Genomic DNA, 102170 nt, shown 5'->3' with positions numbered 1-102170 from the left:
AAGCGTGTAGGTATGTAGGTCTCCATGTCTATGTGTGTGTATGAGTTTAATTTGGGTGCGGGGGGCGGGGATGTTACCAAAACAATCACAAGCCCCAGCCGGTGTGCCGTTTTCATCAATAGCCTCACCGAGCCCGGTAACAAAACACCAGCACGTGCGTTTTGTTTAGCCACAAGTGCCGCTCACCTAGATCTATGCCCGTGTGCTCACATCAGCTGTGATCGCGGTTGCCCATCTTAATACCAGCACCATCTTAACATCGGCACGGAGCTGCGATCTAAGAAGAAACGAAAATTAACATTATTTTTTTTTAAATTTTTTAACGAAAAGTGTTTAATGTCATTTTAATTTAATATGCGTATTCAACTACAAAACGGCCCAATTTACAAAGACCAGCGTTTAAACTCCATATTTGAGTAAGGTGCCGTTTAATATTAGCACGGGGTATTAATCTGCGTCATAATTTATACCTTGATAACAAATTTTTTAATTTTCGGTTGAGTAGAACTCACGTTATTTAAATGTAAACAATGTCGCCAGTACAGTTCATAAATCTTAGTTGTTCGAACAGCTGTTTGTACAAGCTACCACCCAGAAGCCCCCAGTGCGTGCTGTGTGTAATCGTTGATTGTACCGTATCATTCGATGACAGCCCGTATTCATTGGTGTCGTTGCTACACTACCGTAGGCGCCAGTGTCGTTTCCTTCCCCTCCCCCCCCCCTCCAACCTCGAAGAAATTTTAATTGGGCTCCAAAAGTTAACTGCCTCCCTCTGTCCTCATGGTGTCACCCCCCCCCCCAAAAAGTAATAGGATACACACACACACATATGAAACAAAACTTTTTTTTCCTCTGTACAATGTGCAGTTGGTGTCACCCCCCCCCCCCCCCTCACCGGGTGATAGCTTTAAAGTGTGCACAGTTAATAGTAACGACGTGTATCTACAGTCGGTTGTTAATACAGCTAAATGTAGTATTGTTTTCTCTATAGTTGGCAGGTTTGAGTTATAGTGTAGACAACCCCCCCCCCCCCTACCTCATTGTCGGGTGTGTTTAATTTGTACCTAAAAGATTATTTTTTTAACAATTTTTACCTTAGTGTTACCCCCTCAGTAGTATCGCCCGGTGTGGTCCGCACCCCTCCCCCCCCCCCCCCCCTCCGCCTTGCGACGCCTCTGCTCTGACCCCCGAAGAAAAAATGTCTGAAAGAAACACCCACACTCATCTGTTATTCTTGTAGCACGTGTTTTTATTCTGTTACTAAACCAGCATGTCGTTCACAGCCTAATCGCTCACATAATAAGGGAAGTAATACATTTTTATAGGCGAAAGGGAGACAAACCATTAGCACACCACCCGTGAATTGTGGGTTTACTTGTCTAATGTCTAGACAAGATTCTGTTAAAACTTGATTGTGAAGAATTTAATTCAGGATTTAAGAAAATTTAAAGTTAAGATTTTTTGTAAAAAAAAAAAAGTAAAATTTTCACACGGCAGGTTACAGTTAAGAAAATACATGGACGGTTATGGGTTAAGATTGTACGCGGTTAACATTAGGTTTGGGCATGGAAGGTTGATTAAAGTAAAGATTGGGTATAGAAGGTTAAAGTTCAGATCGTGAAATGTTAAAGTTTATATTGGTCATGATAACTGAACCTTGTTGAAGCTCAAACGAATATTTCTCCTCCCCACCCCCCCTATCTCTCCTCCCCACCCGTACCTACCCCCACCACAACCAACATAAGCTAGACCACGCTTTGCCCCAATTCCTCCTTTTAAAACTACAACACATGTAACAACCAATTCTTATTTCCTTTACACTTTATTCCCTCTACCTGGGCAAGGTGTTTTCTCAAGATACCATTCGTCTTATAAGAAAAATAAATAAATCAGAAATCTTATCCACGCCAAAAAAAAACAAGTTAATTAAAAAGTCTAGTGACAATTTTAGCGCAATTTCCTTATGTTATCTAAAAATAGCTCTGTCGTAGCGTAAATCAAGAGCAGGGTTAGTAAAACCATTGGTTAGTTATTAAAACGTTTTTTATTAAAAAAAAAATTCAGTATTTTACATGTTTTATTTACAATAGAGTTACATGACTAAAAACCATTGCGCGCCTAGCTACTGAACGTGATGACGAAGCCATAGAACGTGATGGTGCAGCTATTGAACGTGATGACACGTGTGGTGTGGTTGGAAAAAATGCCTACTAATTCGGTCCAAATTTTAATTAATTCAAAAAATTTTTTGTGACCGAACGAAAGGATATTTTTGAAAACTTTTCTTTGGCAATATTGTTCTAAATTATGGCAGGAATCGATTGGTACATGTTTCAAGTCGCTAAGTGGTCTGGTTGCCGAGATATGGGCAAAAAATTGCTTTTTTTCGAGGTTTTTTGGCTTTTCCGGGAAAACCATGAAAGAAACCCGGACTTTTTATAGCCTATGTTCATCCTCGTAACTTGCTTAACATAATTGCTTTTGGAACTAGTCATCGATATTGCTTCGTTGAGGAGGAGATACGACTTAAAGCTGCGGACACACATCCATCCATTCATTCATTCATACATTCATACATCCAGAAATGACGGGTTAATAAACGCAATTCTCCAGAATGGAAATTGCGCTAAAAAATTAATTTAACTTTCTAATCTTTTAAAAGGGCAACTAAAAATAGCGGCCAATGCGGTTCCGGCCAGGATGAAAACTGAATCAAATGTCAAAGTTGTCAGATTTTTTGCACGTGCTTGTATGTTACAGTGTCATACGTTGATATACGTTTTATTATATATCACTTATACAAGTAGCTGGGTTGTGTAATACTTAGAATAAGAAGTTATACAGCAACGTATGAATATATATGTATCAATGTCCTTACGTCTATAACCTTTCAAAGCTGGGGTGGTCCTAACGACGTTTGATATGGCTCTCATTACAACTGACACAATGGGATAACTAGCATGTCATGCACTGCAGAGTACCTGCCCTTTTGGAGCTTTGCTCGGTGTAAATCTACGAGATGGAAGCAGTGTTTCTTCCAGACTTTTTTCTCCTAGGGGAGCTCTAGAAATTTTCGAGGGGGCGGACTAAAATTTCCGGGGTGGGGGGGGGGGGGGGCGGACACTGTTAAAAGTATATATTCTCTATTAAAATTTCATATCGTCCGGGGGCGGGTAGTCTTTCTTCGGTAAATAAGATAAGTGATGTTGGAATATGTCAGGCCAAAATATCTTAGGACAAAAATATCTCAGACACCATAGTTCAAAGACAATCATCTCACTGAGGAAATATCCCATGGACAAAATATTTCAGGCCAAAATATCTCAGGACAAAATATCTCAGGACAAAATATCTCAGACACCATAGTTCAAAGACAATCATCTCACTGAGGAAATATCCCATGGACAAAATTTATATGAGCAAAATATCTCTGATTAACCGTAAATATCTCATACTAGAAATATCTCACAGACAAAATATCCTATGACAAAATATCTCAGGACTAAACATACTAGGACAAAATATATCCGGACAAAATATTCTTTGATAAAATATCTCAGGAATAAATATAGACCCTACTTTGAGAAAATATATGTGGACAAAAATGTCTCATGGACAAAACATAATATTCGTCGTGTGATACTTTTTCGTGTCAGTATGACAGAATTATGCACAACAGCCGCGTTTAACTTTCTCAAGTTCTGCTCTGGAACATTCTACATATTCTAGACCAGAAAACATTCGATGTTTGAAAATAGTTCAGGTTAGACATGTGTATGCTCTTCTTCAGGAACATGCTGTCTTTAAATGGGTTACTAAGGCAACAAATTAAGAACCTGCTCTCTCTGCTTGGGTTTGTTTATTTAAGGGGGGGGGGGGAAAGGAAACAATTTCAATTTGTTTTCTTGAACACTTGGATCGTGAAGAAAGTCACATTTAACAAACGGCAACCGAAGTCAGCAATCCGCCATACTGCAGGAAATCCTTCAAGCCTCCGGCTATATATCTTAATAAATGTCAAATTTTTTTGTACAAGATAATTTATCGACGTGGGGTTCCTGAGTTAATTAAGTTTATAATTAAGATTATGAGTAACTTGTTTGAAATCAAGAGATGTTTATAGCACACAATTAATGCTGTAGAAATAAGATTAGAATTTTTAACTTGTTTATTTGTTGAATCAAGTATTAAAGTCTAAAATATGTGACTATACAATGTATGAAGACTGCTTACTATAACAAATACCAGAGGCGTAGCGAGGGTGGGGGGGGGGGGGGGGGCGGGGGGATACATGTCCCCGGGCGCCGACCTTTAGGGGGCGCCAAAATGGGTTGGAAAAATAAATTGAAAACTTGAGAGGGGGGTGCAAATCAAAATCCTGAGGGGGGGGGGGGGTTGCAAATCGAAAGTTTGTCCCCGGGCGCCGGGAAGGGTTGCTACGCCTCTGACATATACTGCAAGATGCTGAAGTGGACAAGTATTGCATAGTTAACAAAAAAAAAAGAGTATACAGTCTTTCAATTGAACTCCTTCATACCAAAATGATTTTGCGGCATTATTTTCTGTTACCTTAGTCATGTAGAGAAAGGAGAATTATTTTGCATTAGACTGCTATGACAGCATTTTATTTTTTGCTTTATATATAAGTTGACTTTTGACTCCGTGTTAACAGATGTTGGGCTACTGCCAATTTAAAAGTTGAGACTTGGCTGGGGTTCATGAAAAAATAATAAACAAAATAAAAATATGCCCAGAGTTGAGAGGAAATCATGTAGACTTCCGCCGAAAAAAAAAACAACTCCAGCAGAGATTTTTTTTTTTAGGTGGAGGAAGTGGAAACAATTTTACAAGAAGTTATTGCTGTAGCCCCCCCCCCCCCCCTTCCTTCTCCGCCCCTGCTTTGTGGACCTCAAACAAGATTCATATGAAAAAATTTATGGTTTCTAACTTGGAAAAAAAATAGTTTTCCCGGTTGAATTTTTTTATTCTGTGTGTTTTCTTCGAAAAGTTAATACCTAAAACAAGTGTAAAAACCTTCCTACTAATTAGCTTTTGAATGCATTAAAATTTTAAAATATAGATCTAGTTAAAAGCTTCCTATGTTTATTATATACATTGGCCAATCATAAAATATCTTACACTATTTAACGACCAACTCTCTACTATAAATAAAGAAAAAAAACGGTTTCATTTTCTTACTTTTTGTATTTAATAAATGGATATAAAGTCGGGCTTATGCATTGGGTTCAATTCAAAGACACCCCGAAGAAATGCCTGAAAGAAACTCTAAAGATAACCCTCCTACCCTATAATCACACGTTTTCTCCCCCCACCCCCACCCCCTTCCCCCCACCCCCACCCTCTTTTCCTCTATCTCTTCTTTTAATTCACGTTTTAACGAAAAGTCACTAATCCACATTCCCCGCCCTATAGTTTCTCTTTCTCGCCCTCTAGTTCACGGTTCAACGAACGGTCTATTCCCCACCTTCACCTATCAACACCCTCCCCTCACCTCATACATGTTACACAGGTATAGAGCAACAGGTCTCTGCCACCCACTCACGTCCAGCATTTATCTTTACAAAGCGTGTAAATCACCTTTTTCCATTCAACTCAGGGAGTACCTACGTCTGGGTCAGCCTGTACTTGAAACATACTTCAGCTTGACAGTGTAGGCGAGTACACTTCATTTCTCACTCATGTGTGCTGTAAGCATGCACGCACGCTCGTGTAAAGTTGGCCGCCAATTTTCGGTCGAGCTAGCGTGCATAGAATCAGCATTTCTAGGCTGATGGCTAATTATATTATGGTACACGCGTCGCTTTTTTTTTTTGTAGCAGAACTACACAGGATTAGATATTTTTTACGTCGACTTTTTCTCTTTGAGTTTGCGAGTTTAGTTAGCTAGGGGATACGTACGCGAATTAGCAGCCTTTTTAAACGCATTTTTGAACTAGAAGTTTGTTCAAACAAGAGGAATATTTTTGTGACGATGTGTGAATGGGGGGGGGGGGTGTAAGAAAATTAATATATAATTTTAAAAGGATTAAAACTGTGAAAAAAAAGTGAATTTTTGTCATATCTATGTTTTTTTGGAGTGAGTAGTGGGCGTTTATGACTTTACTATGCATTTTTGTTATGAAGAGCGGCGTAATAGTACAAACACATTGAATGGAAATATTAAGAATTTTAAAAATACGTAAATGGAATAGCTAACAGAAAATGCTCGTGCTGGGTGGGGGGGGGGGGGTGGCAAGGGGGGGGGGCGGAAGAGGGGTTTTAAGAAATAACAGAGTGGATATCTTTGGTACAACTCAAAATAAGTTGACATCAGACAACCTGAGCACTACATTTTGCTTGATTATTTTTTAAAATTACTTTTTGATTCTATCCTCTAACTTCTATATTGGAATTCTCATTCATAGTACTAAACCGCACTGTTATATCTCTATTTCTGAATAATTTTAATGAATGTGAACGCTATTGGTACATCGTTAGAAAACGGTTGTCTCAAGTATTGCTTTAATTCGTCATTTTTTTCCGTGCCTGTTCGTGTTCTAGACACTCGGGGCATATGAAGTAGATGAATTTCATGTTTTAATTATCTCGGCATATGAGAGATAGTGTATTGTTTTAATTAATAAAAAAAAAACATAAAGATCGATATTTTAAATCCGGATTTTTTAGCGGTTGCCAATAAATGTATATGTTTAAAAAAATGACATGTTATATAGCAAAATACTTTCAATACCCGGTGTCATTTGAATGTGAAGGCCTGTAAACGTATGGCTTATGTAATGCTACAGCTGAATGTACACCAGTTTGGGTGTTTTACGACTACTTACTTTCTCGTATACGAAGTATAGGGGAAGTATTGTAATCGTCGTTTTACACCTCCCTGAGTCGGAAAAACATAATTTTCTCCATATGTCTGTGTGTGCATATGTCTGTGAACACGACAACTTGAGTACCTTTACAGCTAGGTCGATGAAATTTCATATACACTTATAATAACTTATTTGTAGTTATCAACTTTTCAGCAATTTCCGGTAATCGGAAGTGGAACTTAATATACTTTTGGTTTTTCAAGAGCCTATAACTTGAGTACTGTTCCACATAGATCTACTAAATTTCACACATTTTTTCTTTACATTCCAGCTCCTGTACTGCGCTATCCCTAAAGTGGCCTCCACGACGTGGCGCCGCATCTTCATCCTCCTCTCCGGCAACATCAAGACAAAGGACCTCGCCTCCATCTCGGCCAACGACGTCCATCACAAGTACGCCAAGAACTTGACCTACTTGAGCGACTTCCCCCGGGAGGGCATCGTACGGCGCATCAACACCTACTTCAAGTTCCTCTTCGTCCGGGAACCGTTTGAACGAATTTTGTCCGCTTTCAGGAACAAGTTCCTCACAAACACCAACTCGTCGACGTATTTTAAACGAGCGTTCGGTCGAAAAATTATAAACACTTATCGACCTGACGCGTCGTTGAATCATAACGGCGAGGGGCTTTTGTTCGAAGAATTCATCGCATATCTTACGGATTATAAATCCGTTATAAAAACAAACGAACATTGGGAAAGGTTTCATATACTTTGTAATCCCTGTCTTATAAACTACGATTTTATCGGAAAACTTGAAACTATCGAAAGAGATTCCCAATTCGTCTTGGATAAAATGTCGCTATCGGAGTGGATAAAGTTGCCTTCCAGATCGGAACTCAAGTACGCCACGGAATTAACGAACTCTTTCATGGAAGAATTCTACGGGAACGTGTCCCGGCATTCGATTGTGCAGTTGTTTAAAAAGTACCAAGCAGATTTTCTTATATTTAACTACACTGTGCCTCAGGTAATACGAAACTTGATGCTGCGGAAGCGAGATAAGGAATGAAGTTTTTTGAATGCTGCCTCAAGGCTTAGTCACAGAAATAATAATGTTTACGAGTATGTATATATATATATAAATATAAATATATATATATACATATATACATATATGTACATATATATATATATATATATATATATATATATATATATATATATATATATATATATATATATATATATATATATATATATATATATATATGATCTATAGGGCCTATAGACTTTAGATTTCTTGTTCTAAATGTAGTTGTACTGTTATTTGATTTTCCTGTTACCTGTGATTAAAATGGGAGACAACCCTATCAGCTCACTGCAACACGGAGTAGAGTTATGTTTTGAGCTTACATGTTTAGTGTGAGATGCCCGGCTAGTGATTCTTTCCTTAGGGGTTTCAAAGAGTAGAGAGTGCAACGTTAGTTTGTAAAGAAATAAACAAATGAAAATTTAAAATGTAAATATAATCATAGTGAGTTTAAAGTAGACGTAAACTAGAAAAGCGAACTTGTCCTGTTATCGTCACGTGATCATCTCCAGCTGTTTTTTTTTTGTGTTTACATATCGATCGTTAATACTGTTAAAATGTAGCCAGATAAATTTCTTTAAAAAAGAGCTAGTCAATATTTGTAAATTAATATTAAAAAAAAATTTACAAGAAGACAAAAGAATCCATCTTTATTTTTGTTTTGTTTAAAACATAATTTAAATTTAGCAGAAAAAAGAGGGTAATTTAAATGTATCGATCACTCAATTTTTCATTGCTTTTAAAAAGTTTCTTTCCAAACGTATATTTTAGCTGAGAATGTCCACCAATATCGCAGTCACTTTATAGTTAGTTGTACAGTAATAAAGTAGATGGAAGGTCAGGAGAGCCTATATCAGGGCACGATAAATGTGGGCACAAGAACTTCGATGTTAATTGTTTGACTACAATAACTTACATTTACGCCCAATATCAACTATTTAAAAAGTTCTTCCATTGTATCTGTCTGTTACGAAGATGCTCAATACGTTATGGCTGAGATAGAACAAATGGACAGGGTAAAGTATTTTAGACAAAATATCTCAGACAAATTATCTGAAGGTGTAAATATCTCAGAACAAAGAATTTTACGACATAATATATCAAGACAAAAGTTATCATGGGTTAGTAAATACCTGCTACAAAATAAACTTATGCAAATTCACTTGAGGCTAAATACCTTAAAATAGTGTTTTAACATTTTAATTTGATTTTTATTTGTGGCTTGCTGATTTGTATTATTTATTTAAAACTGAATTAACATAGAATGACCTCATTCAATTTAATTACATTTTTTAAATTTTAAAATAATTTTTTTTAAATGTAAATTTGTATTGAAACTTTAGGAAACATATAATTATTGATGACAGTTAAAAACATACATCAATTTTGAAAGAAAAATGATTTAATGTATTATGACAAAATTGAATTGATATTTTGTCTGTAATAATTAGTCCATGATATCTTTTGTTATTGATATTTTGTCTATGATATTTTGTCTAACATCATTTGTATGTGAAATGATTTGCTATGAAAGTTCTATATTTTATACTAAGATATTTTGTACTTAAGATATTTTGTCTGAGATATTTTGTCTGAGATATTTTGTCTGTTATAACTTATCCGTAATAACTTTTGTTCTTGATATTTTGTCTGGGATAAATTGTCAGAGAAGTTATACATTTTATACTGAGATATTGTGTGCATGAGAGTATTTTGTCCAACATAATTTGTCAAAGAACTTTATATATGTATATTGTGTAATCTTATTGTTGAACACTATCTGTTTTCTTGTTTTACGTTTTACTCATTATTCATTCGACAAATAGAATAATTCCTGACTTTAAGCCAATAGTTTTTATCAATGAAACCAGTACGCTGGACATCGCATCTGAATGAAAATCTGTTATCTAGAAGGAATATCAATGTTTTAATGTTTTTAATCCTAATAGTTGCGTAGACAGCGGGAATAGAGGTGTTAGAAATCCCCCCTCCCCCATACACAAACACACATACACAAACATACTCAAATAAACCACACCTATCCCCAAAGTACTGTCTTTAAATAAGCTACAGCTATCAGCAACGACTATATACGTATATATATATATATATATATATATATATATATATATATATATATATATATATATATATATATATATATATATATATATATATGTATATGGAAATCCTGCGTGTGCCATTACAGCCAAATAAATTGTGTTTCATGGATACAAAACTATTCAGAATCTGAAGCTTCTAATCGATCAACATAAAAGTGTGTACAGTTGCTATATAGATCTATTTATAATTTGATTTTCTTTTTTCCTTGCTATTAAATGTAAAGTCCTGATCTCAAAAATGGCTACAACTACAGAGCATCTTCCAGGATATGTATGCACATGTAGTTTACAATGTCAGAATCTTCGTATAAAGCACCGGCATTGCCAAGATGTAAGAAGAATATTATACTAAGATAATGTCTGGTGAACATTAAAGTATTACTAAAGTATTATTAAAGCAAACTGATCTTTTTCCAGATTTCACATAAAAATTGAATATACTCAATTTTACCATAAGTATTTAATATTTTTTATGTTTTTGTGTAAATAGATGAGATGTACCTTGTTTTATTGTACTAAGAGTTCCTATTTGTTTTATGTTCAAAGAAAATCGTGAGAAAAAATAACAACGAATAGTTTTGTCTATGCACTATGGTTAAGCAAAAAATAAAGCCTATTTATAAAGTACCCCATATTTTTGTATACGCCTATATTGTGCCTGTGGTTGAAAATAAAAAGTGCCTCCAAATTTATATTTCTAAAGTACATTGTAAATTGTTCATTAAAATGTTGCCTGAAGTATTGTTTTTTTATTTTATCTTTGACGCTCGTTTTGATATATTATCCTTTAAATAAATATGTATTAAAATATAAGCTGGCATTGTTTTCAAGGATGTGTAATGGTGTACAATATCTGTACAAGCTGTGGACAAACTGTGTACAAACTGTATACAAACTGTGTACAAACTGTGTACAAGATGGGTACAAACCGTGTATGAGATCTTGCTGTGATCGATTGTTCTAGGTAAAAGCGTGTGTAGGTGCAACCGCATACTTAGTTTTTTTTTCCCAGGCTTCTCCCCGCACGAAATAGAATTTATATAGAAAATATATACTTTTACCAGTGTCCAATGCCCTCCTCCCCATCCGGAGAAAAAAGACTGGAAGAAACACCACGCATACGGTAGCCTAAGATTGTGGTTATATAATAGCATACTGAAGGTCAACGTGTGCTGGTGGGTGGGGGGGGGGGATTGTTGTGGAAATAACGTTTGAAAAATATTTAGAGAAATAATTAACTCGTCGTAACTACCAATGATTTGCATAATTAATCAGCAATTTTGAAATATTGGAACAATGTATAACTCCGAAAGTTTTTATTAACATTACCGATAACCCAACTCTACAAATTATGATTTATTTCGGTTGCCTCCCCTATTAAACGTCCCGACTCTGTGTGTTCTTCAAAACTTTAGAAAAAGCAATGAAGTGTTGTCAGAGGAAATACTAATCAAATGCAGCTCTAATTAATTTAAATTTGAAGTCTAAAAAGTCAATGAACTCTGGCAATAAACTCTTAAGCGGAATTAATTACATCTGGTTTTAATTAGTTTAACGAAAAGTAGGCCTAATTACACCCGATGTTTATTTATTTTTTACAAGTCTTTACCGTGATGGACAACAAGATAAAAATACAAATGTTTATTCAAAAATTAGCTGTATATAATATTTTTTAAAAAGAAATAACTTTAAATTGAACTACATGTATCTGTGCTATTAATAAGCTATTTTTTTTGTCTTTACTTACTCAATAATACTGCAGAATTAATTAGCATTTTGCTTAAAAGAGTAGTGTGATTGTTTCTTAAAACGGACCATTTCGGACAGTTGAAGTGTATTCCATAAAATACATACAACACGGCCCACCTTTACTAAATTTTAAAGACAATATAGCATCTATCTTAACCCTTCTCCCGCCCCTCCCACGCTCTCTAGTCTGATGAGCTGTAGTTCATGCCGATGTTTACAATCGTAGAGCCGGGTTGAATTGGTGATGGCTATTAAGGGGCACATAATTTAATTTTTAAACGATTTTAAACTACGGGGAGGTAACTAATCAGTCGCAGCATTGGTAGTGTCGAATTCACAAATTATGAATTACTGAAAAGTAGAAAATAAAACAACTAAATAGCGGCGTATGATACGCCGCGGGTTAGCACGTACTCTATATATTAAAAAAATATACTGTATATAGGCTTATATAGGCTGTATATAACTTATAACAAAGCTGGCATTTCACAAACACCTAGCTGCCAGAACCATAACCTTAATGACGTCAACAAAAACGAACCCCCCACCCTCCCCTCTAAAGACGTCATTTAAATATTGATTGTATTTTTGGCAGAAGCCAAAGGTGTAGCAGGTCGTTCACGCTCTAGTTTCAAGCAGACGTGAACAAAATGTGATCTCACGCGGTAGTTGAGAGTTTTGGTCAACTCGAAAAAAAACGAGATTTCTCAAAGTGTCGAAAAACTGATGGTTTCGTTTTGACATCGTCATTTGTACTTGTGACTATATCAGGCACTGAGTCTACCCAGCTCTGATGGGTACCTAACTCACGTTAGGGAAATAACACTGGCTACGTGTAGTGCTGACCACACCATCCCTTCATATGCCGAGGGCATTGAAACAGTTGAACTCTACCTCATTTGCCCCAATGTGTCTTGGGGGTCGAACGGGAAAAGATGATTATAAAATTCAATAAATACGTTTTTATTTAAAAATGCTTTAAATTTTTGATTTTTTTAAAACTAATTTAAAAAATAAAATAAAACAAAAACAAAACAAAGCTTTGTAAATGCCGCACGTCTTATTTCCCTTTAAGTTTTATTGCGGATCAAGCGCATGTTATAAATCAAAGTATTCAGTCTCTTGGTCAGTAAAAGAAAAGGATGCAATGGACAATATTGTAAACAGATGTTGGGTAGATGAAGTAGAGTTAATATGTTTCTTGACCTCGGTAGGAGTGGTCAGCACTTTACTTTCCCTAACGTGAGTTAGGTATCCATTAGAGCGGGGTAGACTCAAGGACGATCTACCGACTTGGATTCGAACTCGATACTAGGGTTAGCAGTCTTGTGCTCTACCACTTAGGCTTAATGCAAGTAAGACGCCAGTAATTTATTTTTAAAAATCGGGTATTATAAAGTATATGAAGCGTGTCTTTTCATCAAAGAGAGTTTTAAAAGAGCTTATTCACAACCCTGCAACTACCATACTAACTATTAGATTTCTTTATGCTAGATATGTTGTCTCCTTAGCACCACTTTAAAAACAGGTTGAACTCGTCTATACAAAAAACAAGAAACAACCCAGGTATATCAGAAGGCGACGCCTATGCCAATTTAAAAACTCTGGCACCTAACTCCACGTTCAGCTTATCTCTAGGACTGATCCACTCTCGCGAAATGTAGACCATGTCTGCGATTCTATTGAACGGTCGAACGGCTGCGGGTACGTCAGGTGGCTTGTTGTCTGTCATTTGTGGAGGTCTCTTTACCTGGAGAGGTAGGCTAGTTGATCGGTAGGTGGCGGGTTGTTACCTTTGGGTTATAGAGGTGTGTTTGTAGCAATGGGCTTTGGTTAGTTTTTTAGTATATATTCTTTAAATAAAGTTATCTTTGTTATTTCTTTATATATATATATATATATATATATATATATATATATATATATATATATATATATATATATATATATATATATATATAAAATGTATGTATGCATTACACATTTTGTAACCCTTAATGTGTCTTTAATACTAATATATATATATATATATATATATATATATATATATATATATATATATATATATATATATATATATATATATATATATATATATATATATATATATATATATATATATGCAGAATTGTCATCAACAGATATATATGTGAAAGTTTTATCATTATTTTCAACACATACATGATGATTTTTTTACAGTATTAATTCGACATATTGATTTAAATCTTGTTCTTATATAAATGAAAAGGCAGCATAGTGTCAAAGAGGTTGTTTTTGTATTGTAAAGTGTATTTTTAATATATTTATTAGTCTTTACGTGAAATCCGCGAGTAAGCTTTACGAAATTTTTAGTTTTAAAACTGATCATATTGCACTGCAATTTTTTTTTCTAAAATATCTTTTTTTCCTTTCCATTTTTACTCTAGGTTGGTTCAGCCAACTAAAATCAACTGAATGTTGATATATTACAATTGTGTTGCTTTCATCGTTGTGCTATATTAATTTAACACCGTACTCAAGAGCAGAATTGTAAATGCAAACCACGTTTTAAATTATGGATTATGAAAGTAGCCAATAACCTTTCATTTTTTATACACCTGCTTTCTACAAGAAAGACCAAAACAAAATGTAGCAGACGGTCTTGATATCTCAAACAAAAATGGCGTCTAGTGACAGCCTCAAAATGGCGTCGAGCGGACACATCCGTGTCACAACCTCACCATGAGCAACGAGTCGGTGTACGTGGCCATCGGCATCGCCTGCGTGGTGGCTGTTCTGCTCTTCATCGTCTTCATCATCTACTGCGTGAAGCGGCACAACGACAAGGAGCAGGACAGGCAGCGGAGGGAGAGGCGGGAGAGGGAGGAGAGGCACCGGCGTCACCTGATGAGGGGCAACGCCGGTTGGTAACTGTTTGTTGAATAGTTCTGTCAAGTTGAGGGGGGGGGGGGGGGCACGTCAGGCAGAGGCGTAGCGACCCTCCAAACTTTCGATTTGCAACCCCCCTCAAATCTCAAACTTTTAATTTGCACACCCGCCTTTCCAAGATTTCGATTTGCATTCCCCCCCCCCCCCCTCAAGATTTCGATTTGCACGCTCCTCAACCTTTCAATTTATTTTTCCAACCCATTTTGGCGCCCCTTAAGGTCGGCGCCCGGGGACATGTGTGTCCACCCCGTTACGCCTCTGACGTTAGGCTCCGGTGTCACATGATGAGAGGTATCACCGGTTGGTAACTGTCAAATAGACGGGTATTCGAGGTTTCTGTCAGGTGGGGGGGGGGGGGAGACACGTTAGGCACCCTGGGGTGAGGGGGTGGAGGTCGGACTGAAAGTTTTCGGGGTGGGGTAGTGCGGACATTGGTTGAAATATATATTTTCTATTAAAACAATTTTATTTCGTTGGGGGGGGGGGTGTATGTGGTGGCAGGGAGGGTAAAGGAGGAAGAGGGAAGTTGTCCCGTCACTCCTCTATAGACTCTGCGCGAATTAGTCTTAACAAATTTTAAAGTGCACTTTCAACTGTGTTCATTTAGTATGTATTACCGCTATAAATTTGAAATAATGTTATTGTGGTTATACCACCACTCTTCATTTATACTGAGAGGAGTGGAGTGGAGTAGAAAGAAGAGGAGTGGCGAGAGTGGAGCGGATTGGAAGATAGTAGAGTGGTTTAGAATGTTGTAGAGTTTTGTAAAATGTAGAAGATTGTATGCTGTAGTTGGTTAAATGCATTGTGTTGGACAGCGCTAGAATAGAATAGAATAGAATAGAATAGAATAGAATAGAATAGAATAGAATAGAATAGAATAGAATAGAATAGAATAGAATAGAATAGAATAGAATAGAATAGAATAGAATAGAATAGAATAGAATAGAATAGAATAGAATAGAATAGAATAGAATAGAATAGAATAGAATAGAATAGAATAGAATAGAATAGAATAGAATAGAATAGAATAGAATAGAATAGAATAGAATAGAATAGAATAGAATAGAATAGAATAGAATAGAATAGAATAGAATAGAATAGAATAGAATAGAATAGAATAGAATAGAATAGAATAGAATAGAATAGAGTACAATATAGTAGAATGGAGTAGAATAGAATAGAACAAGATCGAATAGACTACAATATATTAAAATGGGGTATAATATATTAGAGTACAATAGAGTACAATAAAGTAAAATCTAGTACAATGGAATAGAATAAATTAGAGAACAGTAGAGTAGATCTAAACAGCAAGGCTTCGCTATGGGGACAAAATTTATGAAGCAGCAGTTTCATGGATCAGATAACAACAGATAGTCGAACTTTCTACAGCATAATACCCTCAATATTAAAATGCTAAGCGTTTCTCTCCAAGTACCATTAGTTATCGTGTCATCATTACTGTCCCTATTATTATTATCCAATAGATTTTAGTGCCCCTATCATATCACACCAAGCGGTGTCCGATTCAACAGTCACTTGCACGTTTCTGTTTTGTATGTGTGCACCTTATACAACAAATTATGCGAAATCAATACCTCGGCATTTAAATGCCCTTTTATACTTTTTAAAATCTCAATCAATATTTTCTTACCTAGTTCGACCGCTATGTCTACGTAGTTAAAAAAAAAATCTAAATAGGTACATTCAACGCGCTGTTTGTATAAGCTATTGACAATATTTCCTTATGACGCAAATGATTTTTTATATCCTTGCCAAAAACCTCAAATAAGTTTAAATTAAGGGTAAAGGGTATGGGGCTAAGAAAGTAGGGGACGAAATAAAAAAAATCGGATCTTTACAGCAGCAAAACAAAAACTATTAAGGACAAAGGTTGAATGGTATTTCTCCGTCAGTCTAAACACATGGACGGGCTAGCCTTAGATCAAAGTTGTATAACTCTACAAGAGCTGTTAGCCTTTTAAATCCATATTTTATGACTAGTTAAAGCTTCTTCAATTGGACAAAGTCGAAGTTATTTTTAGCTAGTATCCGCACTTAACAATGAGCCATAATCCTATTCCTCACCTTAATCCGAACCGAGCACCTAATTCTATTCAAATGTTATCCAAATTTATAACAGATCTAGTCATCGCGAATAAAGTTTTAGCCAAATTTACTTTTTTTTTCTTTATAAAATAGTAGCTACCAAAAAAATGAAACAGTACTTGTATAGAATCATCAATCAATAATGAGCGTTAATTACATATTTTCTACACACCCTTCTGTTTAATTAAGGCTTTCGTTTTGTTTCTGTGAGAAAACTTCAAGAAGCTTGACAAATTTCACTGATCAATGTCCGTCTGGTATACATTTAACGGGGCAGTATTTTATGATGTGCAGTCTCTAAGTGAGCTTGCCCGTCCCCCCCCCCCTCCCACAACACATACCTACAACATACAACACACACAAAACATACACCCACAGCATACACAAAAACAATTCACACAACACAAAACAGAAACACACACAAGCTCGCACGCACAAACACAACACACACAAACAAACAACCCACACAACACAAAATACACACACACAAACACACGCACAAGCACATACACACACAACACATGCACACACAACACATGCACACACAACACATACACACACAACACAAAACACACAACACATACACACACAACACAAAACACTAACATACACAAGCACACACGCACAAACACATACCCGACACACACAAAAGCCACACAACACAAAACAAAAGCTCACACGCACAAACACACACACACAAGTACACACAGAACATACACACACACAAACACACACACACATACACAACACACACACACACACTAGCTTATCAATTTGCCATGTGACAAAGCTCTTGTTGACTCGCTAGTCCGCTTACAAAACAAATTATCGACACGCCGCAAAAAAAAAATCGATAACGATCAATCAGTCTTTAAAACCTCGATCGATCTATCTCTATGTTAATCTTCCAGTCAAGTCTACGTTGTGTCCCATGTTTAGTTTTACTACCATCGAAGTTTAACCGCTCTTTAATATTAAGCCGTTTCTGGGTAGAACGATAACGACCCCACTGACTAAGTGAGTTATTTAAAATACTCCTTTCAAACATGGCAGTCCATGGGACACATAACTAGATTTCACCTGTTTCTGTGACCTCCGCATATAAATGAATAGTGTAGACAACACTATGCCCAGCCTCCTTTACGTTCCCTAATTTGAGTCAGGTACCCATAATAGCTGGGTGGACTCAGGGCCCGGAATCGAAACTCCAAACTTACGTGTTAAATAAAAGGCGGTGATATTGATAACCATTATATAATTTAACTTACTACCCCATATAAAACTGCTATGTTTGTGTGTTCAAATGAAGCGCATAACGAAAACCACGCCCACAATTTTGGTTCAACTGATTCAATTATGGAGTATGATATAGATTCCTAAGCAATCATAATATTTATTAATATTATAAAACCTTACACTTAACTGTTCGATTATTGACTTGTTGATTGCGCTATTTAAAATAACTCAACAGCAATTTAAGAAGTTGTAGAAGCCTATTTATTTTATTATTTCGTCTTTTATATTTATATGTACATATTTTAAATAACCCATTTAAGATCAGTAAGACCTTACAGAAGACTAATTATTTTTTTTTGTTTCGTCTGGCATAATTAACAGTTTTTTTTTAAACACCAACAAGAACAGTAATCCAGCAGTAATAGAAGACAAGCTATTTTGTTATTTACCCTGTTACATATGCGATATAAAATACATTACCACACCCATCCACACTGCTATCTACGTCAATTCATTTCAGCTTAGATAAGATAGGGGTCGTCTATAAATCACGTAACACGCCTAGTGGGTAAGGGGAGGTGGGGATCAGACTATCTTGATAGAGGTGTGGTAAAAAAAATGTGACGTATCTTTCATTTGATCAACTTTCATGACACAAAAAGAGGAGACAAAATATGCGATGTTCCGCTAGCTCTGAGTTCCTAGTGTGGGGGTAGGGCGGGTAGGGTGGCCAGGAGCTTTGAGACTTTAATCTAGTGGTGAGTTAGGATGAGCTGAGAGTTACTCTTAGAGATAACTGCTTTTTTAAATATAATCTCAATGGATTGGTGTTAAGCCATTGCTAATAAGAATAATTTATTACTTTTTATAATTATTATAATTATTGTTATTTTTGTTATTATTACTGTTATTATTACTGTTATTATTATTATTAATAGGCTATTATTATTATTAGGCTATTATTATTATTATTATTATTATTATTATTATTATTATTATTATTATTATTATTATTATTATTATTATTATTAAAATTATCATTACTGTTATAATTATTATTATATAACATTACTCTGAAAATTTTCTAGCCTATGTTTGTCAAATATGCTCGAATTAAATCATTTTTCTCCGCCATTTTTCTTAAAACTACAAGTAATATTTTCTTCCAATCCCCAGTCCGGCCACCGCCCTACGACCCAACCAGACAGACGTTATTTCCCGCCAACAGAAACATACCCTTCACCCCACCACCGGCCTACAAGGAGGTAGCGACGCCCTTGCCAAGAAACGGAAACACGATCGGAATAGGTGACCTACCCTACCCTCCCCCTTCGTATGGTAAGTTATTCCAGCGAGAAAACCTTTGTTGTAGACTACAATAGACTTTCCTCAGGTGTTTTTATTTGAACTATACGTGGGATATATTAATAGGCTTATTTGTTGTTTTATTTTTAATTAGTAGAAGACCTATAGTTCTAATTTAGGCTTAACAAATTGAATAAAACATAATATTCACACATCATTATGATCAACATTTAAAACCTAAATTTTAAAATGTAGACCTGTTTATAAAAAATAAAAAAAAAAAAAAAGAGTGTGTTTATGACTTAACGTGGCATGACATTGTAAAATCAGATGTCCCAGATATAATTCACTTTTATTTTCACAGTTTACATAGGCCCACCTGCCGTGTTTTAGATTTGAACAATTTGATTTTATCATTAGGATAGACACTGTAGACCGCCCGTAATTGGCATTGGACCAGGGAGATCAAACACAAACGTTTTAAAAATAAACACTTCTGTGGTTGTTGTTTTTTTTTTCCTAATTGGCGTTGTTTTCGTGGCTCGTTGGTTATTTGACACTTTAGAATAGATCGATTGGAAAGCTGAACACGGCTAGCATACAATCTTCAACGGTGAATCGTGTGTTCATTGTAAACAAAACATTAACATACGGCGTAGAGTTCAGCCCCAACAATAACAATCCATAGTAAATTTATATTTCATACAGCAAATGGCTTTCTATAAGCTTACAAAATATTTTCTCTGTGATATTTTATAATATTCTTTTACTTTTTCACTGTAATTATATATTTTTTATAACTGAATCTAGAGTCATTAATTCAATACTTGTAAAGATGTTTTAAATTTTCTCCCTGTTTTAGACTACCCCAACGAACACGAATACATACCCACAGTTTCTAGAAACGTCGCGCCAGCCAGCACCTACTTCACGGGAGGGCACCACAGCAGCAACACCCACGTCTACAGCAACAACAGCAGGACCGTAGCGGCCAACAACGCCATCAACGCCCCTCTACTCCAGATCCGGCCAGGCTCCAGCACATCCACCACCCTCATCTTACCCCCGCCGGCTTATTCCGGCTCCGAGCCCCAAACATCAAACCGGCACCACGACCGTGGGGCGCCGGGCATGCAGGTGAACCGGCACAACGACAGTGTGGGGTCGGGCATACAACCGACTCAGTCCCCGACTAGGAACACCGTCATCGCTGAAGCTCAAAGACACTCGTACAACATCAGCAATCGACAAGCCGACCGCAGACAAAATGGTTCCACTTCTGGCAGAACCAGCAGCTCTGCTGTGCGCGGGAATACCCCCACGGACGTTTGGTCATCGTCTGCCCGGACTTCTGCTGTGTATATACAACCCAGCGAGAACTTGCCGTCTGCAAGATCGTACAATGCAAACAGTTATGGAGCACCAGTGCCCAACCCTTATCGTAGCAGCGTCATAGACGCTTTAGCGCGAGACTCTCTACGGTATGGGAATAACGCACACCCTACGTCAATTGTTGAAGACTTGTCGCTGATTTAGAAAATACATAACTTGCTTCTTGTCGAATGTGGCTTTACTCAACTTATTTAAGTTGAACATAGAACAACACCTAACAACTTTGGAAGAGTTAATCAAAAGGATTACACTTTAATGACAGGGTTGTTACGAACTCTAGGCTATTTTCTTATGCAAGCACATGCCAGCGTAAACTTAAACGGTGTATGTATAAATTCTATTTGCATTCCTCTTCTAACAATAAAAAAAATTAAACTGAGAATTTTGCATAGGCTAAAAAGTATCATCAGATCATCATAACTGTGGACAGTTGAAGAGACTAGTCAAGCACAGAGATGCCTGGAAAGCTCCTATCAGAAGCCTATGTCAAAGGAGAGGCGTTCAGCTAACCTAAGTATCATAGTTCTTATACTGTTCGCAGCGACTGAAAATGTAAGGTCTTATTTATTTCTACTTAATGCAAAGCCAGAATTGAGTAGGTAATTCACATTGTTGACACATTTTTTAAAATTTGATTTTCCTTTTTTAAAAACCTCCTGACGAAAGCCTTTGGTCTAACCACCAAGTGTTTAATTATTTTGTTTTGTTTTTAAAACCGAGGACACTAATATATTCATGTTTAAAGTCATGATAGATAATGTTTGGTTTCAACGTATTACACAGCAACAGTATCAAACGAGGGCCAAAAGGCATTAAGGTCCATACAATATTAAAGGGTAGCTATAAATGTAACCTAATTTTAATTTATTTGTTACCGACTGTATAGAGGACAAATGCAGTGATCCACTTTTTGGTGAAATCTCGGTACATTTACATTCAAAATGGCAATAAGGAAACCCAGTAGAGTACAGATGTAAATTGTCTGAAAACTTTAGCAAGCAGATATTTGTTAAACGTTCCAACTTAAAATACTTTGAATTGAAAACTACAAAGCCTAACCATTTTTCTCGTGATTTATGATTTAGTTGCTGTTTTTTTTTAAACAATCTGCCTTTCTCCTCCACACAATCGTTATATTACCCTTGTTTTGAAGTACAGAGTTGTTTCAGACATCCCTTGGGGGTGGAAGGGGGGGGGTGCGAACAAAATATTAATTTATATACAAAATACGTACTTTAATTAGCGACCACACCCCCCCCCCCCCCACACACACACCCTGAGAAAAATATCTGAAAGAAACACTGACTTCATACTTTATATCACCACTTGTACTGCAGTATAAAAATAATTTAAGAACCTTTTTTTTTTTAATCTGCCCATGAATTCAGTCTTACCTCTGTCAAATTACTTTGATAGGGTTAATTCTAGAAATCGTATAGGGCCAGCTTATGCAAGCATGGGTATATTAAACAATGACTCCTCCCTGTTCGTGCCGGCAGACATGTTGAACGCGACTTGATCAAACCACTCAGGTGTAAGAATTCGATCTAGGCGCTGGCTGGGTAAGAAGCACCTGTTGACCTCGATTTCGTGCGGTTCATGCACACTTCAACTGATATGAAGTAGAAATACCTACACGGGCGCAACATGAAATCAAATATGGACAATGTTAATGGCATGCGCTAGTTCACGGACTATCGTAGAGTTTACCCCGTTAGTGGTCATACTCATACATAATATTAATAGATCTACATATCTAACCGGTAATAACGATCCATGGAGCATGAAAATTGTATGACCATGATCGGGCACCATCATATAACACCACAAAATCGGTGCTTTTTTACCCACACTCCTACCTATATAATGCTATACCGATATATGGTGTGCACAGACATCCACCGCTTACACATTGCAAATAATTTCAAGAACACCCCCCAACCAGTGGCGTTGCTACCGTAAAGCTAGCGTAAGCAAGGCATAGGGGCCCAAGGCAAATAGGGCCCTTTTTCGAAAGTTTGAGGGGGGTGCAAATCGAAAGTCTGAGGGGTGTGTGCAAATCGAAAGTTTGAGGGGGGGGGGTGCAAATCGAAAGTCTGAGGGTGGGGGGTGGGTGCAAATCGAAAGTTTGAGGGGGGGTGCAAATCGAAAGTTTGTCCCCGGTCTCCGGCAGGGTCGCAGCGCCTCTCAGGGGCCCACTAACACTTTTTGCATAGGGGCCCAAAAATCCTAGTTACGCCACTGCCCCCAACCCCTTACACAACACACACTCATCCATAATACTTCCTCACGAACTAGATCTAGGCCCGCGATAAACTTTACTCCTAGTACTACGCAAAATAAATTGTGGGAATAGCGTCAGGAAAGCCAGGGCTAACGTAAAAAACAAAAGCTTAGAAAAAACCTAGAGACGTGACTGGAAGAGGGACACAAGGGCAGCTGGGTTAGGTCTACCTGCCGGGTGGGGCAGGTGTTACTAGCTCTGGGGTAAAGCTGCGTGTAGTGTTTCTTTCAGACATTTTTCTCTGGTCAGCACTTGAAACTTTAGGGGAGTCATTTCCGTTTAAAAGTATTCTATATATAACTGTTTGATATTACCCCTACCTCATACACCACAATAGGACAACGTGCAAAGAAACTGTCCCCGCTTTGTGATGTAATCTATGCACATTCCCCTAACCGCTGTGTGCATACAAGACTACATTTCTATTTCAAGATTTTTCTTTTAAGTAAAAGGTCGAGTTTTGACGTAACACTAATGGGGGTGGGGGGGGGGGGGAGAGAAAGGGAGGTCGGAGTTTTGTGTTGACTTCTGATAAGTGCAGGGCGGGAAGGAATAATATACTGTGGCGTCACACGTTTATTTAAAAAGTATTTTTTAAACTAAATATTAGCCGTTATTTCGCATTTTTAGAAAGAATTTGTTAATCATAATAAAGATTGATTAAGTATTTAAAACTGTTTCCAAAGAGAAAAATTCATTTTGGAGGGGATGGAAGGGGGGGGGGGGAGAGTAAATTTGTACAAAAAGATGTAAGTCAATTAAGGACGACCCATAACATGTGGTAAGCTATAGTAGGAACATTAAGACCAATAAAATGAAAAATCAATTAAAATACAGGAATTACTTTTAAATTTCTATTTAAAAAAAAAAAAAGAAGTTATTTTTCTGCTTTAAATCTATATGGCCTATTTACTGTTTAAAATTATTCCAAGGAAAAGTAATGTGGAATCCATGGTCGCCTTTTCATTGTTTTAATTTTAATAATAATAATAGACCAAAACTTTATGCTTATGGAGAAGAAGCTTTGAAACAGCTACACACCAAAGTGAGCTTCCATAGCTTTATACTGTTTTGTTACATTAGTCATTTTCAAAAAAACAAAATTACTGTTTGTTGGTCAATACAAATGATTTTCTATGTGAAATTTGTTGTTTTCTATATACTAAAGTGAAGATTCTTCGACACAGCTACACACCAAAGTGGGCTTCCATGTCTTTAAAATGTTTTGTTACTTTTTTATGTATTAGTTGTTTTCTCAATAAAATGAAAAAGACATTGGTCACTAAGTATATTTTTTTAAAATGTGAAATTTTATTGTTTGCTATCTACCTACCTTAAATCTACTATGCAAGTTAAGTAATATGTGGGACTATATTAGAAATTTATAATACTTTTTTAAAATTGTTTAATGCAAGTTATAAAATAACTTGACCATTTTAAAATGAAATAATTAATCAATCGACATAGCCAGTAAACACAAATATTACACCTTACTTGCATACTAAATACTAAAAAATAAAATAAATATTGCTTAAGTGTGGCAGTTAGCTAACTGGACAACTATTTACATACTGAAGTCTAATAGGGTTGTAAATTAACTGTACAGCTCTTCTATAAGAGTAACTAAATCATAGCAGTAAATTAACTGGACACATCAATAAGTTTAACTAATGTAAGTTTGGCAGTGAATTCACACTTTTCAGTAGGAGATACAAGGTGTTGACAGCTTATATTATTAAACTAAAAACATTTATTTTCTTACAAATTTTAGTATTTTTCTTCACTTAAATTTGAAAAGAAAGCGTATCATTGTGTTAACATTAAATAGACAAAAACTTTGCAAAAGATGATAAATAATTTATTGGATGTAATAATTAATGGAGAATAGAGTAAAAGATAATATATTATAATGTTTATTTTAAAACCAGTCAAATCTGAAAGACATTTCCTAAAATCATAAAAGCAACACTTTAGTAGGTACAAATGAAGATATTGTGACATCAAATAAAATATGAGCAACAAACAAGAAAACAATCCATATTTTTTAAACAGTGATATCACATAACGAAACAAAATATCGTCTGGATTATGAATGTTCAATAATATCAACGAAATTAACTTCAGACAAATTGTTTATCACCTTTAAATAATGACATCATAGTTAAGTTAAAAATCATAATCTGATTTTGATGAAACAAGTAATTTCAAATTGATTCAGGATTATCTTATCTATTTATAACAACTTTTTAACCCTCAATCAAGACTGCCACAATCTACTTGAATTTTTTGAATAGTTTACACAAATATTTACTTTCCACAAAAAAAACAAAACAAAGTATTTGACTAACATAATACAATAGATTTAAAATATCATAATCAAAACTGAACATATATTTAACCTGCACTAAAAAAGGTCACTATTAAACACATTTAATAATATGTTGTATTTAAGTGTGTACATCTTTATATTAAACATGTAGCAAATGAATACCATTATACCTATTTTGATTATTACCTGAATAAGAGTATCCCTTTTCCCTCATAAAGAATTATTTCCTACCATCACCTATACTTATTTTAAGAATTTCCCATCAAATAAATGCAATTCATAAATGTCTATTTTAAACTTTATTTCAAGTGACCTGTGTAAAATGATTAAGCATATTTGTATGGTCATGGCGATTTAATTGTTTACATGTGGCTTAGACTAGACAATACAAACATCAAAATTTAGTGTTGAGATAAAATATGATGTGAACAAATTAAGAATAAATAAGACAGCATGTTTTAAAGTATTGTGAGGAGTTTATGACAATGCTGGCAAAATAAAATAATAGCACTGCTAATGAAATAATCAAAAATAAGAAAAAATTACTTATATTACAGTACATATAAGTTTTAACAAAATTTAAATAACATTCCTTTCATGATGTGTGCTGTGTATGACTGTTCACTTTTCAGAACTGATTAGGAAAAAAAAAATGAACACTTTTAAATCTCTGAACAAGGCCCAATGAAATAACAACTGGCAACCTCCAAATGTTAATTTTATCTTTATGTTTAATCCTGACATAATGTCCAGAATTGAATAAGACAGCATTTTGCAATCCAAAATGTTTAATGTGAGCATAAGCTAACAAAAAAAATGCTGAAGACTGAGATTTTAACCAACAATAAACACAATAAAAACAATTGACTTTAAAAAAACATTTTAACCCTCTACAACTTACACATTTTTGGATGAACTTGTCACATTTTAATAAACACCCAGTTGTTTAGCTAAAACAGTGGACAACTAGACTGTGGACAACTGTACAGTGGATAGCAGCCAAAATTTAGCGAACAACTTTAGTTAAATAACACCCAACTCAATGGTGGATGGCTGCCAAGATACTCAGCTGATCCACCGGAGAAGTTGATAGCTGTCACAAGGTGGGCAGTGGTCAAGAAATTAAACTTATAGAATACAGAGGTACAAAAAAATTGCAGCTGCCTGTGTGACTATTAATTATGAAAGTTTTAGATAAAAACCTAATTTTGATACAAAATATTCAGCCTACATAAAATTTTGCAGCATTGTAGTAGTGGGGTATTTTTTTTCTTTCTAGAATGCCTGATCACATCAAAAAAGTGGAATGTGGTAAATATCAATGACCTCACAATCTAGTATAAATATGTATAAATTAAGTGCCCTAACATCACAAACAGTACATTTTGTTTACCAAAACAAACCCATGAAAACAATAAAATAGGTACAAAACAAAATGAGAAAAATTATTAATTTGTATTAACAGTTATGCATGTTCATTAGATTATTTAATATGCTTCTAATTTTTGTATATAAACTTACAATTTAGTTGAAGTAAAGGTAAAAAATTATATTTTTTTTGTAGTTTGTATATATTTACATTTACACTATTCCGGAATTTGTTTTAAATTAAAAAAAAATACTTTTCCTGAAAAATTACTCTGAAATTAGTGATATTGTAAATTTTAAGCAAAAACAGCATTATTCAAATGTGGTTCACGAAACCATAAAAAATAGAATCAATTTTAATGTAGTCAAATTTTGTTTGAACTTCAAACAATGTAAAGATTTTCATTTTTAAAAACTATATAAAATATGGAACTTGTGTGCTTTAAACAAGCTTGATACACATTTTTGTTTTATAACAGTAACAATATTTACAAAATGGATTTTATATTTCAATAACTACATTTAAAAATTTAGTTTGGCATTAGTTGAAAATGAGCGACAAAGGTGATAGGTATCAACAAGCACATAACAGGAATAATAAAAATTACTAAATAGTGAAGAATAGTACCAATTCAAATCTACCTTCATTGGTGATACTGCCTAATGAAACAGTAAAACTACTTTTGAAACACATGCCATTCCTAAACTTACTAAGAATGTTTATATATTGTTTACTATTGAATGTTAATGATTACTATTTGTCAAGAATTGTAAATTTAGCTAATAAAATGTGATTTGTGTAATCAGTGGCAAGAATCACATAAAGCTTAAAAACATTTGTTCTACATGGGGTTTTTTACATTAGATATACATACTATACAAGTCTAGAAATCTCGTAACAAGTTAATGTTATAGTTATACGAAAACATTTTTCCCCACGGAAACAAGTTTTTCCTAGACATGTATAGTATACATCTCACAAATGTAAACAGTGTTTGGTGTGAAATGTCACTGGGTGATTAGAAGTTGTTTATATTTTGGTCATAATATCTGTCAAGTTCTACACTTTGTTTACTGTGGGGAAATTGAAACAAATCATAATGCCTTCAAGTGACAGATCTGTGACACAACTGTCAAGCCAAGTGAGGAAATATCTGTCATTTCAACACACCACTGGACAGACAACTATGCAAAACCAAAACAGCCAGGGGTTACAGCCCTTGCTTGCCCTACAATATTATGAACAGTTCATGACATGGTTACAAAAAGACAATGCCACAGCTGTCACCATGTTCAAGTCAGTTTCACAAAAAATTTTGTTTTTAAAAAACAACACACCAAAATTAAATGGTATGCAAATACGGGTTAAATTCAGCATGAATAAAATGCTCAAATAAATTTGTTTCTTCCTCATGCTCATCCAAGCTCATGTAAACTACACATATGCTTAAATTCTATATTGTAATTTATAGCAAATCCTCAAAATTTACAGATTTTTGAAATAATCAAACAGAAACGTTATTTTCACACTTTTAGGATATTGTCATTTTAAAAACAGTTGTTAAATTTATAAAAATGTATTCACACAAACTGAAAGGTATCTACTATGCTTGTGAATTTATTAAAAGCTAACAGACACATTAGATGATGAACCAAAGGTAACTTAAGAATGCTGTTGTTACGTAACCACATCTACATTGGTATCAACTCTATAAGATCATTAAAATAAAACGTGTAAAAAAGTACAAGTCCTTTCAATTAATTAAGTCTTGTTTACATATTATGGCATGGTCAACATAATAAATTAAGACTATTATTAAGTTCTATAGATCTTTTTTCAATTATAATATATTGGGGGAATATGCATCAATTATTAAAATACTTATTTAAAAATTGGCTCACTGCTAAATCAAATTTACAGTTCATTCCACCTATCTTAATTTTTAAACTGACAAATCATTCCCATATAACTATCTACTGCCCATACTGCAATCCTCTACCTAAACCAAAAAAAACTAACCAAAACCTTGATGATTAACAAATTCATCAGTTGGTAAAACACACTTGTACATGGCAAGATAATGCTACTTCAAAATAAATATGAAGCAGTACAAAGATTTAAAGGAATAAATACATTTAAAATATGGTATAACAATTCCTTAACACCAATTCACAGCATAGTTAAAAACATGTTGCAAACAAATTATACAAATAAAAATAAGTTTAAAACCACTTATGATTTATAAGAACACTGAAGCATCGGTTTAAGTTAAAGTTAATGTATGCCTCTAGGGAAACAAAGGGAACATAGCATAGCACTAACAGGGTAAAAAGAGGTAATGAATAAGAGAGGAATGAGTTATAATGTTGGAGTACACAACGCAAAAATATAACAGTAACAAGATGAATTAGTAGGGTGTTTTGTTTTAAAAGTTTGATTTTAAAAACTTAAACAACCTTCCTTTCTAAATTCTTCTCACAGGGCTTAAATGAAAGTTCAAATCATTGTTCATTATGAATAAGAATTACTTTACTGATAACAGCTTTGGAATCAGATATGAATTGATAATTATTGGGAAGTGACATTTCAAAATAATTCAGAAGAAGGGTAAACTGAAAATTCTTTAATATTAAAAGCGGACAAGAGTTTAATTTTTTTTTAAATCTTAATCCATTTTTTTTAAAGTTAAAGTCTTTTTTAGTATGGGGGTTCACCAGAAATAATTGGTTTCTCAAGCCAAACATTTTTAAAAAATATTTTTCACAATGATAAATTATACAGTTTTAAAGGTCGCTTCCATATTCTGTTTTGAATATGGGATAAAGGTTAGTGGCTGAGCTTCAAGGTATAAGACGTCACATATTTTATAGAATGAGAAATTAACTTTTAATTACCTTATACATTTGAAACTGTTCTGGTGCGCGTCAACATTGTAAAATAACATCAGCACATTATGTCCAATTTTAAATTATATTTTTTAGAACACATCCAAGTAAAATAATATGCACCATTAAATAATCAAGTAAAAGTCTTCTTGTTAATGTTTGTAGATGCCTCTAGTTCAATTGCTAAATTTTGTGTGTCGCTCCATTTCACTTGCTAAACTTTGGGTTTGGTGGTTTACTTGCTAAATTTTGTGTATATCTCCATTTCACTTGCTAAATTTTGTGTATATCTCTCATTCACGTGCTGAACTTAGTATGTGCTTCTTGTTCACTTGCTAAACTTTGTGTGTCTCCAGTTCACTTGCTAAACTTTGTGTATGTCTCTAGTTCATTTGCTAAACTTTGTGTGTGCCTCTATTTCTCTTGCTAAACTTTGTATTGGCCTCTAGTTCACTTGCTAAACTTTGGGCGTGCTTCTATCATTTGTCTCCGCTTTCTTGAGGGCATTTTTGCTAAAACCAGTAATGGAAGACAGCAGGGCTCCTCTTGCTCCTGGGGCAGCAGGAGCAGACCCTCCTGGGGATGGTGGTGGTGGTGGTCCTGCTGGGGGTGGAGGAGGGGGAACTGGTGCTGAGGGTGGTGGTGGTGGCGGGGGTGGTGCGATAGATGGACCTGAAATAGACAATAAAATATTAGAAATGAAATACATTGCTTACGTCTCTTTTTTTGTTTTTTTTTTGTAAAGAATAAATTTCAACAAGTTCAAAATAATGCCAGTCTTGAACTTCTACAATTTTTTTTACATTTTTTTTTAGTATTGTTTTATATATATTTTTTTATATATTTTTTTAAATAAGAGAATAAATTGTGCTGTTTACTGTAGTATTAAAAAGAACATGAATATTCACAGATTAACTAATTAAGAAACTACTGGCATCTACATGCAGTCTGCTACTTCTGTATTAGATTTTCTGGTTATAAGCTAAAGTAAATTATAACTACACAACAACCTAACAGAGATATAAGAAATGTGCTGAAATAAAAAAAACTTTATAAATGAAAAGGTGTTTATTAAACAGAAATTATTCAAATTAAATCAATTGAAGATAAGTTATTGGTGCAAAAATTAGCCATTCTGAAATAAGCAATTTTTAAAAATGTAACATTCTTTTCAACAAATGTTTAATGAGAGAAAATTCAGCCTTCAATATTTATACAGCAGTAATTAAATTAACTCAAAGGGTAACATAAAAAAAAATAATATCGAATTAAATTTTCTATATTTATCTGATTTTCTTAAAGTTATAATTCACTCAACATTTACAAATTCTCACTTATAAACTAAACAAGTTAAAAATCTTGATATAATTAAAACTATAAGCTTAAGCAAAGCAATCTTAATATAAACTATTTGTTATATCCACAAAAGTTTTAAACAGTCTCTTTTATTTACTTTGATTTGTTCATTTAACTGGTTTTCTAATGGACCTTCACCACATCAGTTTTTACTTCCTCATACAAAAAACCCAAGTTATAATTGTTATCGCAAAATGGGTGTTAGTAATCTGGCACTTTAGGTATTAAGTATACATGTGTATGAATATAATGTGTATGTATATGTATATATTTATTGCTTCTCTATAAATAGACTGTTCAAACTCCAATTTTCAAAATGGCTTGCAACAAGGCTTTAAAGCTTTGTTTTCCTTATCAATTCTATATTAATCTTGGTGACTGCCATAATTTCTTTTTTAGCATGATGCTTTGGTGATTTCAGAAAATAATGGTGTAGAAATAAATATATATTAATAAATTGAAAAATAAGAGTTATAGGGTTAGTTTTACAACTACAGTAACTGATTGTGGATTGTTTCACTTTTGATAATTAAATGTAATATACCAATACAACGTTATGAAAGCATTATGAAAGCAACATTTCAATAGAGACAGACAGAGTGTAGCACACAAAAAGACTCGCTAATGAATACAACAGAAGGACCGCAGAAAGTAAAAAGACTAATACATCGGTGCCATAGCAAGAGGCATTTCATATCTCAAGATTATAAATATAGCAACATATAGCAGCTATTCCATTCCAGCATTCTTCTTCTAAGTAGTAGGCCTTTTTTTTTTAAATAATTTTTCACAAAATTGGTAACAATCATATTTATCTAAATGTAAGTGATTTTGAAAAAAAAAATGATAAAAACTATGTATTTAAATTTTTTTAAACAAAACTAATACATTTTTGATGAATTTTATGTTTTGAATTGATGTTCCCCTTAATAAAATATTACTTAACTTTTTAATGACATCTGGTAGTTTTATTTATTTATTTTTCTGTGTTAAATTACATTTATGACACTTCAACTTGAAATTAATTTTTTTATCAGTGTAAAAAAATGCCATCAAAATTAATTGTACGTTCAACGTAACTAGAAGAAGTTAGTCACACACTGAAGGATTAACTTGAAACACGTACATGCAATTATTAATTGATAAAAAAATTAAAATAACAGGCACTGGGGAACAGTTCCCACAGTCTGGTTAAAACAGAACTGAACACCATAACAACAACAACCCAGCTATGAATGACATACAGTGTACCTAGGCAAAAAAACAATGCTTTGACCTTGACATTTGCTGTCAGGGCAGGGCGTTCATCTCAGGCCTACTGCTGTGGCATTCACCAGAAACAAAAGGGTTAAACATGTTAGGGTTGCATCAAACATTGGCCTCTATAGAGTTAACCAGGCTAACTTTGCTAAATCTCCACAATAGAAGGTTAAAAAATGTAATCTCATTCCAATACATTGTTAACACTATCTCTGATGTTTTGCCTAGTTTGAAATAAACCTCTGCCACTTAATAAAAGCAAAGTCTAATACAAGTTTCATCTTAATTACAGCTACATTTTTAAAACTACGCATTTGAAATGTATTAAAACCTAAGTTATAATTTTGAATTACTTCGTAACTTTTAAAATTTTTAACTGAATTTCCTTCAAATATTTCAAAACCATACTGACTGTAATTAGTAATTATGTTAATTAAAACTATCAAAATAAGAATTTAAATCTGCATTTAAATCTGCACCCTATTCCTCCATTATTGTTTTTAAAATAAAAGCCAAAAGCTTACAATCACACTGATACATACACTTAGAACAGGAAAATAATATGTCCAACTTTATGTCAAAATTGTCCAATGTAAATGAAATATTATGGCTTTTTTTTTTTAAATTCCGTTATTTTTTAACACGCTTGTTTCTTAATATATAAGGGCACAGGTATGTAGCAATATCATTTAAGACTATTGCAAATATTTATTCTATTGCTTACTACTAAGACTGTCAATAGTTTTCTGTTTCTAAGTTAATGCAAAACTGGCAAACTCACACATGTGAACAGAGAATACTTTTGTGAGTACAACTATATATTTAAAAACAAAAAAAAAACTCTCAATAAACAAAAACAGCAAATAACAATAAATCTAAACATATTTAAATAATTAATAAGTAAATGTTAGCGTTATGTGTTGGAAAGACAAAAATCTTTTTAAAAGTTTGAACGGAAGTTTTAGTAATTTTACTTTCAAATATATTGAGTACTGGTCTTTAAAAAATAATAAATAAATAAACAAAAGCTAGTTTAAAAAAATACAATGCACCCATAAACTTGTTACCACTTTAAAACTAAAAGAATGAAAAACAGTTTTTAATGAAATGCAGCTGCAGTCAAGGTATCTGCGTAAAACTGAAAGACTTGTTAAAGATATGTAAATTGAGAAACATTGAGTACCTGCAGGTGAGGGTGTTGTTGGTGTTGGTGGTGGGGATGAAACTGATGACGTCGTACTCTGGTTGCCAGACTTGGTGGAATCTGAGTTGCCGTTTTCTAAAGCTTTCTGAAATTGGTCAATTCGTATGTGTTATTTTTATATCTTGAAGTGCAAAACTGAACAACGATGAACATTACAAGTCAACAAGCAGCCTAAGATAAAATAACATTATAACACTAGTAATAAAAATAATAAAAATGTTATAACGTTTTGAAAATCAGAGAATGACTGCATCATTTTAATTACCTTCCTGCTCTTCCTTCTTTTCTTCTTTTCTTCCTCTGACATGTGAAACTCTTTAGCTTTGGAAATCCTTTGTACTTGCTTGAGCTGAAAACATAACTACCAGTTAGCAGCCTTATACTTAGCTTTAAAAATACATGACAGAAATTAAACCAAAGAATATACGTATATTTTTTGTCATTGCAAAAAATCCACTATATGAGCTAGGAATAAGTCAATTTACATTTTGAAAGCAAGAAGAGTTCTAACAATGAGAATCAACAATACTGTGGTAGAAGGGTTTACATTTTTCAGTTTTAAAAAATATAAAAAGCTTTAAAATAGGTTTATGGAAAAATAAAAAAAGTAAAAGGGGCAGTTAAACTGAAGAGCTCACCAGCTTCTGGTCACTCTTTAATCGGCTCTCTATCTCCTCCTTGGCTGCTCTGACTATCTCTTTCAATTTGCTGGGAATTTTCAGCACTGGTTTATTCACAAAGGGAGGGAAGGAAACATCACTGAACAGCCTGGTGTAGAAATTATAAGTAATGATTAGTGGAGGAACTACTCATACTACTTTTAATAAACAAAAAAAAGAAAATATTGAGGTAATGGAAATGGTAGTAATATTTTAGATAGTTTTAAGATACATATATTAACAAAAGCGTAAATTTGCACATTATGAATACTATGTAAGGAAATAATATTTTTGTGATTATTTGTGTATTTTATTTTTTAATATACAATAGTTTACCCATACAATATTTTTAATACTTTTTTCCTACAAGTCTGCCATTTAAATACTATCTTAGGAAATAATATTTTTGTGTGTGTTTGTGTATTTTATTTTTTAAATACAATAATTTATCCACATCATATTTTTACTACTTTTTTCTCAATAAGTCTGCCATCTACTGAAAGTTACAAGCCAACATAAACATTAAAAACCCTAAAAATGGCAATTGTCTGTAATGGGAAGGCAAGGTCAGATAGTAAAGTGCTTAATAGCTAAACCTAAAGTTTGAGTTCAAATCCTGGGCCTAAGTCAGTAGAATGCTCTAATGGGTACTTGACGCACATTAGGGAGAGTAGAGACAAATGGGTAGAACGCTGAAAACAATTATCTCTTCATAAACCAAAGCAAAAGTAACAGATACACTCTACTTCATCTTCCCAATTAAAACAAATATCTAAGATGTGTACTTTTTGTGATTTAATTTTTATAGAATGTGTGAAATGAACATACGGATGAGATAACAAGTCTGTGACAGAAGGGAGACCATTCTTGCAGGCTTCAGATGTCAATATAGATTCCAATACAGAACCTGAAATAATATATTCATGATATGAGTCATTTGCCAATGAGGGCAACCAAACTCATGAATAAAACTTTAAAAACTTGTTATTTTAAACAATGTAAGACAAAAATATGTTGGCTTTAATGGTTCAAACTGTTTACACTCCTTATAACACTAGACTTTTATATTTGTGTAGAGGGGATGGAAGCAGGCGTTGTTACTGAAATAGCAATATTAACAGAAAGTGATATTTCAACGCCAAGTCTAGACAAAGGTACAGAATATAGTCCAAGTAGAGACAGAACAGTCAAAACCAGAGGGGTCCGAACCAGCCTATTCACGCGGCACCAAATCGCCTCGCCGTCCATGCATCAAGTCAGACGTGTAACCGTTTCTGCCAATCAGCTCTACAAAAAATAAAGCTTTCAAGGCAGACCACTATCATGGCCCATACATAGACGACGCGGGCAGGCGTGACCTCTGACCCCCAAGGCTTTGACCGTTAGACTCATACACACAACAAGGACTAGTATTTGACCTCACAAACGACACAAGCACAGGTACAATAACACAGACAAATAGTAGCTTCCTATAATGGGTAAATGTAAACGTGTAGAGGGGATGGAAGCAGGCGTTGTTACTGAAATAGCAATATTAACAGAAAGTGATATTTCAACGCCAAGTCTAGACAAAGGTACAGAATGGAGGGGATGGAAGCAGGCGTTGTTACTGAAATAGACTTTTATATTTGAGCAGCACATTAATGGTACAAGGTGTTTACTCTCGATGACTTACGTATTTGAGCAGGGTATTAATGGTTCAAATTGTTTACACTCCTTATAATGCTTGACTTATGTATTTGAACTGGGCATTAATGGTTCATATAGTTTACACTCCTTTTAACACCAGATATGTATTTGAGCTGGGCATTCAGCAGGACACTTGACTTACATATTTGAGCGGGGGGATTAATGGTTCAAATAGTTTACACTCCTTAGAACCCCAGACTTACGTATTTGAGCAGGGCATTCAGCAGGACACTTGACTTACATATTTGAGCGGGGGGATTAATGGTTCAAATAGTTTACACTCCTTAGAACCCCAGACTTACGTATTTGAGCAGGGCATTCAGCAGGAAACGTATCACAAGTAGCTGTGGTCAGCTGGTTGCCAAAAGCCATTTCATACAGCACATGACCAAAAGAGTAAACATCAACCATTTCCAAAGTCTGTGGGTTGGCAACAGTCATTTTTAAAGCAAACAATTTAATAGTTTAAAAAAAAAATGTTTTTTAAATATTTTAAAAATTTAATAGGCCTCATTTACCAATTTTTAGCACATATTGTTGAGGTACAGAAATAAATAAAACATGTATTTAACGAGTAAACATCAACCATTTCAAAAGTCTGTTGATGATCAAAAGCAACTTTAACGATAAACAACTTAAAAATTACAATCAAATTTTTGTTTCAATTTGCTTTTTCATTTAACAGTATTATGCATATGATGTTTTGAGTACAGAAATGAATAAAACACATATAATGAGCCTCACCTGGACCTTTTTTAACTGGGTGTAAAATGCCCTATAGTATCCAGGTAGACCCATCAGACTGTTCTCCAAGTCTAGCAGCTGACATGTGTTGTTCACCACAACAACATTCCCAGCATGCAAGTGACCTAGATTAAAACACCATAAAAGACTTAAGATTGATAATTGGTTAACAAAATGCTTAGTTTTTCAGTTCTATTTCAATGCATTGTTCACTTTTTTTTTTAATTTTACTTTAATGACTATTTAAAATCAGTAAATTTGTTAATGTGGGAAGCATGGCTAAATGGTAGAGCATTCAATCACTAATGAGAAGTTAGATTATGTTCCACATTTGGCTCAATAGGATGTAGGTTACTGACTCCACCTTGCTAAAATGGATACCTAACTCTGGTCAGGGAAATTAATTACAGACAGCTGGGCATAGTGCTGACTATACAAAGCTCTCATATGCCAAGTTAAGAGAAACAGATAAGCTCTTCTTCATCTGCTCTATAGACTGTTCAGTTCATACTTAATAAAATATGAAGGATGAAATCGCGACACATTTTTATGCTTCTTACATAAATTTTAATGTTATTCATAGTTGTCTGATATTTTACTTTACGCAAGTTAAATAACATTTTTTAAAAAATCATTTAAGTTTCCTTACCATAAGGAAAGCCCTTTTCTTGTAAAAATTTAAGAGCTTCCAATATCTGTTTCCCATAGATCTTTATGGTCCCAAAATCTAATCTCACAACACTTTTAGGGTTTGAATATTTTTTTAAGTAGCTTCCTTTAGGCTTGCATTTACAAACAACGTCACGCAGGGAACCACTTTCTAAGAAGTCTCTTATGACCATGCATCCGTTTTCATTTGCAATAGATGAAAGTGTAGGGAAAATATAAGGATGCTGAAAAACATTATTTTAAAACATTAACAAACCAAAAATATGTACCGAAATCAATGGATTAAATAGAGAAAATAAACTATTATATTTAAATTGTTTAAGCCGATTAAAAAAATAAATAGCAATGTTTTTAAAAGCACCTTGATTGTTGGGAGAACTCTGATTACTGCACTCAAGTCTTTAACGAGGAGGTACATATCAGGACCATACTCCATCTAAAACAAAAGTAAATAAAAGCCAATTAATAAGGATTATTTTATTAGGCACAACAGAAGATTTAAATTCATTATTTGTGAGTACCGACCCAGGAGAGAATCTGACGAACTTTAGGTTGAGTGACCGGCTTAATTAGAATATAGTGCTTTCGTATTCTCCACCCTGCAGGAGAAAATAAAACAAATTTATACTTATACTATGAATGTATGTTTCTGTACTTTCTAAAGTGTATTCAAACCAATGTTTTGTTCACCTATATCAGGTAGTGGCTCCACAACTTCCCAGTTAGGCTCAGATCGGAAGATCATGGAAACATGCTGCAATGCTATTTCTGCGGGAGAGAAAAACAAAAGGTATATTTGAGGTTAAACTTTCCTACATAATTGTGAAATCAATAACGTGTGTGTTAATTTTATGTTTTCTTTAATCAAAACAATACATGTTTTTTTTAATGTGACAATCAGAAACCTAAATGAATTTTGAAATGCAAAGTATATAGTTATATGTATTAATCTCTCAATCATTATTTATTTAATGAAGAGTGTATTGGTTTGTTGCTCATTATAGAATTACATTAAAACTAAAATTAAAATTATGTAAAAGAAAACAACCAAAATATAGATGAAGTAAATAGCTTGAGACAATGTGGGAAAAAAACAAGAAGCAGGATAAATTTGGCCCTTTATGCATTTATCCATCTTAAACCGACTTGGAAATCTACGCACATCTAAAACTTAAATCTTTAACTCCAATGAGATAGCAGCCCTAATTTATGGATCTAAAAACTACAGAACTTATACAACATCGAAAAGGATCCAGATCTTATGTCTAAGAAATCTATTAAACATACATTGCTGTAACTCAGTAGAAAATACAAAACTGCCGTAGGTAGGTAAGAAAGCTTTTGAAACACAAATCCTGGAATGAAAGTGGCAACTGAAACACTCTCAATAAGGATTCCAACAGCAGAGCCAGGGCAAGTAACACAGAGGATGACCCAAGAAAAAAATAGGGGACACAGCAAACTGAATGGGGCTGAGTAGAGAAAGCCTAAGAGTTAAGAGCTTTGACATAGCCCCTATGTCCCACTAGGAACACAAAGTATTATTGAAGATAACACTATATTTTGGTTTAAGATACTCTTTTTCTTTACGGAAAACACAATTTACATTTAGAATTTTAAAATGATTCCCAATATATATATATATATATATAAAAATTACCTAAAAAGTTTGAAGAATAGTTGTTGAGGTCCAGAAACTTCTTAACCACAATGTTGTTGGCTATCACAGGTATGTTTGTTATGGCATTTAGGTAAGACTAGGAAAAGAAAAAAAAAAAAATTGAAACTATTGCCAACAAGTCTATCCATCAAATAAATTTGAATTAATAAATTTTAAAAAAAGTATATCTATATCCATATCCATCCATCCACCCACCCATCTATCTATCTATCTATTTATCTATCTATATATATATATATATATATATATATATATATATATATATATATATATATATATATATATATATATATAAATTATATGGATAGATAAAGAAATTTTGAAAACTTGATGTCACCTGTAAACCATTTTGTCTCTCTGCTATAAAGTCTCTGTCAAAGTTCCCAAAGACTTTCTTTGGAGGGAGTGGCAGGTCAACATTAGTTACACGCAGTTGGGCATCAAGCTTCTCAAAGTCACTGTATCTCTTTATTACTTGCCATGAGTGATCCCGAAGGGGCCCTCTTTGAACACGTATTATGTACTCCTAATAAAATAAAGCACCTTTAAGGATTCTAATTTTAAAACTGCATACAGCTTTAAAAATTACAATTGACAAAATGGAATTTTTTTTTATGTAGCAAGTAGGCTAAAAGCAGTCAGAATTATATAGAGTATAAAATTTTATGAGCCATCTGTTTAGCAATCTATATATATAATTCTCTTCATGGGGACTGAATTACTGAAAAATAGGAAATAAAACATCTAAAACAACGTCAACTCACGCGGCTCCGCAAAATATGATGTGTCGGTCTAATGAAAGGAGGTGAACGGGGAAAAATACCTAGGTGATTGATGAAGCACCTCTATAATGCTATGTTCAATCAAAATAACAATATATAAGCATAAGTATACGTATACCTTGCTCAAAACGAATCATTATACATGTTGCAAGCCTTCTAGTTTAAGACGTTTGGCAAAACGGCCTCAACACATTATCCCCGGCGAAAAGGCGTGTCACCAAATGCATGCTGGCGAATAAGCCGCGTCTAATGTGGGGCATTAGGAATACGGCAATTAGCATGGGCCGCGTTAGAGCACCAGTAGGCTATCGCGCTTTGTAAGATGACGTAAATACTTCAATTCAATTTTGCGAAACTGCACGAAAATTTAGTAATGTTCCATCGTTTGAGGAAATATTTTTTTCTTGGACTTAAATTGAAATATGTTGACAGTCTGACTGTTAATTTTCGAATACCATATAGATCTATACTATATGCAGAAGTATGGACTATTACTAGTCTACAGGTAGGCTATACATTACAAAAAAGTTTCCTTGTTTCATTTATGTACCTGTTTTTAAACAATTGAATTTAAAACATTTCCGTAATAAATTAAGACTTAGCGAGATTCAGGGGAAGCCACTCTATTTTACAAATGGCTGCTGTTTATATAGCAAATCTTGCTCTCAGACACTGCTGTTTAAAGTTAATTTCTGGCCTATATTGACTATTATATTTAGTAGGGAGGCTCACTAACTTAAAAGCGTCCTTGGTTGCTAACCAGAACATGGCGTAAGGATCGGACCATGACTTCCGGCGAGTTTTTCGACTTAGTTCCAGAGACCTTCTTAGAATTACTTTTAAAAATGTTTATCACGAGTAAAATGGCGGGTTTTCACGTTATAAAAACATGCTATAGGTGGCAAGGCTAAATATGCCAGAAAAGCATTTTCAGAAATTGCTTTGAGGAATGTAGGCTAAATTTAAAGTCGGTGTCATTCAAAATAATTTAACTTTTTAAATATAGATTTCCCTCTCACAAAATTGATTTCCATAGTAAAGCATTATTAGTTTTATCATTCTATGAAAAAATAAATCAAATATCTTCAACCGTTTTTTTATAAGATCGACCGAGAAATGACAACCACATTTTTTTTATTTTTTTTGACCACGTGACCGCTATTTGAATGGATACGTTTACCTGGCATGGTTTTTTATTTTGCTCTTTTGTACAATAAAAAATGTCATAAAATTAAAGAAATAAAAGAATTCAAAAATCACTTCTGTCTTGTCTTTTTTTAAATTCTTTTCTGATGACATTCTCTTAAATTTTTTTCCTCTAAAAATATTACCCGACGATAGACGGGCCAATTCTACTTTTAGGAACTCTCTTGTGAAAAAAAATTAGATCTATTTCACGGTCACTTAAAAAGTTAAACCTTTCAACTTTTAACCAGGTTGTCATGGATGATCCGTCATATCATAGCTGTGAGTGACAAATAAATTTAAAATTCAATAATTTAGTCTAAACTCGCTACAACCCCCAAATTTAGTGCCTAGAGGATAAAGTATGGACGTTTTTTATTCAGTTGTCATGTTTAAATTGAGAATTAAGTAGATTTCACAAATAGTAAGAAAAACTAATATTTAGCCATTGATTTAGGTTTATTATTCATTTATCTATAATATTTGACACAAACATATCACAATATACTTCTATTAAAGCCTTGACAATGAGGTAACGTTTTCGTACATTAATAGCGGGCGATTTTACGTACCCAAAACGATAGATTACCGAAATTTTTACTCACCACATGATCGTCTTTTTTCTGAGCTGTCTCAATCGAACATGACAACTGAGTTGTATCGTCCAATGTAACTTTGTTAGATTTTCTCTGCTCGAACACGTTTGCCATTTTAATATAGCGCAGTAGTAGATCTTAAATTCAAAATATGGGACGAATTAACACTATTATCATTATAGTTCTAGGATATCAACAAGATTGTCTTCATACGTCGCCATTTACGAGTTCACTTCTCAGAAATGACAACACAAGACTGACAAGAGGGGCGTATGACAATGTTTATGTCGTAATCGCTCACAAATGCAAAAACCAATTGAAATAATTTTAGACCCTGGATCTAATCTAAATTGTGGTATTAATTTCTGTGTTCTCTTGTTCGTTTTTTCAAAAAGATTTATTAGTAGATTATGAGGCCTAACTAGATATAGATCTATATCTTTATTGGCCGATTCTAGTCGGAATAAGATACGTATGCGATACGCATGCGCAATGGAGAGAAACTACGACTTAGCGGCGATGTTTTCGATGGTACTGCGCATGCGTGTGTTTACAACCGCAGAACCCTAATACCAACCCTAATCCTATCCTTAACCCTATCCCTAATCCTATCCCTAACCCTAACCCTAACCCTAGCCCTAATCCTATCCCTAATCCTATCCCTAACCCTATCCCTAATCCTACCCCTAACCCTCATTCTAGCCCTAACCCTAGCCATAGGTCACTGCGCATGCGCAGAACTATCTTTTGCCGAAAAATCTTATTCCGAGTAGACACTTCGATCTTTATTTTATTTGTTTGCGGTAATCATGTCGTAATTTTGAAGGTCTAGATAGGGCCTAGGCCTACATCTAATTCTTGACCTAGAAATCTAGTATTGTTTTCCGCAAGATGTCTGCGTCCTGGACAATGTGAAAGTTATATTTTAGTAAATCTCAACTTGATAAATTCGTTGTAGAATATATCTATATTAGTTTAGATCTAGATCTATTATTTAGTCCTCTCGTGAGTAATTGATTTTTTATTACAATACTTTCTTACATTTTATGCATTTTAAAGCAAAGTTCCCCTTTCATTCCAAACGAACCGAGGCCTAGGAGTAGGATTGTCACGTGAATATTGAAATTTAAAAAACGAAGTGACTAGAATATAACTAGATCTAGATCTACAACGCATAACGCAGGTTGGATTTGCCATCTTGTAATTAAAAATGCTTACTTTTTCCTTTACCAACACATTCAGTGTTGATGAGTCAACAGTGTACTAGCTGTAACTGAAGCTCCGAGTTGAACCCGTGGTTACTAGTTTTTCTCACTAAATCTAGAATCTACGCAATTTTCAATTTAAACATGACCACTGAATAATAGACATACATATTTAATCCATAAGCCACTAATTTTGAAGTTTTTAGTTCGTTTTAAACTAAATTACTTAATTTAATATTTATTGACACTCACTGCCATGGCCAACACATCTCTCCATGACAACTCTTCTAACCCTTGAAGGTAAAGAAAACCACAAATTAGCTAGGCCAATGCCGCTGCCGAGAAAATCGGACAAATCGGCTTTTCCCTACCCCTGCACGTTTAACTCTGTTTTTTGCATGCTTTTATTGTGTTTATATTAACATGTTATACATCATTCTGTTCGTAATTGAATAACCTTTTTAACTGTATAAGTTTGATTTCTGTATTATTTCAGACGTTGAAGAAATCGCCGATTAAATCGCATTTTTTACCCTCCGCGGCGACGTGCCGATTAGGGGGGAGGCTTTTTCACCTTTTTAAAAGGGGGGTGTTACTTGGAGTCTATAGACTCTGTGAGGTTTCGTACTACAACTGTGAAACTTGGTAGAAGAATAGATTAAATGTACACGTATAACGCTCAGGGTTCTTGGTTAAAATATGTTAAATACTTTCGGAGATTTCAGACCGCAAAGTTAAACTAAGTTATTTGAGCTATTTATGGATCGATTTTTTATTTGAACCCTGAGCTGTATTCCTGAAATCTCGACGTTTATTAATATGTATGATATGTCCTATAAGGCCCTATAATAAGGACGTCTATAGACTTTGAAGTGGACCGAAAATATAAACACGACGCGCCGACCGCTGTCTGACTGAACCGCCCTGCTGTGCTTCAAATCGCCGTCTTTAACCTGATGACGCGTTACGAAATGTGTATACACGTATCGAGTTTACGTACTACAACAGTTAAATTTGGCAGACGAATACATTAAATGTAGACGTATAACGCTCAGGGTTCGTGGTCAAAATAAGTTAAATACTTGTGGAGATATCGGACCGCAAAGTTTAACCAAGTTTCCCGGTCTATTATTGGACATATTTTACTTTTGAACCCTGAGCTGTATTCCCGAAATCCCGCCGTTTATTTTAATGTATGACATGTATTATAGCACCTCGTAATAAAGCCGTCCATACATTTTAAAACCGAACGAAAATAAAAATTAACGCGTCGGCCGCCGTCCGACTGATTGGTGATCTACACATCGTGTGGCACAGCCGAGTGTGTGGTCACGTGACGCTAGGCGCTTGGTCCGATTGGATGATACTATAAACAATGTCTAAAGATAGATACATGTGTTCCCGTGTTTGACTCGACGGCTATTGCTACTTTATATTTATAAGCACACAGACATGTTGCATAACTTTGTCTTAACCCATTGAAACGTCAAACAAAAGTTTTGTTAGTATTTACGGCTGAGGACTAATCGTCAAAATTAATCTTCTTTAGAAATTAATCCGAATAGCTTCGGCCCGATCAAACAATGCTGTGATGTGCTTGTGTTTCGTGTAACGTTTCATTATTGTGTACATTACATTTTCGTAAAAATGGCTTTAAAAAAAATTAAATTATATCCGGGGCTCTTTTCTACAAATTTTAATACCACTAACAACGTGTGGGTTACTAGCTTGTCAAATCGACCAAAATGGGGTGGGGTGGATGGGGGTAGCCACTGACCATCCTACACCGTATGTAACACCCATAACCTCACCCCACCCCACTAGTCCGTGACGCGACAAGCCGACGAGCATCGCTTTTGATGTTGTATAACACCCGTACGGTACACGGTGGTTTCATACCCCACCTCTCTCCCCCTTCACTTTGTGGAGTTGATGTTACTAACCCTCGGGCATAGATCAGGAAATCTTGCCAGACTTTTGTCTCTAAAATTACATAATATTCATCTGACACGTTCATCGGGTTGGCCGACTAGCCTATCCAGCGGTCGTGTTTACGTAATAGGGCAATAAAATTCGTTGGTCAGAAGACCTAGTTACCCACATGTCTGATTGAACTAAATCTAGGCAAAAGCTGGTGGTGGTACACGTGTCTGTGTATAGCCAAACACGGTGACTGTGTTTAGCCAAACACGGTAATCTTACACAATTTCTAGATTCTACTAGATCTACACAGTCCACTCAAACAGGTGCTTTTTTCTTAAGAAAGTTGTTAATTGTAAAAGGCCTACTGGTAGGTTCACAAAATACATAAACCTACTTACTACTAGCATAAACATTGGGCATAAATATAAATTTGTTATATATCTATAACTTAACTATACCTTGTGCAAGTTTTTAAAAAAAATATTTTCCTCCAAAGTTTATTTTATTGACATTGTAAAAATGATTAACTTTAATATGGGTAATAATATTACGTAATTACCATAAAGCACACTCTGATTCTGATCAAACACATTTGTAACTAGACTAATTCTATAGCAACAAGGATTAAGATATTTAAAATAACAAGAAATATAATTATAATGAGATAGGCCTTTAATTTTGGAACAGAGTAGGCCTATAGTATTGAACATAGATTACATAACATCTTTTAAGAAGTTACATAATCACAAATTTACTATAGCATTCTTTTCTTTGTATTGAAAAACTTGATTAGTTATATTTTCTTCTAGTAGGCTATTAACTTGAAGTTAACTGACAATGAGCAAAAGTGATTTTAAAACAAATTCATGCTATATTTTGAGCAAAGGGTGGGATTACATAACCTTAACATTTGATAGTTATGTAACAATGTTGGACCATTTTAAATCTACCATTAGCTTGAGCATATACAAATGTCATATTTTAGATTAAAACAGCATTACATTTAAAGAATGACTTCTTATCACATTGATTATTAGATGTTTAAAAAAAATTGAAAGGGGGGTATTACATAATCTATGAGATTAGTAGGTTGAGTAAACGAATGACACTTTTTAAAATAGCATCATTGGATTCAGCATACAAAAATCTATAAAATGTCTTAAAATTACATCAATTGATAAAGTATTCTGGATTTTATACGACTTTTAGTGAAAAACGCTTAAAAATTTGGTCCATACCCTCCCAGTATTTTTCCTCTTTCAGGGTCTACCCTGGTTGTCTGAAAAAACTGCTGTTTTTTAATGACTAAAAAATTCATAACTTTTTTGTTTATGGTCAGATTTTGAAAATTCAAACTGATCTGTAATCATATTGACAGCCCCTATCCAAATATGTAACTATTATATTGTTTTACTGAAATTAAATTTTTGCATTGGCCTAGCTACACAAATGCGATTAGACTTTTTAAGTGGCCATGTACCCAGAGTTCCCCACTAGTGATCATCAAATAGAGGTCACGTGGTTTTTAAAATATAAAAAATTTGGTTGTCATTCAAAAGTCGTGTCTTATTTTAAAAAGCGCATGCAATATTTGATTTATTTCTTCATATAATGATAAGCCTTATAGTTCTACAACCTCCAATTCATTTTTGTGACCTCCGGGCTGACATTTTAGAAGTTCTATTAATTTTAATGAGACCGACTTTTAAATTTAGCCTTCATTCTCCAAAGCAAATTTTAAAACGCTTTTCTGGCATATTTAGCCTTGCCACTTATGGCTTGTTGTTATGACACGGAACTCCCGCCATTTTGCGCGTGGTAAACATTTTTAAATGCAATTAGTTGAAGGTCTCTGGAATTTGGCCGAAAAATCGCCGGAAATCAAACGTCCGGTCCGGGCGCCATATTGTTGTTAGCAACCGACCACGCCTCCAAGTTAGCGAGAAATACTAGTGGTTACTGATACTGGTGTCTTTTTTTACATTTTAATTTTTTGGTAATCTATCGTTTTAGGTAGGCCTACGTAAAATCGCCCGCGACTAGTAATGTGAAAAACAGGTGACTCCTTAAATTTTAATAATTATTTCACATTTACATGGCCCCTAAAGAATAGTATTTCTCTCTAACTTGGATGCGTGGTCGGTTGCTAACAACAATATGGCGCCCGGACCGGACGTCTGATTTCCGGTGATTTTTCGGCCAAATTCCAGAGACCTTCAACTAATTACATTTAAAAATGTTTACCACGCGCAAAATGGCGGGATTTCCGTGTCATAACAACAAACCATAAGTGGCAGGGTTAGATATGCCAGAAAAGCATTTTAAAATTTGGTTTGGAGAACGGAGGCTAAATTCAAAAGTTGGTTTCATTAAAATTAATAGAATTTAAAAAATATCAACAGTGTAGGTACAGAAATGAGCGAGAACGTAAAGCATTATTAGTTTTATCAGTCTATGAAAAAAGAAATCAAATATTGTGAGCTGTTTTTTTATAAGACCGGCGTCCGTATCACAACCAATTTATTTTTATTTTTTAAAAACCACGTGACCGCTATTTGGTGATCACTAGTGAGGAACTCTTGTGCATGGAGTCTAACCTGATTTGTGGTTTTCTTTAGCTTCAAGCTTAAGAAGAGTTGTCATGGAGAGATGTGTTGGACAGGGTAGTGATTGACAATAAATATTAAATTAACTAATTTAGTTCAAAACGAACTAAAAACTCCAAAGTTAGTGCCTAATGGATTAAATATGGATGTCTATTATTCAGTGGTCATGTTTAAATTGATAATTGCGTAAATTCTAGATTTAGTGAGAAAAACTACTAAAGAATATACTACGCTAGGGACTTGGATGACGTAGATTTTGCCCCTCTAAAAACGAGAGTTTTTTCCCCTTACCGTAACTTAGTGAATTTAGCCGTGCGGCAGTGGGTGATAATTAAAAAAAAAAAATTTCACTATTAATCACCATTGTTAATAGAAAAGTGTCACTTTATTCCGAAAGACAAATGGATCACACCGATTGCTGTGTTATTTTTGTTTTTTTCTGCTACGAGTGCGTGATGGTGTGTTTCAGGCAAAAATTTGACCTAGCAGGGAGAAGATGGAATTATCTCACTGCTCTTTCCTAAAACTTTCTCACCTCCATTAAACCATTTTGTTAGTTTTTTTTTCCATTATAGTCATACCTTAGGAAACTTTACTTTGTAGCAAACCACATTGTCACTTTAGTTTTTCCCTAAACTGTGTATGAAAAACAAACTTGGGTTCACTGTGAGTTCATATAGAGAAGAAAGCGTACATCATAAATTTGATAGTAACCACACTTATTTTTCCCCAAACCAAGCTATACGAAAACTGTGCTAAGGATCATTGTGAGTCCACATAAGCTTAGATTCATAAGGCCTATGACCATGCATGTAACTTAAGCGTTAAGAAACCTGGGTACTAACTTAATTATATGTCTCTATTTACATTAATTTTTGGTGATACAATTTCTTGATTTTTTTTTTATGAATTCAAGATCTTGACTGACAAAATTTTCTTGCCAGTCTTTTTTTTTTCTTCTTGGTAGTTAGTCATTGTAAAAATCTGCTTTCTAATTAAAAAAAATAAACCGGGAGTAATCTCCCCTAAACTTTCTCGAATATTCTTATATAACTTGGAATGTAGACATGATTTTTAATTACTTAAACTTTTAAAAATAGAATAGAATCTCATAGAAAAAAGAATATTATTAGTACTTTATAAATTTACATGTGTTTTTTGAGAAATCGGAAATAGCATAAATTAGTACTTCCAGTCAACAGAAATTACTAAAAATTTGACAGAAGGTAGAGAATTAGATCTTTTACTTACATGTGAATTTTCATTTATCTATTTGAAATAGTACTCAAGTTAAAGGCTTTTTTTTTTTTTGAAAAATTCAAAGTAGAAAAAGTACCACTTCTGGTTATCGGAAATCGCTCAAAAGTTGATACGGATCTACGATTTTGATAAAATACTTATATATGAAATTTCATCAACCTAGCTGTAACGGTACTCAAGTAATCATGTTTACACACAGACAGACATACGGACAAGATTGAAAATTATGTTTTTCCGTATCAGTGAGGTGTAAAACGTCGAGATTTGTAAAAATCTCGATTTTTTTTTTAACGATTACAATACTTTCTCTATACTTCATACATTAGAGAAAGTAATTATATAAACAATGAAACTAAGGTAAAATTAGTTTTTGCCAAATGCATATTATAAATATAAAACCTCCCTGGTTTGATAATAATTAATCAACAATTTTTTTTTTATAGGAAAATATTTTATAAGCAGTTCACTTGTTTCTCATTTTTTATAGAGTTCATATAGAATAACATAAAGTGTAATGATAAATATAATTATGATGGACTAATTGTTGTCAACATAAAAATAAATGAAATCAGAACTAGCATTTACATTTTTTAACATAAATTGATAGAGATTCACATAATTTTTGTAGCATTACATATATAATTTATATTTATTAAAATATATCCCACATATCACATGATTCATAATGGAATTTCTTTTTTTACAGATTTTATTTACAAGGTTTTATAAAAAAATTAAAAGATGGCTTTTGTGAAGAAAGTTAATAGATCTTTTTGCACTTGTTCAATGTACTTGACACAGCCATCACGAAGAATTAGAAGTCAAATACAGGTTTTATTCCGAGACGTAGTTGATTCACAAATACTTATCCACAGAAGTATTGTCTCTCATTGCTGTTCTATTTCACGCAAACAAAATTCAAATATTTTTAATACTTTGAGGAATCATCAGTCATTACACCCTCTGATAAATTTGACATGGGTTAAATATAACAGCACTAATGTCCCGGTTGTAAGTGACATACTTGCTGAATTTGACTTAAAGCAATTAAAAGAGGAATCCAAGAAAGAAAAGACCACTACTGTAGATTCAAATGCCGCTTTTATGAATAAAGTGAAAAGTATCATTGCAGAGAAGAGTAAAGAAAAAATTGAAAATTTGAATGAGGAAGATAAGAAAAAACTCAAAGTTATTCAGTTGGAGCATAATTTTTTATATTCTGAAGGCTTCTTAATACCTGTAAGTAGTTAAATGTGTGTCTAATTTCCTTTATAAAACTTGATAAATGGTATTCACTAGAAGCTTATGTTTGCTAAAGTATATTGGCTGTAACTTTAACCCTTTATTATGTTGGGATATTTATAACATTTACTCTTTCATACATATACTCTTTTATTGTTACCTAGTGATTGTGTAATAAGCAATGCTACATTGAGTAACAATGGTTTAGAAATATTAAATATTTGCTTATTTTTATTTTTCTTAAGAGTGCTGAAGAAATGAAGGATGAACACTGGCTGGAAGCATTAAACTTGCCATCTAAAGGCAAAAGGCTTAGATTCTACTCTTTTGTTAAAAAAAGGTCAATATTAAAAGAAAATGAGAAATCAAAAAAGGCTGCTAAAAGAGCGGCAGTTGAAGAACAAGGACGTGTACTTGCAGAACCATATGAACATGGGAAATTGTTTCTACGTATCTATGATTCCACAATCAAAAAGTGAGTTTTGTTATTTTGCATCTGCATTGCTCATTTTATGCACATAAACATTTGAAATAGGAATCTAAAATGTATATTTTATGCTTTTGCTTTAACTAAAAATCTTAAGTAAAATGAACCTTGAGGTAGTGTTTGTAAATAATATTTCAAACATTTTTTAATATTTAAAAACTCGGTCATTTCAAACAGACAACAGACCTATAACCTAACAAGAAGCATGGAGTTTGGAATTCCATTGGTTATTGATATGGATTATGTGAATCACATGCCGCCTAGGGAGATAAAAAGTACAGCTACTCAGCTGATGTTGCTCTACTCACTCAACAGATCAGATGACAGACTTCCATATCACTTACATTTTACCAGCTGTCCCGAAGATAATCCAATATACAAGTTGGTACCCTCCCTTGTTTGATTAATTTGTCTTGTGGCAAATAATATTACTTTTATTTGTCTTGTGGCAAATAGTATTACTTTTATTATGCTGCTGTTTGATAGCGGGAAGTGAGGCTGTAGGATGTCCAAGAGTCCAGCCAGGTGTTGATGGGTACCAGACTTAAGTGAAGAAAAGGAAATGTGGTTGGCCATTTGCCATTACCTGCACAATAGTGCAGTAATTTTTTAAATAGTGAAAAATTAAACTTTTTTTTTTTTAAATGATTATAAGATAGAACAGAGAAGTTGATCATTTTGCTCTGACCAAGATATCAGTGGAAGTTTGAGCAGTATCAGCAAACTTTAGAAATATTTTATTGATAAATATTAGTGTATTCAGCTGGATTCATATAAAATTAAGGATGCTAAAAGATTTTCAATGTTTTGTTTTAGATTGATGCAGATAGAATTGAATGACACCCCAGACATTATGGGAACAGTAACAGCAAAAAGTTATCTCGACCTCTTTGATAAAGATCAACTTGTTTACTTATCACCAGATGGAAGACAGGTGAATTAACTAATTCTATTCTAAATTCCTAACAAGTTTAAATATTGTATACATTGATCTTGGAAGGAGTGGTTGGGTATGAGAGCAAATGATTGCTAACTCCATTAATCCCAAGTTCAGGCCCATGGGCAGAGAAGCCAGCAAACCATCTAGCTGAGAAAACTCCAAAATTAAATAACTGTTCCCTAGCAGATTGTTCTTGAATGGGCAAAGGCTGTGAAAGCGAATCCTAAAAGAAAATCTGGAGTCAGGGTTAATGGTGTGTTGGAGGACAAAGAAAAAAGAAGATGCTAGCATTTTTAAAAGATATTTTTCATAAGAAAACCACTACCTTTTCATGGGTGCAAATGGAACTTCTTTTTAATTTTAAATTCCTCTAACTTTCCACTAATATTTATGATAGTTTCCCTTTCAAACCTGACGGTCTATGGGGCAAGTAAAGTAGAGTTCACTTGTTTCTGTAACCTCGGCATATGAAGAGATAGTGTGGTCAGCACTTTTCCCAGCCGCCTTTACTTTCCCTAACGTGAGTTAGGTACCCATCAGAGTTGGGTGGACTCAGGGACGGTCTACTGACTTTAACACGGATTCGAACTCGAGACTTACGGGTTAGCAGTCCAGTAACTTTTAAAATGTAATATAATAATGTACTCTTGAGTCACTACCAGTATAATTAATAAATCTGTAAAAATAGTAAATCAACAAACATTTTATTTTGTTTTTAGACAATGAATGAGTTTGATCCAACAGCTGTTTACATTATTGGAGCATTTAATGATAAGGCAACTCAACAACCTGTTTCTTATGCTAGAGCAAAGCAACAGGGCATCAGGAGTATGAGATTTCCATTTGATAATTATGTAAAGTAAGTCACGTTTTTGTTTGTTTTTACTTTAATAAATGCGGTCATGTTAAAGCATTATTATAGCAGGTTAGGCTATCCAGCAATGTTTAGTTACTTTGTCAGTTTCTGTTTTCTCCTCCAATATTAAACATTAATTTTTTTAAACTGCAGACAATTTTTCTAAAATAAGGTTAAATTATGTCATGGTTTTTTAAAAGGCAGATTTACATGGACAGTATTACTCATAGATAGGTATTATCAGTTTATTCTTTTTTTTTATTTCCAGTTGGAGCCTGGGTTCGAAGAGCATCACTCTTGACCAGGTGATGAAAATAATGACCTCTTTAAAAAATAATGGCAATTGGAAAACTGCTCTGAAAGTTGCTCTGCCAAGTAGAAAAACAAAATCTTGAATTAAATGTACACTGCTTTTATTAATAAAATAACTATTGAAAAGAAATATGTCTGGTTTTTTTTATAGCTTTCAAATTGCAACAAGGTTGCCTACAATTAACTCGCTGGGTTTTTTTTTTCAAATGGTCTGCTTAAGGCATGCATCTGTAATAATTTATATCATGTAATCATTCTGCAATCATTCAATTAGAAGTTTGATGGTTCCCATCAGTTCTGACTTGGGTGTATTGGGAAGGGTGCAGTCAGCACTCTGCTTAGGCACTTTTACTTTCTCCTACTTAGTCCAACTGAGGTATTTACAGGACACACTCTGGAGTCGTGTCTCTTATCCAAACTCAAGACTTTGTGGTTAGTAATTGATTTAAAAAAGTGCTTAAGGCTTAAACAAATGATAACTCTGAATGCTGTGCATCTACTTGTGTACAGGGTGTATATATATATATATGCACTGGTTTTTGTGGAAAGAATTATCTGGACCATAATTTGTTTATTATTCATCATATACCTGCCGCTGCCAGGGTTTTGGGTATACATTATAAATATATATCATAAATAAGCTCTAGCGTTGAACCCAGCACAGAATATTTAAATTATGAAGACCTATACAAATATTTTAAAAATTTAAAACAATTTGGAATTTCACTGAATTAAGCCAGAAAGTGCATGTTAACACTCCCAGTGCTAAATGCACCAGTGTGCCTAAAGTGAATTCAATCCATTCAGGCGTTTGGATTTTTATATTAGACAAAGCCATCGTGCTGTGAACATACTTTGATTTTTATAGACCATATACTTTGCTCAATCAGTAAAAAAAATGACAAGATTTTTTTAAAAATTGTTAAAACTTTATTTTTATGGAATTTTTATTTAACAGTTGGGCTGTTAAATTCCTGTATTAAAATAAAACAGAAGATTTGCAGATTTCTGTTATTTAAAATATTCAAACATTTCCCATTATGCGCAAATGCTTCCTATTTGGTACTTGCTGGAAACAAAAAAGCATATTGTGTTTGCTTATAAGTGCTTTCTGTAGCACCATAAGAGCTAAATGATAGTGAGACCTTTGTCTTCAATTATGCTTCAACAGTGTGGCTGCTTTTCCAGTATTTTGTCCTGGTCATGTTGAAATATGGGTACAATTTAAATCTTCATATATCCTTGTAAATCAAGTGATATTTTGGAACATCCTGTGGATCTAATGGACTCCTAACCATTACTCTCCCTTTCATTGCACCTCTATATATTACTTCAACAACATCAATAAAATCTTGCTTGTGCTTGAAACTACCAATAAATTTGGTGTGATCAGGTGTTCTGAAATTTTTTTAAAAAAAGTGCAATGCAATTATTATATATACTCCTTACACAAAATTATTTTTATAAGATTTAGACAACAAACTTCAATTTTTAAATTAAGTAATGGACAAAAAAAAGTGAGCTAGACTGCTAACCCGAGAGCATTGAGTTTGAATCCGGGTTCAAGTCAATAGAACGTCCCTGGGTCCACACAGCTATGATGGGTACTTAACCTCCCTTAGGGAAAGTAAAGGGGGCTGGGCATAGTGCTGACCACACTACCCCTTCATATGATGAGGTCAAACAGGTGAACTCTACTTCACTTGCCACATATACCATCAACTTTGAAAGGGAACTTCACTGAGATAAAGGTGTAACAAAATATATCACCTACCCCCAATCAACCTTAATATGTTGACCATTGAAAAAAAAGATTGTGGAAGGTATGAGGGATATATCAAAGTACTGAGTATAGATGGGCACTTTATCCACTTCCACTAAGTATATTGCTGCCATGTTAGCCAAGTCATCTGCAGTTTTTGAGAGCTAAAAAATAAAATATTTTAAACATAACAAATATGGCTATCATACATAAAATTGCGCTGTTGTAGATTGTATGTAAAATGATAAACAAAATTTAAACTAATGAATATATTTAAGTATTACTGCAGTAAATGAAGCAAAGTAATCAAATATACTCAATCATGTTATCTAAATCGGATAAAATTTTTGTAAATAAATGTGTCCTTAAATGTAGGTACCATGAAAATGAAATCAAGCAAAAGGGTAAAGCATTCGCCTTAGAAATTAATAAAATTATGATCTCTAACATTTTTAGTAAGAAATCATTAAAGTTGCTAGTAAAACTCACAATGTCATCCAATTGTAAACAGCTAGAATCTGTGTCTCTTCCAAATCTCAATACCAAAACAACATCTTCAGTTTCACGTATGACTTTGTCGACTTCTTTTTTGGATGATAATGTTGTAAGCAGGTAACTCATCTTAAAGAACTTTAGACATCCAAAAATAAAACCTAAAAACCAGTAGATACATTAGTTACAATACTAGTTTCAGTGAACTATTTCAGTCAAAACTGATACTGAAAATACAATTTTATAATTAGATATATTTAGGTTCATTGAAAAAAGGTTGAAAGTAAATCAATAATAAATACATTTCTGCAGCTCTAACTTAGTTCACTGTCATGCACTGTAAATGTACTAAATAGTAGGTCTAATTGTAATTAATTTACATCTAATATACTAAAATACTATACAGTAGTATACAGCAGTGCTGTTCACAATCCTAAAGGTTCAAATTTCAGTCAAAGTCATTTTTGTTAATTCTTATTTTTAATATTTTAATTTATATGATTAATTTTAATTAGGCCAATTATATTTTTGCTTGTTTTTATTGATATATTTTTACACGGCTAGAGTTTATATTAGTTAGAATCAATAGACCTAATTCAATTAGTTTTAGCCTTGGGCCTAGGCTTACATTGCTAATTAGAAATGAAGTACATGGAATAGGACATGAGTGTAGGGGTCGTCGTGGTCGAGTCGGTAAAGCTCATGGTTGCTAAATCGAAAAGTCTCGAGTTCGAACCCTCGGCAGATGAGGCTCGTTAGCTGGGGACAGCCACTCTTCAAACTACAGTTAACTGAATTTTAGGTAATCTTTTGTTTTAGGCTTTAGGTAGGAAAAAAAAAATTAATTACACGAATAATAATTAGGCCTAATTCAACTAATTGTCAGAGGCTAGTATTTTTACTAGTAATGTGAAAAAAAAAGGTAACTCATTTAACATTTCACATTTGTAGGAGGATTTCTTTTAAATTAAAAGTTACAAAAATGTAATTTCAGGTGGACATGTACTTACTATCATCAATACTCAATACTATGACACTATGACAGATTAATTGTATCAGTATGTCTATGGTCTATGACTATGTATTGTATGTATGTACTGTGTGTGTAGTAAATTCAGTTGCCAGCATTTAGTGATTTTAGTACTAAATTTTAGTAAGTCTTAAAATACTTAAATTAGGCCTAGTTATTTAATTATTTAATATTTAGTATTTTTTAGTAATTTACTATAATAGATCTAGATCTAACTAAAAACTTAGTTAAATTCTAGAATCTTGAAGATCTAGATTAGATATTCTGAACTTACTTTCACTAGTCTTTAGTCGACTCAGTATAGATCTAGATTTAGTACTATTATACTAATAATTACTAGATTAAATCTATAGAATTATTAGTTGAGTATAGAGCTAGTATGCTTGTTTAATGTTTAACTTTTAAGGCAAGGAAGTGTTGTGTTGTGGAAATGAGAACAGCTGGTTTGGTGCCAGATAAAGTTTTAAAATTTTGCCAAAAAAGATTTACAGACAGAACAGTAGCCTAAATAATAAATATAATATATCTCGGTCTAGTTACCATATTATAATATGTCCGTAAAAAAATGCTGTTGGGCAGGAGGAGGAGAGGCAGACCAATAAAGAGATTAAAGACCTGGAGACGTGACCTGGAAGAAGACACCAAGAACTTTCAAGAAGATTGGAAACACCTGGGGACAGTTGGAGAGACTAGCCCAGGACAGAGACGTTTGGAAAGCTCTTGTCAGCGGCCGAAGTCCTAGGAGGGGCGACAGGCAAACCTAACCTAATCCTCATATAAAAATGTGGAATAATCTTTTTTTATATTCTTTCCCTTTGTGGTCGTCCACAAATGACGTCACACTCGTAGGGGGGAAAGGGGGGGGGGGGGGGTAGGTCCGTAATTTTGTGACGGTGTGTGATGAAAGGGGGGGGGGGTGAGATGGTGGGACGTCACACTTCTGCATTATAAACAGAAATGTTAGAAAACGAATTTTAACTGTTATTTTGCGTTTTAGAAAACTGTTTTAATAAATTATAACAGAAAATTGATTAAAATACTACATGTTGACATAGTTCAGACAAGATTTTGGAAAAATTATCGATGTTTAAAGAAAAATTCAACTGCAATTTTGAGGGGAGTATTGTAGGCTGATGTATGACGTCATTTTAAGGGGGGTATGGCTTTTTGTGTGACAGAGGGGAGGGGGGAGGTAAAAAGTAAAGTAAAGTTTCCCTTTGAAACCTGACGGTCTATGGGGCAAGTGAATAGAGTTCACTTGTTTCTGTGACCTTGGCATATAAAGAGATAGTGTGGTCAGCACTATGCCCAAGCGCCTTTACTCTCCCTAACGTGAGTTAGGTACCCATCAGGGTTGGGTGGACTCAGGGACGGTCTACTGACTTGAACCCGGATTCGAACTCGAGACTTACGGGAATTAGCAGTCCAGCTCTCTACCGCTAGACCACTCCGGGGGAGGTAAAAGTCTTCCAAAAAAAAAGCGTGACGTAATTTATGGATGACCCCTTTCTACAAATACAGAACGAAGGTCGCGTTTTCTGTTAAGAAGCATATATTCTAAAGAGATTTCGCAATTATCTATTCTCATGACTTAGACCCAAACTGGGATATTAGACTAACCCTCTGAGGCCCACTGGGTCACCGGTGACCCACCTGGCTGAAAGCTTCACACTTTTTTACAAAATGCATTTTTAAAATATTTTTTACCTCTAAAGCCCATTGTTCATACTGTGGTACACAAGGGAGTTAATTCTGTTGTCTTATTTTTAATATTACTAAGTCATTTCCCTTTTGCAAATGGTGGCTCCCAGGCAGATTTAAAAATACAGTTCACGACTTGATTTTGAAGTTGAAGAATAAAAACATCATTTTAGGTAAGTTATAAATACTTTTTATTTTTACGTTTTATTTTAATTTAAAATATATTAATTAAAAACTTTAAATGTCAATATTAATAAAAAGTACGGCTAATTTTTAGTTTTAGACGTTCAAAATTTGTTGGGTTACTGGTGACCCAGTGGGCTTTAATGGTTACTGGAGCACAATGTTCAATGTAACCAAATTCTGAAATTGTCATATGGTTTTTGTTGTTTTATTTATACAAACAAAAAAATAGTTTTATTTTTATTTTTTTAGCAATTAAATTTTATATTTATTTAATTCATTTGCAAGGTATGGTTTTATTTACACAATTTAGGCATCTATTCTAGAATGTTAGTTCTAGAATCTAGATCTACCTAGATCTAGTGATTATTTTAAATATTTGAATGTATTTTTTTAAATTGTAAATAATTATTGTTTTTTCTTCTTAACAGAATGGCACATTCCTCCAAGACGTTCTACACTACAAGTGAAGTAAAGAACATTTTAGATACTATTAACCATAATGAAAGCGACTTAGAAGATGAAGTATCATCCACTGATGATGAAGATGAATTATACACCTTAGCAAATGAATATGACAATGAAGAAATAGTTGGTGTTGCAGATACACCAGACTCAGATGAGAATGAGTTGCTAGAAACTCCAGAGTCAGTTAAAACCAAAAAAAAAACATATCATTGGCACAAAACAACATTTGAGCCACCGGATGTCATCTTCAGAGGTGAAAAGCTGCAACTTCCAGACCATTATGAACTGCCATCTCCTCTGCAGTTCTTTGAAGAATTTCTGACTGAGGACATGTTAGATCTTCTAGTTGAAATGACTAATCAATACAGTGTGGAGAAAAGCTGTGTTCATCTTTGCCACAAAATGTACCTGGACAACCCTCATTCAATTATAAAATTTATGCAGATAACTTTTTTACAGGTATGGCTCTTTTAGTTGAATTGCAGAAGCTAGGTATTCATTATACAGGCACAATCAGACCTAACCGTATACCAGGAATCAATCTTCAGAATGAGGCTGAAATGAAGAAAAAAGGCCGTGGTACTATGGACCAGTCCATAGAAAAAAACACTAAAATAGTCGCTGTTCGTTGGTACGACACAAGAGCTGTCAATGTACTATCTACATTCTCTGGTACAGATCCCAGAAATCCAGTTAGTCGATTTGAAAAATCCAAATCAATGTATGTCCCAGTACAGAGGCCAGCAGTTATAAAACTGTACAATGAAAACATGGGAGGGGTAGACCTTCATGACTGTTGTGTGGCCAAAAATTCCTACCGCATTAAGTCCAAGCGGTGGTACATGTACATTTTTTGGCAGACCATTAGAATGATGCTTGTGAATGCCTGACTTTCTTATCGTCGTGTCACTGGTCTGCTTGGATATTCAAAACGGGACACAATGAACCAGCGAAAATTTCAAGCCAGGCTAGCAACACTTCTTATTCAGTTTGAAAATTCCAGTGAAAGGAAACGGGGGCGGCCATCTGCAGAGTGCAGTAAAGAAAACCTTGTAAAAAGAAGACGACTGCAAACACTTCTGCCCAATCCACAAATAGCAACAGATGGCTACAATCATTTTATAATAAAAAATGACAATCGCCAACGATGCAGATTGTGCAGCCTTAAAACAAACAATGTTTGTGAAAAGTGTAATGTTTTTCTTTGTTTCACAGAGAAAAGAAACTGCTTCAGGGAGTTTCATTTTAGCTCATGAATGATTGAAATGTTCAAAATTAAAATAAAGTATTATAAAGTTTAAAACAAATGTATCATTTTAAATATTTATGTGTAAGAATAATTGTATTTTCATAACCTCTAAAGCCCAGTGGGTCACCTGTGGGACGAATTGGAAAAGTAGGTCACGGTCAAAATTGTAATTTTTTTATGATTGATATTGATTTCTATCCTAAAAGTATGCATGTACACCAAATGAAATATTTTTCCTACCGTTGCAACATAATTTGAGCCTCAGAGGGCTAAGTTAGTAGATATTCCTCTTCAATTGTACCGTACCTTATTTTAAATCAATAATTGCACTAATAATTAAGTGACGTATAGCCGGTGGCTGAGAAGGGCGACCACCCATGGCTCACACTAACGGGTTGCAAAAGGGATTAGAAAAATACAATTTATTTGAGCTGTAAACATGTGGGGGGGGGGGGGGGGGGGGGGGGTGGAGACACCTACAAGTTTCTACTTATAATTTTGATTAAAACTATTAATTTTTTACATCATTTGTACAAGAGCAACATTATTTTACCAGAAACCAATTAAAGCGCTTGTCCCGTTCAAAGCTGGTGTTTTTTTTTCTCGTAAATTGGACAGATTTTCATCGGAATAGTGTGTAGAGAGGCGCCTAAGCGCCTTTTATTTTCTGTGATAAGTTTAATTAAAAATTTTAAAAGCCAAGTCTCCATAGCTCCTACTAAAAAACGAAAATAAACTCAGCTGTAAGAAAATATAAACCTTAATTGCCCAAAACTAGAAACTTAAGCGATACAGAGGCTTAGCGAGGTGAAGGCGGGGGGTGCGGACCGCACCGGGTGACACCATTTAGGGGGGGGGGTGACAACAAGGCAAAAAATAGCAAAATATATAGAGAAAAATGATAATTCCACTTAATTAAGTGATTAATTCGAGTGTTAAATAGTCTTTTAAGAGGTGCAAATTGAAAGTTTGAGGGGGGGGGGGTGCAATCGAAAATTGAAAGTTTGTACCCCGGGAAGGGTCTCTACGCCTCTGGGGGTGACACCATTAAGTGCCGCACCGGGTGACACCCGACCTCGCTACGCCACTGAAGTGATAGGCAAGAACAAGGCGCCTTACTTTACAAATTGTTCTTGTTTCCTGTTCTTGAATGAAAACGTGATAAAGTAGCTACTGTGCCAAGGGATACAACCCTATTAATATTTTCGGTTAACTCAGCTTAACTTTGTTATTTCCCTTTGATACGATTAAATAAATTTGGTTTTGTATTTTAGTTAAAGGGGGTGATTCAGCAAAAGTGTGTTTTCATTACTCGAGGGGGGGGGGGGGGGGGGAGAGTGGGGAGTGACAGCTCATCCTTATTGGCACGGCTCCTCTGGTGTATGCCTTCAATGAACTTAGCAAATTATATACCATTTATAAATTGTGTAAATATTTCAGAACATTTTTTAAACTGCGAAATAATGAGTTGTAGTTATTAATTTGGTAAATCTCCCTTTTTTTTTTCTTGCGATAACTAACACAGAGCATATTTCAATCTGCAATTGTCGCTGGGACAACTTAAGGCTTACAATTCATATAAAAAAATACCACCCATTTGAATTTAAATGGTACAACTTTTCATTAGCTATGTTGTGTGAAAAGTTCAATAAAGAGTAAACTCCTAAACTCAATTTCATTCAAGAACAAAGAAAATATTGACTTTTTGTATTTCAAAGCAAATATATAAATAATCGAGTGAATTTGCAAAATGCTGGAGGTTGAGCCATCATAAGCCAACCACACTGAGATGATAAAGAAGTATTGTTACTGTGTGTTGGTGAAACTTCTTTTAAACAAATATGGTGAAAACATACAATGAAACATACAAAACAATGTAACAACTATGAATACTTCAACACATTTTTATTGATAGTGCATTCTGATATTGTAAAAGCACAGCATATCACACATCAGTTTATAAAAATAATACACAATTTTTGTTTCCTTTTTATTTTGTTGATTCAACTATTTTACTTTACGATGGAGGTGGATAAAATATTTGATTCAAAATTCACACAAAACAAGGCTTTCATTTCACACCATATTTCAAATACAACTTAAACTGTTCAATTATATGTAGCCATTTAAATAACACTAGATATACTGAATAAAGAGTTTTCCTCATTTTTATTAAGTAAATTTCTTAGGTTGCTGTCAGTTTTATCAGGTAATATGGTCACTACAAACAAAGAAAATTTGTGATACAAGTATGAAAGATAAAGATATGACTGAGATGCAAACTTGGCAAGGCATTTCCAAATTTATGGGCACTGATTAGTTTTTTTATAAATAAGGCAAATGTATAAAAAAAAAACTGCATCATAATACCTTTTCACTAATTTAATACAAAAGAAAGTGATGAAATAAAAACAGATCAATACAATTTAAAATAATGTAAACTTCCTGAGTTGTGAGAGGTTTTTTGTTTATGTTGCAGCTGATTTTTTTTTTAAAGTTTCTCCCAGGTAAACAACCAACTGCATCCTCACTGCACTATGTCAACATAACCTAGAAGGGCTGGTCTACATATCAAACAGATCTGTGGAGTAAACAGTAACTCCTCTCTTAGAATGGCAGTTAATATTGCCCTTAAAAAAAAAATTCATTAAAAATATGGAGGTTATATCTTTTTTTTAAAATGACATGGCTATTGATAGTGCAATTTTGCTCAGATGAATTTCCAAGATGGTTAAATAAATTTGTATTTGACACCTATTTTCATCTCAACACTTTATATTTTTCAATTGTTAAGTGAAAACACTGGAAAAAAAAATTACAAATATTTTGATGTACAACAAAAAAAAACCTTGCAATTTATACTTTGTAAGATATGAAACTATAGGCCTACCTTGCGGAATGTAATATCAAATACTATAGTTTATTTTTTGTCCCTGGGGCAGCGGCACCTTTCTTCAGGAGGAACTCCTGCCATCACTTGCTCAACATGAGCTCCACAACCTACAACAAGGGTTTTTACTTCTTTAAGCATTTACAAAAAAAGTGCTGCAATGCAATTTTTAAAAGCGATTTTAATAATGGAAACTTATTCCACCTTGTATTAATATACACAGGAGGAACTCCTGCCATCACTTGCTCAACATGAGCTTTACAACCTACAACAAGTGTTTTTACTTCTTTAAGCATTTACAAAAAAAGTGCTGCAATGCAGTTTTTAAAAGTGATTTTAATAATGGAAACTTATTCCACCTTGTAGTTAGTCTCATATAAATTCAATTTTCTTCAAATTATAAAAAGAATAGCATATAATTGTAGAGCTTTAAAAATGCAATCCAACAGTACCAATTTTATTAATTTAGCATAATCGGTTGATTAAATATAATTTTTTTAGTGTCGCAAATAAAATATATAGAAACGCGACCAAAAACGCAGGTAAAAAGTCAAATTCACTTGTTTTAAAGCTAGTAAGCAAGAAAAGACATGATTCTTTCTTACTATTGAAATCAGTTTGCTTCCTTATACCTACATTTTTTTACACCAAGGTGAAAGTAAATAGTTTATATAAATTTATAAAATGCCATTTATATAATTTATTGTATGTTTTGTGATGAATTTTCAATTGGAAAATACCGCATTTGGAAGCAGAAAGGTAAATTCTACAGAACAGATGTTGTTTGGAATGTTATAGATTATAGATCTAGGCCTATATCAAAATGTTTGTTTAATAAAATTCAATTAGAGTCCACCCACTTCTGATGGGTACCTGATATACATTGGGGAAATTAAAGGTAAAAAGTAAAGGCGGCTGTGAATATCGCTGACCAAACGGACAATCACTTCATATGCCGAGGTCAAGAAACATGAACTCTACTTCATCTGCCAAATAGATTGCTTTGTCTACAGAGGAATCTTAATTAATGTTTACAGGGGCCTAATAAAATTGAGTTATGTTTGTAAAAACATTAGGCCTAAGCTTTAAAAACTTATTTTGGTCAATCGGAAAAAATAAAAATCTTTTCGACTAAATGGGTTGAAAAAAGCTTTGAATTTGTTTCATTGTTTGTTATTATATCTTGTAGTATTTAGAATTGAAGCTTTCTTTCTTAATTACAAGTTGTATTAATTTCAAACCTTAATGTAATTTCTTTTTAATTCAGTATTAGCCTAAATGTAAGGTAGGCTACAGAATTCAGATATTACCTATGGTTTTGTGATTTTTATATGTTTATAACATTTGTGTTTATGAAATGACCTAATGAAGTTATCAAGCAAACTGTTTTATTATTATTTTAATAGGCCTGCAAGTTATAAGTACAAAATATAGATATCTAATCACTAGATCTAGGTCTAAGTTTAAGAAAAAACTACCAAAAGGGTTTGAAATACTTAAATATAGTACTAAAAGTAGCTATGTTTTGAAAAAAAAATATCTTAAACTGGAGACATTCAATTTAAAGTCATTATAAAAACTCCACGATCTAGATTTATTTCTAGATCTCTAGTAGGAATACAGATTTAGAGGCTTTCCCATCAGTATCAATGTACTATCTTAGCTATGTGGGAGGTCAGTACGAGTTCACTGGGAAAAAAATCGGATCTGCCGTAGGGGGGTGGGTTTAGTGCGCAAATGCTCCTGACCGATTGCCAAAAGGTACAGAAATTCTAAAGATACATTTTAAAAGAAAAATGGACGGCTGAACTGCAGTTATCAAAATATCTGTGTAAGTAGAAGTATAAATAATAATATTTTACACAAATATAGCTGTCTTTTGCTAAATCTAGCTCAATTTCCACGAAAATCGCATCCGGTCGCAATAATTTTTATATCAGCTTGTCGGCCATTCAACGATCTATCACGTGTAGCAGACGCCAAACAGATTTACTCGTATGGTATTGCGCGAATGCTATTTTTAGCAACAGTGCCGAGACGCGATCGAAAAAAACGAACTAGAAAGTGGCCATAAAAAAGCGGGTCAGGGGAGGTAATTCAACTCGCGTTATGAGACTAGCTACACCTTGTATTAATATACACAGGAGGAACTCCTGCCATCACTTGCTCAACATGAGCTCCACAACCTACAACAAGTGTTTTTACTTCTTTAAGCATTTACAAATAAAGTGTTGCAATGCAATTTTTAAAACAATTTTAATATTGAAAACTTGTACCACCTTGTATTATTATGCACAAGAATGATAAAAAATAATTGATAAAAAAAACCAAGCATCTATTTAAATATTTAAAATACAATGCTTTATAAAAGACACTTTTGTAATGTAAAAGTAGCTACATAACTGTTTTTGTTACATCCCTTTTGAAACACTATTATTATTCTTGAAAAAAATGTTACTGACACAAGGTTATCATAACAGAAAACTGACTTTGACAGTGAGGAGAGATACCAAAAAAGTAACAAAAAAAAAAGGTAGTATTAATAAACAACCCCCTTATTCAATATTTACTAATTTAGTTTGAGATACTTTGCTATGTAACCTATTTGAAAGTAATGCTTAATACTTTTCAATAAATGCTTACACTTTCTTCTCAATTAAACGGTCTGATTTAATTTTTTTTAAATGTGATTCCACTAAATTAAAGGCAAGAACTGCAAATGTATAGGGGAAGATAATACAAAGGTTAAGAACAAAAAATCAGTGAATAAGTGGATTCCAGTATACCTCTACATTGATAAGTTAATGAAAGGTCACAGGCCTATTTAATTAATATTGTAGAGACAGCATATATTATTACAGATAGAGAGAAAAGGATTTTCCACCTGAATCACAACATCCAGACATGATGGAATGAATATCAAATACCAGTTTTACAATCCGTGAACTGTAGAATGAATACAACTTGCAAGTTAACAATGTCAAGGCCAGGTTTACAACACAATCTTCACAAGAGCCGAAATAGAAAGTTTTGACAGGTGCACAATGTATTTTAGTGGTCTACAAAATTTGACATCGACTGTGCTGACACTGGCAGCGTTCTTCTAGTGGTACATCTTTTAAAACTGCGTCCTTGTGCATACCACACCCTGCAAGAGAAAGTTGCAGAGGAATCCAAATAATTTTCTTTCTTAAAATTACAGATCAAGCATTAGGGATGTAAAAAAAAATGACAAGCACTATGAGTGCCAGTATGAGAGACAGATCACTCTCCAAACTGAACAGCTTCAGACACTACATGTTGCTGGGGGTTCATTAGATTGTTCAGAGCATATAGACCTAGAGCTAGGCACAATAGGAAAATAAGTAATAAAAATTCAATTTCTGATAAAACAGATTCTTCTGTTGTAGTTAATTAGACAGGTGGAAAGTACTAAGTAGGACAAATTTATTATATGACAGTCTAAACAAGCTAATTAGAACATTTTGAAACCGAGAATAAAATCACAACAGATACAAAAGGTAGTCTTGTTATGTGGGTTAGTGAAAAATGCCAGTGACTTCAAAACCATCATTGGTTGTATAACAAAGAAAAGTATTCCTCCTGCCACACCAAATTATTCAATATTAATTCAATTAAATACCAAGGTGAACTATTTTCTAACTTTTTTTAATTTTAAAGAATCACACTTCACACTCCTATTATCATTACTATTATTAGACATGGAAGTAATTATTTTGCAATTTTACAAGGATTTATGTTCTAAAATGTTACAAAAATGTTTCTTGTACGTTTCTTTTTTGAAAATAATTGTATTAAAACTTTTAAGAAGTCACCTTTCTTTCACATTTCTTAGTGTATAGATCTACATGTATCATAATATGTCACGTAGAAACTACCTAAAATAAAATACATAGGCTTACTGAATACTACTGATGTATTATATATTATCTATATATATAATTATCTTCTTGGATACCCTAGAAAACACCATGCTGTAAGTGCGTATAGCAGCCCCCTCTCTTCCTCTCTAAGCATATCCCTACCACCCCCACATGGTCTGGTGAGCTGTGGTTCACGTTAAATGTTTACAATTGTAGAGCTGGGATTAGTGACGGCTATTAGGGGCAGATAATTTAGTTTGAAATGATTTTAAACTTAGGGGAGGTAACTAAGAGGAGGCTGCTTTCACGGGGGGGGGGGGGGGAGGGACAGGGTAGGGGTTGGGGGAAAGGAGGGTGGGGGGGAGGGGTTATCGTCCTTAACGACCTACTGATAGTTGTTTTAAAGCAAATATTTTCAGTGGCAGTATTGGTACTGTCGAATTCACAAATTATGAATTACTAAAAAGTAGAAAATAAAACAACTAAATAGCGGCGTATGATACGCTGTGGGTCATGATACGCTGTGGGTCGGCTCTTATATTAAATAAATAGGGCTTACATATCTAGGATAGGGACATAAAAAACATAGGGACCCTATGACGGCCTATGATAGGGTAGATTAATTAATTTTAATTAAATTTAGAGTTTAGTTTATTAATACTAATAAAATTACTAATAACGTATTTTTAACTTTTAATACATTTTATTAGATTAACTCAATTTAACTGTAACTGTAACTGTAACAACATTGTCATTACCTTGCCATGTGAACTTGCCACATTTGCTGCACTTAACTTTCATGCACATTTTAATGTAGATCTAGTGCTGTTTTACGAGTCAACAGGTTAGGCAGGTACGGAAGTGTAGCAACAGTAACTCGTTATATGAGCAGGTCTAGATTCTGGTTTTGTTACTTTTGTGGTTTGTGAAGTATTGTGACTATTGTAATCTAATCGGTGGTCAGATCAACGTCAGATTCATTCAACAAATGAGAGCTTGAATTAATTTGTGTCTTATATATATAGTCTTGTTATTTTTCTGCTGTGTCACTGGCAACAGCTACCAGTACAAACCCGTAAGCTAATTCTGCGTGTTCTCTTTTAAGTTTAACTGATGTATTGAAAATGACTGTTATGATTATAAAGGTAAAGGTCTAGGTCACAGAAATACGTGCCTAAGTACGAGATTGATTGTTTACCCAGGCGAAACTTTCATGACAGGAACCTATGTAGTACGCATGCGCAAGAAATTAGTTGCTACGGAGATTATAACTTTTTACATTTGCTCAATCAACACACGTGACAACTAAACTAAATTCGTCAGTACTTTAGTATGTTATAACTTATAACATAATCAACAACTCTACGTCTAAAAATCGTTTTAGAATTTATCTATTAATATGTAGGCCTTTGTATACTTTTGTAGGCCTACTTGATGTCTAGAGCACTATAGGCCCAGTAGCGTCATAAGGGGAGGAGTTGACTAAACCGGTTGACATTATTTATTATTTAATTAACCTAGTCCTAACTCAATGCAAAAAATAATTAAGAAACCCTGGCAAGGTTTGGTGGGATGAGGGGGGGGGGGGGATGGGGCGGACACCGGTAAAAATATATATTGTCTGTATAAATTCTATTTCGTTTGGGGGAGGGGGGTAGATGTTTTACAAAAAGATGCCTGAATATGAAACTAAAAGGGGGGGGGGGGGGGGGTGAAACAATACAGAAAACAATGCATTGAAAACCAACTATCAATTAACATTGTTACTAATAGCTGTGCATAGTTAAAATTGAAACAAACTGAAAATTACTGACAACTTACTGAGGAAAAAATAGTTGAATAAGTAACTGTTAGCGTTAAATGCCATTAGACATAAGGGGAGGGGTGATATCAATCACAACTTTCACAGAAAAAACAATAACATAACAAACAGTAACTACTGTTATGCTTAATACTTCTATAATTGCAATATGTTGATTTAATGAAATGATAAAAAAAAATATCAAACAAATACTTTTACGTAAGTCTAGAGAGATGACTTTATAAGAGGTCATCCCAGAGTGCATAGTTTCAAAACTTGTATTAATGCTTCCAGAAAAAACAATTAATAATACATCTACATACATATGCATATACACATACCTACATATGTATAAATTAACAAGGCATAATTTTTCTTTAGAGGGGGGGGGGGGTTGACACCTTTAGGTATTACACACTACCTAGCCACTGCATAGACCTATAAAGAATACATTAATATATTCATATAGGCTACTATATATATTATTTGATATGTTTATCTTAATGTATGCTAAATCTAGACAAATGCTTAGTCTTCTGACTCTGGTTACGACCCCCAAATTTAATCCGATCTGAAAAATATTTTGACTGATATTTTTTACAGTAAATGAAACCAAATTGGGGTGTGTCCCATCGAAAAATCAAACTTTTGAAAAAAAGGACCCTCCTAATATCAATATATGTATGTATATACAGCTTTTTACTTATCCTCCCACCCACTCCAACAAAATTCTGCATACGCCACTAGTTATTATAATACCCCTCCCCCCATCACACTTGCCTGAACCCCTTTCCTTTATTGTCTATGTGATTCCTATGGTTAGGCATTGTCCTGCAGCCATAGAATTATCCTAAGTCCAATATTTAAATACTATAATTATACTGTGTCAAAAACTCCCCAGGTCTAAAAAAATATATATATACATTTACCTTTCCTATTATAAAAGTAACAGAAAACAAGCTTCTGGTAACTATACAAATACAGCAAGGGTCCAGCAAATGTGTAACTATATTATTAACCTCCATCTCGTAAGGTAAGCAGGAGTAGCTCAAACAAATTTCCTAAGTGTCAGACTAAAATCAAGCAAGAAGTAACTGGAGTGCTGACTGTATTGGGTTATCTTTTGATTATCAAGATTTTCCCACATCGTAATCATAGTCAAGTCTAGGCCACTGAGGCCAGATAATTTGCCAGCATAAACACAGCTTTTAAGAGCTGAGGAGAAATCTAAAACAGCTGAATCTGTGTGTTCTTTTGTCTGGCACAAAGCCATGGATAATGTTGATTGTTGTCAATAAATTGAATGTTGTCAAAGGATATTGTTGTAGGTTAATTAAATAAATGATAATTTGCTGAGAGGGCTGTGGTTTAAATGATAAAGCTTCAAACTGCTAAATCTCAAGTTCAGACACCGTGGTCAATAATGTAGGAGGTCCAAGTCCTCCCAGCTCTGATGGATACCTGCCTCACGCTAGGGAAGCAAAGGCGGCTGGTAATAGTGCTGACTACACTATCCCCTCATATGCTGAGGTCATTGAAATGGATTAACTCAATCTCCTCTGCCTTATGTGTCTCAAGCAAAAACAGGAAAAGTTGATAATTCAACAGTCTTGATAAGCACAAGAAAACACAAAATAACATTACAACTATATATTAAGTAATAAAAACATCACAATTCAGACTTTTTAAGAGAATTTTAATCATCCATCACTTTCAGTGCATATTACTTTAACTCACAAATACTCAAACATCTTTTTCTAACAACTTATAATAACTAATTTTCTATAAACATCATTTGTAACCTGACTGAAAAAACACTAGCAGTATCTATAAACAAGTATTAATGTTATAATATCTACGGCAGAGGCCATTTCCATTGGTTTGGTGGAGCTTGACCAACAAGAGGTTCCCATGGTTTCCAGAGCAGCATTTTACGAGCCAAGGATAACTCCCTTTCAGCCTATAAATAGATAATATAAAATCTCAAAAAGTTAGATATATATAATTAGTAATATGTTGAAATATAAAAAGAAACCCAATTTTATGGATGTGTGAAATGAAGAAAATGTGGGAGGGAGGGAAGGTAAAGAAAGAGACGTTAAAATGTAAGTGTGGCCATTCCCACATTTCAATAAAGCACAGACTTTGTCAGGTCTAAAAAGATTTGTTTAGTTGAGTATGTATGGCACAGAATTTAAGCCCTTCAAGAGGACCTAATGCAGAGGCATAGCGACCATTCCCGGCGCCCGGGAATAAATTTTTCGATTTGCACCCCCCCCCTGAGATTTATATTTGCACCCCCCTCAAACTTTCAATTTGCATCCCCCTCAACCTTTCAATTTATTTTTCCAACCCATTTTGGCGCCCCCTAAGGTCGGCACCCGGGGACATATGTCGTCCCCCCCTCGCTACGCTACTGACCTAATGTATAAATCAATCAATGACAAACATAAAAGCTTTCAGCTGAACTAACCTGCTTGATAACTTCTTCAATCTGTCCACAGTTGATTTTACTTTCTAGTTTTGATACATCTGATTCCTTTAATTGAATAAAAAAAAAGAAATGTAAACACTAGTAACACAACAAAAAAGAACAATAATCCATGAGATGTTAAGCAAGCAGCCACCCACAACTCTTTTCTTCTTCGTTCTTAATTATTAGTGTCGAAGGGGATCGAGATTTATCTGCCAGTGGGTTTGAACTCGAGACTGTTCGAATTTATCAACCATGAGCTTTTTTGCCGACTCGACCACGCCTCCAACACAATTAAGCGTTACGTGTCAACTGGTTATGCGCCATTGAGGCCATTGACTCCGATTTCAGCCTGCTTTTTTCTTTTTGGATTTGCTTCCATAGCCTTTGTCCAACCAAGAATAATCTACAAGGCAGCAGTTGTTTAATTTTGGAGTTGTCTCTCCTAGAAGAGTGGCTGTCCCCAGCTAACGAGCCTCATCTGCCCGAGGGTTCGAACTCAAGACTTTTCGGTTTAGCAACCATAAGCTTTACCGACTCGACCACGCCGACCCCTGCCACCCACAACTGATGTTATATATTTTACTATGTTGAGTTTGTGAGGTGTTTCTGAATAAAAATCTCTGCTGAGAAATACTAATCATCAGTATAGAAAGCATAGAAAAGAAAAATCTGATGGCAAACTCCTACACATTGCTACAATCCAAAAGAAACAATCCTGTAGCAAAAGAGTAATAAAAAAAATAAAAAAAAACACAATTCACCTCAATCTAATTCAGAATAAAAGCTAAAAAAAAATGTGAACTAGTTTTTTTTGGGTATAAATTACACCTATCCTTGGTTTGATGAAGCCAGTTTCTAATGGTAATGTAGTGCACAGGTAACAAGTTAAATTAATGTATCCTGGTGCATTTTTCTTCTAGTCTGTATGTGAAGTACTATAATTAATATCCAACTTTGTAGCAAGAATGTAAAAAATATTACTACTGTTTGACTTCCTGAATGCAATAGTTAAAAGATTATCTGTTCAAAGTGGTTTACACCTTCCACTTATTTTTTTTAATTGACAACTGAGATTTCACAGCAAATTAATGCTGTAGTGTTTCATTAACAGTTGTTCTAAAGTGTAATATTGTTGGTTTGTCCCTACAAATAGTTGCTGTTATGTTTTTTTTTTTTTTTTTAACAAAATTTCTATATTCAACTTGCGCTCATCTCTCTGCATGTACTCATAGCTTTAAAGGCATAAAGTCAACATTTTCCATAGCATCAAGTCACAGCACACCAATAGTGGCTGTAGGGATCATTGACCTGATGTAATGGCATTTTTTTGTCAGTGAGAAGGGTTCGTCCAACTGCATTGCTACATGAACTTTGGCTCTAGGCTCATAAGTTTCATAGGTAGCCGAGTCAGGAACACACCAGTCTATGTTCTACCATGGATATGCTTTAAGCCTACAGTTTTTGCTTAACGATAAGATGGATCACTGAATCATATCAATGCTTGGCAACATTATTTTTTTAATCTCACCAGAGAAATGCAACCATATATATATTTTCAATGATTTATAGTTATAGTTAATTTGTAGAGTGGGTTAATGTGCTTGTGGTGGACTGTCGTGATGAATCGATCAGGTGAAAATTTTCTAAAATGAAGTAAAATACCAGACTTATTCTCATTATTTGGACATGTTAATGTTTATATCAACAAGTATGCAAATAATTCTATATGCATAATTAATATTCTTAAATAATTCTTAAATAATTAATTTAAGTTTAGGCAAATACAGTATATACAACGGTGCCATTTCATTATGCATCAAAGATTTTTTATACTTCTTTGTACTGTTTTGGTAGTTACCCCAAAGAAGAATGTAGGAGATTTTTTCTAAAGAATTAATGATAAAAACATTTACCTTGTGTATTATTAATGAATTATCTAAGATTAGAAGAACATTTTTTGATTAGTCTGGAGAGTAAAATCTTTAATACTTACTGATTTAACTAAACTTAAACGTTCATTAATAATTTGTTCCGTATGTTTACGGTATCCAGCATTGCTAGGCATTTTCTGTAAAACTCCCAAAATTTGTGAATACAACACTCCCAACGACTGTAAAGAAAAAGAAAAATGTTCATATTAGTTTATTAGTTATTAAAACTAATTTCAGAACACTTAGGGAAATGCCCAATGTTTGTGAACTGAGTTATCTTGTAATATTTCTTGTCATAGCAAAAAGTTTGCTCAAATATCTTTTTGAATAATTTTAAGGAAGTTATAAAAGGGAAATTTTCCCAACAGAGTAATAGTGAAATATTTTAAAAATATTTCACCACAATGGTAATGATTCATTTTACTATGTGTTGACTGTTATATCTAGCAATGCGCAGAAAAAAATGAGCATTAAATCAAGACATCTCTAAATGGTTTAGTTACCTAGGTAGATCTGCAACTCTAATACATGGATAAGGCTATTTAAGTAACAAAGCAACATCAACAGAAGGGAGAAAATAGACACACATAACCAATGTTTAGTAAGATAAGAAATGTAAAGAGACTAAAAACAAGAATACCTGATGAGGATGCTTGGACACAGCAAGGCCTGTAAGGCCAGTTGTCTAGAAAAATGAAATAAGAATATTATTTTAATCATCTACAGCCAAATTTAATATAAATAAATGAGCTTTATATAATGAGCTTTAAAAATAAGAAACGTAGCTTTCATAGACCAAAAATAAATAAATTAATACAGGCCTAAATTGCTTATGACTTATGGTTTAAACATTAAATTCCAATGAAGCACAGCATATGATTATGTATTAATAATCTCAATATATTTTAAGAGGGATTACGACAGGTTACACATACAAGCTCAATTTTTTTACTTCTTTGTTAATCTAGCCAAAAATTATTTTTTATAACATTGGTTGCCTCGGGTCTAAGGCTTTCTTTTCAGAACCAGGCCCAAACAGTCACGGATGCTATAGGATCCGGCATAAAATGTTACATCATTCAGTTCTAATAAAGTATGTTGATTGTAGAATGTAGTGTACAAAATTGTCCTAAACAATTAGACCAATTAGATCTATGTTTTACGAAACTCAACAGACAGTACCAGATAATTTACAGCACTATAAACATACAGGGCATATAAATATCAAGAGACCACTGTTTTTAAATGGTATCTGATTATAATTTTTGTAATAAACTTCACAAATTATTTTTATAAGTTGTAGGCATAGCTAAGCTATCCCTATTAATATTATGTTGTTGTTTTTATGTATATTGTATAGGCTAATATATAGGCCTAGTATTGTTTAGGCCTATCAATTATTAATTAATGGAGGCGAGCGAGTTGACGAGAATCCTTTAGGATTTTGGGAGTGGTGATACTTGATAGATTTTAGTACTATTAAAAGTTGGTAATCTATTGTTTTAGGTACGTAAAATTGCCCACGGCTAGTAATGTACGAAAAAGTTACCTCATTGTCAAGGCTTTAATAGAAGTATATTGTGATACATTTGTGTCAAATAAGGCCTATTATAGATAAATGAATAATAAACCAAAATCAATGGCTAAATATATCAAATTGGGCCAGAAATTAACTTTAAACAGCAGTGATTAAACAGCAAGATTTTCTATACAAACAGCAGCTGTTTGTAAAATAGAGTGGCCTTCCCTGAATCTCGCGCTATGAAACTTAAACAAGATGGCTGCTATAGTAAATGAGCATGGTTGCATCTGTTGGAAACATCGCTAGTCTTCATTTATTACTGAAAAGTTTTAATTCAATTGTTTAAAAACAGGTACATAAAAGAAACAAGGAAACATTTTTGTCTTTTTCAAAACATGAATCCTCTTCAAAATGTGAAATAATTACAAAAATTTAAGGAGTCACCTGTTTTTCACATTACTAGTCGCGGGCGGTTTCGGTTTTACATAGATCATCTACCTAAAATGATAGATTACCTAAAAGTTTTATTTTTACATCTGCTATGAAGTCACATAAAAAAATAATTTTACCAATGCCAACAATATTATAAGGATTCTCGTCAACTGGGTGGCCTCCTCAACAACCCCCCCCCCCCCCCCCACCCCACACACAGTGACGCTGTGACACTCACTTGACTAACTCACACAAAAGTAACAACTAACGGTAAAACTCCATTTTAGTGTATTTTATTCCCTGCTTCACGTTCACCTCCAGTTGAGCGGATTTTATATAAACACAAATGAAACACACAAAAACGTTAAGACAACACTAGATCTACTTATTTTTTTATAAATGTGATTTTTAATTAGAAAAGGTAAAAAAAAAACCAACATAAAAAGCGTTAGAACTGTTCCAATTAAATATCGTGTGATTGTCAGCGGGAGAAAAATCCTTACACGGTCGCGGGTTCACATTGACTTTAGTTAATTATTAGCATACGTCATAGCTCGGGCAATAGCTGTTTGAAATTGTGTTGGCCTCAGTTTTGGGGTCATTGTAAGTTTATAAATGTTTATTTATAGTATAACGAGCCGGCCCGCGGCATAACATACGCCGCTATTTAGTTGTTTCTAATTTTCAATAATTCATAATTTGTGAATTCGACAGTACCAACGCTGACACTGAAAATATTTCTTTAAAACACTATAAGTAGCTCGTTAAGGACCATAACCCCCCCCCTTCCTTCCCCCCCCTCCCCCCCTACGTTTAAAATCGTTGGCTCTGCTTGTAAACATTTAGAGTGAACACAGCTCACTAAAACCATGTAGGGGTGGGGAGGTAGGGAGAGCGTTTGCAGCTTGTTTTCTAACGGCTCGAAGAAGAGAATTATATATATAGATGCCTGGGAGATACTTGTGACAATACAAACTTAACCGCCTTGCGATTGTGAATTACGTTTACGTACTTCACCCATTGCCATGAAAATTCCAATTGACACATGAACATAGCACATTCAATATTCTAAATTTGGATTTTTCTCAAGGTTTCACAAAAGTAAATTCGAAGTGACTACTGGGAAGAAGATTTTTCTCCCCAACGTCTCCACTTAGTCTGCAAAAGATAGCTCTGCGCATGCGCAGTGACCTATGGCAAGGGTTAGGGCTAGAATTAGGGTTAGAGATTGGATTAGTGATTAGGGCTAGGGTTAGGATTAGGGCTAGGGTTAGGGATAAGATTAGGGTTAGGGATAGACTTAGGGATAGGGTTAGGGATAGGATTAGGGTTGGTGTTAGGGTTCTGCAGTTGTAAACAAACGCATGCGCAGTACCATCAAAAACATCGCCGCGATGGCGTATCTTATTCTGGCTAGCATCGGCCAATATTAAATTAAGTAAATTTTGTTTAAAACAAAAAAATCACAATTCTTGCCTAATAGATTAGCCTAAATAAAAATATTAATATGGATGTCTATCATTCATTGGTCATGTTTAAATTGGAAATTGGGTAAATTTTAGAATTAGATCTAGATTAGATCTAGAAATCATGTAAGAAAAGCTACTAAATATAAAAAATGGAGTTTTGGGAGAATGTTTACACCGGTGTCTGATAATGGAATCTTCTTTAAAAAAGGGGTGTTAGGTTACTGGTAGTTAACTAAATAGTAAATACACACATGGCTGGCTAATGTCAATGCTAACCCTGTCCCTAACCCTAACCCCAACCCTGGTCCAACCATACGCCTAACCCTAATTTCTAACCATAAAATTAGTCGAGATTACAATACTAGTACTAGATCTAGATCTAGTACTAAACTAACAACCCAACACCTAGGCCTATTGGGAAATTTTTCCTAATTATCATAGAATGATAAAATGGACCCAGATTAATCCTACAATATACCCCATTGATAAAAATATCAAATTTATCATTCTAGGCCTAATAGTTTTTTTTATATGAATTTTCAAAGTTATGTGTTTAACTTGTTATGTTTCATTGTAACCTGCATTCCAGACGTGTGATTGGCTTTAAACTTGCATACCAATGTTGCTATTAAAGATATAATGATAAAACTTTGCACATTTGTACTCAATGATATAGGCAATAGAAGTCTACAAATAAAATAAAAATTAGAAAAGAGGTAACTAGAAATAATGAAGTTAAATTAAGGGGTGTAGCACTGTTCTATAGTGACTGCCATAAGAGGATTTCCAGACTGCACAGCTAGGTTGCTATTCCATATACCATCATGAAACTTTATATATTAGGACTAGAGCATGTAAAAAATACAATCATGCAAGTAAAATAAACATAGCTAGAGGAAAACTATAAATAGTGAACTTGAATATGGTACAGCGCAATTAGACTATGATGATTAACTACAGGCTAATATGTTACACTTCTTTGTTGCTACTATAAAAATAAAGATTAAACTTTACATATTGATTCTGGTGTTAGTAATAAGAATGCTAGTATACATATTGTACAGGTAATGTATAGAGTTAGAACTTACAAGTCAAATACAGCACAATATGATCAAGATACTTAACGATTTGCCATAAACATTGGATTTGTGTCCGTGTATAACATGGTAAAAATGTTATTATTAATTTAGAAAATTTTGGTTCTTGTAATGTTTCTGATGAAAAGTGTTGAGGTGTGTTAAAACTCAAAGATTGACATTTCACAGTATTCTTATTTATAAAATGTTTAGTGAAGTTGACGTATCCTTTGATAAATTCTTAAATGACATTAATTAAAGTGTTCATGTTTTCTTTCTATTATAGTTGCCTTTAACTAAAACTGTAATGCAGTGCAGCTTATAAAATTGGGCATTTTTAATTTAGGCCCTTTATAGTACTTTATAGATCTAGATACTACAGATAGGCCTGTCAGTATTTACATTAAGGCCTAATAGTTTATATATATATATATATATATATATATATATATATATATATATATATATATATATATATATATATATTATTACACATCTCTAGACCCATTATTGTTTTCATTTCCATTTAGATCTAGATCTAGATTCTATTTTTTTTAAACTGTTTACAATAAATATAGATTTTTTTCTACTTAAAAATGCCTTTATAATCTATTTATCTGCAATTCGTTAATGCTAATTTGCTAGATCTAGTTAACCTGGTATTAAGAAGGTTAATAAAAATCTGGCTAATTTAAAATTTTATAATTTATTTAGGCAGCAATTAGGCCTAATTACATTCTTTCCATTTTTAATCTAATAATTTAGATCTACATTATATTTATTTTAAAGCCCATTTTATTGTAACAGTCCATTTAAAAACAAACAGCTATTAATTAAAAAACATCGTATGCGCATATCTATTAATATCTCGTAGCCCGGCCGCCATTATGAAATTACGCATGCTTTCTCGTTCCTACCCCTACGAGTTTTATCGCGCTACTCCTTATTGGCCCGTGCTTAAAAACCCTTCAAATCGACATTTCTATTTATCCAAATGGTTGGCATGCTATTTAAGCCTATTTTCATGCAACTTAAAGGATTATTTATATCTGAAATTTAGTTGTCAATGCGCCAGTTCGGTAGCGTTGGCATTTCGACAAATATTTGCTATTATCGGTGATCGCTTTCGGTATCGGACAATGTAAAACGGGAGCTAATTCATTTATTAGTATGTATAAAAGATGAAATTCAACTCAAATATTCACATCGAATACATTTTATTCTTCGATACCGATGGCGAGAATTAACATGTTAAAAAATGGCGAATTTCAACAAGTACCATGAAAAAGTCAGGATGTGGTCGTACCGAATCGAAACAGCGGAAGTCGAAATGCCTACCAACACCCCTATGGCTATTAATTAAGGCCTATTTTAAAGATGATTCCATTATGATTATCGGACACTGGTATCTATAATCATCCGGAGTTTTACCCAACTAACAAAAATTACAAAAGTGTTATTATAACACTTTTGTAATTTTTGTTATAACTCTGTTAGTGTTAACTGAACAGTTAACTGTTAGGCCGTTAGCCTGCCGTAGGCCTACAAAAGTCACGGAAACGTGAATGCAGAAGAGTCGACATATAAATTGTGGTTTAAAGCTCTTAATGTACCTACATATTATTGTGAATGATAAAATATCTTGGTATTAACTATCTATTGTATTTTTTATTTAGATCTAGATCGTGCATAAGTATCTTAGTCTACAACAATGGTTTTCTTAAAAAAAAAAAACACTCACGATCTTGTGAACTCCGGCCATTTTGTTTGTTGTGAAGGTCAATGAAAAATGTGGAATGGATTTTCCCCTAAATATTTTTTCCAAATCTACTCAATCTAGGATCTAGATTAGGCCTAGAGTCTAGATCTAGACCAAGTTATCTAATCTTGATTAAGAATTTAACTCTTCCCTCTAGATTCTAGAATCTAGATCTAGATCTAGATACACTTTTATTTGTTAAGTGTAGGTTTAGATAAGATCTAGACCAGATTCTTTCTAGACTAGATCTAGATCTAAGTAGTACTAACTAATATTTAATAACTTTATTGGTAATCTATCGTTTTGGGTACGTAAAATCGCCCGCGATTTGTAATGTGAAAAACAGGTGACTCCTTAAATTTTTAATAATTATTTCACATTTTGAGGAGGATTTATGTATTAAAAAATTCAAAAATGTTTCCTTGATTCATTTATGTACCTGTTTTTAAACAATTGAATTTAAACTTTTCCGTAATAAATGAAGACTAGCGATGTTTCCAACAGATGCAACCATGCTCATTTACTATAGCAGCCATCTTGTCTAAGTTTTATTTTTATAAGCTTTTAGCGCCAGATTCAGGGGGAAGCTACTCTATTTTACAAATGGCTGCTGTTTATATAGCAAATCGTGCTCTCAGACACTGCTGTTTAAAGTTAATTTCTGGCCTATATCGATATATTTAGCCATTGATTTAGGTTTATTATTCATGTATCTATAATATTTAACACAAACATATGACAATATACTTCTATTAAAGCCTTGACAATGAGGTAACGTTTTCGTACATAAATAGCCGCGGGCGATTTTACGTACCCAAAACGATAGATTACCACTTTATTTTATATTTAGCCGCTTGCTTAGGCTATCGCTGCTGCGCTATCACTCTGCCTTCTTACAATCTTACTTCTTACTAATATTACTTACTAAGTCCTAAGTTACTACTCTCTTAGTTCTTAGTCTTGTCTTAGTCTTACTTTACTTAGTCACTCTTAGTCTTACTGTAAGTCTTACTTATTACTTACTTTACTTTGACATTTGAAAAAAATATTCATAGACGTCTAGACTGCTATTCTAATTCTATATAGTATATACTATAAACTATAATATACTACACTAGTATATTATACTAGTATAATACTATAATAGTATAGTCTAGTGACATAGTCTTATATTATATATAATTATATGCCTGTTACTGTTGCATTTAAAACAGTTTTAAAAAAAAAGTTAAATAATGCTACAATTCATGTTGAGTTTCTAATACTAATTACTAATAATTAAGTTCCAGATCTAGATTCGAGAGTTTCTTCCAGGCATCTCTTCGCCTCCCCCCCCCCCCCCCGAATGAGATGGATTTATATAATAGGAAACATACACTTTTACTAGTGTCCGCCCCCCCCCTCCGAAAATTTCAAGTGCCCCCCCCCCCCCCCCCCCCCCCGGAGAAAAAAGATTCTAGATCTAGAAACTACATCTATTACTTTTTTTTAAATAAAAAGAGTTTGATGTCGAACTATCTGAACCCACCTCTCCCCCCCCCCCTTTCTTATCAGTCACACACATTGTCACAAAATTCTATAGTATAGGCCTATCGTTCTAAAGATAGTCCTATATTGTAATTAGGTATATATAGGCCCTATTATAATATATATATATATATATATATATATATATATATATATATATATATATATATATATATGCTATATACAATTTAGGCTCACTTATTAATCATTGATTGTTAAGTTAATTGATAGTTTTCCTTGACTAACTTATGTATTTCATTGAATTTTTAGCCTACATTTTTATCTGTATAACACTAGTTATCTTTCTGAACTTACAGCATTAACAGCCATAAAAAAAACAGATAAGATAACAAGAACAAACACCCTAAATGTTTTCATCAGATGAAGAAAATGATTTTGAAATAGCAGAACAGCTGATGATGTCAGACCTCACAGAGTCAACTAAACTTGTTGGGTCGCCAACTATCAAACCCACGTCTTCACATGTGATCAACTCAAAGGTTTCACCCCCTCTCCACTACGATGGTATTGATTCTGAAAGTGACTCTAACAACGAGATCACGCTTTTCAACTCACCTGCAAGAGGAAACAAAACAATGATGGGAAATTCAACAAGAAATTCCACAATTTATGTGTGGCTGCTTTCATTCTTTGCTGCCATTGGAGGATTTTTATTTGGATATGACACTGGAGTCATATCTGGTGCAATGCTTTTACTTAAAGATGAATTTACTCTATCGTCGCTTTGGCAAGAAGTTATTGTCAGTGTCACTATTGGTGCAGCATTTTTATCAGCACTTTTTGGGGGTTTTCTAAATGATAAATTTGGACGTAAAGTTGTGACAATCTTGGCGAGTTTTGTTTTCACTGCTGGTGCAGCTGTCTTAGCTTTTTCTTACAATGTAACCATGCTGGTCATTGGAAGAGTGATTATAGGCATTGGAATAGGTAAGTCTAAATAATTCATTGTTAACTTTAAAATCCAATGAAAATTCTGCTTATGAACTTTTTAAAATTTGCATGTAGGCCTATTTTCAAATTTAGAGTTACAATTTTATTTATGTAGCTATTTGATGCTTTATTTTTGAAAAATAGGTTTTGCTTCCATGACGATACCTGTATACATAGCTGAGAGTGCTCCAGCTCATCTTCGGGGGCGTTTGGTTACTGTCAACACCCTGTTCATTACTGGTGGACAGTTCATTGCAAGCACTATAGATGGCGGTTTCAGTTATGTTAAGCCTAATGGCTGGAGGTAAACTCATCACCATAATAAAATAAACTTTAATTTTAAGTTACCTCATAAATGTAAAAATTGTTTCTGCGCTCATGCTTGATTCATTAAATAAGATGCAATTAATAAATGCACATTCTACTTTTAAATTGAAATCCTCAAGGTTCACTACCATTTCTTCATAGTAGTAAGAAAATTAAATTCAGTCTGCTTTCTTTATTATTTCATCCTTTTAAAAGCTTTTGTATTATATACTCTATTCTTTAAATACTGGATCTAGAAGCTCTGCCATTTCTATTGAAAACTACACAGTTGTTGACTGAAGACTAATACAAATGTTCTGGTCCCCTATACATCAATTTTTCAGTAGATTAAACAATTTAAAGGCCTACTGTAACAACATGTATTCTTTGTTGTTGTGGGTTAGCTTTCATACAGGAACACGAGCAACAGTGGCAACTTCAAATCACAACTTTATTTACACTATGTACAGATAAATCCGTGGTACATCCATATTTGAAGATCAACTGATATAGGTACAAATAATAATCACGACTCCAAGTCATGGAGACATCTTACATTCACTGCCATCGTTCCAGTCCCAAGTCCTAGCACACAACCCCCGTTCACCTTTCGCTCTCTCTTTTATTCACCACTTTCTCTCCCCTTACGTCAATGAGCGATCTCACCCAAAACACGGAAAAACACATGACGATCGCTCAGACAGTCCTTCCGCTAGCCAGGTACTCTTCATTCATGCAAAACACAATATAATAAAGATACATAATAATACAGTCTGTGACACGTCCCCCCTTCGAATAAAATTTTGTGTAACAAAATTTATAAATACAATATTAGTAGGGCAGGATCATGTGCCAGACAACAAAATTTATAAATACAGTATTGGTAGGGCAGGATCATGTGCCAGACAACAAAAAATTGTGTACAATTCAAAGTAGAGTAACATATATTCATTTTAGACTAAGCACTTGTAGTCATAAATTTATAGTGCATACAAATACAACAGTATGTAGTGACTATATCAGTGATAATTAAAATATGTCAGTGTTTTGAACAAAAACTTTAATTGTACAAGCATTATATTTAATATTTAATGCATCAATATACATTCACATAGGAGGAAAAAATATTTCAATTACCCAATAACTGTAGTATAAACAAGACAAATGAGTTTAATAAATTACCAAACGAGTCTGGTACATGACCTTATTACCAAACATAATACATAGTTGAAATTATCAAAGACTTAATTCAACTCATAATTTAAATAACTATATCCTATGTGGTAAAAAAAAAACTTCCTTATCATCAAGGTATGTTATTACCACGCATGAGTAATATACTTTGTTGTCTCCCCTAGTCGACCCATTTCAGTCATATCTAGGTCACAACACAACATTCTTGCCTTTCACAGGTATCGACTAATACAATTCATCATTGAGACTTCCGTCTTATTGTTATGCGGAATAAATAGTCTCTAACTTTTACTTGATTTACTTTATTCACTGTTAATTAATAGTATAGAATAGGTTTAATATAATACAGTTTACATTCTTTAGATATAGTACACAATTTATGTTTACTCAAACACATTATTTGATATTTATATATTACAGTTACAGACTGTATAATATTAATAAACTGTCAATTGATAATTTATCTTAGCATCCTCTATAGCATGAGTAATCGTTCTCGTGCAGTTGACGATGACCTGTATGCCATCTCTCCCTCAAACTGTATGTGTATCTTTTAGCTTTGTTACCATAATTATTTCCTAGATTTCGTGTAACTTGTGTTACTTCATTTGTTTTAATATTCTCTTCTGGTTTCTGAACAACGTCAGTTGTTTTCTTACTTTGTGTACCTTCGTTTGGTTCATCAACCAACTCAATATAAATATTATGGCATTGCTTTGGCCTCTCATAATATGTGTTGCGTCGGTAACTTCCATTAGTATACCTATTCACACTTTTGTTATTCTGATTTGAACTTGATACATTATTCCTTAAATTACTGTATTTCTCACATGACTTTCTGTGTACATAATTGTTTCTTCTCTGATTTGCCAACCTATGCCAACATTGATTTTGGTAATGACCTGTTTTTCCGCAGAAAAAACATCTAGATTTTGGCTTCTTATAAACATGGTGACTGTATTCATAGTTTGCTAAATTTCTTTTTCTTTCATTCTGTGCATTAATGACATTAATGACATTCTTATTAACATGGTGACTGTATTCAAAGTTTGCTACATTTCTTTTACTTTCATTCTGTGCATTTTTATTAACATTGTAGTTTGTAGATATTTTTTCATCTTTCTTAACTTCCTTGTGCTTCTTTATTGATTCTAGTTCACACATAAATTTCTGGGTTAATTTCTCCATTTCTTTGTTAAATTTATCCTTGAGTTCTAGTATATCTTCTTTATAGTTTGACTCCAATTTTCGAAGTAAATCTTCAATAGGTACGTTCTCTTCATTGTGGCTTATTAAGTTCACTGATTCATTAATCATCATTAGTTTATCATGATTCCTGCCATTCTCCGATGGACTTATTAAATCATCACTGCCATTCACTGATGGGCTTATTAAATCATTTTGACTGCCATTCACTGATGGACTTATTTCTTGTTGACTGCCATTCTCTGATGGACTTACGATACAACTTTCAATAATATTCTCGTGTACCTGCGTATCATTTAATAAAGAGTCAATCTTAAGACATTCTAATGTATCTGTCACCTTTAAATCATTATTAAGTTCAACCTCTGTTTTATCCTTGGGTTTCAATTCTTCCTGGACTATGTTACTCTGTTCCTCATTCCAAAGGTTGCCAATATTTACTTCTTCAAGTTCTGCTTTAAATTCTGTCTGTTCACTTTCTAATTTTGGTTCATTTGTGTCTGTTATAGCTTTCATTTCTAATAGTTCTTGTTTATATACTAGTTCATGTAGGCCAACTTGTTTTTCCAAAGTTTCAGCCCTTTTATCTGCTCCCTGTTTTCTGTTTCTTTTTTTCTTCTTTCCTTTTGGTTGTACAGTCTCCTCTGCTTTATCTACTTCTGAAATGTCTTCTTCTTTATGCATGTCTGTAATAGCTCTTGATCTATTACACACTATTTCTATCACATCATCTAGTTCTCTCAATACATTTCCATGAGCTCGTCGGGGTTGGTCTGTTTTTTCGTCCCATGCTTCTAATGCTTTTTCTATGTCTCTGTCAAATCGAGTGTTTGCCCAGGCTATCTGCTTCTTCATCTTCTTAATGCCTTGCGCCCTCGCTAGTGCTAGATATTCTTCAAAACATAACATTTTGATATATTTTCTATGACATAAAATATAAATTCATTAGTTGACAATAGATAAATGTTAATTAATTTACAATACCCTTTCTTGTATTCTGGCTTTGTTTTAGTTGATTACAGACATCTGGTAATCCAAGAAAAGTTCATAGTACATATATACGTCCAAAAATAGTTCACTTTGTTGATTCCAAAAAGTTGAAAAATTTCAAAATAGTTCCAGTAGCCTTTTTTCAGAGTAGAAATTTGTCCAGTTTTAGATAAGACAGCTTCAGGAACAGTTTAGAAACAGTTACAAAATAAACTTGATCTGCTAAATCCAAACAGCAGAAAAACTTGAACAGCTAATCCATATAGAAAAAGAAACACTAAGACTTGATCGGCTAAATCCAAACAGAAAAAACACACAGACGATATTTACTCGACATTGGTGAGACAATATCGAAATAAGGTGATAAAAATTATCACGTTGATGACTTGACTTGAACAAAACGTCTGACTTGACTACAGCAACCCTTCTGACTTGAGTGTAGATAGATGACTTTCAAGAACTTGACGTACTTGGTAAACAGTGGAAGACCACAGACTGTAATATCTCCATTTCTGACATATGTAGCACCAATTCTTCAACCACTTGTGACATCATAAGTAACAGTAATACAATGTAGCAACATCACTTTATTGCCTCCACTTCTGACACCATATGTAACAACATGAATTCTTTGTTGTTGTGGGTTAGCTTTCATACAGGAACATGAGCAACAGTGGCAACTTCAAATGACAACTTTATTTACACTATGTACAGATAAATCCGTGGTACATCCATATTTGAAGATCAACTGATATAGGTACAAATAATAATCACGACTCCAAGTCATGGAGACATCTTACATTCACTGCCATCGTTCCAGTCCCAAGTCCTAGCACACAACCCCCGTTCACCTTTCGCTCTCTCTTTTATTCACCACTTTCTCTCCCCTTACGTCAATGAGCGATCTCACCCAAAACACGGAAAAACACATGACGATCGCTCAGACAGTCCTTCCGCTAGCCAGGTACTCTTCATTCATGCAAAACACAATATAATAAAGATACATAATAATACAGTCTGTGACACCTACAAATCAATTTTTTAAGAATATTATTATTATTATTTCGAAGAACATTTAAAAAGTTATGAGTTAAATTAAATAAAGAAAGAAACTTGTATTCTTTATTAATTTTTAACTGTAAATTTACTTTGAGTGATGCATTACTTTTAACAACAACAAAATCTATTCTTCCTTAGGTTTATGCTTGGTCTTGCTGGTGTGCCATCTTTAATACAGTTCTGTGGGTTTTTCTTTTTACCGGAGAGTCCTAGATGGTTGATGAGTAAGGGGAGAGAAGCGGAGGCCTTGAATATTCTCGTGAAGCTGAGGGGCACACATGCAGTAGAAGATGAAATGGCTGAAATTAGACAAAGTATAGTCATGGAGTCCAGTAATAGATACAGTGGTAAATAACATTCCCTCTTAGAAATGAAAGGTTGTGTTCAAAATATATTTTACTTTTAAAAAAAAGTAAATAAAGTTCACCTGTTTCTGTGACCTCTGCATATGAGGGGATAGTGTTGTCAACACTAGAACCAGCCGCCTTTACTTAACCAAGGTACCCTTCCTTCAGAGCTGAGTAAACTCATGGAAGTTGTACTGACTTGAACCCGGATTCAAACTCAAGACTTTTGCTATAGCAGTCTAGCGCTCTACCACTAGGCCACCCGATTCCTTTTTTTATGTGTAATGCTTTGGAATACCATATACATAATTATATTTTATAAAATAACTGTGGCAGGTTTACAACTGCTATGCAGCTGCGCAGCTTAGAAGGACACACAGCTTAGAAGGAACATTGGTGATAAATAAAATTTACTAAAGGCTACACCATCTCATTTAAATTAATTGAAACTAAGTGTTATCAAATTAATGAAAAATCAATTACAGTATAACCAGTGGTGTAGCGAGGTCGGGTGTCAACCCCGGTGCAGCACTTAATGGTGTCACCCCCCAGAGGCGTAGTGACCCTTCCCGGGACAAACTTTCAAATTTTCGATTTGCACCCCCCTCAAATTTTTGATTTGCAACCCCCCTCAAACTTTTGATTTGCAACCACCCCCTCAAACTTTCGATTTGCACCCCCCCTCCCCCTTCAAGTTTTTCTCTATATATTTTGCTATTTTTTACCTTGGTGTCACCCCCCTAAATGGTGTCGCCCTGTTCTCAATTTTATTATAAAAAAAAATTCTTGTGTGAATTGCCTGGTTTTCAAAACCCTCATAACACTGTATTATCCCTATTAATGAAATTACATACTTTCATTACATTTGGTGGAACATGCTTGTTTTGACTTCTTCTCCTTAAGTATTCAAATATGAGCAGAAATATACTTCAATATAAAACTTCATTTGAATGATTTTTTAATTTAAAATATTCTTTTCAGGAGGAAATACTTTTATTCGTATAATGAAAACATCACCAGTTCGAAGAGCTCTCATTGTTGGCTGTGGACTCCAGTTATTTCAGCAGCTTAGTGGAATAAATACTGTTATGTAAGACACACCTCAAATGTTAATTAATTCTTACCTATATAAATAGTTTTCATTCAGTTGTTTTACATTTTATTACCCATTTTTATTGACTATTCTAAACAAATAAGGTATTGATAGTAATTTACTACTTCTCCCTTTAAAAAAAATAATTCAGTGTGCCATAATTATGGTCTTAAAATTAGCAAAACAATATAAATTAATACTGGTTTGTTAGGCCTATATAAAATATTAGAACAATTAGTGTGTTATAATTAGGCCAAGTAAATTAAAAAAATAAACAGGGAGTGATCTCCCCTAAACTTTCTCGAATATTCTAATATAACACTACAGGGGATGGCAACTCGGGATATAGACTTCTAGACATGATTTTTAATCCATTTTAAATACTCACATTTCTTAAAATAGAATATAATCTTGTAGAAAAAAGAAATGCACACCAAGTGAACGCTAAATAAAAAAGCGCATAATAGTGCGCAATATTATTAGTACTTTATAAATTTACATGCGTTTTTTGAGAAATCGGAAATAGCGTAAATAAGTACTTCCGGTCAACGGAAATTACTCAAAATTTGACAGAAGGTAGAGAATTAGCTCTTTTACTTACATATCAAATTTCATTTATCTATCTGAAATAGTACTCAAGTTATAGGCTTTTGAAAAATTCAAAGTAGAAAAAGTACCACTTCCGGTTATCGGAATTCGCTCAAAAGTTGATACGGATCTACGATTTTGATAAAATACTTATATATGAAATTTCACCATCCTAGCTGTAATGGTACTCAAGTTATCGTGTTTACACACGGACACACAGACACACACACACACAGACATACGGACAAGATTGCAAAATTATGCTTTTCCGTATCAGTGAGGTGTAAAACGTCGAGATTTGTAAAAATCTCGATTTTTTTTTTTTTGCACGATTACAGATTACAATACTTTCTCTATACTACGTATATACGAGAAAGTAAAAATTAGTCATTTGAAGAACCATAGGATGTTATGGCTAAATTTTAACATTGTGTTGAAGAAATAAAAACAGGATTGGTGTAATTCCTATGTTACTTATGTTTGATCATCAAATTTTAGCATCAGTACTAATAAGTGTATGACTATTTGTCAGGTTTGCTGATTGGTATCTAATTTAACTGTCTAAAACAATCCTTACATACCTTATTTACACTAATAGCATTATCGTTTTCATTAGATTTTGTTTTTTTTTTTACAAAAAAAAAAGACAGTGTTTTTATTAAACTCACATTACTCAAAAATATTGATTTCTTCTATGCAGGTACTACAGTGCCACCATCATAAAAATGTCTGGGGTCAACGACCAACAGATGGCCATCTGGCTGGCGGCCATGACAGCTGGTGTCAACTTCCTGTTCACCCTTGTTGGTGTCTGGCTTGTGGAGCGCATTGGAAGAAAGAAGCTCATCATGGCAAGTTTGACAGGTACTGGATCCTGTTGATGGTGACTTGTTGTAAAATATTGTCCTGTGTGAATTTTGTTTGATGGGTACAGGACCCTGTTGATGGTGACTTGTTGTAAAATATTGTCCTGTGTGAATTTTGTTTGACAGGTACTGAATCCTGTTGATGGTGACTTGTTGTAAAATATTGTCCTGTGTGAATTTTGTTTGATGGGTATAGGACACTGTTGATGGTGACTTGTTGTAAAATATTGTCCTGTATGAATTTTGTTTGATGGGTATAGGACACTGTTGATGGTGACTTGTTGTAAAATATTGTCCTGTGTGAATTTTGTTTGAAGGGTACAGGACACTGTTGATGGTGACTTGTTGTAAAATATTGTCCTGTATGAATTTTGTTTGATGGGTATAGGACACTGTTGATGGTGACTTGTTGTAAAATATTGTCCTGTGTGAATTTTGTTCCATAATTATTTTTTTTTATTATTACTTTCTATTTTATCACATATACTGGTTTTTAATCCGCCAAGATACTTCTCACATTTCATTACATTTTTTTCTATATCGCCCTCTATCTCTATTACTGCTGTTAAGCCAGATAAACTTAAACAAGGATGTAGAAGGTAGCATTTCTCACACCCATTTTGCCAGCCACGAAACCTATGGCTGTTTTTCCAACAGCTTTCATTTCCTACTGTGTGATCCTCACTGGTTTGGAAATGGAGACAGTTTTGCTGCTGGATAACCTATGGTCAAAAACCCATGTTTCAAGCTCCCATGGTCGAATGGGAGAGCGTTTGGCTGCTAGCCTGAAGATCTTCGTATCGGATCTCAGTTCAGACTTGTGACATTATTTGCGAAGTGAGTTTCAGGACAAGTCGTCACTTAAATCTGTTTATCAATTAAACAACACGAAATCCGTGTGTGATTTTATCTTTTTATTTTATTTCTTGATAAATGTACATCAACAATCTTTGACTGTCTCTGAGAAAATGGACACTCAAACTTTCTTAACCCCATGTTTTATAACCTACTGAACCTCTTAGTTCTTGCTGTGATCTGTGCCACTTCCCTCCCAGTAGTTCTTATGCTACAGAAGTGTACATTATTGGGTTCATACAAATACAACACAAACTGTAGCTTAAGGTTAATAATGATAAACAAAAGAGACGCTACTCTAAACCTACACTTTTATTTACATCCCATTCTTTTATAATAATATTATTATTAATATATCTAGACCTTTCATAACAACAATCCTAAGTCAACCCAGCTCTAATAGGTGACTTGGTCAAGAAACATATGAACTCTACTTCATCTACCCAATGGATTGTTGTAATGAGCAAAACTTACAAATTTACCTATTATACATTCCTGCTGTCACATGAATACTGTGTTAGCTGCTGTTATTTAAAAACTGCCATGAAAGCTGTTTTTTTTTTTTTGTTAACTTGCTGTCCACGTTAAAAGGCTGCTTTTTTATATCCAGAATGTGAACCACTAGTGATATTTATATTTTTCATTGTTGAATTGTCTAGTATGTTTTTTTAACTATACTGGCTAGATTAAAATCATGATTTGGGATAAAGGTTATGATGTAATAACTTTTAGATGTTGTTTAAGCTGATAAGTATCAAGAGCCAACTGGTATCTTCATTTAAACCGGAAAATTAAATGCTATTTACTCTGCACTGATAGGTTTGAAACCGATTAATTTTTATTAACAGAAACATGTGTTTTCCAGGTGTCATTAATTTAAAGATCAAAAATGTGTTTTTTCAGGTGTTATTAATTTAAAGATCAAAAATGTGTTTTTTCAGGTGTTATTAATTTAAAGATCAAAAATGTGTTTTTCTAGTGTTACTAATTTAAAGATCATGTGTTTTAAATTTATTGATCAAAAATGTGTTTTTCAGGTGTTACTCTAAGTTTAGTTGTGCTGGCTGTAGCCTTCCAGCTTGCTGCACTCAATTCTCCAGACAGTCATCAGATACATCACAATGACACATGCTCAATTTACAGGTAGGAAAAAAATTGATTATCAACTTTCATTGAGCTTGATAACCATGTCTGGATGTAGATTTACTATCATTTTTCCCCCCACTCAACTAAGGCGATTAAACTGAGTTTCGTACATCTCCAGTGAAACAAAATTTAATCACTTAGATGTTAAATCAACAATTAAAATATAATGTAAAGGTTACTGTGGACAATACAAAATATGTCATCAATGAGTCTGGTCATTTGTAGTAGTTTAATAAAAGATGTGTGTACTCTTAAGGGTCAAGGTCAGGTGTGTGTTTGTAAACAAGTCATCACTTAACTCCCAATAAATCATGCATTTTGTTAATGTAAAAAAAAAAAAAAACTATTTACGTTCAAATGTCTATTCGTTGTTATAAAATCAGATTTTTTGTTTACATTCATAAGTTCTTGAGATTATAATCTGTAAATCATGAAGTAGTGGGCTGGAAAAAAAATCCATCAATTTATTCAAAATTATATCCTCTTAATTTAAGTAAAATTAACTAGTCATACATAAGAAATTCGGTTTATAAAAAACTTTTGAAAATGATTTTATATTTTCATTAGATTGAAAATATTATTAAAATACACTTTAAAATGTATACTTTGATTAGTTTAAATATATTATTAAAATACCCTTTAAAAAATTTATACTTTGATTAATTTAAGTATATTATTAAAATACTCTTAAAAATGACTTTATACTTTGATTAATTTAAGTATATTATTAAAATACTCTTAAAAATGACTTTATACTTTGATAAGATTAAAAATATTATTAAAGTACACTTAAAAATACTTATAAAAAAAAAAACCACTGTTTTTTTCTGCAGGACTTGTGAAGCTTGTGTTGAAGACACCCACTGTGGGTTTTGTTACTCAGGAAGTGGTGCAGCAGTGAATGGCTCCTGCTTATTGACAGATCCCAAACAGAGTTCACACTCCCAGTACGGTCAGTGCGACAACTCAACACTGCCATCTGGGTTTGTTTGGGCGTATGACTATTGCCCCACGTCATATTCCTGGATGGCTATTTTAGGTCTGGTGCTCTATCTCATGTTTTTTGCACCAGGTTGGTTGTTTATTATTATTTGGTGATTTAGTTTTATTTAATTGTATATTATTTAAATGCATTCTGGATTTCTTAATTTGACTCCGTTTTATATACTAATTAAAAGTTACGTTAAGATCTAGGTTTAGCTACTCTAAAGGTTAATTGTTTTGGCTAGAATATTTTTCAAAAAGTTTAATTTATCTTATGGGATGGCATTGTCAGTTGGTAGAGCATAAGACTCTAGCCCGAAAATCTTAAGTTTGGATCCTGGCATTGATTATGTTAGCAGTGGCGTAGCCAGGATCGTCTCAAGGGGGGGGGGGGGGGGGTTCCAATTTTTACCCGGGGACAAACTTTCGATTTGCACCCCCCCCCCCCCCTCAAACTTTCGATTTGCACCCCCCTCAAACTTTCGATTTCCACCACCCCCTCAAACTTTCAATTTGCACCCCCCCCCCCCCTCAAACTTGCGTTTTGCACCACCCTCATACTTTTTATATATATACCGAGGGGTCTATGGGGGGGTTATGACCCCCCCCTAACCCCCCCTCCCGCCTACGCCACTGTATGTTAGATGCCCCTGAGTTCATCCAGCTATGATGAGTACCTAATTCACATCAGGGAAAGTAAAGGCAGCTGGGCTTTGTCCCCACCACACTATCCCTTCATATGTAGAGGTCACAGAAACATGTGAACTAATCCATCTGCTCTATTGACAACTGGGCTCAAAACTGTAACTTTTTAGTTTATCCTATGATCTATTTTTACCTTGTTGAAAATGTTTTGCTATTGTAGGGATGGGCCCAATGCCATGGACCATCAACTCTGAGATTTATCCAATTTGGGCCCGATCCACTGGGAATTCCCTCTCTGCTGCCACCAACTGGATAGCAAACCTGCTAGTGTCCATGACCTTTCTGACCCTCACAGAGACACTAACCAAGTATGGTAAGTGGCAATTGTTTGGGCCTTCCCCACCCCGACCCTCACACAAACCTTATCTTAGTATAGTAAGTTATAATCATGTGGGCATTTATCCCTCACTTCACAGAAACAGATTAGTAAATTTAAAAAGCTCAGATCTGTTTTGATAGTGGGCAGTGACTAAAAAGTATAGCCTGTGATTTCTGTAGTCTGTGATTTCTCTAGCCTGTGATTTCTGTAGTCTGTAATTTCTGTAGTCTGTGATTTCTGTAGCCTGTGATTTCTGTAGTCTGTGATTTCTCTAGTCTGTGATTTCTGTAGCATGCAATTTCTGTAGCCTGTGATTTCTGTAATCTTGTATTTCTCTAGCCTGTGATTTCTCTAGCCTGTGATTTCTCTAGCCTGTGATTTCTCTAGCCTGTGATTTCTCTAGCCTGTGATTTCTCTAGCCTGTGATTTCTCTAGCCTGTGATTTCTGTAATCTTGTATTTCTCTGGACTGTGATTTCTCTAGCCTGTGATTTCTCTAGCCTGTGATTTCTCTAGCCTGTGATTTCTGTAATCTTGTATTTCTCTAGCCTGTGATTTCTCTAGCCTGTGATTTCTGTAGTCTTGTATTTCTCTGGACTGTGATTTCTCTAGCCTGTGATTTCTCTAGCCTGTGATTTCTGTAGTCTTGTATTTCTCTGGACTGTGATTTCTCTAGCCTGTGATTTCACTAGCCTGTGATTTCTCTAGCCTGTGATTTCTGTAGTCTTGTATTTCTCTAGCCTGTGATTTCTCTAGCCTGTGATTTCTCTAGCCTGTAATTTCTCTAGCCTGTGATTTCTCTAGCCTGTGATTTCTCTAGCCTGTGATTTCTGTAATCTTGTATTTCTCTAGCCTGTGATTTCTCTAGCCTGTGATTTCTGTAGTCTTGTATTTCTCTAGCCTGTGATTTCTCTAGCCTGTGATTTCTGTAGTCTTGTATTTCTCTAGCCTGTGATTTCTCTAGCCTGTGATTTCTCTAGCCTGTGATTTCTCTAGCCTGTGATTTCTCTAGCCTGTGATTTCTGTAATCTTGTATTTCTCTAGCCTGCGATTTCTCTAGTCTGTGATTTCTGTAGTCTTGTATTTCTCTGGACTGTGATTTCTCTAGCCTGTGATTTCTCTAGCCTGTGATTTCTCTAGCCTGTGATTTCTGTAATCTTGTATTTCTCTAGCCTGTGATTTCTCTAGCCTGTGATTTCTCTAGCCTGTGATTTCTGTAATCTTGTATTTCTCTAGCCTGTGATTTCTGTAATCTTGTATTTCTCTAGCCTGTGATTTCTCTAGCCTGTGATTTCTGTAATCTTGTATTTCTCTAGCCTGTGATTTCTGTAATCTTGTATTTCTCTAGCCTGTGATTTCTCTAGCCTGTGATTTCTCTAGCCTGTGATTTCTCTAGCCTGTGATTTCTCTAGCCTGTAATTTCTCTAGCCTGTGATTTCTGTAGTCTTGTATTTCTCTAGCCTGTGATTTCTCTAGCCTGTGATTTCCAACTCAAAAGATTGAAGCTCACAAACTTTATGAAGCATATGTTTAGTATTGGTCTCTGAGGTAGCTTTGAGAAATCTAAATGGCAGATTGGCTTGATTTTTAAAAATCCCAAAACATCCAAAGACAAACTTGTGACTTATAAATATTCTAAAATAGTTGTATTTTTTCTATGATTATTGTCAATACTTGTGTAATATTGTTAATGATATGTAGAGACTGTCTTTTAGCTCAGTTTTCAAATAGTAAAAGTAAAATGTATACACCCTATAAATATTTATACTATAATGCTTCCCCTGTGTTTTTCTGCTCAGGTACATACTGGCTGTTTGTTGGTATAGGCATCCTAGGTTTAGTGTTCATTGGAACTCTTTTGCCAGAGACAAAGGGAAGTAAGTTGGAGGAGGTAGAAGATCTCTTTACTCAGCCATACATCTGCTGTGGTAAAGTTCAGCCACCATCCCAGTACAAAGCTCTGGGACATGAACCGACATCTTAGCATTTGGTGACATTTTTGTTTGTTATTGTTATTATTATTTTGGTTTGTTATTATATTGTACTATGATTGAAATCACCATCATCCCCAAATGTTCTCAAAAATCAACTGACATCTTAGGAAGGATTTGGTGAACTTTTGTTTTGTTTACAATATTGTACTGTAATTGAAGTCACTGTCTTCCCCAAAGCTCTAAAAAAAATCAACACACATCTTCGCATGTAATGAATTTTAGTTTTGCTTGTGATATTCTGCTTTGTGTGAAATATTTTAAAACAGAAATTTTAAATGACTTATTATACCTAATGTACAATAGCTTCAGTTGCAGCTTAAAATAATTTTCTGATGTTTTACTGATTCATTCATTGCTGAACTTGTTTTCCCGTTACATTTTGTTGGCAAGTGCGTAGTTCCACAGTATGATAGTAAGGTACTCCTAAATCCAACGTGTGTGAAATTGACCTGAAGCAAATTATCAATTTAAACAGCATTAGTTGTGTGGTATTGCTTGTTCCATTCTATTTAATTTTTTTTTTTACAATATTTAGAAAAAAGGGAGAGCATTTGTTGATTCAAAATATTATTAACAAATGCATAGTGTTGGTTAATTTCTCTTGTCTTTATGGTTCCTTGTCTTGTAAGTTTCTACTAGTCACCTCCAACATGGTGTAGGGAAAGATGGCACTAGCTAACTCAAAATTTTGAACTTTGCTCAAGACCTCACACTGTACCTTAATCAAACTGTCCATCATGTCCATATGCATTGGGGGAGGATGGAAAAGCCTGGTATAGGGAAAGATGGCGCTAGCTAACTCAAAATTTTAAACTTGGCTCATGACCGCAGGCTGTACCCCAACCAACCTGTACCTCATGTCCATATTATGCATTGGGGGAGGATGGAAAAGTCTGGTCAAGGGAAAGATGGCACTAGCTAACTCAAAATTTTGAAATTAGCTCAAGACTGCACACTGTACCTCAACCAAACTGTACCTCATGTCCATATTATGCACTGGGGGAGGATGGAAAAGCCTGGTCAAGGGAAAGATGGCACTAGCTAACTCAAAATTTTGAAATTAGCTCAAGACCATAGGCTGTACCTCAACCAAACTGTACCTCATGTCCATATTATGCACTGGGGGAGGATGGAAAAGCCTGGTCAAGGGAAAGATGGCTTTAGCTAACTCAAAATTTTGAAATTAGCTCAAGACCATAGGCTGTACCTCAACCAAACTGTACCTCATGTCCATATTATGCACTGGGGGCCGATGGAAAAGCCTGGTCAAGGGAAAGATAGTGCTAGCTAACTCAAAATTTTGAAATTAGCTCAAGACCACAGGCTGTACCTCAACCAAACTGTACCTCATGTCCATATTATGCACTGGGGGAGGATGGAAAAGCCTGGTCAAGGGAAAGATGGCTTTAGCTAACTCAAAATTTTGAACTTGGCTCAAGACCATAGGCTGTACCTCAACCAAACTGTACCTCATGTCCATATTATGCACTGGGGGAGGATGGAAAAGCCTGGTCAAGGGAAAGATGGCGCTAGCTAACTGAAAATGTTGGACTTGGCTCAAGACCGCAAGCTGTACCTCAACCAAACTGTACCTCATGTCCATATTATGAATTGGGGGCCGATGGAAAAGCCTGGTCAAGGGAAAGATGGTGCTAGCTAACTCAAAATTTTAAACTTCGCTCAAGACCATAGGCTGTACCTCAACCAAACTGTACCTCATGTCCATATCATGCACTGGGGGAGGATGGAAAAGCCTGGTGGGAACCCATGTGTCTAGTGGCTGGTGATGTGTGTAGCAGAAGTGCTCTATTGTGATCCCTGTTCCAGCCTGCCTGGCTAAAGGACAAAAGCTTGAGCTGGTGATGACTGTATAGAAGAGTGGGTATTGTGACCTGTACAGTACCACGGGTATCAAATGACAGACCATGTGACCTGTACAGTAGCATGGGTATCAAATGACAGACCATGTGACCTGTACAGTAGCACGGTTATCAAATGACAGACCATGTGACCTGGACTGTAGCACGGTTATCAAATGACAGACCATGTGACCTGGACTGTAGCACGGTTATCAAATGACAGACCATGTGACCTGTACAGTAGCACGGGTATCAAATAACAGACCATGTGACCTGTACAGTAGCATGGGTATCAAATAACAGACCATGTGACCTGTACAGTAGCACGGGTATCAAATAACAGACCATGTGACCTGTACAGTAGCACGGGTATCAAATGACAGACCATGTGACCTGTACAGTAGCACGGGTATCAAATAACAGACCATGTGACCTGTACAGTAGCACGGGTATCAAATAACAGACCATGTGACCTGTACAGTAGCACGGGTATCAAATGACAGACCATGTGACCTGTACAGTAGCACGGGTGACAGACCAGGACAGACCAACGGGAAATCCCCACAGGTCAATATGACATGGACAGGCACTACCCACCACTATCAAATGACGGAGCGTTAATAGCGCTCGATGATGACAGCGGTGTGCAGCCCCAAAAAGCTGACCCAGGGATGACACCTTAGGTTGACCGTGGCCGGACCCCAAGGCCACTATATATGACAGGGGATTGGAAGCCTGGGGAGAACAGACTTGAACAACGTGTTGTGTGCTCGTGTGCCACTGTCCAAAATAAAAGATATATATATTTATACAAGTGGCTTTTGTCGTCATACATAATCAACGTTGTTGGTATATGGCCCCACCACGCCAACTCACAACAGTGGGAGTAGTTTAATCTTAACCTGTGATGTAAACCATAATTCTTGGTAGAAGAGGATGAAAACCATTCTTGTCTTTAAAAAAAATATACACTATATCTGTAAGTGTAGTAGAATTTTTATGTTACTTGCTTAACTATAGTTTGTCTAAAATTATAATAATGATTGTTGATGCTCCCTGTTTTAGACATATAGTTTTTAATACTGCTGTGTTGAATGATAATAAAAAATTGTAAATGTAACTGTAGCACATCTTCAATTGCTTCCATGTTGCTGTTTATGTTAATGTTAGCTTATGATTGTATTTGTATACACTTACTTTGGGTTTTTGACATAACAAATCTTGTTACTGCTGTTTTGAAAAAATGCCATAATTCCAGTTTGTTTTATCAAGACTTTGTGATAGCTGTTATCCATTCCCATTATCATCCATAGCTTCCATATGAGATGCTCTATAGTTCCTTGTGAGCTTTAACTGAATGTTGAAATTAACCTTCTTCAAGATCTGCATTTGTTAATAGCATTAAACTTTTTGGATTCTTTTTAATAGTTTTCATATTTTTGTTCCAAGTAATTATAAATCAATTTTTTATTTTATTATATATGTTGGAAGTTAGCATTAGCTATATAATATATATATATAGATTTATGTAAATACATGTAGATTATAGACAGCTATATTATTTAGTGATTGTGAACTCATAATACAAAGTGGTGCTTATATCAATTGCCTTTAAAAGATATTCACACATTGTCAAGGCTTATGTCAAAAATATGAAATTAAAACCTTAAGGTTTTAACTCTATAGTTAGTTTTATAAACAGTGATCAAATAGTTTTAGATGTTCAATATTTTATGTGTAAAAACATTTGTTTTTAAATATTAAATAATATTATTTATTAAAAATCTTACTAAGAAAAGTCTTTCATAATGTCAGTAACAAAATGTATTGATTATTTTTAAGCTATTTATTTGTACTACTTATCTTTAGCTCTATTAATCTAATTTCAAATGTAAAATTTTGTCCTACAAGTTTTGTAAATTATTGTTTTTAATTAATTAACTAAAAATGTACCAGTTTCCTTCTCAAAACTTATGTCAACCATTTTAATGTTGCTAACCATGTTCTAAGATTTTTGAGGCCTTACATTTTTTATCAGGTTTACACTACTTCATTAAAAATTACATTTTTAAAGCAAATTATATTTTTTATAAAGTATTTAATTGATTTAAAAAAGCAGATTGTCCCAAAAGGTTAATTAATTACTTTATGAATGATAAACTATGGATTTTCTGGTTAGATAACATAATTAACATTTTACACAAGATTTCACTGAAGAATTTTTCATTAAAATTTTTTGTTGGAATAAAATATAAGTGGTAAAGGGACGTAATACTAGTTTTCTGCCATGTTTTTGTCAATTCTTGTTTCTAATTTGTTGGAATTTTAAATTCAATTTAATATATCAATTTTTTTATGCAATTATTTTTGCCTGCTTGATTATTTAACAGTTTGTGTATATTAGAGTGCATAAAAAACTTAAAAAAATTAATTCTTGCTAATATTAAGCTTAATAATTCACTTATTATTTTCTCTGGCAAAAATGGTGATTTTGTTTTTTTCCTGCTTGATTGTGCTGCTCTTGTTATCAGGAAAAACATTTTTTTTTAATTTAAATACTTTCAGTTTTTTCTATCATGTTTTTTTTTTAATTTTTATTAGAATAACAAGTTTTATGTTATTTGTTTTCTGACAATTATGTTTTATTTGTTTTTGTTTATTTATTTTTTTAAAAATTGATATTTTGAATTATATGAATGAGAAATAATAGTATACACATTCTTTTCTCTAATTATAAATATTCATACGACACACAAATACCCATATATACTACTCATGTTTCCTAGCTGATACCAAATAGAAATTTAATTAAAATAAGTTTTTTTTACTGGATTAATATTGAACAAGAAAATCAAAGGGCACTTGCCAGTGTAGTAAATATAAATCTATGAAGGCTATATCAAATCACTTCTCTAGTCTCATTGTTTAAAGTATTATAATATTTTATTCCAACATGTTTACAAATTGTGTTTTAGGTTTATTTATAAGATACCCTATATCACCAGCATTGTGATACATTGTCTCTGTGGGTTTTTTAAGCTTAAAATTAATTTATAACACTTGTATTTAAACGATGGTAAACAATTGTTGTATCTCTATCTCTCTCTCTCTCTCTCTCTCTCTCTCTCTCTCTCATTTGGATGTTTTATAAACCGGTTTGGATAATTTTAAATAAATTTTACTATTAATAAATTTTGATTCTTTTGTAATTTTCTCATTATCACTCACTATCAAGGCTAATAAATACCTGCAGCAGAATTGTGCTGCAGTGGATCCCGGGCCACTGCCAGATCCAGGGTAACGAGATTGCAGACCAGCTGGCAAAAACTGGGGGAAAGAAACCACAACCGGAAATTTCGCTACACCCAAAAGAAATAAAAAGAATAATAAAAAACAAACAAACGCAAATGTGGTCTGACACACACCCTCACTAAAGATGATGGCTATTATAATCTGACACGAAAACAACAATACATAATCTTTCGACTTAGAACAGGCCACAACAGACTAAATCAACACATGCACAAAAAACTAAAAGTTGGGTGTGGCTAAATGTGCCCTTGAGGCAAGGCCCCGGAAAATACGGAGCACGTCCTTCAGGAATGTTCTTTATATAAAAAGCCCTGCACGAGTCAGACACTGGCCCCTGTCCACCCCACTCAGGGAAAAATTATATGGGGCACCTGCCAAACTGGAGACCACAGTCCGGTTTATTCGCGAAGTTGGACTTGTTGTTTAAATCCTCGACTATATTCTCAATTAAGAACGAAGAAGAAGAAGAAGACTCACTATCACCCTTTATAAAAATTTTCCTCTCTGACCAAAGACGGTGTTCTAAATCAAACTAACATTTTCAATGTCCACATATAACAGTCAATTTTAAATCTAGATGTGTTTTACTATTTGACATATAGATCTACAATTGGAAGCAATAAAAACAAAAAATCACCTAGCTTGCAAATTTTCGCCCCAGTGCGCTGATCACACGTGTAATGTCCGTGTCGGTCATCGTTAGGAACACAGTACACACTGCAGTTCAGGCCATAGAAATTCCTTCCACAGTAGGCCTACACACACACACGGTTATGTCCAAACTGTGTGAGTTGGGGGGGGGGGGGGGGGGGGGGGGAGAAATAGGATGTTAATAGTTAATTTTAATGATCTAGCATAGAGACGTAACCAAGAGGGGGAGGGCTGAAATTCCGAGCGTGAATAGCGAAGTTTTTTGTTTGTAACAGAGGGCGGGGCGAACTAATGAAATGTGACGTATCCTGTGATTTTTATTTCTTTATATTTTTGGGAATGATTTTTGTTTTGCACGGTTCACCCCCAGAAAATCGTTTTAGACTGTGTTAAAATGTTGTTGTTTTTTTCGGTGTTGTGTAACATTTTTTTTTAAAAATGTGGTCTAGTCCTCTCTTCTCCAACACCCGCTCCGACAACTGATCTTTTGTTAAAAATGTTCAGTTTGATAATTCAACATAATTACGTAATTGCAAACACCAATGCTATTAGGCTGAGTCCTTTGAGTATAGCCCGTCAAAAAAATGTATTGGGACTCGGAGATTCGAAAAGGAGGGTGTGGGGATTTGGAGAGTCAAGCCCCTTCATCACGAAATTTGCCTATGTAGGTATGTTATTAAAATTAGCTGTATTTCGATTAGGTGTCACCCGGTGCGGTACGTCCCCTCGTGTTCTACAGCCGAGTTTTTCTGTCTCAACCGAATCGCCATTCGCCATCAGGGTTTCTTTTAGGCATCTCTTTAGTAGAGGAGGGGGGGGGGCACGTCCGCCGAACGACATAGAATTTATATAGAAAATATATACTTTTAACAATGTCCGCTCCTTCTTCCACCCCCCGCCCCCCCCTATGGGTGGGGGGGGGAACTTAGTCCACTGCCCCTGAAAGTCTGAAAGAAACACTGAGCGCCGTCGTTAGAATTTAGTTCCGGTCCAGTCCCGCACACAGTGTCTTACACTGTCTTAACCCCTGGGGGTCGATGGGGCACCAGGGATTTGTGTGGTGTGTCTAGGGTTAACTGTCAACATGGCGGCGACCCCCCCCCACCCCCGCCCCTCTCCATGTTGGACCACAGCCGGACGCCTCCCTCTAGGTGGCTCGCACTGGAAGCTTCCTTCTAGGCAGAGTTGCTTCCAGGCATCTCTTCGGGAGGGCTAAGAAAGTCTACCGCCCCCCCCCCCCGAATGAGATGGAATTTATATAGTAAACATACACTTTTACTCGTGTCCGCCCCCCCCCCCCCCCCCCCGAAAAATGTAGACCGCCTCCCCGTCAAGTGCCCCCCCCCCCCCGGAGAAAAGTCAGGAAGAAAAACTGCATCTAGGTAGCTCGCCTTGGTCTCAAACACCTGGCCGTTGAAGTTCATCTAAGAACTCTTGCACTCAGAGTTTCTTCCTGGCATCTCTTCGGGGGGGACTAAGCCCCCCCCCCCCCCCCCCGAAAAAATTCTACCGCTCCCCCCCCCCCCGAACGAAATGAAATTTATATAATTTATATAGAAAATATATACTTTTAACAGTGTCCGCCCCCCCCCCCCCCCGAGAAAGTCTACCGCCCCCCCCCCCCCGAAAATTTCAAGTGCCCCCACTTGAAGTCTGGAAGAAACACTGCTTGCACTCTGGCCGTGGCCGTCACTAGAAGGCCTTACGCCCTGTGATGCACTGGCTTATTTTTTTCTGATAAACAACTAATTAATTAAACAATTCGTTCAAGGCCAGTATCGAGAACCTGCCTTTTCCCTGTCTTAT

At 34.3% G+C, this 102170-nt stretch overlaps 8 protein-coding genes and 1 long non-coding RNA gene across 15 annotated transcripts; 5 read left to right on the top strand and 4 right to left on the bottom strand.

The window, feature by feature from the left end:
- Window positions 1–7156: 7156 nt before the first annotated feature.
- On the top strand, window positions 7157–7951 carry LOC131949250 (carbohydrate sulfotransferase 11; the record flags this gene model as incomplete). Its single annotated transcript, XM_059311059.1, is given in 1 exon segment — window positions 7157–7951. A coding segment is annotated over 1 exon segment (743 nt), but the record flags the coding sequence as incomplete, so codon positions are not given.
- A 16818-nt stretch (window positions 7952–24769) lies between these two features.
- LOC131949243 (PX domain-containing protein kinase-like protein) lies at window positions 24770–41708 on the bottom strand. Of its 6 annotated transcripts, none has more exons than XM_059311051.1 (15): window positions 41467–41708; window positions 39232–39420; window positions 38874–38970; window positions 37904–37981; window positions 37739–37812; window positions 37575–37649; window positions 37194–37437; window positions 36545–36669; window positions 36103–36220; window positions 34940–35018; window positions 34091–34220; window positions 33718–33801; window positions 33432–33537; window positions 32265–32309; window positions 30220–30304 (listed from the first exon to the last, which is right to left on the bottom strand). In XM_059311051.1, the coding sequence occupies exons 1-14, from the start codon at window positions 41569–41571 to the stop codon at window positions 32293–32295; spliced, it is 1521 nt and encodes a 506-aa protein (XP_059167034.1). In that variant the 5' UTR covers window positions 41572–41708; the 3' UTR covers window positions 30220–30304; window positions 32265–32292. The 6 variants fall into 6 exon arrangements, 4 of the variants coding, with proteins under 4 accessions (XP_059167031.1, XP_059167034.1, XP_059167032.1 ...); XR_009388137.1 differs by having other exon boundaries at window positions 30236–30304; window positions 32240–32309; XR_009388138.1 differs by having other exon boundaries at window positions 30236–30304; window positions 32240–32306.
- Window positions 41709–42336: 628 nt separating this feature from the next.
- Window positions 42337–52409, top strand: LOC131949244 (mitochondrial ribonuclease P protein 1 homolog). The gene is made up of 7 exons (XM_059311053.1): window positions 42337–42462; window positions 49158–49690; window positions 49939–50168; window positions 50358–50561; window positions 50997–51114; window positions 51840–51979; window positions 52245–52409. The coding sequence occupies exons 2-7, from the start codon at window positions 49193–49195 to the stop codon at window positions 52369–52371; spliced, it is 1317 nt and encodes a 438-aa protein (XP_059167036.1). The 5' UTR covers window positions 42337–42462; window positions 49158–49192; the 3' UTR covers window positions 52372–52409.
- On the top strand, window positions 46387–94533 carry LOC131949242 (proton myo-inositol cotransporter). 2 transcript variants are annotated; one of them, XM_059311047.1, is made up of 10 exons: window positions 46387–46403; window positions 80258–80888; window positions 81036–81195; window positions 85785–85993; window positions 86975–87083; window positions 88375–88538; window positions 90433–90538; window positions 91375–91613; window positions 92391–92543; window positions 94348–94533. In XM_059311047.1, the coding sequence occupies exons 2-10, from the start codon at window positions 80309–80311 to the stop codon at window positions 94530–94532; spliced, it is 1905 nt and encodes a 634-aa protein (XP_059167030.1). In that variant the 5' UTR covers window positions 46387–46403; window positions 80258–80308; the 3' UTR covers window position 94533. The 2 variants fall into 2 exon arrangements, with proteins under 2 accessions (XP_059167030.1, XP_059167029.1); XM_059311046.1 differs by lacking the exon at window positions 46387–46403 and adding an exon at window positions 78496–78617.
- LOC131949246 (thioredoxin-like protein 4B) lies at window positions 53249–55981 on the bottom strand. Its single transcript, XM_059311055.1, has 4 exons — window positions 55847–55981; window positions 54540–54703; window positions 54063–54214; window positions 53249–53686 (listed from the first exon to the last, which is right to left on the bottom strand). Exons 2-4 carry the CDS (start codon window positions 54669–54671, stop codon window positions 53521–53523), a joined length of 450 nt encoding a protein of 149 aa, XP_059167038.1. The 5' UTR covers window positions 54672–54703; window positions 55847–55981; the 3' UTR covers window positions 53249–53520.
- LOC131949245 (uncharacterized) lies at window positions 57422–59271 on the top strand. Its single transcript, XM_059311054.1, has 2 exons — window positions 57422–57446; window positions 57888–59271. The coding sequence occupies exon 2, from the start codon at window positions 57889–57891 to the stop codon at window positions 58396–58398; it is 510 nt and encodes a 169-aa protein (XP_059167037.1). The 5' UTR covers window positions 57422–57446; window position 57888; the 3' UTR covers window positions 58399–59271.
- LOC131949249 (piggyBac transposable element-derived protein 2-like) lies at window positions 58485–58814 on the top strand. Its single transcript, XM_059311058.1, has one exon. The coding sequence runs from the start codon at window positions 58485–58487 to the stop codon at window positions 58812–58814; it is 330 nt and encodes a 109-aa protein (XP_059167041.1).
- LOC131949248 (uncharacterized) lies at window positions 61062–67191 on the bottom strand. Its single transcript, XR_009388139.1, has 3 exons — window positions 66706–67191; window positions 62064–62173; window positions 61062–61754 (listed from the first exon to the last, which is right to left on the bottom strand). It is a non-coding gene; the product is annotated as an uncharacterized LOC131949248 (long non-coding RNA).
- LOC131949247 (NADH dehydrogenase [ubiquinone] 1 alpha subcomplex subunit 5) lies at window positions 69472–78513 on the bottom strand. The gene is made up of 5 exons (XM_059311056.1): window positions 78396–78513; window positions 72796–72840; window positions 72218–72334; window positions 70222–70287; window positions 69472–69708 (listed from the first exon to the last, which is right to left on the bottom strand). Exons 1-5 carry the CDS (start codon window positions 78414–78416, stop codon window positions 69604–69606), a joined length of 354 nt encoding a protein of 117 aa, XP_059167039.1. The 5' UTR covers window positions 78417–78513; the 3' UTR covers window positions 69472–69603.
- Window positions 94534–102170: the final 7637 nt, after the last annotated feature.

Source organism: Physella acuta, unplaced genomic scaffold (assembly GCF_028476545.2).
Source record: "Physella acuta isolate Inbredline_101_S28 unplaced genomic scaffold, ASM2847654v3 ptg000679l, whole genome shotgun sequence".
Taxonomy (NCBI): domain Eukaryota; kingdom Metazoa; phylum Mollusca; class Gastropoda; family Physidae; genus Physella; species Physella acuta.
Note: the sequence above shows the minus strand (reverse complement) of the source record. Positions and strands in the feature narration are given on the sequence as shown.

Bases quoted from the DNA above. Each gene is read 5' to 3' on its own strand.
- LOC131949243 (XM_059311048.1), bottom strand. From the start codon at position 41,571: ATGGCAAACGTGTTCGAGCAGAGAAAATCTAACAAAGTTACATTGGAC. The intron at 37,650-37,738 runs GTCGGTACTCAC...CTTTTGTTTTAG, and splicing joins TTCGTCAGATTCTCTCCTGG to ATGGAGTATGGTCCTGATAT. The intron at 36,670-37,193 runs GTAAGGAAACTT...GTTTTAATCTAG, and splicing joins AGAAAAGGGCTTTCCTTATG to GTCACTTGCATGCTGGGAAT.
- LOC131949244 (XM_059311053.1), top strand. From the start codon at position 49,193: ATGGCTTTTGTGAAGAAAGTTAATAGATCTTTTTGCACTTGTTCAATG. The intron at 51,115-51,839 runs GTGAATTAACTA...TTTTGTTTTTAG, and splicing joins TATCACCAGATGGAAGACAG to ACAATGAATGAGTTTGATCC. The intron at 51,980-52,244 runs GTAAGTCACGTT...TTTTATTTCCAG, and splicing joins CCATTTGATAATTATGTAAA to TTGGAGCCTGGGTTCGAAGA.
- LOC131949246 (XM_059311055.1), bottom strand. From the start codon at position 54,671: ATGAGTTACCTGCTTACAACATTATCATCCAAAAAAGAAGTCGACAAA. The intron at 54,215-54,539 runs GTGAGTTTTACT...TTTATTTTTTAG, and splicing joins GTTTACAATTGGATGACATT to CTCTCAAAAACTGCAGATGA. The intron at 53,687-54,062 runs GTAGGTGATATA...AAAAAATTTCAG, and splicing joins CATATTAAGGTTGATTGGGG to AACACCTGATCACACCAAAT.
- LOC131949245 (XM_059311054.1), top strand. From the start codon at position 57,889: ATGGCACATTCCTCCAAGACGTTCTACACTACAAGTGAAGTAAAGAAC.
- LOC131949249 (XM_059311058.1), top strand. From the start codon at position 58,485: ATGAAGAAAAAAGGCCGTGGTACTATGGACCAGTCCATAGAAAAAAAC.
- LOC131949247 (XM_059311056.1), bottom strand. From the start codon at position 78,416: ATGGCCGGAGTTCACAAGATC. The intron at 72,841-78,395 runs GTGAGTGTTTTT...TCATTTTTCTAG, and splicing joins TGGCCGGAGTTCACAAGATC to ACAACTGGCCTTACAGGCCT. The intron at 69,709-70,221 runs GTTAGTTCAGCT...ATCTATTTATAG, and splicing joins TTGAAGAAGTTATCAAGCAG to GCTGAAAGGGAGTTATCCTT.
- LOC131949242 (XM_059311047.1), top strand. From the start codon at position 80,309: ATGTTTTCATCAGATGAAGAAAATGATTTTGAAATAGCAGAACAGCTG. The intron at 88,539-90,432 runs GTACTGGATCCT...TGTGTTTTTCAG, and splicing joins CATCATGGCAAGTTTGACAG to GTGTTACTCTAAGTTTAGTT. The intron at 90,539-91,374 runs GTAGGAAAAAAA...TTTTTTCTGCAG, and splicing joins GACACATGCTCAATTTACAG to GACTTGTGAAGCTTGTGTTG.